This window comes from Martes martes (genome assembly GCF_963455335.1).
Source record: "Martes martes genome assembly, chromosome: 17".
Classification (NCBI taxonomy): Eukaryota; Metazoa; Chordata; class Mammalia; order Carnivora; family Mustelidae; genus Martes; species Martes martes.
In genome coordinates, this window is record NC_137905.1 from 34,430,091 (window position 1) to 34,574,269 (window position 144,179).

General features: G+C 43.3%; 2 protein-coding genes across 2 annotated transcripts in view; both read left to right on the forward strand.

Annotated features, from left to right (window-relative positions):
• Positions 1–205, forward strand: part of ABCC11 (ATP binding cassette subfamily C member 11) — a 73,071-nt gene extending 72,866 nt beyond the window's left edge. The window contains exon 30 of the mRNA XM_080828149.1: positions 1–205. This exon is cut by the window's left edge and continues 2,473 nt beyond it. The gene's annotated coding sequence lies outside the window, so the exon portion shown is untranslated.
• A 21,399-nt stretch (positions 206–21,604) lies between these two features.
• ABCC12 (ATP binding cassette subfamily C member 12) lies at positions 21,605–84,914 on the forward strand (the record flags this gene model as incomplete). Its single annotated transcript, XM_080828151.1, has 29 exons — positions 21,605–21,723; positions 24,721–24,876; positions 27,181–27,328; positions 27,618–27,851; positions 29,437–29,610; positions 30,069–30,216; positions 33,397–33,545; positions 35,970–36,077; positions 38,125–38,400; positions 42,098–42,169; positions 44,513–44,637; positions 52,312–52,384; positions 54,023–54,226; positions 57,638–57,772; positions 57,871–57,946; positions 58,030–58,101; positions 60,961–61,050; positions 61,728–61,831; positions 63,744–63,941; positions 64,736–64,962; positions 68,947–69,084; positions 73,028–73,214; positions 77,581–77,670; positions 79,927–80,116; positions 80,616–80,775; positions 81,785–81,863; positions 82,893–83,006; positions 84,553–84,717; positions 84,822–84,914. The coding sequence occupies 29 exons, from the start codon at positions 21,605–21,607 to the stop codon at positions 84,912–84,914; spliced, it is 4,104 nt and encodes a 1,367-aa protein (XP_080684277.1).
• Between the last annotated feature and the right edge of the window lie 59,265 nt (positions 84,915–144,179).

Here is a 144,179-nt window from a genome sequence, read left to right on the forward strand (position 1 = left end):
AATTCTTAAATATGTATTTTTGGTCATCTGAACTATTTTGTAATAAAATTTTAGAAATTAACATTTGATATTTTGAAAATAATGTGAAAATTGCTGTAATGAGTGAGTGTAGAACTTGGCTCTACTTTCTCATATTTATGTAACGGTTTGCTGTTATGTGTATTCTCAATTACATCCCGGTGGGGAGGAGATGAGAGTATTTTTAGTGCCCAGGTTTTTTTTTTTTTTTTTAAATTTTAGTTCTTAATTAAATTAATTAATTAATTGTTTTGTTGTTGTTGTTTTAATTTTTTAAATTCCAGTTTGTTACCATACAACGTAATATTAGTTTCAGGCGTACAATGAAATGATTCAACACTTCCATACATTGCCCGGTGCTCATCAGGACAGCTGCTCTCCTTCATCTCCATCACTTACTTCCCCTACCCCCCCCCCATCTCTCCTCTGGTAACCATCAGTTCGTTCTCTAGAGTTAAGAGGTGCCCAGGGATTTTAATGGACCTAATTTATCCTCAGGTCTAGGCTTCTCCTTTCTTTTTCTTTTTTTTTTTTAAAAGATTTTATTTATTTATTTGAGATAGAACGAGAGTGAGAGAGAGAGAGAGAGCACAAGCATGGGGAGCAGCAGGCAGAGGGAGACACAGACTCCTGCCGAGCAGGGAGTCCAATGCTGGGTTCGATCCCAGGACTCCGGGATCATGACCTGAGCCAAAGGCAGATGCTCAACTGACTGAGCCACTCAGGTGCCCCACATCTAGTCTTCTCCTAACTAGCCTTCCTCCTGGGCAAATGCAGTGAAGGACTTCCACCCAAGCTGTGTGACCACAGTGACATCATCCACAGGTGGATGTATGGATGGAAGGAAGCAATAGTGCCACTGGCCCTGGCCCTATCTTGCATCGTCCCCGGCGCTGGACCCTCCATTTTAAGAGAAATGCTGCTAAATAGAGGCTGTTCACAGGATAGCCACCAGGGAACCAGGATCACTCATACTTTTCCTGAAGGGCTTCCTCCAGAAGTCACTCCAAAGGTCAGCCCCAGGCCCAGAAGGCACAGATGTTCAGGTCATTGGAAAAGTCCCACTAAGGGAGTAGCTGGTTTGGGGCAGGGAGCTCCCAATGGCTGGAAGCCTTTTCTGACACCTCTCCTGGGTGTGGGGTGAGGGGACATAGCGGATACCCGCAGGCTTGGAGCGTTCCTCCAAGGCTGAGTGCTCGCAGGGATTCTGTATGTGTGGGAAATTGGATTGGATAACTTCTATGGGGGTATATGATGCTGGGACACAATTATGAACATAAAATTGCCTCATGGCAGGGGCTCTCAGACTTGAATGAGCACCAGCATTGCCTGGAGAACTGAAACACAGCTTGCTGGGTCCCACCCCCATACTTTCTGATTTAGTGGGTCTAGGGCTTAAGAATTTGCTTTTTTCACAAGTTTCCAGATGTTGCTGATGCTGTTGATCAGGGATCACACTCTGAGAACTCAAAGGTTAGCCAAGGTTATTCTGTTCTATGTGATGTAGACAGGAAGTTTTTTTTTTTTTTTAAGATTTTATTTATTTATTTGTCAGAGAAAGAGATAAAGCACAAGCACAGAGAGCAGCAGCAGAGGGAGAACCAGGTTCCCCACTGAGCAGGGAGCCCAATACAGGGCTTGACCCCAGAACCCTAGGATCATGACCTGAGCCAAAGACAGATGCTTAACAGACTAAGCCACTCAAGTGTCCCAAAACAGGAGGGTTTTTAAACCCTCATTTTAATGTGTTCCCCAAAGTTTATGTATTTTCAGGGCACTTTTATTTTCATGGCCTCTTTTCATTGGGACCCCCTGAGCATTTCAGTAGGCAATATAAAGTCTCCTTTCCTCCATCACATTGACCTGGGAGAACCCAGTACTTTCCTTTATTTCCTTTGTACTTGTAGATGACCTCAATGAAGTTTTGGGACAAAAGAGGGGTTTCTTTTCTTTTCTTTTCTTTTCTTTTTTTTTTTTTTTAAGATTTACTTATTTATTTGACAGACAGAGATCACAAGTAGGCAAAGAGGCAGGCAGAGAGAGAAAGAGAGAGAGGAGGAAGCAGAAAGGAGGAAGCAGGCTCTCCACTGAGCCGAGAGCCCGATGCGGGGCTTAATCCCAGGACCCTGGGATCATGACCTGAGCCAAAGGCAGAGGCTTTAACCCACGGAGCAACCCAGGCACCCCAAAAGATGGGTTTCTATCCCAGTAACTCAACAACTTCCAATTGAATATCAGGCACCATCTTCCAACAGAGTCTCTCCATACATCTTCTGAGTTCTCCCTGCCCCAGGCTCCTGGTTCCTGGACACGTGTTATGCAGAGAAGTTCAGTTCTTGATTTTGATGCCTTTTCCTGCTAGACAAGTCATGAGGATATCATAGTCTATCCCAGGAGATGTAACAAAGCACTCTGTAAACAAAACCAGTTTTTGCCCTATGATACACTATGGCGCCAGCTGTTAAGATAGTAAAATTCCACCCCATTATTCCAAAATGTCCCCTACTGTCTTCCCTCCTTTAATTAACTCTCTGAAATTCAACTGTATCAAAGTCAGAAGCAACTTCAGACATTGTTAGTCTGAATGTTGCCTAGCCTGTGGTCCATGGACTCCAGAGCTAGATTCAGAGGACCCATGAATTTGGTTCGGGAAAAATTGTCTTTATTTTTACTAACTGAAACTTAGCATTTCCACCAATTATGAAGGAGGTAAAAAAGTATAATAGTATTATTACTACCTGTGACTTTATCACCAACAGAATCATAGACATTCTCAAATCTCATTTCAGTTGTTTCAGGTATCTGGAAATAACATGTGCATCACTGCTTTGAATTATAGGAGTTATAAGATCTGCTGCTAGATCATGGGGTTGTGCCTGGTTCATGACTTAGAGCTTAGAGAGCACTTCCACAGACATCATTTCCCACTAATGCATGCCATGGGATTGTGTACCATCTGTTGTTAGAGATAGCTGAGAGGTTTCACTCGGAGCTCCTTAAGTGAGAGGAAAGAATGAAGATAGATTACAAGATCTTCACAACTTGGGGGACACCTGGGTGTCTCAGTCAGTTAAGTGCCTGCCTTTGGCTCGGGTCATGATCTCAGGGTCCGGGGATCAAGTCTCGTGTCAGGGCCTCTGCTCAGTAGGGAGATAAATATATAAAATCTTAAAAAAAAAAAAAAAGAAAGGAAAAGAAAAGAAAAAAAGAAATCCTTTCTATTCCTCATCCTTACAAAAATGATATTTTTCTGTATGAATATGATGGGACAGTGATGTACATGCGTATGTTACACATCATTTGTGAATAAATATATACACATGTATCAGGACTCCACACCCCCAAAGCCCGATGGTGGTGCTGGGGAGAAGGTTTCAGGAGCACGCCTCTTGATCATTTCCCCAGCTCTCCAGTTCAGTGAGGCCTTTATTCCAGAGCAAGTCTATCTCAAATTCTCCCTATCCTTTATCCTTTACTGGCATATTTTCAATAAACCATAAAAGACATAAGCTCAAGCAGCCTCAAAAACATTTTTGTAAATAACTCTTTTTAAAAGATTTTATTTATTTATTCGAGAGAGAGAGCAAGAGGAGGAGGAGGGGCAAAAGGAGAAGGAGAAACAGAATCCTGCTGAGTGAGGGGCCCAGTGCAGGGCTTGATCCCAGGATCCTGAGATCATGACCTGAGCTGAAGGCAGACACTTAACTGACTGAGCCACCCAGGTGCCCTGTAAATAACTTTAAAAAAATAAAATAATAAATAAATAAATAAATGGATGTATATATTTCTGTACATATATACAGAAATCAGTGTGTGGCATTGCACTGACTGAGCCACCCAGGCACCCTAGAAGGGATTTCTAATGTTTTCTTCTGTACTCCAGTGGGTTCTCATGCCCTCCTCAGCCCCGGGGATGTCTACGCCCTGTTCAGATCTCAGTGTCCTGGTCTTCCATGGGTGTCCACACTGTCTGGGACAGGAGCTTGCCTGCTCCTTTCTTCAGGCCCCCCCTGGCAGAGACTGCACAACCCTCCTCCATCATTTCACTCCAGAATCGGTGGCCTGACAGCCCAAACAATCGCCTTTATGTAGTACCAAAATACTGCGTGTCTAGGTAGAGATCCGTCTCTGCCAGACCTTCAATGAACTTGGGGGGAAAAGCTACTCATCAATCTGCTATAAACATGACAGCATTCAAATCTGCTTGGAAATTGTGAAAGCGAGTCTGGGCTGCATTTCAGAGACCTCCTGGGGTGGGGGTGAAGATCAAGTGATAAAAGGGAGAAGAACTTCATGATACACAAAGGGCTCTACAGATGTCAAATGATCTTATTAGCAGGGATTTGCATTTATGGAGGAAGGAATGGGGGCAAACAAAAGAGGGCACAGACCGGAAAGGACAGCTTCTGCAGGCCAGCTCTCCCTGAGTACAGGGAGCCTTCCTCCTTGTATCTTTTTCTACCGGCAATCGTGTACAGACCCTCCCCACTTCCCACCTCCCTTTTGGGCGGGAAGCAAAGTACCATGTTGGGGTGGAGGCTGCCTGCCCTGGGAACTGCATCCCCAGGAAGTGCAGGAGCCGGAAATAGCCAGCAGGGGGCGGGATTGACCAGTGTAAGAGGAGGAGGCGGCTTTGGGCAGCTTGAAAATACTACAGTAAAATGTGCGATAAAATCCACGAGAGTTAGGTGGGGGAGGTCTTCTAAGATGTCCAAATAATAATAATAATAATAATAATAATTCTTTTTTTAAGATTTTGTTTATTTATTTATTTGACGGAGAGAGACACACAGAGAGAGGAAACATGAGCAGGGGGAGTGGGAGAGGGAGAAGCAGGCTTCCAGCTGAGCAGGGAGCCCAATGCGGGGCTCCATCCCAGGACCCCAGTATCACTACCCGAGCCTAAGGCAGGCATTTAACAACTGAGCCACCCAGGTGCCCCAAGGTGTCCAAATAATTTTTTTTTAAAGATTTTATTTATTTATTTGACACAGAGAGAGAGATCACAAGTAGGCAGAGAGGCAGGCAGAGAGAGAGGGGGGTGGGAAGCAGGCTCCCTGCTGAGCAGAGAGCCCGATGTGGGGCTCCATCCCAGGACCCTGTGATCATGGCCTGAGCCCAAGGCAGCGGCTTAACCCACTGAGCCACCCAGGCACCCAATGTCCAAATAATTCTTAAAAGTGAATTCAGATTTGTCACTTCTGAATTTGGAGATTTGTTTGCTCCCAGCCATTCCCGGGCTACTGTGGAATTCTTCAGCCAACTCTGAGCAAAGCCCTGTGGCCAGGCACTTGAAGGATCTCAAGACATGGGAAAAGTCCTGCCCTCTGGAGTTTGCAAAGCTTGGAGTGAGGTAGGTGGGAAATTTTATATACAAGAATTAGCTGTCAGTGCCAGCCCCTGACGTAATTTTCATTTAATTTAAGGAAAAAAAAAAGAGCTCAGATTACCTTTCATTTTTCAATAAATGAGATTTTCTCTGTTTTGAAGATTGGCTACCCTCCACCCCAACACACATATCTCATCTCCTGACCTCAGAGTTGCTTTACTTTTGGAGAACCTTGGAGAAGGAGGTCCCTGCCTGGGAGTCAGGAGACTTGGCTACTGGTCTCAGTCTTGCCCCAAGCCAGTCATGGAGGGCCTCTGCTTCCGTACACTCTTCACCTGTAGAATGGGGGCTTCTTGGGGACATTTTCTCCTTTGTTTATAGAAAGCTACAGGCCAGGAAGGGGCGGCTGCGCAAGCACACTGCGTGAACTTTGGCTGTCACTGAAGGAATGGGACAGGGCAGTGCCCTTTAATGTGGCAGAGGGAATGTTGGTCCCCCAGAGTTCCCTCCACAGGCGTGGTGAGAGTGACAGTTGAATGGGACAGTTGGAGAGGAGGGCTCAAGGCAGGTGGGACAGGGAAGCTGAATCTGAGGTCCGTGGACGGAAGAAGTCTCCGGCTAACAGGCAGCCGGCAACACCCACTGAGCCCCGTGACTTTGGACGCTTCGTCCTTATCTTCTCTTCCTCAGGACCAGGACGCTAGCATTTCCTGCCCAGGTAGAGCTTCTCTCTGTAGCAATCAGCCCCCAGTGCCCTCTTCTGTCTTCCCCAGGCCAGGCTGTGGTGGGTGATACCACATCAAATGTGGCTGCCCACGTGGGAGTCAGCAGGGACCTGTGGCCTCCCAGAGCAGAAGGGAGGCTTGGGGTACTTCCGTCCTTGGAGCCCACTGGCAGGTACAAGAAAAAGTAGAAATGCCAAGCCAGGACATCAAAATCTGTGACATATGAAAGCTTACACCGAATAAACGAAGTCTTCAACACGCACATAGACATGCTGTCCTATTCACTATTTAATCACAGGATTTATAAAACAAACAAACAAAAACTTAAGTTCACGATGCACTCCCACGTGGTTCGCACGGGTCTGAGATGGGAATTCTCATCTTCCATCTTGTCAGAATATCTCTGTAACTGAATGTGTGACCTCATTTGGAAACATCATCACAAGTCACTTTGTGGGACGCTCTGGGAAAGAGAGGCTTTGGACAACACCCCCGCCCCCGTTCCTGCACCCTAAGCTTAGCATCCTCTCACCGGTTTGCGCTTCCTTCTGCCCTCTCTCCACCTCCTGCCTCCCTCTCCAGCGGCATTCTAAGGCCCGGTCTGGCTACCCACTTGGGTGTTGGGGACAGCCGGACAGAGCTTCTTCTCTGAGCTGGAGGCTAGCCAAGGGCCTGGAGGGAGTTGCCAGGGCTATGGGAGTTGGGGAGAGGACACGAGACCAGTGGATATGGGTAATTTGGGGGGCTTGAATTTAAGAATGGATTTATCAAGAATACCACAGGGGCCCTGATCTCTTACCTGGGAAGGAGTTTATCATTAACAGTGTATCTGCATTTGACTGATGCAGGGGAGTCCCAAGGAAGGACTTCCATCACGGGCACAAAGGAAAACTAAGGATCCAATTCTCAAATAAGAATTGCTACTTGTTAATTTTCTGGGTCAGGGAGGCAGAAATGGAACCCAATTGAGCCAAGTAAGTAGATGTGGAAAATATTTCTTCTCGAAACACCCTCGAGATACCTTTTGTCCTCCCTCTTTGGAGAGCAAAGATTAAGAAAAATGAACGTACAATGAGGAAAACAGCAATGCAAACGTAAGGATAAATGCTGAGTCCCCCAGAACCCCAGAGATGGGGAGACAATAAGGTGTAGTGAGGATTGTGGCAAGCTAAATCACGTATGCCCTGCCAGAAAAGGGGTACTTCTGCTCAGTGTGAGGGGATTGTAGCCACATGGGCATGCAGAGCTCTTGATATTTTGTCACAAGTCAGAGGTCTTTTTTCTTTTAATATGATATGTCCTAATTCAAATTCAGAAAAATTTAAAAACTGTGCAGACCAAATAAAATGGACCGGTAAGTCGTATGTGGTCGTGGTCCACTGGTTTGTATCCACTGCTCTAAACAGAGACCTTCCTGCTTCTACCTTGTCAGGTCCATTGAGGTCAGGTTGGGAATGCCCTTTCAGAAAGCAGAGGCATGCACCAGGGACCTTCTTCAATCCCCTGTCAACCCTCAGATTCAACCCAACCCTCAGTTCAACCCAACACTCAGATGCTCTGAGTGGAAAAAAGCTGCCAGGAACAGAGTCATGATAGCTGCAGGGGCTCTGGCCCGGTCCTGTCTTCATTCCTTTCAGCTCCCATCAAAGCCCCCCCACCCCCACCCCCTGGCTGCCAGCAAGCAGATTTGCCACTCCAGGCAGCTCCTCACTCCTGGCAGAGGATGCCACGACAGACGGGGATAGAGACGTTAGCCAAAGCAGACTTCCTGAATTAAAAAGTCTCATTTTCCCCCCGGGGCTGCCAAATTTAGCAAGGTGCCATTCCTGCCGCAATGCTTCCAAGCCGTCTTAGGTAATCATAACTCTGCATTCCCTGTGGAGCGCTCAAGGAAATTACCTCCCAGCACCAATTTCCTACACACTCTGATTACCTGAACATGGCCAGGGAGGCCTGGTCTCCTGTTTGGCATCTTGGAATCCAGACCCCTTAAGATGAGCTGATGACAGCTTGCTGCCAGAATTACTTGCCATTAGGAAAGTGAGAAAAATCATAGAGGTCATACTAACGGTTCTCCACGGATAATGAAACCCACACCCTTAGGAAGAGGAAATCTGGATCCTAGAGACTGGAGCCATGTAGTTTGGACAGGAGAGAAATTGCAGATGGGTTGCTGGGGGTGATCAGAGGGACACGGTGATTGTCCTCACACATCTGAGCGCATGTAAGGAGGGACAAATGTAGTCTTCATGACACCTGAGCGCAGAGTGACTGTTGCAGGAAAATCGTGTTCATTTCCAGAGAAAGAAAACAATTCATTCCCTTTAGGGCCCCTTAGGGCTTTTTTATTTAAAAAAAAAAAAAAAAGGTTCGACTTTTTATTTTGAAATGATTTTAAACGACATAAAAGTAACAACAATAATGCTAAGAAATTTTAACTACCCTTCACTCGAAATTGCAAAGTAACATTTTGCACATTTGCTTCAACATTCTATCTCTGTGCATAATTATTATTTTTCTGACATATCTGAGAGTAAATTGCAGACATTTTACTCCATTATCTCTAAATACTTTAGTATATAGTTCCTAAGAATAAGGACATTCTCTTATATAACCATGATTATCACGATTATTAATGGTCAAATTGTACAATTATCAACATAAGAAAATTTTGCTTTGATATAATACTATTATGTACCCTACAGTCCATATTCAGGTTTCCCTAATTGTCCCAAAATAATATTTAATTTTTTTCTTTCCTGGTCCAGGACCCAGTGTGGGATTATATTGCTTTTAGCTGTCAGGTATCTTCAGTTGCTGTTAATCTGAACCCATTCCCCTCTTTTCATTGTCTTTCATAATGCAAACAATTTTAAAGAGCAGAGGCCAGTGGTTTTGTGGAATGTTCCTTTGGGTTTGTCTGATATTTCCTCATGACTAGAGTCAGGTTATCCATTTGTTTGCTGAAATACCCATGGAGGCAGTCATGAGAGGTGACCGAGGTCTATTGCCACAGCTTGCTGAATCATGATTTGGTTGGCTAAAGGGAAATTCCCACTGGGAACACTGAGTTTTCCGTGGATGATGTCCTCTTGAATTCTTTTAATTCTTGGATTCTGTGATTCTCTCTCCCCCCCAAATAATTTCAGTTGGGTTTCAGAACTTGGAGTGACCTTTCTTCTTTAGCAGCCACTCTGCCTTTTACCTCCACTTTGCTCAGATTAACTTCTGTGCAGCCCTAAGAGCACTGCAGGCAGGGGAAGTGGCCCAGCGGCAGTGGGAAGCCACAGGGAGCTGGTCAGGGACCACAGCTTAGCTGTTCATGCCATGTTGTGACACTAACAGGGAGGGTAAGACTGTAATATAAAGACTGTATGCAAGGCTGTGCCCATGTCCAGGTTTCCCTCCTCCTGTCTCTCTGGCCATTTATATAAAGAAGCCAAGGACCTGTCCAAGGATGAGAAGCCAGTTTCTTTACTTTTCTCAGTCTAAGCATCCCTAAGCATCCCTCTTCATTGTCTTCCAGCAAATCTGGAAAAGCCGAGAGGCCCCGGGGCTGCACATGATGCTTTGGGTAGAGGAAGCCGTGAAGGGCTTTCTGATAAACAGCCAAATGGAAATCTCGTGGGAAGGCTCTTGAGGTACGGTTGGGGGACTTCTGCCTAGGGTTTAGTCTTGCCCCAATGGTGACCTTAAGAGCCTCACTGGGGAGGCACCACACCCAGTCTCAGCTGAATGCCTCACCTGGACTTTCTCTCAAACTCTCTTTCTCACCTCTCTTCTCTTTTGCAGCCACTCAACTCTAGTGTCACTTCCCATAAGAGGTTCTCCCTAACCCCACAGCCTGGTTCCAGCTTTTCCATTCTTAAATATATGGTTAAATGTTACAACGTCATAGGGCAATCCCTGCATAACTTCCAGATCTCATTCCTTTGCCTCTTGGAGGTAACCACCATCTTGAAGTTGGTGTATATTTTCTTACACATTTTAAAAAAGTAAGCTATATTTTAAGTATAGCTTTTCATTACAGAAAAGTTGTGAAAAGAGTACAGAGGGTTATTGCATCTTACATTACTATTAACATCTTACATATGTGTTAAGATTAATGAACACATATTTGTACATCATTATTGACTAATATCCATACTTCATTTAGCTTTCCTTAGTTTTTACTTAATGTCCCTTTTTCGTTCTAGGATCTCATCCAGGATATAGTCATTGTGTTTCCTTAGGCTCTTTTTGGTTGCGACAATTTCTCAGATTTTCCTTGTTTTTTGATGACCTTGAAAGTTTTAAGCAGTACTGCTCAGGTGTTTTGTAACTGTCCCTCAAGGGACTTGTCTATTATTTTTTCCTATGATTAGACTGGAATTATGGGTTTTGGGGAGGAGGACCACAGAAGTAAAGTGCCCTCCTCATCCCGTCATATCAAGGACACATGCTGTCACCATGGCTTTTCATTGGTGATGTTGACCCTGATCACCTGTTGAGGTAGTATTTGTCAGGTTTGTCCACTGTTGAGTCATTCCTTTTTTCCCCTTTTCGATATTGTACAATTTATACATACATATACATATTATACATAATGTACAATTTAGTTAACATATACTATATTATTAGTTTCAGGGGTAGAATTTAGTGATTCATCAGTTGTGTACAATACTCAGTGCTATTACATCAAATGCCCTCCTTAATGTCCACCACCCAGTTACCTTCCCAGAAACCTCCCCTCCAGCAACACTCAGTTTGTTCCCTACACTTAAGTCTCTGGTAGTTTGCATCCCTCTCTGTTTTTATCTTATTTCTTTTTTCCTTCCCTTACCCCATGTTCATCTGTTTGGTTTCTTAAATTCCATATATGCGTGAAATCATATGGTATTTGTCTTTCTCTGACTGACTTATTTTGCTTAGCATAATACCCTCTAGTTCCATGGATTGTTTTTCTAGATTGAAATTCAGTGTTGACATTAGTGAGTATGATTGAAAAGAGGCTAACAGAGGTAGAGGAAAATTTGTGAGGACAATGAGAGGGAGCACACAAGGTTTGTGGCTACTCTGTATGGGACTCCTTGAATAGACTGAATTGGTTCTGAGCATTTAAATACATAAGGAGGAGGATTGCTGGCTATGTTAGTAAAATAATCTTGAACATGATCAGGTAATGCCAAATTGCTTTATAAATTAGTTAAACAATATATATTCCTATTAACAGGGTTTAAGAACTGCTGTGATCCACACATATACCAAGACTTAAAATTTTCAGACTTGAGTATTACCTATCTGAAGAATGAGAAATAGTTCTTACTGTGATTGTGGCCTTAATGCTCACTTCCCTGATACTCAGAGATAGAGCATTTTTGTGTTGTTCATTTGGCTCATTTGCAAACTGCCTGTTTATATCTTTTGCCTATTTTTCTAATTTATTGTCCGTTTGTTATTGCTATATAGAGCATTCTTTGTAACTTTTGTATATTAATTTTTTGTAGTTAAGTGAATCACATTTATGCCAGCATGTTGCTTCATTTTTAATCTTTAACAATATTTTAAAAAATTTGATCTTTTTGTTTGTTTTAAATTTTATTTTTTTTCAGTGTTCCAAAATTCATTGTCTATGCACCACACCCAGTGCTCCATGTAATACGTGCCCTCCACAATACCCAACACCAGACTCACTCCCCCACCCCCCGAAACCCACAGTTTGTTCTTGATCTTTTAAAAAATTGTGTCTTTTGATTAATATGACTTGTTACTAAAATTTAAAAAAACACACACGTGACTTGTTACTGTTGATGTTGACCTTGATCACCTAGTTTGAAATCATATTTGCCAGGTTTCTCTACTGTAAAGTTATTCTTTTCTGCCTTTTTCATACTGTACTATACTCTTAGAAGTACCATATTCTAGTTGATAAACTCTTTGCTCACAGAGTTGACAATTCTGATGCTGTTAACATGGTAGTTCTTTTTTCATCCTGTTAGTTGCAATCTATTTGTGTCTTTATACTTAAAATCCATTTCTTGTGGGTACCGTATCATTGCGTCTTGCTTTTACATCCAGTCTGACAATCTCTCATTTTTAGCTGAAGTGTTTACTCCATTTATATTAAATGTAATTATTGATGTGGTTGGGTTTAAGTCTATCAGCTTGGTATTTGTCTCCCACTCATCCCTCTGTTTTTTATGTTTCAGTTCCTCCTTGCCTACCAAGGGCTGGTATTGAGATGCCATATGTCAATAAAGCTATTTGGGGTAATTCCACTATTTTATGCCCCATTTTATTTCTTTGATTGAATTCTTAATTTTAAGTCTTTGTTTTCTTTCTGTGTTCCTCCCTGTCCCCCCACCCCCAGCTGCAGGGCTAACACTATGCTGCGATTTACATTTTCATGTGTGTTATTTTGTGCTTATTTTTCAGTCTGTTTAGGAAAATAGATAAGTAAGTAGGGAAGTTTTCCCAGAGGAGAAATGTCTGAATTGAGCCTGAATTGAGGCTGAACAGGAAGTGGTCAAGTGAAGGGAATGATGTTACATTGTTCCAGGTTGTAACAGTGGTGAACAAGAGGTGGAGTAATTGGCAATTTGTTCAGACATGTGACATTGCTGGAGTGCAGTATTAAGTGGTGCAAATGGAGGGTGGGGCTTTGGAGTACAGCACAGGTTGACAAGAAGTTTAGGGAGTTCCTATTTGAATTAGGAATCTAGAGATGGATCCATGGTATTCATGTCTTTAATATTCATTAATTGAATGACAGAAGAGATTTTGAGCAGAATTATTGCCTACAAAACATTTGTTCCCCTCCAATTGTTTGTAATGCTTGTTTCTATTTTGGGGGATTTGTCTCTTTGAAGTGAAGCCATTTTAATTTTTAAATTCTATTGTAATAAAGAATATATTATTCTAGAGAGGTGCTTATTGTAATATAATATATGCAAGGGGTTTTCCAGAGTAATTGGAAAAAAGTGGACATGCCAGTTTCTCTATATCTAGCCTGTCCCAGATGAGATAGTGCCACTCATTTTATATAGACTCTGCTCCCCCCCAGCTTTATTGAGATATAATTGTCATATAATACAACTTATCATATTATACATGTAAATGTGTATGACATGCAGATTTGATAGACTTTATTGTGAAATGACTACCACAGTAACATTAGTTAAAACCTCCATCATCTCACATAATTATCATTCTCTTTTGAAGTGAAATGTTTAAGATCTACTCTCTTAGCAACTTTCAAGTATGTAATACAGTGTTGTTAACTATAATCATCACTATGTTGTACATGTGATGCCCAGAATTTACTCATAACTAGAAATTTTTACCTAACCCTCACCAAAATATGACCATTTCCTCCACCATCCAGCCACTGGCAACCATTGTTATACTCCCTCTTTTTTAGATTCTAGATGTAAGTGTGTATCCTACAGTATTTGTCTTTCTCTGTCTGACTTCTTCACTCAGCATAATTTCCTCCAGGTCCATCTTTGTTGTCCCAAATGGCAGAATGTCGTTCTTTCTCAGGGATGAATAATATTCCATTATATACGTACACCACATCTTTTTAATCCATCCATAAATTGTTTCCATATCTTGACTATTGTGAATGATGCTGCAATGGGTGTGAAGGTGCAGGTATCTTTTCAGGATCCTGATTTCATTTCCTTTGGATATATACCCAGAATTGGGATTGCTGAATCCTATGGCAGTTTTATTGTAAACTTTTTGAGGAGTTCACATCTGTTTTCTGTAGTGGCTGTGCCGATTTACATTCTCATCAACAGTGCACAAGAGTTCCCTTCTCTCTATGTCTTTGTCAACACTTTGTTATCTCTTGTCTTTTTGTTGATAGCCATTCTAACAGGTAGGCAGTGATATCTCCTTGTGGTTTTGACTTGTATGTCGCTGATGATTAGTGATGTTGAGCACCTTTTCATGTACTTGTCGGTCATTCATATGTCTTCTTTGGAAAAATGTCCATTCAGTTCCTCTGCTCATTTTTTAATCAGATTTTTTGTTTTATTTTACTTTTGAGTTGTAGGAGTTCTTTATATACTTTGGATATTTACTCTTTATGAGACAGGATTTGCAAATTTTTTTTCCCATTCTGTAGGTTGTCTTTTCATCTTGTTGATTTTTTTCTCTTGCTGTGCAGAAGACTTTTAGCTTGATGTAGTTCTGTTTAATTATTTTTGTTTTTTATTTTGCTAGTGCTTCTGAGGTCATATCAAGGGATTATCGCCAAGACAAGGAGCTTTTCCCTCTGGTTACTTCTAGGAGTTTATGGTTCTACTTCTTATGTTTATTTATTTAATCCATTTCAAGTTAATTTTTGTGAGTAGTGTTAAGATAAGAGTCCAATTTTATGTGTGTGTGATTATCCAGTTCTCCTTATACCATTTATTAAAGAGACTATCTTTTCCTGTAGAGTACTCTCAGATCCCTTTTCAAATATTAGTTGACTATATATGCATTTATATATGTGTACATATATGTTTATTTGTGGGCTTTCAATTTTGTTCTATTGTTTTATGTGTCTATTTTTATACCAGCACCATTGATTACAATAGCTTTGTAGTATAGTTTGAAACCAGGAAGTGTCATGCCTCCAGCTCTGTTCTTCTTTCTTCTTTGGCTATTTAGGGTCTTGTGTGATTTCATACAAATTTTAGAATTGTTTTGTCTATTTCTGTGAAAAATGTCATTAGAATTGTTATGGGTATTGTGTCAAATCTATAGATAACTGGTGTGGTATGGACATTTTAATAATATTAATTTTTCTGATCCATGAAGACAAGATAGCTTCCCATTTGTGTCTTCAATTTCTTTCCTCAAAGTGTACAGATCTTTCACCTTCTTTGTTAAGTTTAGCCATGAGTGTTTTATTGTTTTTGATGCTGTTGTAAATGAGATTGTTTTCTTTATTTCTTTTCATATGTTTTGTTTTAGTGTATAGAAATACAACTGACTTTTGTATGTTGATGTCATATCCTGCAGCTTTACTGAATTTGTTGATTAGTTTTAACAGGGTTTTTTTTTTTTTTTGGTAGTTTTTTGGATTTTCTATATATAAGATAATATCATCTGCAAACAAAGACAGTTTTACACCTTTCTAATTTGGATATATTTTATTTCCTTTTCTTACCTAATTGCTATGTCTAGGACTTCCAGTACTATGTTAAATAAAAGTGACAAGAGTGAGCATCATTGTCTTCTTCCTGATCTTAGAAGAAAAATTTTCAAACTTTTGCCATTTAGTAAGATGTTAAGTGCAGGCCTTTGTTATGTGGAGGAATATTCTTTCTATTCCTGCTTTGAACATCCTGTTCAGATGTCGTTTTTATCAAGTAATTTTTCTGCATCTATTACGATGTATCTTAATGTATTAGATGAATTTTTTTGTATCTATTGAGATGGTCATATGACATATCTTTCATTTTATTAATGTGATGTATGATATTTATTGATTTGCATGTGTTGAGCCATCCTTTTTTCCCAGGGATAAATTCCACTTGATCACGGTGTATGATATTTTATTTTATTATTTATTTATTTATTTTGATGTATGATTTTTTAATGTGTTGTTGAATTCAGTTTGCTAATATTTTTTTTGAGAATATTTGCATCTATATTCATCAGGGTATTGACCTATAGCTTTCTTTTCTTGTAATGTCCTTATCTGGTGTTAGTGTTAGGGTAATTTTTGTCTTATAAGTTTTGAGTAATATCTGTTCTTCAATTTTCTGGAGGAGTTTGAGAAGATTTGACATTAATTCTTCTTTAAATGTTCGGTAGAATTCATTAGTGAAATCATCTGGTCTTGGATTTTCTTTTTGGTGGATAGTTTGGGTCATGTGTTCAATCTCCTTATTATATTGGCCTGTTCAGATTTTCTTTTTCTTCATTATTCAGTCTTGATGAGCTGCATGTTTCTAGGAGTTTATCAATTATTTGTAAGTTATCCAATCTGTCAATGTATGGTTGTTCTGGTAGTCTCTTATGATCATTTGTATCTCTGTAGTATCAGTTGTAGTATCTACTTTTTCTCATTTTATTTACAAGTATTCTCTTTTTTCCTATAATCTAGCTAAAGTTTTGTCAATTTTGCTCATCCTTTCAAAAAACCAGTTTTTAGGGGCGCCTGGGTGGCTCAGTGGGTTAAGCCGCTGCCTTCGGCTCAGGTCATGGTCTCAGGGTCCTGGGATCAAGCCCCACATCGGGATCTCTGCTCAGCAGGGAGCCTGCTTCCCTTCCTCTCTCTCTGCCTGCCTCTCCGCCTACTTGTGATCTCTGTCTGTCAAATAAATAAATAAAATCTTTAAAAAAAAAAACAAACAAACCAGTTTTTAGTTTCATTAATCTTTTATATTGTTTTTCTGACCTCTAGTTTATTTATTTCTGCCCTGATTTTTGTTATTTCTTTCTGTTAACTTTGGGCTTAGTTTGTTCTTCCTTTTTTTGGTTCATTGAATTGTAAAGTTAGGTTCTTTATTTGAAATCTTTCATTTTTCTTAATGTAGACATTTATCACTATAAATTTCCATTTGGGGACTACTTCTGCTACATACCACAAATTTTGTTATATTGTGTTTACACTTTGTTTCAAGATTTTTTTTTTTCATTTTCCTTTTGATTTCTCCTTTACTCATTGGTTAGTCAGAAATGTGTTGTCTAATTTCCACATATTCGTGAACTCTCCAGCTTTCTTTTGTTATTTATTTCATTTCATAGCATTGTGATCAGAAAAAATACTTGGTATGATTTCAGTCATCTTAAATTTGCTACAACTTGTTTTTTGACCCATCATTATCTATCCTGGAAAATGTTCCATGTGTTCCTAAGAAGAAGGTGCATTTTAGTGTTGCTGGACAGAATATTCCATATATGTTTGTTAGGTCCAGTTGGTCTAAAATGTAGTTCAAGTCCAATATTTCCTTATTGATTTTCTGTCTGGATGACCTAGCTAATGTTGAAAGTGGAGTATTAAAGTGTCATTGAACACTACATCTAAAACTAATTATGTACTATATGTTGGCTAATTGAATTTTTAAAAGTTACCTAATATTATTATACTATTGTCTATTTCTCCCTTCAGATCTGTTAGTATTTGCTTAATATATTTAGGTGTCCCATCATTAAAACATACCTATCTATCATCTGTTTATATTTATACAATATATATGTGTGTATATATTATACATATGATTGTTATATCTTCTTGATTAACTGATCCCCTTATCATTATATAGTAATTTTCTTTGTCTCTTGTTATAATTTTTGGTTTAAAATCTATTTTGTTTGATATAAGTATAGCTATGCCTGCTGTCCTTTGGTTTCCACTTGAATGAAATACCTTCTTCCATCCCTTCACCTGGAGCCTATGTGTGTCTTTAAAGCTGAAGTGAATCTCTTGTAGGTAGCACATAGTTGGGTCTTCTTATTTTTTCATCCAGCCTTTTGATTGTAGAATTTAATCCATTTACATTTCATGTATTTATTGATAGGTAAGGACTTACTAATGCCATCTTATTTTTTTCTGGCTATTTTGCAGTTTCATTGTTCCTTTCTTCCTCTTTTGCTCTCTTCCATTGTGAATTGATGACTTCATAGTGGTATGCTTTGATTCCTTTCTCTTTATCTTTTGTAAATCTGCTGTAGGTTTTTGTTTAAAAACCTTTTACCTTAAGGCTTACATAAAACATTTTATAAATATAATTGTCATTTTATGTTGATAAGAACTTAATTTTGATCACATACAAAAACTCCACCATTTTACTCCTCTATTTTATGTTATTGATGTCACAATTTGTCCCTTTTTATATTGTGTATTTATTAAAAATTATTGCCTCTTAGTCTTCCTATTAGAATTGTTAACACACTACCATATTACAGTATTAGAGTATTTTGAATTTGACTATATGCTTACATTAGTCAGTATGTTACAAATTTTTATGTTACTAATTAGTATCTTTTAATTTCAGCTTGAAGAATTTCTTCCAGCATTTCTTGTTAAGGCAGGTGTAGTGGCGATAAACTCCCTCAGCTTTTGTTTGCCTGGGAAAGTATCTCACTTTCATTTCTGAATACCTTTGCCAGTTAGGGCATTCTTGATTGGTAGGTTTTTGCTTTTGTTTTTGTTTTCTTGGCACTTTGAATAGACCATCCTGCTCTCTTGGCCTGTATGGTTTCTGCTGAGAAATCACTAATACCCTTATTGGAGTTCCCTTGTAAGTTACAAGCTTCTTTTCTCTTACTGCTTTTAAGAGTCCCTCTGTTTGATTTTTGACAGTTTTATTATAATGTGTGTTAGAAAGAATCTCTTTGACTTTCTTTGGTGACCTATATGGTTCATGAACTTGGGTATTCAAATCTTTACCTAGATTTAGGAAGTTTGCTGCCATTATTTCTTTTTTTTCCCCCCTTCTAAATTTTTATTTAAATTCTAGTTAGCTAACATATAGTGTATTATTGGTTTTGGGAATAGAATTCAGTCGTTTGTCACAGCCATTATTTCTTTTCTTTTAAGATTTTTTATTTATTCATTTGAGAGAAAGAGATCATGAACAAAGGGGAGGGTCAGAGGGAGATGGAGAAGCAGACTCCCTGCTGAGCAGGGAGCCCAACTCAGGGCTTGATCCCAGGACCTTGAGATCATGACCTGAGCCAAAGTCATATACATAGCTGACTGAGCCACCCAGGTGCCCTTCCATTATTTCTTTAAATAAGTCTTCTGTCCCATACTTCCTCTTTTTTCTGAAACTCCAACAATTAACAAATTGTTTCTTTTGATGGTGTTCTATAGATTGCATAGGTTTTCATCACTCTTTTTTAATTCTTTCTTTGTTCTCCTCTGATTGGATAATCTCAAAGTTCTTGTCGTCTAACTCACAGATTCTTTCTGTTGTTGATCCTATTACACTTTTCATTTTATTCATTGTATTTTTCACTTCCATTTTTCTGTTTGATTCTTTTAATAATTTCTGTCTCTTTGTTAAACTTCTCATTTTGGTTGTGTATTGTTTTCCTGATTTATCTGAAATGTCTTTCTGAATTTTCTTGTAATTCCTTGAGTTTCCTTTAAATAGATGTTTTCACTTTACCAGGTTATTTGCAATCTCCGTATTTTTGAGAATATTATTATTGTCCTTTGGTGGTGTCATGTTTCTTTAATTTTTCCTGCTCCTTAAAGTTTTGCATTGTTGTCTTCACTTTTGAAATATCAGTTACCTCCTCCAATCTTTACTAACAGCCTCTGGGAGAGAAATACCTTCCATGATCCTTGCTGGGAGTCTAGGGCTTTCTCAGACCTTCTATGGATATGCCTGCTCCATATTTCTAGCTCTTCCTTGCTCTTCTTAAGCCTATATACTTTCTATCAATCCTGCAAAGTGCTGGGCTGGATGCTGACAGCCTCCCTTTTGTTTTCCCAAAACTGGTGCTAAAGCTCAAGTTTGTGGTCTCTCCCTAGCCCACAGATTTGGTGTGGTTTGGTTTTCCATGATGCTCACTAGCTATCCATCAAAGCTTCCTCTCACTGCTGCCACTGGCAACATGCACAGGGAGCTGGCCACAGGATGGGTATGTGTGTAGATGAGGAATGTGGAATGTGAGGGGTACCTGTGAACCAGTTGGAAGCACATGTGAATAAGGTATTTTCAATGATTCAAAAACAAGTTTCTTGATGTAATCTGTGATGCAGTTGGTAGGAGTCATGTTCCTTTAATGCCCTCCAAGAGTCCTATGTGCCTCTCTTGAAGCCTCTTCCTGCCAGGCTGATGCAGTTCAGAATTTAGTCCTCTATATATGGTGAAAGAGAAATAGGCTTCTTTGTCAGCCCCCTGTATAGCTGGATGCCAGCTCTGGAAGTCAGTTTTCACTTTCCCCTATGAGAGAAATCATGGGCTGAGAAGATCTCTTTTGGCCCAAAGCTATGCTGCCTTGGGGGAGTTGTAGTGTGGATAAAGTCAAAATATTCCCTTTTCCCTCTCCAATACATCCAAACTTAAATTTTTTTGCTTGAATGGTGTGCTGGGAATTCTCCACTGGGAATCTGGACTTCCCCAAAAGTTCTCTTCTCCTTAGTGATTGTCTGAGGCAATATTTTTCAGGGACTCCTAGACTATGGCCAAGGAGGTCTGGAGCTAGTTCATGGACCACTTCAAGGCCCAGAGCCAGGAACAAGGTCTCTATGTCCATTACCTGATACATGGGCGGGCAAGACTCCTGGGTTTCTTGGCATATGGTGCTGGATCCCACAGCTCCCAGAAGAACAATTTTATTGGTGAATAGATGCCAAATTGTTGTTGAGAGTAGGAGAGACACAAACAGAAGTTGTCTTATTCAGCCATGATGCTAGTGTCACTACCACAGATATTCTTGAGTAAGTCCTTTCCCTTCTTTGGGTCTTCGTTTCCTCTTCTGTGTAATGAAGAGTTTGTAAAAGATTGAATCTGAGAACAGTTCCAACTCTGTCATTTGATTGTTAGTCATTAAAACTTTGATGGGAATTGGTTTATTTGATGTTTTAGCCATGAAAACTTTCTGAGAAAATTCATGAGAATGGCACCCCCATGTATATGTGTGTATGTATACACACACACACACACACACACGTGTGTGTATGTGTACGTATATATATACATATATGTATATTAGTAGTGAGGCCTCTGGTGGTAAATGACAAAAAACAACTTAAGATAATTTGGGTAAAAAGGGAGAATTTATCTCTAGCATATAGGGAGGGAGATGTTATGGAACACTAGGGGAAGAATAGAGCTGGGGTTTCATTCAGGAAAGGACTGAAACCAGAAATAGGCAAACCTTCAAGGATTATTCTCTATTCATTAGGTTTAGGTGATTGGTGAATGAGGTGGTTGGTTTATGGACTGGACAGTCACTCCAAAAAGTGTTATCTCCACATAGATTGTTGGTTTTCCTTAGGGACAGTGGTCCCAGAAGTGGAGGGGGGAATGTGGGCTTGTCCAGATGTGCCCTGTCCTGAGAGGTAGTCTCATTTGAGGTCTCTAGCCCTTGGGTATGAGGCAATGTGTACGCACAAGAAGCAGGAAGAAAAAGAGGTGTGTGTGACAAACTTCACTCTGTGTGAAGCAAATTTGTGTGACAGCAAACACACCTTCCTGGAGCTCTTTTCTTGGTCTGGGATTCAGGGCTGGTCACAGACTATCTCCCAACAGACAATCCATGATAGGCTTTTTTGTCCCAGTCAACCCAAAATGGAAAAGAAGAGGCACAGAATGTCCTGGCTAATAAGGAAACCTCAGAGTGGAACTGAAGGGTGTGGCAGGGTTTCTGGCCACACCTCACCCTCCACCCCCACCTGACCCATAAATGTAGAAAGCTAATTGGTGAAACTGTCTAAGGAGTTGGAGCAAGGAAGCTGATCTGGGTAGAGTATGGGTGGAATGCCTGAACCCATTCCAGAGTGTCCTCATTTCTCAGTGACCTTCCTCATCTTTCTGCTACATAGTGAACGTGTCCCTAGGCCAATAGGCCAGGGCTCCAGGCTGCCATCAGGATGGTGGGTGAAGGCCCCTACCTTATCTCAGATCTGGATCGGCGAGGCCAGCGGAGAACCTTTATAGAAAGATATGACTCCAGCCTAAAAACCATGATCCCGGTGAGACCCTATGCAAGGTAAGCCAGTAGGAGGATTGGATGGAGGGCCGGGGTAGAACCTCCAGAATTAGTTTCTAGCCTATCAAGAGTAGGCACTGGCCCTGCTCCCCATGCTGCTTCTCTATATTCTTGTCTTTTTGTCTTCCATCCATCCATCCATCCATCCATTAGCCACTCCTATCATCCTTTGCTGAGAGAACAATAGCTAGTGTTTAAGGAGAGCTTTCATTGTGCCAGGATCTGTCCAAGTACTTTTCAAACATGGTCTCATTTGCTCTTCACAGCCACCATGGAGGTATTATTATCTTTATCTGATGGGTGGGCAGATGAGGCACAGAGAAGTTAAGTAACTTGCTGAAAGTTCACCAGGTAGCCTTTTTTTTCTGTAACACACAAACTTTCTAACTGTTAACACTTACAAGGCTAAAACAATTGCCATTTAGTTAGCATACAATTTTGTGGTTGGGTCAGCAACTTGGGCTGGGCTTACGTGGGTGATTCATCTGGTCTTGAGTAGGCTTACTTATAAATCTTTTGGTCGGCAAGGTGGCTGCTGACTGGGGCAATGGGGACAAGTGGGCCATATGGGCTATCAATCCCCATCAGGGTATCCTGGGCTGGATCACTTAGTATTAGAGCAGAGTGCCAAAAGGATGAGTTGAAGCATATAGGGTTTCTTGAGATTCAAGTTCAGAACTGGCCACCATTTCTTTCACAGCATTCTATTGACCAAATTGAGACACAAGTCAGCTCAGATTCTAGGAGTGGAGAAATAGACTAGACCTACTGATGGAAGCAGTTGCAAGCTCACAATCCAGAGGGGGTTTATACAGATGGGGAGAGAGGATTAGGTCATTTATGAACTGCAGGATAGGAACACATGTAGCTTGACTTTCAAGCTCACATGCTTAACTCTGACATGATATGATGTGATATTATTAATATTATACTAGTCACAATATCATAAAATGCTGCTTTTTCTACATGGAAAAGGCCCTATGTCCAGACCTCTGAACATCAGAAGGCCAAGTGGCATCTCTATAGTGAGGTGACACAGCATTGCTCTCTTCTAGAATCTCTGGACCGAAGACGCACCTTGAGCCCTCTGAGGGGAGAGGTGAAGGTTGAAAGGTGAGGGAATAGGCTACCATAACTAGCCCCAGGCAGGAAAACACTAACTACCCACTGTTTTGGCTGAGTTATAATTGTTTTGTGGAGAGGCAATGTGGTGTAGAGCTTAAGAAAATGATGGGGACCTTGGAGTCAGCAAGCAGCGGGTTTGAGTCATTGCTCCACCACTTATCAACTCTAAGATTTTGGCCAAGGGCTTTAACTTCTCTGTGCCACTATGTTCTTGCCTATGAAACGGTGTCATTATTCCACCCTTCTGTACATTCCAATGATTTGTTGTAATGATTCTATGAAGTAATGTATGATTTTATCATAAAAGCCACCTTTTAGAAAATTTTACTATGTGCCAGGTACATGGTATATTGTTAATATTCTCTTAGCTCGAGTTCTCCAAAAGCAGAGCCTGAGCTAAGAACTTGGATGCAGGTCGCTCATTCAGGATGTGATCCCAGGAAGCAGGAGGGAGGATTTAGGGGAAGTGAGTCAGGTAAGGGCAACATGGTGTCATCAGTGTCACTGCTGTAGGAATAAGGACTGAATTCTACTAGGTCCTCCTGGGAAAGTGTACAATTTTCCACCCAAAGGATAGGGGGGTGCGTTTGTCCAGGGGCTCCATACTCCATTTGTTAAGATTTGCCCCTGGAGGCATCAGTGCCCTGCAATTCTGGGCTGCACTTATGCTCCTGAGAAGGCACTGAAACAGGTGGTGAAAAGGGGGCATAGCTCACATTTAAGATGGGATGTTGTCAGCTTAAGCCAAGCATCTGTGGCCCACGGCATCCTGGCAGCATCTGCTACAAATATAAAGCTCTTACAGGGTCCAGAATATACTAATGGCTTAGTAATCAGTAGATATTACTCCATGTCTCTGACTTTATTCTGTCTTAGGTGGTTAATTGGTTAATTTTTCAAGGGCAAAACCAAGGTCTTTTCCTCCTCCATTACCTCTTCCTCTTCTTTCTTTTCTTCTCTTCCTTCTCCTCGACTGTTTACTCTTTCTCCTCCTTTTCTTTTTACTTCTTTTTCCTCCTTTTCCTTCTGCTTCCTTTCATTTCTTCTTCTCCTCCTCCTTTCCCCTCCTCCACCCTCCTTTTTTATCTGCTAGCTGATATTTATGTAGCCAGAGCACTTTAAATGCTTTAATTCATTCCATCCTCCTGATCTGCAGAACCATGAGTTTGCCTCCAGCATGTGCCTGCCTAGGTAGCCTCCCTCCGTCATCCCCATGGTGTCATGCCCCGCTCTGTACCTTCCCCATCCTCCTGGGAGCACAAGACATGCACCTCAGCCTCTGATAATCAGCTTCCAGGTCTTCATTTCCTCATGACAAATAGGTCAGGTGCCTTCGTTCCCATGGGCTGGTTGTGAGGTTTGAACACTGGCTCACTAAAAAAATTCCATGGTGGGTAGCATTTATCAGTTCTTATGGCCAACCTTGGCTGATTTCAAGGCAATGTGATGTCACTGAATGCCAAGTTGGGAAGAGATGTGCATAGCACCCTGTTCCATTGTATTTCTACTGTATAGATGCAACAGATTTATATAATCTAAAGACCATAAATACTAGCAAAATCTAGTAAAATAATTAAGAAGTGATGAGTTTCAAGTACTTACCTTTGTCCTTAAGACAATTTATTTAAAATTAAGTAATTTTTAATACTGGCCATGTTTAGCAACTAACTTGCAAAACTCCTAAACGTCTTAAAATCAGTTATCACAGACTGATTTGAGTGGGTCCCAGCACACACCATTGCTCAAATGGCTAACGGGTGGGAATCATGGCTTCTAAGTGTGGCTGTGGTTATTACCAGTTAAGAGCTCAAGCTAGGGACTCAGGGCAATGACCTCTATGCCCTGGAACACAGAGTGTCTCATTTGTCTTAGGCTGGCACCCAACCCTGTGGATGATGCAGGACTGCTCTCCTTTGCTACATTTTCCTGGATCACACCAGTGATGGTTAGGGGCTACAAGCACACATTGACTGTGGATACCCTGCCCCCGCTGTCACCATATGACTCATCGGACATCAATGCCAAAAGGTACTAGGATTCCGTGGGTCACCTCAGGAGAGGAGCCCATCCTATGCAGGGGTCCATGAGCCCTTTGACTGCTCGCCTTTCCTGGGTATGGAAGGACCTCCAGGTCCTTGGGGGCTCTTTTTGATGGGTGCTGCCTGAAACATGAGTTGGGCTGACTGAATTTATTGACCCAGTCTCTGGGGAGGTGAGGACTGGGGAAAGATGGTGTGGAAAAAGGATTGCTTGTGAGCCTAAGGCTTAGGAGCATACTGGCTGGGTTGTTGCTGATTTATAGAAGCACTACATCGGGATGAAGGTGGCCAGGATTTCACTTTGCACTGTGCTGGCTAGACCAACCTGGGCTGCTGCTGAGTGTAGCTCCAGGCATCATGTTTTGTTTTACTTTAAAAATCATTATTGAGCTTTTATATTGTAAAATATGTTTAAGTTGAACCAAATAAAACTGCCAATATTTGACAGTTTTGATTTGCAAAAAATGTAAATGTCATTGGTTCAACCTAATTCATATTAATTCTAAAAAAGTTAAAGCAACAGACATTTAAGCCATGAGAGTATCCCTACTGTACTCCTGCTCTGTTACCCAGAGGTCAGCATTGTTAAACCTTTATGTTGATCTGTCCAGAATTTTTTCTACTCTAATTAAGCATACCGTGTTTTACCATCTGCTGTGGATCAGTACCTCTTCTTCCTCCCATTTACATGTCATGTTTTTTTTTTTCTTTAAATAAAGTGAAGTGTTATAGAATGGTTGACTATTTTGCTATTTTCAGTAAGCATTTATAAAGATTTTTCCATGGCAGCATAAGAATAAAGACATTAACTTCATTCTTTCTCCCAGCTGCTTTGACCTTTGAGGTTGTGATGAATCATAATGTCTTAAACAATGGGGAACTTCTCTAAGACTTTTTTGCACTTGTTTCTTTTGGGAGTCTTCTTATCTTTGGCCACATGTGGTAAAGTGCAAAGTATAGTCTGGAGTATGTGCTTAAAGGACTGGGAATTTTAATCATGGTTTTGCAATTGTTTCTACAATTGTGCTTCCCATCACCCATGTGTTGCAGATATCTCATTCAATGGTAATTTCCCATATCTATAGTCCAGAGAAAGTTGCCAGTGAGATCAGAGAAAAGGAACTGGACCAGTGCCTGTGGAGTATTGGATTTTCCTTCTACTTCTTTGGTCTGAACTTCTCTTTCTGTTTTTAATGTTTCCTTCTATCTGCCCAACATCAACTTGGGTCCTCTTCTCTTCCGTGCTATGCCTATTCCTAGGTGAGTTTATCCCCTGCAAAGACTCAACACCAAATACAACCTTTTAATAACATGCCACTTCAGTCCACGCCTCTCTTCCAGACTCTGAATTCATACGTCCTGCATCCAACTGGACAGCTGGACTTGTATGACTCATAAATATCTTGTATCTAAAGCTGCTTTCTTGATCCTGGGCCCCAACCTGATGATGCTCTTCTCTCCTTCTTGACAAACTCTGTTCACACAGTTTTGAGCCAGAAAATTGGGGTCCCTGATCCTCCCTCCCTTTTCTTTCATATCTAGTTCATCAATATGTCCTGTTGTCTCTGTCCATTCTTTCTCAAATGCTCTTCCCTTAAATCCAGTGTCAAACCACCACCACTTCTCCCCTGGTTGTCAACAGTCTCCTGCTGTGGTCCCCCTGCTTTTGCCTCTACTCCCTCTATAATCCACTATTCTCACACCAACCTGAATGTTCTTTTAGATATGTAAAATGATCTTATCACTTAGGCTTAAAAACCTGCAATGGCTTCCTTTGCTCCAGAAAATAAACCTAAACTCCTTTCTGAGAACTATGAGGTCCCACAGGATTTGGCTTTGCCTCTCCTCCCAGTGTCATGTCAGCCTGTCTCCTCCTTCACCACACTCTTGTCACACTTGCCTTCTTTCAGATCTTTGAAATGGACTAACTCCTCCCTGTTCTGAGGAAGACTACTCTTGTCATTTTTCTGTTGCCTCTGTCTTTTTTTTTTTTTTTTAATCAGAACTGGTATTGTGCCAGAGACGGGCAGTAGGAGCAGGAAATGAAGGCCTGGAAAGTGCCCAAGTGCCGGGTACCAGCTGGTGCTTGTGCTGAGGCTTTGCCCTCCTACCCCTCCTGTATCCCATCTGCCCTGGAAGGGAAGAAAAGAGAATCAGAGCTGCTTCTGTAGAGCGACCACAGCCAGGGATAAGGGTTGTGTTGAGCACCTTTGAGAGGTTTGTCCATCCAAGTAGTTTCAAACAGCAAATGGAAAGGTAAGTCCCTTTCCTTCTTCCTGCTCTTTCATCACAGATTTCGAGTCCTTTGGGATGAAGAGGTAGAAAGAGTGGGTCCTGAGCAAGCCTCTCTGGGCCGAGTAGTCTGGAAATTCCAGAGGACACGTGTTTTGATGGATATTGTGGCCAACATCCTATGTGTTATCATGGCAGCCATAGGGCCGGTGAGTGAGGGTGGCCCTTCCCCTGCCTTGTCAAACAGGTCCCTAGACTGGCAAAGAATGTCATTAGTTACTTTCTCTACGAGCTGGTGAGTTTAGTACATTGTCATTATCTTTGAGCTCCTTGGGGGCAAATTTTCATAAAGCTAATCCTTGTCAAGCACAGCAGCCGCCACTGAAATTAATTATAAAGTTTGCCTCATAAAGTCAGCTTGCCGACATTATCTGAGGCTTCCTATACAAACCTCAACCCCCAGTGGTCCTCTTCTCTCTCCATTGTGCTGTTTTGCAGACGGTTCTCATTCACCAAATCCTCCAACATACCGAGAGCATTTCTAGGAATGTCTGGGCTGGCATTGGCCTGTGCGTAGCCCTTTTTGCTACTGAGTTTACCAAAGTGCTCTTTTGGGCCCTTGCCTGGGCCATAAATTACCGCACAGCAATCCGGTTGAAGGTGGCTGTCTCCACTTTGGTTTTCGAAAACCTGTTGTCCTTCAAGACGCTGGCACACATCTCTGTTGGTGAGGTAAGCTGGTCCAGAGTTTCATTTTAGAAAATTAAATCCTGGCTTTTCTGAATATGAGTGAAATGTGCTTCCTGGATGGTGCATATGCCTTCTTTTTATTTGTCCAATATCCTGCCCATTATATCTTATTTCCATGCTAAATGAGGTGAGGGAGACTCAAAACATCAGAGGAATTCAGTGAAAGGAGGGCTCCATTCAAGCTGGAGAATTTGGAAGGCTTTCTTGTTCCAGCTGACTCAGAGCTGGGGGATGACCTCACTCAATCCCTTTGATTGTCAAAAGGGACACTGAGGCAGTATGGGATACACCACAGGCATTTAAAAAAAATGAGTGAGAAAAAAAATAATAAAAAAAATGAGTGAGGAATTGATCCAATAATTCTGATTGTGTAGAGTTTGGGGTGCCAAAGCCATAATAAAGACTATGCCTACTTCAGAACTTATATTTTCCCTTTCTCTCTTTCTTTCCTTCTTTCTTTCCTCCTTCCTTCCTTCCTTCCTCTCTCTCTCTTCTTCTCTTCTCTTTTGTTCTCTTCTGTTCGACTGGGAGAAAGAGAGAGGGTCAGAGAGAGGGACAGACGGAGAGAGTGAATATCCATACCCAGCGCACAGCCTGACATGGGGCTCGATCTCAAAACCCTGAGATCATGACTTGAGCCAAAAACAAGAGTTGGACACTTAACTGACTGAGCCACCCAGGTGCCCTGAATTTATATTTTCTTAAGCCTTTGAACCTTAGCAATAAAATCCTCACCATTTACACAATAAAATTTCCCCAGTCAAGGGAACTCTGGGTGGCATGAGGTAAGGGAGATTTGCCTCTGTCTTACAGTTGCTCTTTTATTATGTCCAAAGCATCCTGTATCAGTTAAGATGAACTTGGTTGCATAGAATAAGAAAATATAAAGTAACAGCAGATAAATCAAGATGAATTTATTCCACATTTTGCAAAAGGAGTCTGGAAGAGAACAATTCAGAGCTGGTATGGGGACTCCTGGATCTTCCTTTCTTTGTCACTACCCTAGTGCATGACTCCCATAATGGTTTAGGATGGATGCTGGAGGTCCAGTCATGCTAGTCCTGTTTCAGATAGCTGGTAAAAGGAAGGAGAAAAGAATAAGGATATATGTCCTCTAAGTTGAGTTGGCTCCCTTTAAGAATGCATTTCCAAACTCCCATTTGACACTTTTGGCTTATAGCTATCTCATTGTCCTTGACATAATCACATGGCCGTACTCTTTCCACAAAGGAGACTAAAAAATGTAGTTTCTTAGCTGGGCACATTCGTGCTCTGAATAAAGCAGGAAGAAGGAGAGATAGATAAAGGGTAGGCAGCTAGCCATTTCTCCAGCTTGCTCTTAGATGATAATATTTATTACTCTTTATGTCTTTCTTCATTGGGACTCTCAGTCCTAAAATACTGGCCTCTCCAGAATCAGATCAGCATGAGAGCCACAAAATTCATCACGTTTGTCCCTGGGCAATACCCCTCCCCCTTAAGGCAGTTTCTTCTCTCCTTCTCTTCTCAGTTGAGGAGATGTTTGGGTGCTGCTTTCAAAGCCTGATTCCATGTGCTTTCTTTCCAGGTGCTCAATATACTATCAAGTGATAGTTATTCCTTGTTTGAAGCTGCCTTGTTTTGTCCCTTGCCAGCCACCATCCCTATCCTAATGGCTGTTTGTGCAGTGTATGCTTTTTTCATTCTGGGCCCCACAGCCCTCATCGGGATATCTGTGTACATCGTATTCATCCCCATCCAGGTAATGGCAGGTCTTTGCAATTGTAACCGCTGTATGCTTAAATTTTGCACACGTGTTCTCACTGAATTGGATAGAAGGTTTCATTTCCAGGGCAGGAACCTGAAGCCTGTGCCCTCACTTTGTGCTCACGAATGTGCTTTCTTTTCTTGGCACAGTGTATTTTATTTTTAAGACCTTGAATTTGAATGCCCTGGGGGAGAAAGTCATGCTTTTCAGTTTGTCAAAGTCCCCAACACTCTCTTTGCATCCTAATAACTCATGTATTTGTGTCACCTGCTTGATCTCCAGTGTTGTCCCCTGGTGCACATCAGCTGCCACAACTCGAGGGAAGGATGGCTGAGAATCTTAGCCCAACTTCCCTTAGAACTTTTCCTGGCACTTATACTCTGATCCCTGGATTTTTAGGCCAACTGCAATTCAGCAATTCTCTCTGAACACTGTTTGTACCTTGATTTCAGATGTTTATGGCTAAGCTCAATTCAGCTTTCCGACAATCAGCAATTTCGGTGACAGACAAGCGAGTTCAGACAATGAATGAGTTTCTGACCTGCATAAAGCTGATTAAAATGTACGCCTGGGAAAAATCTTTTACCAATACCATTCAAGGTAGGACATGCTGGTGCTTGAAGAACCACTTACTCTGTAGAATGTACTCTTCCAAAGTGTTCTTAAGGTTCCTGGGGCCAGGCATTCCAGAAAGGGGGCTGTGGGGACCCCTCGAGCTGCTTTGCAGGCTTTTCAAAGGATTGCAGAGGTTTTAATAGACCCAGCATCTGTTCTGGTGAACCCAAGTGCTCAACAGGTGAGAGGCATAAGGTCTAGCCTTTATGAAGGCATGTGGATGTTGGTACTGACCAGTTACCTTTCACAAAAGTAATCCACTAAAACATTATGAAGAGAAGAGCTATCTCAAGATATTTCCTTGACTTAGAAGATGTATACACATACACAGGCACACACTCACGCTTATGTATATATATCTCCTTGCCTGCAGCAACATCATCATGATTGGATGACCCCCTGACTTGACATTCCTTGCACAGATATGAGGACCCATACATAGCTTTTTAAAAAAGATGATATTAAACCATTACAATCAAATATAAATGCAAATCTAATTGCAGGAACATTTACATAATTGCTGACATAGACTCAGGTGGTTGACCGGCTAATGATCTGAACCACTGTTACAATTGACTCTCTGGATGTACAATTACACTTTTAGATCAGCATGTAATTGGCCCTGAAGCTGTGTATCTGTGTTTTAGGGAGTGGGTTTAGAAAACTTGCTTTTGAGATTGCCCAAGGAAATGCTGCAGTTTGGGACACTGGAAACCCTTTGGAACATTCCTTGAAGACCCAGAAATACTTCCTTACACCTTGAACTCACTTTAGTACAATGATTTGATTAAACTGGATTCCATTTGACTTAGTTCAATTTAATTCAACTCATTTTAATTCGAGTCAGTTTAACTCAATAAATATTTATCAGCTTCCTGCTATGTGCAAGGTCATGGGAGCTACATAGAAAGATAAGAGAAAGGGTTCCTGCTTCTAGGATGAAGGAACAATGAGTTAACTAAGCTCAACAGTAGCTATAAGTTTTTGGCTCTACCTCTAGAATATGTCTGGAATCTGCTTCTCTTCGTTCTGCTGCCACCCTGGTGCAAGCCAATATTCTCTCCCTTTTGGAGTATGGAAAGAACTTCCAGATGCAACATTTGCTTTCTTCCCTCCCCCTAAAATCCATTATGTACTCAAAAACCACTGTGACCTTTGAAAAATGTCAGTCAGATCCTGTTCCTCCCTGCTGAAAAATCTTTAGTGGCTTCTTACCACACTTAAGATTATTCCAATTTAGGACTTTTGATTTAAATCCAAATTCCTTGGGGCGCCTGGGTGGCTCAGTGGGTTAAAGCCTCTGCCTGCAGCTCAGGTCATGATCTCAGGGTCTTGGGATCGAGCCCCGCATCGGGCTCTTTGCTCAGTGGGGAGCCTGTTTCCTCTTCTCTCTCTGTCTGCCTCTCTGCCTACTTGTGATCTCTGTCTGTCAAATAAATAAATAGTCTTCAAAAAAATAATAAATCCAAATTCCTTTCTATAGCCTATTGGATTCAACATGATCTGACCCCTGAAGACCTCTCTGATCTCATCACATCTTGTCCTAACCCTTGATAACTCACTTGGGCCATGAGAAACTTCTGTCTTTTTTTAGAACAACATCCATGCTCATTCATACCTCAGGATCTTTGCAGTTGCTGTTCTCTCTGCCTGAAGTGCTCTTGTGCTAGATTTTGATGGTGACTTTAGGACTCCTCTCAATGTCGCTGACACAAAGAGACCTTCTTGACTATAGCTCTAAGCAGGCCCATTCTCTACCAATTCCTTTTAATCACTTCATCTTGTTCATTTCTTTCCTATCGCCCAACAAATTAGTAATGACAGGATTTGTTTGTTTATTTCTTTATTGTCTGTCTCCCCAATGGAAAGAGAGCTGAGACTCTGTTGACTCCTATGCTGTCCAATGCCAAGCACAGCACCTGGCCAGTAGTAGACATCAGGTTAAAATTTGTTGAATGAGTGAACACATGAATTGACCGTAGGATAAAATGGGGAAGATGTCACAAAGGAAATGGAGAGAAGCTCCAGGAGGGTGAGGGGGTGAGCACATCCCATTGGAGAGATCAGGAGAAGCATCATGGCAAAAGTGGCATTTTAGAAAGGCCTTGAATGATAGCAAGGATTCAGACATAGACGGAACTGGGGAAGACCCCTAGCAGGAACAAAGGCCTAGAGGTGGATATGTGAGGATGTGCTTGGGGACAAGGAGGTGGGTGGTTTCGTAGAGGTAAAGGGCATGTGGACAGCAAAACTTTGGACTGTGGTAGAACTGGGTTCCAACTGTGCCATGACCAATTAAAAAGCAAGTTACTTAACCTGTGATGGCTTTTCTGTCCTGCCAGAGGGCATAGTAATAGCTCCTCCCTGGTCACACAGTGATGAGAGTGATCAAATGAGAGCATTACACAGTGCTCAGCCGAGCACTCAGTAAGAATGGTGATGGCCCCATGATGCCAGTGTGAAAGGGTTTTTGCAGAAGAGGCTAGAATTGGAGTTAAGAACTTTAAACACCAAGAGAAGGAGGTTTGACTTTAACTTGTGAGCAATGTGGAGGCATGGACCCCATCTGGACTCATGAAAGGGAGAAATGTTCTTGGGCTTTGGTAGTTGTTCCTGAGACACAGGACAGGAACCCCAATTTGGCAGTCTCCAGGCTTGGCACAGGTGTTTTATTTGGTTTTTATAGTATTTAAAAACTTTCCAATCAGTTCCCAACATTTACAAGTAGAAGGATGTCCCACAAAATTCCAGATCCCAGTCTTCAGAATAGCTAAAGGTCTGGGGACCCTGGGCTGCCCTGCATTGAGAGGTTGTGGCCCCTTTCACTGAAGCACGTGGTCCCCATTTTGCTATACTCCACACCTTCCCTCTGGTCTTACTCTCTGCCCACTGCCTTCATTTACATTACTTGCCTAGCTCCTGTAGACATCCATGTGTAGGACTTCCTGACACAGAATCAGGATTGGAAAAGACCCCAGAAACCATCCAATATGGCAGCTGACATGCACCGAATTCCCAGTTTGTGCCCAGGACTTTCTGTGCTTCCTCTAGTTTAAACTCCACAACAGGAATCCTAAATTCTCTTTTATAGGAGGATCAGGTAGGGGTAAATACATTTCTTAGTGCTGCAAAATAAATCCATCATGGACTGTTCTCTATTTACAGATATAAGGAAGCAGGAAAGGAAATTACTGGAAAAAGCTGGATTTGTCCAAAGTGGAAACTCAGCCCTGGCCCCCATTGCATCCACAATAGCCATTGTATTGACATTCACCTGCCACATCCTCCTCAGACGCAGGCTCACTGCCCCAGTGGTAAGAACCATCTCCAGAACTGGCTTCCTTCACACTGTAGCACTGGCAAGGGCCAGGTGGGAAGCGTCTCCCTGCCTGCAGAGGCCCGGGACTGGACTGGCACAGAATACCCAATCATGGAAGGACCAGAATTCTGTCTTGACTTTTAAAAACAAGTCCTTGGGCTGCGGCGAGCCCAGGATAGCCCGACAGTGACTTTTGTTCAGTCTACGTCAGTGCAGGAGTAGTGGTTAATGTTGGAACACAATTTGACATTTGGAAAACAAAACTGATATCAGAGGAGGACTTGGCTGCCTTATTCACAATTATTCCTACGCTTTTTAAGAAGGGAAGTTTGTGAGAGTTCTCTTGGTGGGAGGAGTTGTAGGTACTGGGAGATGCAAGGGTCAGAATCCCCCTTTTCAAAATCCTAACTCTGGTACTTTACCATGACAGAGGCAATTCATTGAACCTCTCTTGCTTGGTTTTATTATCTACAAATGGGGTTATAATAGTCCCTGTGGTTGTGAGGACTGAAGGAGTTCTATAAAAGAAGGCATGCGGAACAGCGCCGGGTACGTTGTAAATGCTGTGTAAGTGTTTGTTGTTCTTATTAGCCTGATGCTCACCCAGGCCAGGCGATTTTGGGCTGAAAGCCTCCGAGGGAGAATTAGAATGAATGCGAGATGCTCAGGTTTTTTTTTTTTTTTTTTAAATAAGGTGGTCTGTGCACTCAAAGGTAAAGAAACTCTGGGCTAGATGGGAAACAGCTCCTGGCTGAAATAAACAGCTGAGTTAATAAACCCAGTGTCTGAAGGGTAAGTGAATGGAGGAAGGGCAATAAAAACAAGAAAAAGAGAGAGAGAGAACGAAATAAGCAAGTGGGGTCGCAGAGCAATAGTTGCGCCAAAAATCACAGATTTTGAGGGGAAGGGGGATGTGTGAGAAGGCAGGGTGCTCTTGCTGAGGGGGCATCTGTTGTGGGGCTGTCAGTCCTGGAACCTCCCTGTGTTTCTTTTGATGTGCTTTTTGTTTTCTTGGGTTCTTCACACGCAGTTTACTCACACACTCTGGGGGCTTGAATTCAGCCATGAACCCAAAGCCAGAATGAATGGCAATGACATACCAAAGCCTCAACAGAAGGCTTTTCAATTATTGTGACTGTGTTCTATGATCCCAAACGATGACAAAGAATTCTTTCCTCAGCAATACATCAAGCAAATTTAAAACCAAATTGAGTGCACATGGTTAATATTTTCTAAAATGATGATTTAGAAGAAATGTAGGCCAAGAACAAATTCTCCCAAATGCAAGACACATATTTCTTCAGATTCAGAATCCTTTGTCTTCTCTGTCAGGGCCACATCAGTAGGAGGTCAGTCCCCAGGTGCTGGCTCACATCAGGCAGCCCGAGTGCTGTGTCAACCAAGGCCTGGGTTTTCTGAGCCAAGATAGTGCTTGGGGACTTAGGAGAGCTGAGTTGTCTCTGGGGATGGATTTGGGACCAGATGTGATGAAGACAGCATTCTTCATTGTCCCCTTACAGAACTACTGAGGATTAGTTGAAGCCCAGGGCTCTGTCCACGGGGCCCATACAACAGCAGGAAGGATCACTCTGGATTTGTTGATGGAAGTTGTGTTATTAATTCCTTAAATGGGTGCTTAGGGAGAAGTTGCTAATTACAAATTGGACAGATGAGAAGATGAAATCTGAGAGATGAGATCATGCACCCCTGGGGCACTGATGGAGTGAGGAAACTTATCTTCATTGAGGCTGTATGATGTTAACTACCTACCAGGCAGGGCTCACTGAGAAAGGTCCCAGTAAGGAGGGAAGGTGATTTTTTGGGAATGGCAGTTGAACAGAGGCTTTCAAATTTCTCTCAGACATGTGGTGAGGGTGTGGAGGCCAGAGCCCAGGGGTAGGAGAACCAGAAATCACTCTCCATCCACCAGCATGGGCCAACTCGTCCTTCCAGGAAACTTCTGCCTTCATTCTGGGGCTGAATATGGTATGGATAAGGACACTCTAGATGTGAAGGGCCAGAGGCCTCTGAAGAGACTGGAAAAAGAGGATAACTTAGGACAATCCATGGGGTTTTGGGTGAATGGTCTAGGCCTTGTAAAGATGTGGATGGAGACTTCCAAACACATTCAATTAGAGGACTTCCTTGGACATTATCCTCTCTGTATTGACAGAGACAATGGATAAATCTCCCACCATTCTGATGAAAATCCAGAGCAAAAGAGATTAAGATATTGTTATCCCTAATTTGCCAGCCCATGATTTGTGAGCCATGAAATGGGGGGGGGGGAAAGGTTCCTGTAAGAATTTCAACTGTGCCATTATTTCTCATCTCAACAAATATGATTCCTATAGATATAATGATTCAGAGCCAAGGCAACATCTCATCCTAAACCCTATATTTCTCTTTTGTTCTTCAGGTGTTTAGTGTGATTGCCATGTTTAATGTAATGAAGTTTTCGATCGCAATCTTGCCCTTCTCTGTCAAAGCAATGGCTGAAGCCAATGTCTCTTTGAGGAGAATGAAGGTATAACTAATGCTGGGTGAGTAGGGAAGAGAGATCTCATTTTTGGGTGGGAAAATTCTCAGATATGGGGAAGCTGTGTCAATCCATTGGAGGGCTGTGTCACTGGTTTGAAGAACATTGAGAGAAGACCCTACATTCAGAGTTGGATCAATAAATGTGCATCAAAGGATATATAAGGGGAGCTTTATAAGGTGGTCTGCCCTTTTAGCAAAAATGAAATAGAATCTCCATACATGGAGATGATGTTCCTGAACCTCTTTTTCCAAGCTATAAATCTTAAGTTGTCCCAGGAATGGGGCTAAGTTTGCACTGAGCCATCCTCCTCCCCTTTACCTACCTGGTTTGTCCTATGATGGGCGTGGTGATGGTAGTGATAAAGAGGGTGGTGGGGCACCACATTTATACATTTAGTTACTTTATTCATTCAGTCAGTCAGTCAGTCATCAGAGATCTACTGTGTCCTTCCCATATATGAGGCATTGTGGTAAATGAAAATAAGAGGAAGAGAGAGCCTTTACTCTCAAGAGCTTTCCAGTCTAGTGTAGGACCAGGTATCCCAGGAATTGATGTATGCACTAAGGATACATGACTTGTGAAAAGGGTATATAAAGTGGTTTTAAAGTTCAGGCAAGGGAAGGAAAAGGAGGAGGGTGTTCCAGACATGTGTGAATTAATTGAATAATTTTTTTTCACTCAGGCCAGCAATCTGGAAGTCATCTTAGGCATCTGAGGTGCCTGTATCCATCCCTCTTCTCCCCTACTATTTACATTCAACTAATCCAGAGCCCTGTTGGGTCACCTTCTGCTCACTGTATTTCCTCAATTTTAAGAGTGCTGTTTGTAAGATTGGGTTGGAAGGTGGCACTGTTGACTCATCACTTCTTGAACAAAACACAAACATGAACACCATCACGTTGATGGTATATATTATATCAGATGTCTTAGGCTAGAGGAATAATGCTATTTCTTGACTCCTCAACTTTTTCCTCTGTCCCTACTGCCATCACATTCATTCAAGACCTTATCATCTCTCATCTGAATCATCACAGTGACTTATGAACCTATCTTCTTTTTCCATTATTGTTCTCCTTAAATCCATATCACACTCAGCCCCCAGAGAGCTGTTAAAATATTGGTCTGACCACTGATATTCACCTGCTTGAAATCCTTGAGTCCTTGTTCTCTCTATGACTGAGACTGAGCCTTCCATCAGCAGGTCCTTAGTTATGTCTCCACCTGATTGCCTATACCCTTCCTACCTTGAGCTCTGTCATAACGCTGAATTGGTTGTTTCATGCCCCCACCCCAATAAACTGTGGTGTTGCATGCTTCCTTGCCTTTACTAATGCAATGTACTCTGTTAAAAAGTTTCCATCTCCTCTTCCCTCCCTCATCTTTGCCTGTACAGCACCTATACAGATTCAGCTTTGGCTCGAATACATGGCCTTCAGGATGGGGAGTAGAGTTCCCTTCTCTGGAAGTTACAGTGTTTTGTTCTTATTACATTTCCCTGAAATGTCTGATTATGTTCCCATCTTCCCCTAGACAGTAATCTCTTCAAGGACAGGAATCTTGTCTTATTCATAATTGTATTTCTGCTGTTTACCCCAGAATGGCAGAGGGTAGGCACTTGGTAAATGTTTTATTGAACTGAGCTGAGTGGGAACTTAGGAAGAAGACACAGTAGAGGCTGAGCATGTGACCTTGGTTTCATAAGCATCAGTGCCAGGTAATGAAGCCCACCACCCAAAGCTGGAAAAAACTTACTACCTTGGGCACGAAGAAGAAATGTACCTGATATTAGCATTCTCCAATGTGGGTGACCCACATAGACCTTGTGGTTAAAGAGATATCTGTTCTAGATAGCATGAGCTAGTAGACTATTTCTGCTGCAGCTTCTCCTAGGGGAAATATCTTCAGGATATCTTCTCTGAATGTCCTAAGTAAAATTGCCAAGATTATGATTTTGGGTCGTCAGAAGATATATTGGGATGGTTCTTGCAAATGGATAATGTCTGCCCAGTTAATTTTGTCTCTTTAATCTTAGAAAATTCTCATAGATAAAAGCCCCCCATCTTACATCACCCAGCCAGAAGACCCAGATACTGTCTTGCTTTTAGCAAATGCCACCTTGACATGGGATCAAGAAACCAGCATAAAAAGTGACCTAAAGAAAGTGCAGAATCAAAAACATTGTCTCAAGAAACAGAGGCTAGGGGCCTACAGTTTGAGTTCATCAGCCCACGGAGTTCCTGGCCCAGAGGAGCAAAGTGGTAGCCCCCCAAAATTGGTTCTGCACAATATAAACTTTGTGGTGAGAAAGGTGAGTATGTGTTCTACAGGTGTGGCTTCCATCTTTCTTCCTTGTATCACACAGCTATGGTCTTATCCAGTCCTAACATAATTCCGTTTGAACTGGGGGTGGTGATGGTGGTGGGAGGATGTATCTAAGTTGTTTTCTTTCCCCAATTTTAAAATTATGTACACGGTTAATGGAGACATTTTCTTCAAGCTGAGAGAAGATGGTGGTTGTGTTAGTACTGATCTTCAAAGTCCAAGGGAACCAGTTTTAATGTTGAATGAATAATCCATTTCAGGTGGATTATAGGCTCAAAATGACTATCTTTTATAAATCAGGTGGATTCTAGGCTCAAAATGACTATCTTTTATAAATCTTTTTAGATTTGTTCTTAATTTCACAATGAAGTACTATGATGTATAATAACTGACAATTAAGAGCACTTACTATTTACCAGGTGCATAATTAACTCATTTAACCACCCCAACAACCTAAGAGGTAGGTACCGTAGCTACCCCCACTTGATGGTTGAGAAACCTGACACACAGGGAGGTTAAATAACTCACCCAAGACCACACTGCTAGCAAGTGGCTTCACACCGAGGGCACCTGGCCCCAGAATCTATGATCTTCAGCAACACACTTGTTAAAAGCAAATGAGATCAACAAGCAACCCAGGAAAGGAAACCAGCCAATCTATTGGCTGCTCCCCCTCAGAATTTAGACAAAGCTCTGCATTTACAGAATGTGTGGCCTTCTCCTACATGTGATTCTCTTGCACTGGGAACTCAGCAGCAGTGCTCTGGGGATGGCAGTGTTTGTTGATTTTGCTGCAGAGGGCTCAGCATTAATCTTGTGCCTAGTATTTTATTTTATTTTATTATTTTTTAGGTATTCTTTTTTTAATTAACGTATAATGTATGGGTACAGGTCTGTGAATCATCAGGCTTACACATTTCACAGCACTCGCCATAAACTTGTGCCTAGTATTTTAATCTCCCATGTTGTTGACTCACCCTTTTGCCATGTGAGTTCTATAGAAGGAGAGGTTCCTATTTATTATGTGATGCTAAGTTCAATAGCTGGTGTAGGGTGGTACTTCTTGTTGTTAACAAGAGCGGCTGCCATGTATTTGTTGGAAATGGTATTTGTTTGGCTGAGTGCAATTGAGCTAGGTTCTCAGATAAGTCCTGCTGGGTACAAACCATTTTGCTTTCTCATTCCCTTCCCCCTGCCTGTGATGTGCAGCACCTGGATTGCTCTAACTATGCCTTTAGAGTTGCTCCAGAGAGGCCTCAGTGAAGTACTCTTGTGTTTTAAAGAAGCTGCCTTTTACCCTCCTCATTGCTTTCCTCCTCCTCATTATGTTGGTGACTCTTGGGCTTGTGCATCAAGGACAGGGTCAATGTTTTCTGAAACAAGGGGGCAACACAGCATTGTGTGGATTAAGGGTATGCCTCTGGAAACTGGTGTACGTGTGTTCCAGTCCCAGCCACTTGTAGCTGTGTGACTTTAAATATACCGCATAACCTCTTAGAACCTCTCCTCCTTTACCTGCTCAATGGATATTTTAATAATAGTAGCACTTTATAGGCTGGGCGTGAGAATTGAGAGACATCATACAAAAACACTAAGCCAATAGTAAGTCTCAACTGATGTTAGCTATTGTTGCCTTTTTCCTCTCACAACCAAGTCCATCTTAAGAGCAGCCCTTAAATATCTTAAATTCAGAGCATCCATATTTTCCCAAATTTAGTTCCAGGATTCCATTGGGCTATAGCCTCCTTGAGGTCAGGCATGTATCTGTCTCATTCACAGTTGTGACCTTGCACCAAAACAGGTGCCTGGCATAGCATAGGTTCCCAAGACTCTTTTCGGAATGAATAAATGAATAATTGGAAATCCTGGGGGTGCAGGACACGTGGATTTTCTCCTGAAGACAAGGATGACTCTAGAAGGCTCAGACCTGGCCCCAGAGAGTAGACAGAACTCAAAAGAGAGCCAAATGCCTAGAAGCTGAATCCATCCCTGTGGTTTCTTTGTCCCAAAGTCTTTGAAATGTCCCAGTTCTTTGAAGTCCTTCTAATGGAATTAAAATGCATCAGCTTCACTGAGTTGGAGCTTCAATGACAGTGTGAGCTGCATAAGGCAGGGATCCCATCTGCCTTGATTACTACTTTATGCCCAGTGCCTAGCATGATCCCTGGTGTGCCATAAAGACTTGTCAAAGAAATTCATGATGACAAGAAGCAATCTTCATGAGCTGGGGGTGGCAGGCCGGACCCTTCTGGTCTATCTCAGATGGGAAAGGAGAAATATTTAGCTCTACGAGGACCATCTTTTCTCTAAGGGATCACTGAAAGCAGGCCTTAATGAGAATGCTCTTAGATGTTCCAACGGCAGCATTACAGTATTCACTTGAATACAAGAGTGGGCACATGTCTGCCTAAAAGTCTCTGTATGGACTCTCACTCTGCCTGCAGTAGTTTCCCCCCAGATATTATATGGCTCACTCCTTCACCTCCTTCATGTCTTACTCAAATGGCACCTGTAGCAGATACTACCGGTGACCCATCCATGTGCCCTGGCCATCTTCCAACTGCTGGATCTGTTTCTGTGCCCTAGGGCCCTCCCCACCACCCACAAAGCAGCAGGTCATCCACAGCCAAGGGAGCCATTCTCCAAAACTCGTTGTTGGTTATTTACCCCCAACTCCCTCAGCTGCTGGTAGTATAGAACCACCCTCAGTTTCCCAGGATTTCCCAGCAAGATTGAACTTCACTTGCCTCCCAGGGGTGCTGACATAATAGTACACCCTTGATGGGCCACCTTCCCCTTCCCGTGGTACCTCCCAAACAAACTACCTTCACTCAAATCTTTTGATTCGGGGCCCATTTCCGGGAGAGCTCAAGCTAAGACATTTACTTTTTCAGTAAGGTTCCCTCCACCCTCATCTCCTCCATATCTCCTCCCTGCTTCATGTGTTTCCATGGCATGTCCCTGACATACTCCATACACTACTTACTTATTGACTTTTGATCCACCCAACTAAAACACAAGCTCCTTGAGGGCAGAGCCAAACTATTGTCTGTCATGTTCATTACTGTGTTGTGTTATTGCTAGTGTCCAGAACAGCACCTGGCATATAGCAGTCTCTTACAATGATTTGTGGTTGAATTAATAGATTAGTAGCTGTAGAATAATCCATTAACCCAATGTGTTGGAATAGCATAACTGCTCAGTAATTTCAGATTATGCTTTAGTATGGTGGAAGGATACTTAAAAATTAACTTTTGAAAAACACTTGGCTCTCTGTATTTCAAAGGCTACCATTGTCCCCCTGGGTTGTGCAGCCTTTAACTTCTATTAGATTTGCTTTCCTGGAGTGTGGGCAAGGGACAGTCCTCACATCCAGTGCCTGTGTATCCCAGACCAGCACAAGGCTGTTTCACATCAGTGCTTGTACATGATTTCTGGAAGTCCTCCGGGCACTCTGCTGTGTTGTGCCAAGGAAAGCACTTAATTAAGACTTAGGTTCCTGCCTCCTCCCAGGCTGCATATCAGGTTTGGGGTGTGAGACTGTATCTGCCATCTCTTAGAGCCGGCAGTGACCCCTTGGTTACCACTCGGCCTGGCTAGCACAGTTTGGTGGCAGTGCCTTTGGCCCAAGACCCTTTAAGAACTGGTGGAATGACTGTGTCTTTTTTCTGTTTCTCTGGTAGGGGAAGGTTTTGGGAATATGTGGGAATGTTGGAAGTGGAAAGAGCTCTCTCATTGCAGCTCTCCTAGGACAGGTAAGCTGTGAAGTTGGAGCACTGACATGACAGTCAAATCGTCCCCTGCCTGCCCTGCCTGGGGCCCTTCAAGAACAGTGGACCCAGTGCCTGGGCTCAGCTGCACTGATGCTGTGCACACAGTTAACAGTGATTTCCAGGAAGTTAATGTGCTCAGTAGCTCCATGCCCCTTGTCCACGTGGCACTGAGCTTTTCATACACTCTTGGGTTTGCCTCCCAAGGACATGTGTTAAACAATGACTGTTTCCTTGCCTAGAGTGCCATCTTTGTCAAAGGAAGAGACAAGTCATTAAGTACATGGTGTTTCCCATGACTTGGGCATCCTGATTAGAAAGCCCAGCAAGATGGCTTCGCAGGGAGGGAGTGAGGCACCTGTGACTCACCATGACTCTAGATTATTTTTCCCCTTGTCCATCTCCATATCTCTAGTGTCTGCCCAGTGCACTGGCTTAGTCAGGCCTTCTTTGATGGAGTGGCTGAATGCATGCATCAACTAAAGCAGCAATGTGCCCTCAGCTTCTCTGCAGACCTCCTGGTAGGAAGATGGAAGAGTGCAGACTTCTTGTCCTTTGCTATTTCTAGCTGTGTGACCCCGGTGAAATGGTCAAACCATTTATTGTATTCATAGGGCTCTAAATTGATAGAGTTTCTCATCCCAAATGAATGAATATTAAGTCCTCTTTCTCCCCATCCTGCTGTTCCTAAAGAGAAGTTTGGATGCCTGTAGTAGGGAGAGGACACACCTCTGAAAAAACGACACTAGGTTCAGAAGAGCCCGCTAGAACAGAATGACTTCTTTTGGCCCCAGTTAACTCATTTCTAGAAAGAGAAACAACTCCTTCCCTGTCTGAAAGAAAATGTGGGGGCAGAATCTGGTGAGTTCCTAAGGTCCCTTATGCTCTAGAATTCTGTGTGTGTATCTCTGTCATAACCCTAGATTCAGCAGGTGTGTTCCAGGTGACCCATCCCAATTCTCTACTTAATAACAGGAATCTCTCCACAGCATCCGCTAAGAAATGAGCCAGCCTCTGCTTGGATATCTTCAGCAATGGGGAGTTCATTATTTCACAGCCAGTTCCCTCTGGAGAGTTTTGATGTATATGGAAGTGAAGTTTGCCTCCTTTTAACTTCTGCCCTTTGGTCTGCTCCTTTGGAATCTCTCAGAAAAAATAGAACCTATGTCCCATGTGACATTGGGAAGATCATATGCCTCAGCATAGTCACTGGGATAGAGGCAGCAGGGTGACTTTTGAGTGGGCTCTGGACTGCTTGTGTTTACCACCTGTCTCAGCCTCATGCTCACTGTTTAACCTTGGATAAGTAACTAAGTCTCTCTGAACCTTGGTGTCTTCATCTGTAAAATGGTGGTTAGGAGGGTCATGGTGTAGGTTACACAAGATAGTGTATATAATAGTTATAGGGTAATTCCCAGGGCCAGTCATGGTGATTGGCATAGCCCCTATTCATTTTGCTATTCTTATTACCATTATTGTCATTATCATTTTCTCCAAGTCTAGTGTTCTCTGTCCCTTGGACCATTCCTGAGGTGAAATGGCATCACATCACTTGACCTTGGCTATCTTTCTTCACTATCCATGACACATTGCCACCACTCATCATCTCTGAGCACCATGCCATCTCTTACAAATCCCGTCTCCTGACAACTTTGAACAGGGCATCATCACTAGTGTCCACTGTTACCTGTTAGATACCCACCACGTGGGATCATCCTAAGTGAACTTATGTACTCAGGATCACACACTAGAGCTCATGCAAGTTTCTAATTGGATTGCTGGATGTGCCACATGAAACTGGATTTTCCACTCCCCTTGAAGAATGGGAAGTTCTGGCTGCACCAAGCCTGCATCCTTGTACCAGGCCCTGCACCAATTGTGCCATTGAGTTGAGGCTGCTTTCTTGAGACAGGGCATGCCAGGACCACCATCCACAGCCATACAGGCTCTATCCTGCCCCTGGGGCCTGGCTGAGGAGGGTAGAATCCAGCTGGTGCACCTGGAGGAAGAGGGAGGCTTTGTGGTGGGTCCTCTCCGAGGGCATTTTGTTCTGGTTGTACAGGTTTGCCATGTGGTCTCTCCAGCTTGCAGTAGAGCTCACCAATGCCTCTTCTGTGACATTCCTGCCTGGCTGCTCATAGATTTTTGACTTTGTGACCATCAGACTATACCGTTATGCTTTGCAGTGTGGGTCAAGACATCTTGTTGACCCTCTTGCACCATCATAGTTAATTTTCATGGAATAAGTGGGTGGCAAGGGTGCAGTGGGCCCCTAAAGAGAGGTCTGTGACGTTTAGCTTCTGAAGGTATTCCGGTATTTTGCTCCAGATGCAGTTACACCAAGGGACCGTGGCAGTCAATGGGACTGTGGCCTATGTTTCCCAGCAAGCATGGATCTTTCATGGAAATGTGAGAGAAAACATACTATTTGGAGAAAAGTATGATCACCAAAGGTAATATTAACTTTGAAATGAGGAGGCACTTTAGTATTTGATAGCTTCTGCTATAGATGCTGATACCATTCGTAATGCTTGTTGAGTGGGTTTCTTTAATGAATTCTGATTAAACATTTGTCAGATCCAAATGGGTGTTGGTTTTTCACTTCCTGACCCAAGAGTTCAGGAGAGGCGCCTTCTGCAGACCTGTGATCACACTCTAAGAAATGGGTGGAATTGGCACTTCATTCCCAGTGCGAGTAGCATATGTTCTGAGGTTCTCTGTAACAGTGCATATGTTGTCTGACTGGAGAAAGATATATCTGGCAATTTTGCTTTAGGCCAAGTAATCAAAACTGCTTGAAATCATGAGCAGCAGGTATGCAAACTAATCAGCCCTGACATTATTAATTGACATCAGATCTATAAGGACATATTCCCATTAATATACTCAAAATGATCTAATGGAAGAAAAACAAAGTTTAAGTCATAATTTTTGGGTATACTTTGGATCATTATTTTAAGCACTGGAAAGTAATAGCTTTCTATGATTCTTCCCTGGATTTGGTATGCTGCCATGTACCTTCTCTCATTAGAGTTCTATAAACATCTATTTAGGGAGATCCTAGCATCATATCCCCATTTTATAGACAAAGAGGCTGAAGCTCAGATGGGGAATTGACCTGCCCAAGGTCAAGGCTATTAAATGGCAAGGGTTGAGTCTTGAATGCCAGGCCAGCATCATTTGTTCTCACTGGAGCTTCCTGACATTGGGTCCCCCTAAGCATCTCCAAGCTCCCTGATGCTGAAGTAAAGACCAGTGGCATTGCTGCTTGTTTGTTTGTTTGTTTGTTTGTTTTAATTTGGCTGTCAGATCTCCAGTGATGATCTGGACTTTAGTATTTTATTGTCTGAACCCACAAACTGTCCTTGCTGGCTGACATTGGCCAGCATGTGTGCCCCCAGCAAGGGATCTATTACTTCCCCTCCTCTTCCCTGGCCATGGCATCCTGTTGCTAGGAGGCTCAAGAGCAGCAGGAAGGTCTGATCAGTGCAGGAGTCCTTGGCACCAGCTGAACTGCTGTGCTCAGTGTTTCCTGGCCTCCTCCCCACCCCACCTGGAATGGTTTCTCTTTCTGTAGTAGCCAGCTAGGAAAAAGGATTCCTACCTTCATCAGGCAGAATGTCAGGGCAAATATTTACCAAATACTTGCAATTTGCAGGGCCATGCAAGATGAGGGGAGAAAGAAGGGTGGTTCAGATGTGTCTTTGCCCCTGAGGTGTTCAAGTCTGGGGAAGGAGCTGTAAGAGATATACAGAAGTAACAGTGCACCAAGAAGGAATGTGCCAAGTTCCAGGAGGCCCTGTTGGATTATTCAGAGGCAGGAGAGATCATGAGAGGGAAGAGAGGCATGTTGCTTGAATTGGGCCTGGCAGGGTGGATGCAGGCCCCCTTTGTGTGTGGCATCTCTAGGGCGACCATGGTGGCTCTCAGGCCATAGGAAGCAAGAGAGTAGGAAGAAACTTAAGATGGCAGGGGTAGAAGTGGCAAAGGGATGAAGATGTGCTGAACAATCTGCATTTCATAGTTAAGGATTGACAAAGGTAATGATGTTAATAATAACCAACACTGACGGAGAACTTGAAGTGCACCAGGAATTGTGCAATTGGCTTCATATATGTGTTCTTGCTTCCTTTTCACAACCCAATGAGAGTTATGAGCCCAATTTATAGAGTGGAGAGTGAGGATCAGGGAAGTACATTCACTCATCCAAGGGTTACCCAGCTGGGTTCAAACCAGATTGTTCTGATTCCAAAGCCCTTGGTCTTTTATTTTTATTTCTATTTCTATTTATTTTTATTTTTTTATTCGAGTATAGTTAACACACACTGTTACATTAGTTTCAGGTGTATGACATAGCGATTCAACTTCTCTATATGTTACGGTATGCTCACCCCAAGTGTAGCTACCATCAGCTACCATACAACTCTATTACAATATCATTGACTAGAAACCTGTGTTGCACCTTTCATCCCTATGACTTAATCATTCTGTAACTGGAGGCCTGTACCTCCAGCCACCCCCCTTCACCCATTTTGCCCGTTTCCTTCCCCTACCTGCAACCACCAATTTATTCTCTGTATTTATGGGTCTGACTCTTTTTGTTTGTTTTTTTTTTCATTTGTTTTTTAAAATTGCATATATGAGTAAAACCATATGGTGTTTGTCTTTCTCAATCTGACTTATATCATTTAGTATAATCTCCTCTAGGCCCATCCATGTTGTTGCAAATGGCATGATCTCATCTTTTTTTTAAGGTTATGTAATATTCTATCACATCACACACACACACTCACATACACATGTGCATGTGTGTACGCACACATACACATCATATCTTCCTTATTCATTCATCTATCAATGGACACTTAGGTTGCTTCTATATCTTAGCTATTGTAAATGATGCTGCAATAAATATAGGTGTGGATATATCTTTTGCAATTAGTGTCTGTGTTTTCTATGTGTAAATACCCCATATTGGAATCACTGGATCATATGGTATTTCCATTTTCAATTTTTGTGGAAATGCTATACCATTTTCCTGAGTGGCTGCACCAATTTGCATTCCCACCAACAGCGTATGAGGGTTCCTTTTTCTTCACATCCTCTCCAACACTTATTATTTCTTGCCTTTTTGATTTTAGCCATTCTGATAGGTGTGAGGTGATATCTCATTGTGGCTTTAATTTGCCTGATGATTAATGATATTGAATGTCTTCTTAAGTGTCTGTTGGCCATCTGTATGTCTCTTTTTTTAGAAAGATTTCTATTCAGGTCCTCTGCCTATTTTTTAATCACATTGTTTTTTAGTATTGAATTGTAGAAGTGCTTTATAACATTTTGGATATGAACCTTTTATCAGATGCAAATATCTTTTCCCACTCAGTAGGTTGCCTTTGTGTTTTGTTGATGGTTTCATTTGCTGTGCAAAGGTTGTTTGTTTGTTTGTTTGTTAGTGGGTCCAAATTCACAGCCCTGAGATCAAGACCTGAGCTGAGATAAAGGGTTGGATGCTTGACTGACTGAGCCATCCAGGCACCCCCCCCCAATTTTCTATTTTGATGTAGTCCCATCAATTTATTTTTGCTTTTGTTTCTCTTGCCTTAGGAGACATACTGCCAATATCAGAGAAATTACTGCCTGTGTTCTCTTCTAGGATTTTTATAGCCTTAGGTCTCACATTTAGGTCTATGCCATTTGGAGTTTATTTTTGTGTATGGTGCTATAACCTGGCCTAGTTTCATTCTTTGCACTTAGATGTCCAGTTTTCTCAGTACTGTTTTTTTTTTTTTTCCAAAAGATTTTATTTATTTATTTGAGAGAATGGGAGAGAGAGAGAGTGGGGTGGGGGGAGAGGGAAAGCATGAGCAGGCTGAGGAGAAGAGGGAGAAGCAGACTTCCAGCTCATCAGGGAGCCTGATGCAGGGCTCCATCCTGGGACTTTGGGATCATGACCTGAACTGAGGCAGATGCTTAACTGATTGAGCCACCCAGGAGCCCCTCAGCACTATTTGCTGAAGAGACTGTCTTTTCCCATTATATATTCTTGCCTCCTTTGTCATAGATTAATTGACCTTTTAAGTATGGGTTTATTTCTGAGCTTTCTGTTTTGTTCTTTTGATCTATGTGTCTATTTTTGTGCCGGTACCATGCTGTTTTGAATACTATAACTTTGTAGTATATCTTAAAATCTGGAATTGTGATACCTCCAGCTTTGTTTTTCTTTCTCAGGGCTGTTTGGCTACTCGGGGTCTTTTGTATACAAAGACACAAATTTTAGTATCATTTGTTCTAGTTCTGTGAAAAATGATTTGGTATTTTTTTTAAAGATTTTATTTATTTATTTGACACAGAGAGATCACAAGTAGGCAGAGAGGCAGGCAGAGAGAGGAAGGAAAGCAGGCTCCCCGCTGAGCAGAGAGCTTGATGTGGGGCTCGATCCCAGGACCCTGAGATCATGACCTGAGCTGAAGGCAGAGGCTTTAACCCACTGAGCCACCCAGGGGCCCCTGATTTGGTATTTTTTATAGTGATCACATTAAATCTATAGATTGCTTTGGATAGTGGGGACATTTTTAATTCTTCCATTTCATGAGCACTGTATATCTTTCCATTTATTTGTGTTATTTTCAGTTTCTTTCATCAGTGTTTTATAGTTTTCAGAATACAGAACTTTCATATCCTTGGTTAAGTTTATTCTAAGGTATTTTATTATTTTTTTGGTGCCATTGTAAATAGAATTGTTTTCTTAATTTCTCTTTCTGCTAATTTCTTATGAGTTTGTAGAAATGCTACTAATTTCTGGCTATTAATTTTGTATCCTGCAATTTCACAGAACTCATTTGTTACTTCTAGTAGTTTTTTGGTGGGGTTTTTAGGATTTTCTATGTATAGTATCATATCATCTACAAATAGTGACAGTTTAACTTCTTCTTTGTCAATAAGAATGCCTCATTTATTTTCTTGTCTGATTGCTGTTCCTAGAACTTCCAGGATTTTGTTAAATCAAAGTGGCAAAAGTGGATATCCTTGTCTCATTCCTGGTCTTAGAGGAAAACCTTTCAGTTTTTCACCATTGAGTATGATATTAGGTGTGGGGTTTTCATATGGCTTTTATTATGTTGAAGTGCATTTCCTCTAAACCTAGTTTGTTGGGAGTTTTTATTTGACTGAGTGTTGAATTTTGTCAAATACTTTTTCTGGATCTTTGATGATTGTATGATTTTTAGCCTTCATTTCGTTGATGTGATGTACCATGTTGACTGATTTACAAATACTAAACCATCCTTGCACCCCCAGAATAAATCCCACTTGATCATGGTGAATGATCCTTTTAATGTACTGTTAAATGGGGTTTGCTAATATTCTGAGGATTTGGGCATCTGTGTTCATCAGGGATATTGGCCTGTAGTTTTCTTTTCTTTTGTGGTGTCTTTGCCTGGTTTTGGTATCAGGGTACTGCTGGCTTCATAGAATGTATCTGGAAGCCTTCCTTCCTCTTCTATTTTTTGAAATAGTTTGAGAATAGGTATTAACTCTTCTTAAATGTTTGGTAGAATTCACCCGTGAAGCCATCTGGTCCTGGACTTTTATTTTTTAGTAGGTATTTTTTATCATTATCATTATTACTATTATTATTATTACTGATATAATTTTGTTATAGTAATTGGTATTTCAAAATTTTCTATTTCTCATTGATTCAGTTTTAGAAGATTATATGTTCCTAGAAATGTATTCATTTCTTCTTGGTTATCCAGTTTGTTGGCATGATTTTTCATAGTATTCTTTTATAATCTCTTGTATTTCTGAGGTGTCAGTTGTTACTTCTCTTTCACTTCTGATTTTATTTTTGGGGTCCTTTCTTTTTCTTTGTGAATCTGGCTATTTATCAATTTTATATATCTTTTCAAAGAACCCACTCTTGGTTTCATTGATTTTTTTTTTCTGATTTGTTTTCATCTCTATGTCATTTATTTCTGCTCTAATCTTCATTATTTTTTTCCTTCTACTCACCTTGGGCTTTGTTCTTTTTCAAGTTACTTTTAAGTGTAAGTTTAGATCGTTTATTTCAGCTTTTTCTTGTTTCTTAGAACTACTTCTGCTGTGTCCCAGAGATTCTGAACCTTGGTGTTTTCATTTTCATTTGTCTCCATGTATTTTTTTTTAATTTCTTCTTTGATTGGTTGTTAAGTGTCATGCTGTTTAAACTCCACATGTTTGTGTTTTTCCCACTTTTTTTCCTTGTGGTTGATCTCTAGTTGTATTACTGTTGTGATCAGAAAAGATGCATTCTATGATTTTGATCTTCTTAAATTTATTGAGGATTGCTTTATGGCCTAACATGCGACATATTCTGGAGAATGTTTCATGTGCACTTGAAAAGAATGTGTATTTTCAGGTGCATCATTCAAAGACACTTTTCTTATTGATTTTCTGTCTAAATGATCTATCCACTGATGTACATGGGCAGTTGAAGCTTTATACCATTATTGTAATACCATCAATTTCTCTCTTTACATTCATTAATATTTGCTCTATGTACTTAGGTGCTCCAATGTTGGGTGCAAAGATACTTACAATTGCTTTATCCTCTAGTTGGGTTGATCTCTTTATCATTATATAATGCCCTTCTTTGTCTCTTGTTATACAGTCTTTGCTTTAAAGTCTATTTTGTCTAATGTAAATATTGTTAACCTTGCCAAAGCCCCCAGTCTTAACCACCATATATACCACTCCTAAAGTTGGTGTATGGGTGTGATGCTCAGGGTTATGCCCAGCTTCTGCCCCAGGATATTAAGTGCTGCCAGGGGTTAGCATGCCACCTGAAGGGCAGCTACCCATTATCTGCCTGCCCACTCTCTTGTTGGTGCCCTTTGTTGGGGAAGTGTGTCCTGCAAAGTCGGAGTTGTGAGGCTTGTCCACTGTCATGCATTGAGAAGAGAGGATCCCAATGATGCTGATAATGCTGATGATATCCATCAGCTAATCAATCAATCAATTAATTAGTCAACTAATTAAGTGGAGGCAGGCAGCCTGTCAAGTGGGACAGAAACCTAGGGTCCAGTGATGGGAATTGACTGTGCCTTGCATAGGGCATGACCTTGAACTGATACCAGGAACATCAGGGAAATCAGAGCAGGAACTAATTTAGAAAGCAGCAATGTGGTACTCTGGGAAAGATTCTATTTATGGTAGAAGCCATCTGAGTGGGAATGAGGTACAGAGAAAGCCCAAGGAGGAGGGTGTGGAATTCTCCCATAGCTTGAGACTGAGCATTTTTGAGTTCATACCCACTAACTTATTGACTTTCCTGGATCCCTTGCTGTCAGAATTTCCCAGGGAGTGAGACTGGGGTCATGCCCGGTAGGTCATGGTTACTGCAGTTTTGTTGTCCTTTGCAGGTTGAGGTGCTGATCCCAGCAGCATGGGTGCTGAGAGTTGATTAGGGCCTTGCCCATTAGACTCCCTACAGACTGGCCCAGTGCTAGACAGTGGGCAATGCTGAGGGACAAAACCAGGAAGCTAGGAGATCCAAGGAACTGAGATCCTATTCTTTCCTGGCTTCTGTCCCTCAGGCAGTATTCTCTGTGTCCATTGTACTCAGGTCTCTCAGGGGGAGAAAATCCTGCTGTCTCCAACCTGGTAGGAGTGACTGGTGGATACAGGAGAATCCTGGAGCAGAGGTCAGGGTCATCATTAGTAATCATCCCAGCACCCTGCTGTTACCCTCTACCCACACACATTTCTTCCATTTATGGTCTTGCATCCTCTGGGAAGCCTCCCACAGTGACCTCAGCTCATATTGGTCACTCCCTTGTTTGACTCCCAAGTCAAACAGTGCTAGCAGTTGGTGTCCCCAGACTTTCCTTCAGAGGTTTCATGTACATTGAATCATCTTCTTCTCAGGGCAGAAAACCTGTGAGGGAAGGAGTCATCCCTAAGTCAACTCTGTATCAGGTGTGTGGGGAATGCCTAGGGGTCAGGGGGAAGCTGCATTTAGACATCAAAGATGAAGCAACTGGCCAACTCCTTGTCTTACTTCAGTGACACCAGTAATGCCTTTCCAGGCAATCCAGGGCAGCAATGGGGTCTTTTGTCACCATGCTGACTTATGTCATTTGTGTCCACAGGTATCAGCACACGGTTCGTGTCTGTGCCCTTCAGGAAGACCTGAACAGCCTTCCTTATGGAGACCTGACTGAGGTGAGCAGAGCTAGGAGCTCAGCTGCACTGTAGCAACATGGCAGCCTGGCTGCCCAGGTTGAAAGGGCTGAGGCTGGCAGGCCCTGGTTCCATCCACATTTGGATGCTCTGAAGGACAGAAATGTCCCAGAAAGTGTGGGAAAAGCCAAGTTCTACCACCCTGAATTCCTCATCTGAGTTTATTCGTGAGGGAATATTAACAATGGTTATGGTACCAACTCTACCTGTGTTGGGTTCAGTGTGGTAACTCTTGGAGCCATTCCCAAACCACCTGTTAACTTAGAGAAGGTTTCTGGTTAAATCTGCTTCCATAGCTTGTGGACTGGCTCTGTCTTTCAAAGACAGAGGTCCAGGGGTGCTGCATTGTAACTGGTCTCTAGGACTCCTGCTTGCCTCATTTACTCTGCCCTCCTAACACTGCTCTCAGCTGCTTGTCCAAAAACCTGCCTGGGTCCAGGGTTGAGCCTGCCAACTCAGGTGACTCAGGGAGGGAGGTCGTCATGCCATCTTTCTGTTTCCCCATCCCAGTGTGCACTCTGTTTAGTCTTCGGTTTTGCCCAAAAGCAAAGGAGGAGACCAGAGAGCTAAAGAATCTTGAAGAAAGATGAATTCAGAAAACATTACCTTTCTCTGCTAGGGCCCTCAATGCACTGTGTCAAGGAATTGGATACCACAGCCATCATGGTCTGGCATTCAAGATCTCTCTTGCTGCAGCCCTGGCCCATCTCCCCAGGGTTTGCTTCTACTCATCCCTACTTGCCTAAGTGTACACTTGACTTCCAGCCTCCAGACCTCTGTTTTTGCCATTATTACCACCTTTCAATTCCAACCACAAATCCACCCCCTTGAGGGAGACTTTCCTGAATCCCACAGTCTGCAGTAATTTGCCCCAGAGTACTTGGCTTATGTTTCTCAGTTTCTGCTGATATGTGAGCTACCAGTAGATAGGGAATTTTTTGTCCAGCTTCATGTGTCCTTCCCCTGTGCTCAGCCCAGTGCCTGGCTGAACCTAATGGGGACTCACTTTGGGGTCAGTTGGACAGAAGAACCTAAAGTAGGTTATCTAGATATTCATCCTTTCTACAAATGCTTACTGAGCACCTGCTCTGTGTCAGGTGTGATGCCAGGCCTTAGGGATAGAGTGATAAACAAAGTAGACATGCCTTCCATCTTTGTGGAGCTTAGAGGTCCTAGTGGAGGTGGGGAGTTGGTACATAAGCAAGCAAATTGAGAGCCTCCTTATCCATGTGCTCCTAGGCTCTGCTCCCTCCTGTTCACCTGTCCACTCTGCCAGAGCTTCTGCTCAACAATTCCCTCTGGTGTTGATGGTCAAGACATAGCCCCTCTCTATGGTATATGCACTAGAATGAGGCTGTTGTGAGACAGGTCCCCCTCACTCAACACTGGAGTTTTTCCCTAGTTGCCGTTGCCCACAAGGCTGCCTACAGGGGTGAGTCTTCCACTTCCCAGGGCATCTGGTACAGTCAGGGGGTCCCTGTAGGGGGTGGAGGAACTGGAATGTAGTAATGATCAGTCTGCAAAAGAGTCTTGAGAAGCTTCAAGAAACTCTTGTTCCCTGAGGACTGCAGGGTAGGAATGGGGCCCAGTGATGGACAGTAACATTGTTCCTGCCTACAGATTGGGGAGCGGGGCCTCAACCTCTCTGGGGGGCAGAGACAGAGGATCAGTCTGGCCCGTGCTGTCTACTCAAACCATGAAATCTACCTGCTGGATGACCCCCTGTCAGCAGTAGATGCCCACGTGGGGAAGCACGTTTTTGAAGAGTGCATTAAGAAGACACTCAAGGGGAAGACAATCGTCCTGGTGACCCACCAGCTGCAGGTAACTGGGACTGGCAGGATTCATGAGGTCACAGGAGGGGTGTGGTGTCTAATGCTCACAAGTCTCCTTTTCTGCCTAAACCTGTCCCATCCATGGCTGAGTCAGCATCAGGGTTGGAGGAAGCATGATGTGCAGGTTACATTCATGATTCTCCCCAGCCACCCCAGCTTGCACATAGCCCTGCCTGCTCCTCTCTGGGCATAGACTCTATTGGTCCTAAATTTGGGTTCAGTGGAACCAAGACCTTTCTTCCACCAGAGGATAGACTCTCCAGAAGTAAATGACCCCTATCTATGGGGTGGACATGGGGCAATTCCTCCAGCTCTGGACCACTGATGGTGGTGAGGTGGGAAGCCAAGTAGAAAAAATTCAGTCCCCACCCTTCCTTCAGCAAGTGCTAGGTGGGCCTGAGGACAGAGTGCCTGGGAGGGGGATAAGGGGCTCTGATGCTCTTGGCATCACTCGCCAGGGGAAAAAGGCTGGAGACCAGGGCTTTTGGGCTAAGGCAAGACTCTTTTCCTTTCTCAGAGCTGCTCTCTTAGGCTTAGGAACATGAATATTACTGAGGAGTTACTAAGCTTGCCCAGAGGGCTCAAGAATCAGGCAGGGTGGAGAGATTTCTCACAGTGTCAACGTCATCAAGAGCTCTGAATACCTGATAGGAATCCAAGGCTCCCCTCTACCCTGAGACAAACCAGATTTCCTCCTGCCTCCATCTCCCCTCTTCACAGTGAGTCTGTATAGGTGTGGGGTATGTGTCCATGTATATGTGTATGTATATACATGTGTGTGTTTCCTGCTGGAGGAGAGATCCCATGGGACTGACCTGCATTGAGAGGACTGTTGGAGCAGAAGTCCTGTCTTCTTTCCTCTAGTGCCACCTGTGGGGAAAATATTCAACAGGGGCCTGGTCTGGGGGTAAGAGACAGACCTCATTGTCTTTGTAAGGGTAAGTCAACCTAGGGGAGGGGGAGGCAAATGAGGTCACCATGGCTACAGGGTGCTCTAAGCAGCATTTCTAGGAGCTTCTATCAGTGGCCAGAAGGGCCAGTTTGAAGAGGGGGACATTTCTTAAAGACCCAGGAAAACCATTCCTTCCCATTACTGTAGTTCTGCCCCCAGCCTGTGTCCCTTTGCTGAGGACTGGAGTTCTCAGAATAAACTCCAAGCATCTGAATTTTGGGTTCCTGTTGAGTGGGCTCAATCACCTCCAGGAAGCATCTATCTAGTGGTATAGACAAGTTGCTCTGCTGGCCAGGCATCAGAGTGGAGGAGAAAGTTGGGTTTCCTCTGGACCTCCATGAGGTCAGTGGGAATGGGCTCTCGCCCAGCCAGGGTGCTAAGTGTTGTAACCACAGCTCCGCACTGTGAGGGCCCAAGCGCTGGAGACCCCCTGCAGTGGGGAGGGCTGTCCTCCTGAAGGGTTCTGGGGATCTGGAGGGGGACTTCTGGCCCCTGACAACTGTGGGTCATAGCTGTCTTTGCAGGAATCTTTACTGGGGGAAATCGTCACCTCAGCTCTGTCCAGTCTTTGAACCTTGATGACTAGCTGCATGACCTCAGGCAAGAACTATCTTTTCCCCAGGCCTGTCTCCTGGAAGAGTCTACCTTTCACCAAGGTCATTTTCTCTTTTTTTTGAGTATTGAAAAATGCAAGCAGCCACCAGATGGCACTGGAGTCTCAGTCCAGCTGTCCGTTGTTGGGGAGGAGGGGGTTCCAAGCCCCTGAACTGGAACCCCAGGGCTTTTCCAGAACATTGCTCTGTTGCTTTTACTTGTGGGCTCACAGCCAATCCGGATGCTTCCCAGCGCTTGGGCTGGGCGATTGCTTTTCATTTACTTGAGGAAACAAATGAAATGAGGCCTGCAGTTGCCACTGAAAACCAACCCAGGGTCAGATTTTGTGTTTGCGAACAAAACTGCTCAAATCATGCCAGATCTCACTGGCATGAATTGGGGGAACTCACTAGCCAGAGGGCCTTCACCAGGAACTTCCCCCCAGAGAAAGAAAAGGCTGTGAGGCTGTCACGTACCCCGCACTGATGCCTCAATCTCCCTATCTCGAGAATGGGCTGATCACACAGCTGCCATTTCCTTTACTGGCTTGTGGGACATTGAGACATAAGAGACGAACAAGGTCAGGTTTTGAAAAGTTAAAATAGGCTATGTAAAGGTGAGAGGTTATTTTCCGGAAAAAGGTTCTCTCAGCAAGTGTCTCAACTGGACATGAAAAGCCAGGCTGTTTCTGCTTAGCTGTCTGGGAAAGTGGGCAAGGAGCTGAGTCATTAGTCCAAGGGAGGTGGAAAGGCTGGAGCTGCCCAAGCTGTCAGAACCATTGTCACCTGGCCTTTTGGACACCACCGGCATTCCTCCAACGTCCTGTCAGGAGTACAGTGACCAAATGTAGCTGCTTCTCTCAAACTCTGAGTCAAGAGCGTCAAAAGTTAATTTGATTTTGGGTGGACCCTCAATATAGGGGAAGACCTCTGGGCTGTTTTGCAAAGGCTTGGTTAGGCTGAGCCATCTTAAATCTCACTGCATTTTGCTCCTGTAGGAGGAGCTTCCTGCTCTTAGATGGGTTGATCCTATGGAGAAAAATCTATCTCCTTCCAAATGAGAGGAAACCCCTATTAGCAGAACTCTTTGATCTCAGGAGTGATATGTTAATGAAGGGAGCTCAAATTAGAAAATCAGAAGTGTTTTGGGCAAAATGTGGGATGCCATATTAAATGTACTATATTTTTATCATAGAGATAAAGCTGGTGTAAACTCCTCAGGCCTAGTTGGGGAAGGGGTTGTGATCAAGGGAGGAGTGGGGCCTGGTGGCCGGGGACTGCTCCATGTTCTGCTTCTGGGCTACATGAGGGTAATGAGGTGGGCTTGTAACATTCTAGCAAAGGAAGGCCACTGCTGAGGTCATATTACCCCTCTCCACCAGATCTTGTCTTGCAGTAACTTGTCGATTTCATATTCCAAATCCCACCTGCCCCCGATCAGATTTCTTGGCCCACTTAGGGAACAGTGTTTCACAGTGACAACCAGAGGGTCCTTTTGGACTCATGACACCAGTAGGCACTAGATCAGTGCTTCTCAACTGGGGGGCGTTTTGCCCTTTAGAAGGCATTTGTTGACATCTGGAGATGTTTTTGCTTATCACAGCTAGAGCACGGGAGTGCTACTGTCATCTAGTACGTAGAGGAAGGAGGAGATTGCTAACATCCCACAATGCACAGGACAGCCCACTGTCCCCGCCCCAACAACAAAGAATGATCCAGCCCTCAGTGCCCATAGTGCCAAGGTTGAGAACCTCTGTACTAGAGGAGCTTGTGGTGCCACTGAATGGGAGTTTGGCATGGCTCTCTTCTCTTACCAGACAGAAATTCACTGTAGACTGTTTTTGTATCTTTGCAGTTCTTGGAGTCTTGTGATGAAGTCATTTTGTTAGAAGACGGAGAGATTTGTGAAAAGGGAACCCACAAGGAGTTAATGGAGGAGAGAGGGTGCTATGCAAAACTGATTCACAATCTCCGAGGGTTGCAATTCAAGGTAACTCTGTGCAAAAGGTGGGGTCCTTCCTTCTGGCTCTCTAGCCTGGGAGCAGGCCTGTCCTGTAGCTTTCAGAAGGACTGTCATTTTGTCTCCAGGATCCTGAGCACATCTACAATGCAGCAATGGTGGAAGCCCTTAAGGAGAGCCCCCCTGAGAGAGAAGAAGATGCTGGTACAATCTGAGTTCAAACCACTCCTCTCTCATTGCCCATGGCTCATGAGCAGACACAGATCTCTCTTTATTTCTCACCCTAGTTTTGGCTCCAAGAGATGGGAAAGATGAAGGAAAAGAACCTGAAACAGACTCAGAATTTTTAGACATAAAAGGTATTTGCTATTCGTTCCCTCAGTTATAATAGTCTTAAATGTTTATGGAGCATTCTGGATAGAGAAATGTAGGCCCATTTTAAGTCCTTTGGGGGCAACTAGAATTAATGCAACTTACTGTCATGTGAGCCTTGGGGTTCAACTGCCTGAGTCCAAGCTCTGGCTCAACCACTTACTAGTTATATGAGTTGGCACAAGATACTAGGCTACTCTGAACCTTAGTTTCTTAATCCATAAAATGGGGAAATAATAACCAACCTCATAGGTTCCCACAAGGATTACATGAGAAACTGCACATAAAATGATTAGCCCAGTGTCTGACATAGAGTAATTCTCAACAGTAGTTATTATTGTTATTAGTTAGGTCAAAGCAGTGCACAGAGACTGGTTAGAGGCAAAGGCACACACAAGAGAGATGTGTCACACTCTTTATGGGGAGCGTTGAGAAAGGAATGTGCAGCACTGAAGAGACTGGGTGGGAGGACTAAGCATTCTGCTATGTGCTGGTCCCCACAATCATCTGCATAGACAAAAATATGAGATCTCAGGAGCTCATGGTCTGGTGGGCGACACAGGCAAGGCGGTAATCATGGGAAACTGGGATAAAGGTAATGGGAGTTGGAGTGGGCATAGCAAGTCAGGGGGGTCCTCACAGAGCTGGCAAACTTGGGACTGGTCCTTCAAGGATATGTAGGAGTTTTCTGGGGGGCACTGTGGTAAGAAGGTGGGGAAGGGGGAGGATTTTGAGGTTGAGGGCGGGTCGGAATTCCAGGAAGGCAGAGAGAAGAGATAAGTCTGGTGAGTGCCAGCCTTGTCAAGCTCCCTCTTCTCCTCCCCACACATTGTTCCCTTCCACCCCTGTATACATTCAACATTTGTTGAGCACCTACTGTATGCCCTTTTCTGGGGCTGGGTGCCAAGAGGCCAGGGATCCAGATCCACAGTCTCTTTCCTCAAAGTGCCCTTGGAGGCTTTCCAAGTTAGAGCTCTGTTCCTCAATAATGTGTAGCTGGAAACACACATACACACACACACACACACACCTCAGTGTATTTTGTCAAATTTAAGATATCATCCATTTTAAGTTCACCATCGTTTTATGTACCACTTAGAAAGAAAAATCTCTGCCAATTAGATGATATGGCATACTACCGAATGGAAGGCACATCATGATTTCAGAGATGTTAAAATGTGAAAAAAAAAATGTGAGTCTTTGAATCGATGAAATTTGGCACCAATAATGGTGCTTCTGACAAATGCATGCACGTTTGGAAAGACAACATATTTTTATCACTCTGGAGGCGGCCAAGGCTGAAGTGAGGTGCCCACCATCTCTTCCATGCCTTCCCAGGAAAGCTCCAGGCTGCCTAGAATGTGAGGTCCTGTGGAGAAAGTAAACCCTGCTCCTCTTTTTCTCCTCACCCTCCCTACTCTGGAGGGGAAACTGAGCGTGTGAAATCACCTGCTCTCAAAGCTATAGGAAGGGATCCAGTTAAAGGAGGCGGCGCCCACCATGCCTGGCATCAGGGCATTTTCTAAAGCACACCAAGGTGAAGAGCGTCGTCAGCATTCCCGGCTGGGCTGGTGCGCTACCGTGGGATTTGACTAGTTCCCTTTGTGCTCCAGGATGTCTTTCAGTAGGCTCCGCCAACCCACTGGGCATCTCCCTCATTTTGCAGGCCCAGAGAGAGACACAACGAAAGAAAGTCAGGCTGGACGCTTTCAAAGAAGCATGAAGCTTCCCAGGCAGAGGGTATAATAGTAGCTCTATTCATGGCGCCTTTGAGGTGTGACAACTACCCCTCTTGGAGCAAGGTGCAGAGAGCCCATGTGCAGGGGCACCCCTGTATCTAGCTCTATTTATTATCTCTGTGTATAAAAGCCATGTTTGATTTAGGATTCTGCTTTGGAGCTGACATTTTCACGCTTCTCTGTGAAGGAGAGGAAGGGGACGAGTACTCAGTTCCGACTGTTGTGAGCTGCTTTAGCCAGCATCCCTGTACCTCTGGATGTGCTTTCCTGGGGAATTTAACAGTCCTTTCCCCTTCCCTTTGGAAAGCGGAGAGGACTTGGATCATCCCCATGGAGGGAATTGGGAGTCCAGGCAGTGGCTGACTGAGGAGGAGGTCCTGGGTTTCATGTGCAAGGCATGAGCTCTGAGAAGACAGGAGCTACTACCTCCTTCTGGTTGACCCTGCAGTATTTGCTGTGGGTGCTTTTAGCACTTCAGTGCATGAAGCCGGACTCCCAGCTGTGTTCTGTTGCCTGGGGGCTCTCTCTGCAGGTTGCCAGCCTTAGGTCAAGCCAGAAGAGCTGGGGAATTAACCCTCACAGGGAGGAGCCCTCACCCAGGGGACAATGGGATTTGTAGAAACATCCTCTACCCTCTGGTCAGGTGAACACTGGTGGGTATGTGTTCCACACTGGCTCGACCCTTCTCCACATTAAGCTCCAGATGCCTACAGAGGTCGCTGGCTTGATGAGATGCCTTCTAGTGTTCCCTTTCCTATGCCTTACAGCTCTTGAATAAGCTCCATGCATTCCTAACCCCTTCTCAGGAGCTACTTCTGGAGAACTAGACCCAATCAACACCTTGATCTCAGGGCTGAGCACATAGTAGTTGCTTCATAAATATTTCTCCCAAGACTGAAAGCCACCTGCCTTATGGGGGCTGTGATGAGGATCAAATCAAATAACATGAGCAAAAGTGTGCTGGGAATTTCAAAGTGTAGGACAATGGAAGGAAGGGTGGAAAACTGCCCCCGTTGCGGGAATGGGTATGTAGGAGGGGTGTGCCCGACCCAATGGGCTCTCCTCTGCTGCCAGCAGGCACCCTAGGACTTGTGTCTGTCTCCCTAGTTCCTCTGCACCAGCTCGTCCAGACTGAATCCCCCCAGGAAGGAACCGTGACCTGGAAAACGTATCACACATACATTAAGGCTTCTGGAGGTTCGATATAAAACAACGGGTTTCTTGATTTAATTTGCATTAAAAAAATCCTTTCTCAAACTGTTGGGTTCACATTTTATGATTTCCTTAACAATTACTCCTTTTATGCTAGAGCCATTTATCAATGCTTTTATTTTTTTTTTTCATCCAAAGTGTGATAATACAGCCTTTTAAATGGAATCACCCTTTATCTCCATTAAAGCTGCCAGACTCTATTTATTGAAACTGAGTGAGCAGCAGCAGGAACCAGCCACGGTTCTTCCGCACCTCGCTGCCTCTTTACTGAGCACAACAGCGATCCACTCATGGCTTGCCTTCAGTGCAAGGTTCCCGTCTCGGTGTGCAAAAATACCTTACAGTTTTATTCCCTGTCTCTGCCCAGCAAGACTGAGTTTTTGTTTGTTTTTGAGGAATACTGAGTTACTTCTATTAAGGTGCATATTGGTGGGGTTTTTTTTCCCCAATATATTGGCAATTTGGACTCATTTTCCAACCAGGTGGAACACGTGTCCCCATTGGGGTTCAGGGTCCCAACACCCAGACTTGTGACAGCAGCCTGGAAGGAGGTTCCCGGGGGTGGGGGCCCTCTTTCTGCAGGCTTTGAATTTTTTATGAGGGTTGGACCCACTGCGGCCCCCTCCTCTGTAACCCCCTGGACATCTCCCCTCTTCTTGTAGGTTACCTCCTCTCTCTGTTCGCGGTGTCCCTCTTCCTCCTGATGATTGGCAGCTCTGCCTTCAGCAATTGGTGGCTGGGTCTCTGGCTAGACAAGGGCTCCCAGGTGAGTCTCCCTTTGGCATTGGAAAATGTTGAGTCAGTTGCTGACGGAGAGCATGAATGCCCCCAACACCGCCCAAGGAACCTCCCACTGCCCCTTTCCATGAAGTTGAGATGAGTTGTCTGCACAGCTCAATTCCTGAAATTCCCTTTGATTTTGCAAGACAAGCAGGACATCTGGATTTTTATATGCCACCTTCAGGTTTTAAAGGATTGACTAAAAGATTGTGATCATGCCAGACAAATGTAGCACATCTGTGGAGTCAAGCCTGTGTAGAATAGAGTCGATCTTGCAGTCTCCATTGTGAGGCACCTTGAGGATAGCCCTGAGGGGCCAGGGGAACCTAGCATGGTTGTTAATTTTCCTGCCTCTGAACAGAAACCGACCTCTTATTGTTGACACTGTCAGGTGTCAGAGGGTTTCACCTCTCTCTGTCCTCCAAAGTCCCTCTGCAGGAACCAGACATGCAAAAGCCAGACTCAGTTCCTGGTTGTGCTGTGGAGCTACCATGTATCTTTCTCAGACACCAGGTATCTGCCACCCAAAGGTCTCCTCTAGACCAGGGTCCCTCCTGGGAAGGATTGAAAATTCTGCTCTTGCTGGAGCTTGCTAAAAACTCTCCCAGCTTTTGGCCAGTGGTTTCTAAGCTTTCCTGGAGCCCCGGGGGAATGCTGTGGGCCCATCCTGCAAGATAACATTTTGGTATAGTTCTGTTGCTATGACAACTGAGGTGGGAAGGCACTGGGGAGCTGTGGGCAGGGGAGAGGTCACTATAACTCTCCTGGAGGTTGGCACAGCTTCCTGAGGGCTTTCCTAAGGGGAGAAGCCAGTGGGAGCTCTGCAATGTGCAGGAAGAGCACTGTCTCTAGAATATTCCCAGATCCTCCCTGGCTCATTAAGAGCTCTTTTCTTGGAGAGCCCAAGGTTTCTGGTCAGAATGGAACCTCGTCCTAGGTGTGGTGCTTCCCCAGTGGGCCAGTGCCATTGGCTAACTGGGCATGTAGCAGGAATGGCAGACCCAGGTGCTTGCCCTGCCCCCAGGCACTGTGGACATAACTTGATGCACAGTGAAGCCTCCTGTTCAAGCTAGGCCTCTCATCAATTAGCTCCCCAGGGATGCTTTTGCTTTTATGGATGTTCATCCATCAGCCATCACCTCTGGTTTACATTTCCTCTATTGCTGTAATCAGCAAAATGACATTTAAAAGAAAGATGCTTGTTTGCTCCCCAAAGGCAGTTTTGACTTTTAGCACATGGCTCAGAGAAAAATGAAGCTGCCAATTTCTCAGGAGGAGGAGATGGCCGCTCCCCAGAAATGCTGGCAGAATTGTGTGTTCTCCCCCCAGCAGGATGGAGCTGCGTGTGGTCTTGACTCTTCCCAGAACTCTGTGGTTCACCAGACTCCCTCCTCCCTACCAGGGACTTCAGGACAGTGGACCAGTATCCCCCAAGATGCTCCTTGAGAAAAGGAAAGGGAGGGGACTGTGGGGCTGGCCTGATGGGCTGCCTGGGGGCTCTTCTGCCAACTTCGTGGAATCCAGATTTCCTGTGCTTCTGTAATTTTTCTGGCCCGACATCACGTCTCGTCTCCTGAGGCATAGTTGCTTCTGGGACAGAAGCTCTCTGGTTACCCTGTGCCTGCCTGCTTTGTCTGCTTTGTTTGCGCACTGACTGTGCTGAGGCTCGAGCCTTGAGCCTCATAAGTCAGGTGCCTTGGGGGCAGGTAGCCCAGCAGGGGTACCCACGCAAAGCTCAGAGGTTCTCAAAGGGAAATGACCTGATTTTTACCACCTGGTTCATTCTTCACAATTATGCACCTGCTTTTAGTTTCTTCTCTCTGGAAAGATCCTCTGACCAATTCTTATTTTCCTGACAATTTACCAATTCTTGGTGCTTCTCTTGTTTTTCTCCAAAGATGACCTGTGGGCCCCAGGGCAACAAGAGTGCGTGTGAGATTGGTGCAGTGCTGGCAGACACGGGGCAGCGTGTGTACCAGTGGGTGTACACAGGGAGCATGGTGTCTGTGCTGGCGTTTAGTGTCATCAAAGGTTTCACCTTCACCAAGACCACACTGATGGCGTCCTCCTCATTACACGATTTCGTGTTTGACAAGGTACTGCTCCCGGGGGCTGCACGCGATTCCAGCCATTCAGCTGGAAATGGCACTTACTGAGCCGCTACAACACATCAGGCACTGTGCTGGGCTCTGGGCACAGACACAATGCTCAAGGAGCTTACGGTTGAGTGAGCTATTGAGATACCTACTGTCGACTGTGAAGGCAAACTCCAGGGACTGTGGGAACGTGCCGTGGGTCCTCAGACCAGACTAGGGGTGGAGGTGAAGGTGGTCAGGAAAGTTTCCCTGAGGACACCGCACTGCACTGGGGCAGACATGTACTGGTCGGCAGGCCATCTCTAGCTCCAAAGAGCCCTGAGACCACAGAGGGCCTCAAGAAGTGCTTCTGGCCACCTCCTCATTCCACTGCTGCAGTAGGCAGAATTGATTAATTTTATTGATTAATTTTATTGCCAGGGCCGTGGCCAGAGCCCACAGGTGTGGCTCACACTAGTCAGACAGACACAGGGGAACTTAGCTTTTTATTGCCCCTGGAGCACAAAATCTCCTCCTCCTCCTCGGCCCCCCAGGCTGCATCCCAGGTTTGGAGGGAGGTCTGACCTGCAGGGGCTCTCCTGGGCCTCCACACAAAAGCTGAATCTCCCCCACACTCTCATTCAGGGGGGCCATAAGAATGGGGGACATCCTCACTTTCCCACGATGGCTGGCCTGGGACACTGTGTTGGGTCCTGGAAAAATGCTCATGCTGCTCAAAGTATCCCAGCCCCAACAGAGCGGTCGGTGTTCCCTAAACACATACCTCATCGTGGACTCTTTGATTTTATCCACAGATCCTAAAGAGCCCAATGAGCTTCTTTGACACGACTCCCACTGGCAGGCTAATGAACCGTTTTTCCAAGGACATGGACGAGCTGGATGTGCGGCTGCCGTTTCACGCGGAGAATTTTCTGCAGCAGTTTTTTATGGTGCTGTTTATTCTTGTGATATTGGCTGCTGTGTTTCCTGCCGTCCTTTTAGTCCTGGCTGGCCTTGCTGTTGGCTTCTTCATTCTTTTACGGTAGGTCGATACGCTGTTTAAAAAGGAGCCCATGAAACCGTGTGTATTTGGTCAACTCTGCACAATGATGGGGGTATCAGGGGATGCCAAATCCTTGCTGTCTTCTCTGAATGTGGGAGCATACTGATTTTTAGTCCTGATGAAATGCCAGGTGCTACGCTCAGTGCTTTGCATACATCTGGCATTTTAGCCTCAGAGTAACCTGAGAGGTAGGTATGACTGGGAGTTCAAGTCGGTGGTCCTAGGCCAGGAAACTAGTAACCAAGTTGCTGTCTGTCTGCTGCTGTGTTCTCAACCATGAAGCTGAGCTCTCTTTGCCATCCTGCTGCTGGAGAAGAGAGAGAAGACAGTCCTTAGTTACTCTGAGCTTTGGGAACTACCCCCCGCCCAAACCACTGACATGGTTAGAGGAAAGCCTCAGGCAGCTAGGCACTGGGGAGTCCTGCTGCGGCTGTGCCCCACTGCACTTCCTCATCCACCTTGGAGGGAAACAGGAGGGTGGATTGACCCTAGCCCTCGAGAAACCCAGTTCTACCCTGTTGCTGGGGTGAGCTGGAGTTCTCAGCAGGCAGCATGGTGCGTATTACGTAAGGCCAAATAGTTGGAAATCAGAGAAATTTCCACCAGAGCCCCAGCCCTACTGCAAAACTAGCTGGAAAACATTGGGACAAGCCTGTTTCCTCACCCCTAAAGGTAATCGCTAAAACATATACCTGGCACATGAACCAGGAGGCTATTAAGAGTATCAAATGAAACTGTAGGGCTCTGAGTGACTTATAAATTAGAACTGGAATACAGCTGACCTTGAACAACATGGGTTTGAACTGTACAGGTCCACTTATATGTGGGTTCTTTTTCTGATAAAATACTGTACCATACTATAAATGGGTTTTCTCTTCACTTTGATTTTTTAATGACTTTTTAAACTTTTTTTACTCTAGCTTACTCTATTGTAGGAATATAGTATATAATACATATAACATAAAATATGTGTGAGTCAACTGCTTATGTTATTGGTAAGGCTTCCTGTCAATAGTAGGCCATTAGTAGTTACGTTTTTGAGGAGTCAAGAGTTATATGCAGATTTCTACGTGCATGGGAGGTTGGCTCCCCTACCCTTGCACTGTACAAGGATCAGCTGTACAATGTTATAGGAACTTGAGTTTTCATGAAACTCAACAATATGTTCATTATCCTCCTAGATGTGCCAAATTTGGGGCCAGACACTAAGGATCTCAAAGAGGGCCCCCCAAATTATAAAAGATTCAGCCCCCAAATCCTGGACCTGCCTCCACCTGTAAACAAGTTCATTTGTTTTCATCCAGGGATACCACACTCAAAGTTGAGTTTTTGAAATAGCACTTTGGCTGCAGTGTAGAGGATGGGTGGAGCTATGGAAAGGCCAGGATCAGGGCTATGGGATGAGAGATTCTTGAAATGTAGAGTCTGAATGAGAGTTGAGACAGGTGGCAGCAGTATGGGGCAGAAAAGGGTGGATTTGGGAGCCATTTCTGAGATGGTCTTTGGAGTTAGGGGATGGGAGAGGCCAAGGAGGGGTCCAAGATGGGGAGGGACATGAAGACAGATACGGGTGATATGGAAAGAGAAGCAGTTTGGGCAATCACGTCTGTGGGCTTATATTTGGATGTTTCTAGTTTGTGGGTCAAGTCTGCAGATGATGCCAACAGGCAGTGGGAAAGGAGGACATAGGACTCCATTGCAGCTGGAAGGGTGGACTCTATATCCTTGGCTTCTGTGCAGGAGCTGGTGTGACTGTGGGAACAAGCACCAGTGCCCTAGGCTCTGTCTTTGGTTTCCCATTGTCTCCCTGGTGACTCCAAGAAAGGTCACATGACCTCACTGTCCAGCCTCAAGGGTTAATTGTGATGACCCAATAAAATACTTTCTGCAAGTGCTTTGCAAAGATAAAGATGTCTTGGATACCACTTCTTAAACTGGACTCCTTGGCCTGAGGCTTGTTTTTGTAATCCTTGTGTTTGACGGTTGTTTCTGTCCGTTCTCCAGTTTATACTGTTGACTTACTTAGCAAACGGTTTTTCTCTTCTCTGCACCCCTACTTCTTGCTACAAAGACAGGCCAGATCATGGCTTGCTATGACTGAATCACCTAAATATTTCCAACTAACTCACTTGAGCTCTGAGCTAATGAGGTCTTCCTTCCTCTCCCCCGAGGTCTTCCTTCCTTCCTCTCCTCTCCTCCCTAGCTGAGAGTCTAGAGGGCAGATTAGATTCCCTGTCGTGGGCCAGCCTGCCAATGTGCCTGCCTGAGGGCAGTAGTCTGGTGCTCAGCAGGTTCCTGGAACTTCAGCACCCAGGGGAGTTGCATCCTGTGGAGGGGTTTTGTTCTAAAGTCAGCTCCTGAGGCTATGATTCAAATTACCTTTGAAAATGCGTTTAGAATACCATGCATTGGCAGTTGACCGACCAGATTTTCTTCGAGAATTGGAACAGATCACTTTTTCTTTGGCTGGGTCCCAAAAAGTGGTTGGCTTGTATTAGGAGCTGCATTGTATGAAAATTTCTGGTCTTCAAAGACTGGAATCACATCTCCTGCAGTGAGATATTCATGCTACAAGAAGCACTCAAAACAGACCACAGCAAGGAATAGCTCACATTTCTGAGATCCTTCTTCCTTCCTTCCTTCCTTCCTTCCTTCCTTCCTTCCTTCCTTCCTTCTTTCCTTAGTTTCAGGTTTGTATTTAAATTCCAGTTAGTTAACATATAGTGTAATATTAGTTTCAGGAGCAGAATTTAGTGATTTATCACTTCCACACAACATCCAGTGCTCATCACAACAGTACCCTCCTTAATGCCCATCACCTATTCAACCCATCCTCCTCCCATCTCCCTCCATCAACAGTTTGTTTTCTATAGTTAAGTCTGTTTTATGGTTTGCCTTTCTCTCTCTTATTTCTCCTCATGTTCATCTGTTTTGTTCATTAAATTCCACATACAAGTGGGATCATATGGTATTTGTATTTTTCTGGTGAACTTCATTTAGCGTAATACAATCTAGCTCCATCCATGTCATTGCAAATGTCAAGATTTCATTCTTTTGATGGCTGAGTAATATTCCATTATATGTATACACACACACACACACACACACACACACACACACAACACATCTCTTTATCCATTCATCAGTCAATGGACATTTGGGCTCTTTCCATAATTCATCTATTGTTGATAATGTTGCTATAAACATCACGGTGCAAGTATCCTTTCAAATCAGTATTTGTGTATCCTTTTTAAATACCTACTAGTGCAATTGCTGGGTAGTTCTATTTGGAACTTCTTTTTTTTTTTTAACAAGCACTTTTTAAAAAGATTTTATTTATTTATTTGACAGACGAGATCACAATTAGGCAGAAAGGCAGGCAGAGAGAGAGGAAGGGAAGCAGGCTCCCTGCTGAGCAGAGAGCCCGATGCGGGGCTCAATCCCAGGACCCTGGGACCATGACCTGAGCCAAAGGCAGAGACATCCAGGTTCCCCTGGAACTTCTTGAGGAACATCCACACTGTTTTCCCGAATGGCTGCATCAGTTTGCACTTCCACCAACAGTATAAGAGAGTTCCCCTTTCTCTGCATCCTTGCCAACATCTGTTGTTTCCTGTGTTGTTAATTTTACCATTCTGACAGGTGTGAGGTGATATCTCATTGTAGTTTTGATTTGTATTTCCCTGATGATGAGTGATGTTGAACATCTTTTCATATGTCTGTTAGCCATCTGAATGTCTTCTTTGGAAAAATGTCTATTCATGTTGGACATACATTTCTGAGACCCCATCTGTCCCACAACTGGGATGGCCTGTCCTAGAGGAGAGTGGTGGGCCAACACCTCTCCCTAGTTATATGGCATCCATCTGACTTAAACTTTGTCTTGAGTGCATAGTCAGACCTGTGTGTGCTAAGAGAGAGCCTCAGAGACCCTAATCTGTGGCCCTCTTGATCTCCCCACAGCATTTTCCATAGAGGAGTCCAGGAGCTCAAGAAGGTGGAGAACATCAGCCGGTCTCCCTGGTTCTCCCACATCACTTCATCCATGCAGGGCCTGGGCATCATCCACGCCTATGACAAGAAGGAGGACTGCATTATCAAGTGAGTCCGGTGCTGGGACCCTGCTCCAGGGCTCCCCATTTCACACCTGACCCTGAATGGGAGGTCATAAGAATAGAAGGGAAGTCTGGGATGCTGGGGACTCACTGTAGGTGAATTGCTGGCAGAATCAAGAAGGAGCAGTCTAAGGCACTAGGCCTTTCTCCCTAGTATCTGGGGCCCAAAAGTTGTGAGCTCATTCAATGACAACTTTGGTATGTGAATTTACATGTTTTATTTTTTGCACTAGAAGCAAAATGCGTCCAATTCAGGAAAGTAGGAGAAAGCAGGAAAAAGAAGGAAAAAAATCACCCATAAGTCCCCAACACAAATCCCATTAGTATGTTCATATATTTCCTTCAATTTTCATTTTTTCTATTTCTTAAGTATTCATAATCATGTTTGTCTCATTTTATTTTTAAATGGCATTTTTAAAATGTTATAACATATTTCTCATAAAAATAAATTTTAAAGGCCATATTATATTTTACTTGATGGATACAGCACTTTCCTTCTTTTTAAAATGTGGGGACTAGATGAGTAAATTTCTCTGGAGTCTTCCAGCTCCAAACTTCTAAAATACAGTGTAAATTGTATCAACCATGTAGGCTCACCATGGTAGCAAAGACTTCCAAATTTTAGCGACTTAACATAGTACGTGTTTATTTTTCCTCAAGTCACATTTTAATGAGAGTCCATAGTGCAGGGGAAAGGGGTGTTGTTTCACTGGGACTTTTCCATCCTGAGAGTCTTGGGGTTCTACTCCAGGATCCTCTGTGTCTAACTGGAGGATAAGGTGAGTGCAGGACCTCATGGGAAATTTTTTATGGGTTAACTCCAATGAAGATACTCATCATTTCTGCACACTCATTGACCAGTCTTCATTCACATGGGCTCACCAAACTGCAAGGGAAGCTGGGAAATGGAGTCCAGCTGTGCCCAAAGGAGGAAAAGAAAATGGGGTTTGCTGAATCCATAGCAGTATCTGCCTCATTGCGTGTTCTATTTTTTTTTGTTGCTGTTGTTGTTTGATTTGCTTTTCCCTATATTTTCCTGCCTTAAAAACCTAACACACCAGTGGCTCCTGGGTGGCTCAGTGGGTTAAAGCCTTTGCCTTCAGCTTAGGTCATGATCCTTGGGTCCTGGGATCAAGCCCCGCATCGGCCTCTCTGCTCAGAGGGGAGCCTGCTTCCTCCTCTCTCCCTGCCTGCCTCTCTGCCTACTTGTGACCTCTGTCTGTCAAATAAATAAATAAAATCTTAAAAAAAAAAAAAAAAACTAACACATGGGACACCTGGCTCACTCCATTGGTTAAACATCTGCCTTTGGCTCAGGCCATGATCTCAGGGTTTTGGGATCGAGCCCCACATCAAGCTTTCTAATTAGTGGGGAGCCTGCCTCTCCCTCTCCCACTCTCTGTGCTTGTGTTCCCTCTGTCGCTGTCTTTCTCTGTCAAATAAATAAATAAATCTTAAACAAACAAACAAACAAACAAACCCAACACGCACTTCAAGTTTGGGTATAATTCTCTCCCCCTCTCTCTTCCCATGCTTTGCCACCTAGGATTTCAGTGTAGACTTGGCATGCCAGCTTGCCCTTAAGTTCAATTGGTGGCTGTGCTATTCCTAGTTTAATCTGAATGTCATCTGTCCAGAGTCCTGCGTCACACGTGGACCCTTCCCATGTTCTGATCATGAGGAAAGTCTCCTGTCCATGGAGTCATTCATCGACTTACTCATGACAAACAAGACAGATACAAGCTCTGTCTTCCTGCAGATTCTCTACCAAGGTTTCCAAGGAAATCCTACGGGACAGTTGAGTCCTACATGACTGATGGGGTCCCTTTCTTTTTATACTCTCTTTCCTGTCATGGACTTTACAGAGGGCTTGGGCTTCTGACATGTATTGTTCTTGTCACCAGACAAAAATGTCACGGGACTGAACAGAGCCTTGAGGTCAAATTCCAATCTGTTTCTTTTGTTCCTGTGCAGTCTAACCAACCACACAGATAAGACCACACATGACTTCTAAGTCACTTAAACCGTCAGCTGAATTTGTAGGCTTTATAGCTGTAGGAGAGAAACACCATGGTGTTGGGAAGAATTAAAAGAATATTTTAACTAAGCTCTGGGGAAAATAAGTTAGGGTGGAAACAAGGCAGAGGGTGCTACAGGACCCAGCATAGCTGGTCAGAGGTGCTTCCAGAGTCTTTTGAGGAGTTTTGGAACAGGGTGAAGTAGCAATGCCTGAGGATGTTTGTGACTATACCCGTGGAGGAATCTTAACTCTTTAGGGGTTTAAACATTGAAAGTTTTTTGTTTTTTCCCAATAATGTCTACCAGTTGTTCTGATGAAGCCTCTTTCCCAATAGATGAGAGGAACCTCCAGTGGCAGTTGAACCTGATGTCTCTTGTGGTTAATTGTTCAGCTCAGTTAAAATTTCAATTTTGAATGTAGAGTTGACCCTTGAACCATGCAGGTTTGGGAGCATCAATACCCCACACAGTTGAAAATTTGCATATAACTTTGGACTCCCCCCAAAGTTAACGACTAGTAACCTACGATTGACTGGAAGCCTTACTGATGACATAAACAGTGAATTAACACATATTTCATATGTTATATGTACTATATACTGTATTCTTACAATAAAGGGAGCTAAAGAAAGTGCTATTAAGAAAATCATAAGGGAGAGAAAGTACATTTACAATACCACATTGTATTTATTGGAAAAAAAAACCCATATATAGGTAGACTCATGCAGTTCAAACCTATGTTGTTCAAGGGTTCACTGTATTCCCTCCCTAACACACCCAGAGGCTTGGAGTAGTAACACTGTGCTATGTGTATGTCCTATGCAGGATGGGGGCCAGGTGTGCTTCTGGAAAGCCTGGTCTATTCTTTTAAACATCCTCTCCCTTTTCTCTGAGCCTGGTTTCCTGAGGCTGGTGCCAGGGAATGGAGTTGGGAGGATGCATCCTTGGGCCACTCTCTTCTTCCTGCTGCTTATTTCTGCTAATCAGGCAAAATGTGCCAATGTGGTGTGGCAAGGTGGAAACTCCAACAGGACCAAATCCCTAGCAGCTCTGCTGGGCATTGCTGATGATCAAAACCTGCCTGGGTCTTCCAGAGAGCTCTTCCAGGGCAGCCTCACACTGCATTCCACTGATGTGGGGCCACTTTGCCTCATGCTAAGGAATACTGCATTAAGACTGCAGCACCAAAAGTCACCTCTCTGCACCCCCAACTGTAACAACAGCAGGAATCTGCCACACATCTGGGAAATGAGCAACTCCAGGGGCGAGTCTTATCCTCATCCTTGGTGGTGTCATCGTTCTGCCCCTCTACTCTGTGCCCTTCTCTTTTGCTCAGTGAATACACATGGGGGTACAAGATGTCAGCTTTTTTTTTTTTCTGGAGGAGACCCTCAGCTTTATAAGCAATTGCCTTGACTCTTCTTTCTCTGATTTGAGGAGGGAACTAAACATAGTCCTTTCCCTTCTCTTTCCATCATAAACATTGATTCTCCCCAAAGGCACCCTCCTCCACAATTAGCCCTCACCCCTCTTATGAATCAAGGGGGCTAACTATCAATTCCACCAGTCCTTTGTGGGGAGTGGCTGACTCCAAAATAGGGATCTTTTGATGGAAGAGCATGAGACACTGAGCACCTTTTGTTCTCAGCTGTGAGTTCTAGTTGCCATTTCTGGGAAAGAGAAAGAACCCACTCAGCACAATACTGTCACTTGGGGTATTTGCAAATCAAAGATACCTATGGCAGCAGATTTTAGAGTATGGATATTTTCCCAAGTTTGTAAGGGATTCCTATGTAAAGTGCATTAGCCCTTGATTAAAAATGCCCCTTGCCTTAATTTTCCAGTAGCCCCAACCTTAAGTCTATGGAAGCACATCTGATCTCCTATTTTGTCTGATCTTTTAATTTTAGGTTTAAGATGCTAAATGATGAAAACTCTGGCCATCTCCTATACTTTAATTGTGCTCTCAGGTGGTTTGCTCTAAGAATGGATGTCCTCATGAACATTGTTACCTTCATTGTGGCCTTGTTGGTGACCCTGAGCTTCTCCTCAATCAGTGCTTCATCCAAAGGCTTGTCTTTGTCTTACATCATCCAGGTAACACCTCATGTAAGATTAGGCTTGACCTGGAGGCCCTGGCATAGGGTATACCAAGGAGTATGGATATAATAGAAGAACCAATTCAAATCGGTTCAAAGAATAAAGAACTGACTGGCTCACATCATTCAAAGGTCTGGCGGTTATTTGGCTTCAGAAACAGTTGGATCATAGCCCCTGTCTTTGTCTTTATTCTGTGATGACTTCCTTCGTGGTTGTACAGTGGTGACTGAGAGTCTGAGAGCTGTAACAGGCAAGGAGGAAGAAGAAAGCTTTTCCTACACTAGCCACTGAGCAAAAAGCCCTGAGCTTTACTCTTACTGGATTAATTTGGGCATCCAAGAATTAATTAGTGCCTGGATAGAGTTGGGATGACTGGCTTAGGCCAAAGGGTGGAGTCACACCCCATCTGACCCCTAAGTCACACAGCTGTCCCACAATAGAGAGCAGGAGAAAACGCTGGAGTGGCAGCCGTGATGTCCATGACAAATAATACTGACTTCTCATTTTGGTTGCTTTGGGGTTTTCTTTTTAGAAAAATAACAGTAATAGGGAAATAATAGTAATAGAAGATAATAATAATAATCAGCAAACACATGCCATATTGGGCACTGTTGTAAATCTTGTATGTAAATTAATTTGTTTATTCCCATAACAACCTATGAGGTAGGTACTGCCATAGTCCTCATTTTATAGATGAGAAGATTGAGGCTCAGAAAGACTTCTCCAACATCACACACCTGTCATGTGTGAGAGCTAGGCTTTGAACCCAGGTCATTTGAGTCTGATACTCATCTGAATGTGAATCTTGAGGGGGGTGTCTGTATGTGTGAGTATGTGTGTTTTGTCTAGGGGATAAAGTGTCCAGCTACCTCTGATTGGGAAAATGATGAGGGGAAGGAAATAGATGGGTCTATAGACAGACTACCAATCAAATCAGTCTCTTTGTGGCTCCTTTTCACACCTGAAGCCTGTCTGAGTTCTAGATAGATAAGCTAGATAGAAGGCTCAGTAAGCCCCTGCAGCACATTCTGCCTCCATTCTGTCAAAGGGCTTTTCTTCCCTTTTCCATCTTCCAGAATCCGTGACTCTTTCATTCAAAGATATCTCTTCCCAACCCATTTGCCATTAAAGGTCTATTCCTTTTTGAAAATCTCTCTGATTTCACTTTAATGGCATTTTGGGAAAGGGAAGTAATACAAATATATTCTCAGATCTTTATCTTAAGTGGGAAAAAATGAATTTTTCTTGGGTAGCCAGTTTCCCTCATTGATGGATGTTTTTATTTGTTGTTGCCTAGTAAAATAGAAAGCAGATGATGTTGAATAGATTCAGCTTGGTCCAAGTGAAACAGCTTTCCTCAACTGAGGTTGTGCTTTTTGGGGATATCATCAGCTTTCCATGAGAGTGTTTTCAACATTGCTATAAGGCTAGAGAATTTGAACACACTGAGATCTAGGGGAACACTTCTCTAGCTGGCTTTGTGGCTTGGTGGAGCATTAGTCCTCTTTGGAGAACACAGAATCCAAATGACAGAACATCCCTTGAGAATAGATGAGACTGCCTAGATGTGTGAAGTCCCACAGAGCAGAAAGTGAACGCAAAGCGACATCACCTAACATCATGGAGGAGAATGAGAACTTACTGGGCCAACACTGTGCTGACAGGGGAGTTCTAAACTTATGGAGGGTTGCCCGGGGCCTTGACAGGCTGATACCCTTGAATCTAACAAAACATGTATAAGCCCTTCTCAAGGGCAGGGCTCATTCATTCATTGACCAGATAGCCACTGAGCACCTGCCATGAGCCAGGAAGTCTGATAGCTGCTGTGGATTCAGCAATGAACAAGCTGGACAGGTCCCTGCCATCACAGAGCTTATACTTCATGGGTAAGAAGAGATATAACGTGGGATGGAATAAGTAAGTGCCAAAGTAAATCAATAAGACTTTGGAAATTGTTTAAGTGTTAGGAAGATAATAAAGCAGGGAATGTGACTGTCAGTAGGGAAGCAAAATTAGATCCTATAGTCAGAGGATACCTCTGCCAGGAGGTGACTTCCAAACTGATACATGAATGACAAAGAACCAAAGAAGATGGAAGGCAGAATGCTTCAGGCTGAGGGGGCAGGGCAAAGTTTGGGGTAGGCAGGAGCTTGGTACATTTGTGGAACTCAGAAGTTCATGTAGTTTGAGCAGATTGATAGAAAATAAGGTCTGAGGCATTGGTAGAAATAGACTCTGTAGGGCTTTGTCACCCATGACAGGGGGTAGTTTATATTTTAAAAAAAAGGTTCTTAACTGTGGCACAATGGAAATTTGGTCTGGATGATCCTCTTTGTGAGAGGCTATCCTGTGTGTTGTAGGATGTTATCCTCCTTAATCTCTAACCAGGAAATCCCAATAGGACCTCCCTCCTCCAAGGTTGTGACAACCAAAAGTATCTCTAGATACTAAATGCCTCCTGAAGGGCAAAATCACCCAGGTCAAGAGCCACTGCTTTATGAGAAATGGAAAGCCAGTGGCATGTGTTAATTGGGAAAGCAGCAAAGGAACCCGGAAAAGGATCTGGACCTACACCACTTGTCCCCTCATTCACCTGCTTGGGCCCACCTCCTCCTTGTTAAGGCTACTTGCTGCTACTCAGAGCTACCCAAGCCCTGAGTTAACCTGGTAGACTTCTTACTGTAAATGCCTCCACTCACACAGTTCCTTAACTTCCCTAACTGAGGCAACCCCACCCCCAAACCTGGCCATTCTTTCACATCATCCTGTTTTATTGGCATTCTCACCATTTCTTGAAATTACCCATGTCTTATCCTGCCAGCCTACTAGAACATAAGCCTCATGAGGGCAGGGGTTTTGTTCAACAGGTTTAGCCCTGGAAAACCAGCAACCCCTTTCCCTCCCAAGCAGTGCCTGGCCCACAGCCACTGCTCACCTAGAGAAGACCTCGTCCTGCCTTGAGCTGACTAACCTATTTTGCACCTGAGGCAGATGCTGTTGGGTGCACCAACCTTCCAGGGCAGGTCAGTTGGCATCCTGCTACTACAAGAAGGTGCTCAGTCCAAGCCCAGAGCAGGCAACAGATGTGGGGAGTTCCCCCAGTTGGAAGTGGCCCAGCAATGATTGAAGGGGGTCAGTGGAGATGTAGCTCAGCTTCCTTAGGATGACTCAAGTGTGTGCCATACAGTGTCCCAGAGCTTCCAGTGGGATCAAGTTTCAGTTTCAGTTACCCACAACTGAACTTCTTTTGACTTACCTTCTCTTCTGTGCCCCACTTCTCCCGGCTCCTACTGGTACTTTTGGGGTCCACCTCCTGGATTAATTTCCTAGGGCTGCTGTAACCAATTACCATAAGCTAGTGGCTTAAAACCAGATAAATTTATTCTCTCACAGTTTTAAAGGTCAGAAGTCCCAAAGGTGTAGACAGGACCTTGTTCCCTCTGAATGGTCTAGAGGACAATCTGTTCCTTGTCCCTCCCAGCTTCTGGTGGCTCTTGGCATTCCTTGGCTTGTATGTAGTTGTATCATTTCAATCTTTGCCTCTGCCTTCACATCTTCCTCTCTTTTGTGTCTTCTCCTCTCTCTCTTGGAAGGACAATTGTCATTAGATTTAGGATCCACGCAGGTAATCCAGGATGATCTCAAGATCCTTAATTACACTTGCAAAGATCCTTTTTTTCAAATGAGGTAACATTCACAGGTGTCAGGGATTTGGATGTAAGCATACCTTTTAGGGGGATCACCATTCAATCTCCCTAATATACTGCTTACACTCACATTTCAGGGTTGGCTTCTGGAGGATCTTGGCCTGAGGTGGATGACCTTAGCAAGCTGCATTCCCCACTCTGAGCCTAGATTTTCTCACGTTTGAAGCAAACAGATGGGCTTAATGGTTTTCTTCTACCTCTGATGATCTGTGGTGATTGGAGTTCGGTTGCTGCTTGGCTGTGGGTAGGGTAAAGCAGGGAGGGCATAGAGGTGCAGGACCCCACCAGATGGCAACAAGGTGGAGGGAGGGGTACCCAGCAGATCTGTAGCCCTGGGAAATTCCAGCTCAATAGCATCTCCCTGTCGCTCAGACTAAGAGTGATAAAGTGATATTGTGGTGGGATGGTACTTGCCATCTGGATTTCCAGGGAAAATGTCATTACCCATTTGTTTCTGAATGCAGAGGAAATGTTTAAAGGAAAATACCCCAGTATCTTCACTTCTAGGCACTTGGATGGGAATACAGGCCTACTTTCTGTGTTCCCCTGAGTGAGACTGGGTGGGGGGTACCTCACAAGGGCTGCCCCTGAAGGTGGAACGGTGGAACCTAAGGGAGGAAAGTGCTCTAACCCAGCTGCTTGCTTCTCTACAATAGCTAAGTGGACTGCTCCAAGTGTGCGTGCGCACAGGGACAGAGACCCAGGCCAAATTCACCTCTGTGGAGTTGCTCAGAGAGTATATTTTGGTAAGAAATTAGTGTATGCTAGAGGAGGGGCTAGTTAATTCTGGCAGAATTTATGTAGGCGTTTGATTTTTTGACATGTGAAAGGGATCTTTTTAAAAACTGAAGTGGGACCACAACCTTCTTCTTAAAACCCATATTTACTCTAAAGTTCTTAAGGTTGTGGAAGAGATACTTTTAAAAACATTTTTTTTTCCTCAAGAGCAGTTTCTGCACACAAAAAGAGAAATCAGTGGCTAACTTTACTTCTAAAAACTAATATTTGATTGACTGAAATTGTAAATTGCAAAAAACAATGGTTGAATTCTCTAAAAGCTTTTTAAAAAAGATTTATTTATTTATTTGAGAGAGAGAGAGCGCATGGGTGTGGGGCAGTAGAGGAAGAGGGAGAAAGAGAATCTCAAGCAGACTCCTCGCTGAGCAAGGAGCCTTGTGTGGGGCTTGATCTCATGACCTTGAGACCATGACCCGGAGATCATGACTTTAGCTGAAACCAAGAGCTGGACACTCAACCAACTCTACCACCCAGTCACCCCTTCTCTAAAAGCTTCTCTAAAAGCTTTTATGTTCAACTTACAAATCCTGCAATTCTTTGAGAAGAAGTCTAGATAAGTCAAGCAATCACTTTTAAGGGACTCTGAGTAGTATTTGGCCCCATTTACAAACTTAAACAGTTTAAAACATTTTAAACTGTATTTTAAAATTTAGCACATTCCATTCCCTTCTTAAGTATCTTGATTATCTGATTTCACAAAAAACCTTCCAGAGGTTATATAAATCTAATAAATTATAGTTATAAATACAGTAAGCTTTAAATTTGCATCCCAATGCTGTAGATGAACAGTAAGCTTCTAACTTGAAATCATGTTTAAATAAATTATTCAATTATCCATTTTAAATTAGAATCACAGGCCCTTATGTTAGTAATATTATTATACTTAAAACACCAAATATGCAGAGTCCTTAAACTGATAATACCACCATTACAATTTTGCTTCTCCTAAATATATATATTTTAAATTTATTTATTTATATATTTATTTATGGATATATTATATTTATTTACTTATTTAAAATATATATATTTTCTATTGGGCATGGAGCCCAAGTTGAGGCTTGAACTCACAACCCTGAGCTGAAATCAAGAGTCAGACGCTTAACAGACTGAGCCACACAGGTGCCTCAAGTTTCTCTTAAATATTTTTCTTATGAATGCTAAGTCACCTGGGGTTAATAGTATTCACTGTCTAGAATACAGTTATTTTCTCAGCTAATTGTGGTTGCTTATCACAGATTTGGGCTGGTCAGCCACACTACAGGGCACATGAGGGTCTTCTTATTTCTGACAGAGACTCATCACTTCAGAGGAGGCATTGGTCTTATAACACAGTCAAGTCGCTCTAGTCCTTACTTGGGACTTTGCTTTTCTTGGATTCTTGGGAAACTAAAATGTCTTTTCCGTGTCACTTTAAAGACCTCTGATTCTGACATTCTGCATTCTTGTCATCTTTCTACTTCAAACACCATGATGACTCCTGCGGATATTGAAATGATATCTGATTGAATTCTGCAAATCTCAAGACTTGGTCTGGATTTGTCACATAGCTTCAAGGTCAAACTGCTGACACTTGCCCAGGCCCACAAGGCCCAATAGGAGCTGTCCCTTGAAGGGACAATACTCCTATCTCTCTATTCACTAAGCATCAGCCACATGACTTTTCTTTCTATTCCTCAAAGTGACCAAGCTTGCCCTGGCTTCAGGGCCTTTGCACTAGCTGTCCACTCTGCCTGGAAGGCTCTGGACTCAAATCTTCTTATAGCAGGCATCTTTTTAGCATTCCAGGTCTCAGCTTGTATGCCACATCCTCATGATAACCTTCTTCAACCCTTAAGTTACTTTCACTCCACCTACCTATTTCTACCACACACATTCTATATTCTCATTTACAGTATTATATTTTATAGAATACAATAGAATATTATATTGTAGAGACACATATTGTATCTATAATATATATAGATAAATATATTGTAGAATAGTATTCTACAATACTTTGTTTTATTGTCTTCATTTCTGATTTCATTTCTTGTTTATCATCTGAGTTCCCCACTGGAATGTAAGTTCTTGACTAAATTTATTGGTCTAGCTCACAACCATGAACATCAGTACCTAGAATGGTGGGAATGAATGAATGAATGAATGAAATGGATGGAAAAGCAAATGGTTATGAACCTGTCATTGGTCACTCTGCTTTTCAGACCTGTGTTCCTGAATGCACTCACCCCCTCAAAGTGGAGACTTGTCCCCGTGACTGGCCCAGCAGTGGGGAGATAACATTCAGAGACTATCAGATGAGATACAGAGACAACACTCCCCTGGTGCTTGATGGGCTGAACTTGGTCATTCAAAGTGGGCAGACAGTTGGGATCGTCGGAAGAACAGGTTCTGGTGAGGATCAGCTCTGACTGTGCTTTTTTCAAGTTGTTTTCTTTGCATTTCTTCTGCGTGTGCTGGTTAAGCCACACCCGAGTGGGGTGTGTGTGTGTGTCCAAACACGTGCGTGCGCAACTGTGTGTGTGTGCACGCGATGGATTGGCTGGCTTATTTCCTCCCCCTCAAATCTCTTTACTGTAAATTAGGATTTCAGGTTGAATGGGTGTGTGGAGTTGGAAACAAACACACATCGGTTTTTGAAGTAATTAAATGAGAATCATTCTGGTGAAACAAGGCCCAGAGGATGAGTCCTGTGTTAAGAGCCCCTGTAGGGATAAGAAGGTTAACTGCATCAGGGCAGCGGATTGCTCCCACAGAGTGAGGCCTTTCTGTCTGCGTGGTCATCTGCACGGAGCCATTTTACCGCATTACAAATTCCCTTGATGAGATTCTTGGATATGATGGAAGTGCAAACTGATGTTTGATTTGCTGTTATCACTTTTATTGTTCCCAGGGAAGTCATCATTGGGAATGGCCCTGTTTCGTTTGGTGGAGCCAGCCGGCGGTACAATCTTCATTGATGAGGTGGATATCTGCACAATTGGTTTGGAAGACCTCAGAACCAAGCTGACCGTGATCCCCCAGGATCCTGTCCTGTTTGTAGGTACAGTAAGGTAGCTGTTTTTGATCGTCATGCATTCCTATTTTTTGGATAGTAAAAGCAGACCAGCCAGGAATTTTGTGAAGTGCCCACAGTGGGGATGAGGGAACCAGCATCATGAGGCATTGATAGTACCTGCTCCTCAGTGAAGCTTTGGAAGGAGCCAAGGACATGAACATTACCTGTATCTTATGAGCTACACCACCAATAAGCAAGAAGCTTACACGTAGGGTGAGCAGATATCCCAGTTGGCCCTGGAGAGCCCCGGCTTATGCTTGTGTCTCAGCATCCTATCACGTTTAACAATGGCCACTCTCAAAAGAACCCAGTTTGTGAAATAAAGTAAGTGGTCACCCTATGCATGTAACCATCCATAGGGAACTGCATCAGTTTATTCCCACAGAGAAGTGGACAGGAGTTGTTCAAGTATAAGAACAGTAGGTTGCAACTTCTGCAGGGCTCAAGATCCGATATCAAGGGACAAAGAGAAAACCAGTTTCTCATTCAGTCCAGTGCAAGGGCTGCACCTCTGATGTGAGGGATATTTGTCCCATTGAGCACCCAATCAAGTAGTATGCTAGACTCACACCCAGCCAGTGGGATAGCCACCTTGTGCAAGTGCCTGGGAGCTGCAGCTGTATGTCTTACTTCTGAAGGTGGCGTGAATGCAATGCCAGAGTGAATCCCTACCCCTCCACCTCCACCAAGAATTTGCAGAGGGCCAAATGCATTCTGCCACACATGGCCGTTGTGAGAACCAAATCAATGTGTCTTCCTGAGTACTTACTCAGTACTATCTCACCTGCCTTGGTGGTCTCTGTTCCATCACTGAGCTGAGGGTTCTTGTTCTCTTGGCCTGAGATTGGTCATTTTATGGACCATTGTCCTGGCTAAGCACTGCTATTGGAGGCATGGGGGTCATCACATACCACCTCTTAGTCTCTCCCATATGCTGCAGAAAACATGATCCCCCCTCCTGTCTTCCTCAGAAATCCAGCTCCCTGCTTTTTCCTTTATTTCAGGTACAACTTGGATCCCTTTGAGAGCCACTCGGATGAGATGCTCTGGCAGGTTCTGGAGAGGACATTCATGAGAGACACAGTAGGTCTCTGGGGCTCTCCAGGATAAACCTGTTTCCCAGCACTAGGGCCCCAGATACCTGGCCCAGGTTTGAACCGGACAAGCACTGGGCCAGCATTTGGCCAAACTTATTTGTTGGCATCATATATGTCATAGAATGTGATCCTTATTTACTCCCTGTTGTTAAAAGCAACAATAGATAACATGTATTAGGCCTCTGCAGTGGTCCAGTCAAGAGCTCTGCATGCATTATCTCATTTGGTCCTGTCCTGACTACAGCCCTCTGAGGCTGGGACTCCTATCCCGGTTTTCAGAGGTATGGAAATGAAGACTCAGGGAAGAAACATGTGTACGCTAGTAAGTGGCAGAATGGAGACTTCAACCCAAGTGGGTATGACTCTAGAGCAGGTGGGGCATCCTGCTGCTCTGCCAATAGTGTCATTTGCTTCTGGGAACAGAGATGCCACGGGAAGGCGAGGGGGCATGGCATGCTCCAGGAATGGCAAATATGGCCATTTCCTGTGAGATGGGGTCCTGTCCTATAGAAGAGCTGCGGCGGGAGTCAGCAGGTGAGCCTGGCCACCTCTGCAGCACAGAAGGGGTTGTTTCCACCAAGACTCGGTACCAAGGTGAGCCTGCCCCAGTGCCACTATGGCTGCATAAATCAGACAATGTCTTGCCTTTCTTTGATGCCTAGAAAACTCTCCTATCCAATGTCTATTCTCTCCGTGGAAATGGGGACCCCGGAAGCCGTTTACACTTCGTCTGTGTTTCTCCGGAGCCATATGTGCACCATTTGTCCTCTTTTGGCCAGGTGTCTATGGGGCTCTATGAATCATACCGTGATTTTAAATTATTAATGTCCGCCCACTCCCTGGTCTTTCCCTGGTGCCTGTTTGCAATGTTGAAAGGATTGTTGTTTTGTACTTTCTTTTCCTCGGTAAAATAAAGCCAGCTGATGAATGCATGAGCAGGGGGCAATCAATACAGACGATGCTGGACAATTTTATAGATCATCAGCATAAATGTGGCATTTTCTGTGTTTTATAGATAATGAAACTCCCGGAAAAATTACAGGCAGAAGTGACAGAAAATGGAGAAAACTTCTCAGTGGGGGAACGTCAGCTGCTTTGTATGGCCCGTGCGCTTCTCCGTAATTCAAAAGTAAGGGAACAGCACGGAAAATGGATTGGTCAAATTTTGGATATTTCCCGCAGCGCCACTCAGTCCAGGAGGTAGAGCCCCGCGTTTGTCTTTCAGCAAAGAGAGAACAATTGAGCCATTTAAAAACCGATCACTTTCTTTTAAGACAGAGTTGTAAGGGGTAAAAATTGAAAAATAACAGCCATTTACAGCAATAGCACTTGCCTCCCTTGGGCCTCCCCCTGGGAAGCCTTGCTTAGGTATTCTCTCTGTCTTCCTAAGCGGTTTGAGTATAAGAAATCTGCCTCTCGACTCTTTTTTGCCTTGTCCCTGAACAATTCTGAGGCCTGATAAACAATACCCAGCATGCTAAAGAACACCTTCAGAATGCTAAGAAACGAGAACTGTAGAGTTTGTACTCATTTTCCTTAGGGACTTAGTCATCCTTGGTTACTGATTTCAAGGAACGGGTTGCCTTTGCTTTAGAAATCCCATTCTCTCAACCCTGATCAAAGTGTAACTCACCATGTGTGTTGTGTAGGTGTCCTAATGTCAGGAGAGGGAGCCAGCTCTAGCACGTGTTCTGTGCTGACTGCAAAGCAGTTTGTGCGTTGTGTTGCCTTTGCATTTTGTGCTCAGAAGAAGGTGTAACCCCCTTTTACAGATGAGGATATGGAGTCTTGGGGCAAGTTAAGTAATTTAACCAAGGTCAAGCAGAGTTAGAGCTGAGCTCAGGCCCTCTGACTTGCAAACCTGCATTGCAGTTGGCAGAACAGTGCCCTCCTCCTTCAAAGATGTCCACGTCCTGATAACCAGAACCTGTGAATGTACCACCTTGCCTGAGAGAAAGGGGGTTTGCAAATGTAATTAAGTCGACGATTTTGAGGTGGGGAGACCTTCCTGGATTACTTGGGTGGGCCTAGTATAATCATGCAGCTCTGAGTAAGAGGAAGGCGGAAGAGTAAGAAAGAGAAGAAGAGATGTGATCAATGGAAGTAGCCGTTAGAGCAATGCCAGGAAGGTAGCACAAGCCAAGGAACACAAGCAGCCCAGAGCAGCTGGCACAGGCAAGGGAACAGTTTGTCCCCAGAGCCTACAAAAGGAATGCAGCCCTGGCAATACCTTGACTTTAGGATCTCTGACTTCCAGCTCTGCAAGACACTAAATTTGTGTTGTTTTTAAGCCTCTAAGTTTGTGCTGACTTGTTATAGCTGTGATGGGAAACAAATACAAATTATTATAGCTCATGCTGATTCATGTTAGCACAGTAAATAAAGCCTCCTACCAGTTTGTAAGATTACAATAAACCATTTACAAAGAGAAGCAAATCATACATCACCTTATTCCTTTAGTCAGTCCCTCTGAAGGAGATGGAGGTGGTATGAACTGACTTTTATTTTGCTGTTATTTTTCTTAAATGTCTGAGAGGACACACAGCTCCTGATTTTTCAGTGCTTCTCCTTCCCCTCCTCCTCCTTCTTTTTAAATGAGTAGAGCTAAGACCGCGAGTTTCCCCCCGACGCAGTTTTGGCTTCATGCGACTTATACAGTTTGCCTTCCTCAACAGATCATTCTCCTTGATGAAGCCACTGCCTCCATGGACTCCAAGACTGACACCCTCGTTCAGAGCACCATCAAAGATGCCTTCAAAGGCTGCACAGTACTGACCATAGCCCACCGCCTCAACACAGTTCTCAACTGTGACCTTGTCCTGGTCATGGAAAATGGGAAGGTACAGGACGTTGTTGGCGTAACCTCCCCAGAGGTTTCAGTGGTTTGGACTCTAGGTGAGTGTATATTTTCTGCCCATTTCAGATCTTCTTCTCTGACTTTCAGGTGGTCGAGTTTGACAAGCCTGAAGTCCTTGCTGAGAAGCCAGATTCTGCATTTGCGATGTTACTAGCCGCAGAAAACAAAGTTCGACTGTAGAAGTCCCTGAGGGGGCCACATCCCCTGACTTTAGAGGATCCTTCAGTTGAGTTGGAAGGGCCTTCAGGAGAAGGGCCTGCCATTTCCACAGGCAACACTGGCCCTCCGTCCCTCCCACCCCTGACAGACAGGCTGAGCTGAGGCAGAGGTTGCTGTCCTGCCTTACCCAGCCCGTGCCTCCCGACCTCATCTGGCGGGCTTGGGGTTAGTTCTGGGCGGGGAACTGAGGCAGAAGAAGCTAATGGATTAAAAACCTGCCCCCACCTCCTAAAACCCCAAGGCCCCCATCAGTGTATCTCCATCAATACCACCTCAGTGCCTGAGAATGGAAACACTAACTTCCAGTTAAATCTGATCAAACAGGATAGGAAAATGCCTAAGGATGGAATTTGTAAAAGGTTTATTGCCTTGTTACCAGAGGGGAAAAGAGCAGAGTTTCCTTTCCGTTGAAGTCCTATTCACATCTATTTTGAGTGTGTGACAAGCAGTAACTACACAGATCTGTAGCATGAAAGATTGATTACAGTGTTTGATGAAAAAAATTTTTTTAAAATCATATTATATGTTCCATTTGATCTATTAGAATAACGAGGAAAACAAAAGGTTGGAGTTTCTCTGTAAAAGACATTTTTATATCTTCTATATTGGTCATTAAAATGCAGTAGGAATTTCAACTACCCTGAAATGTTGCCTTGCAATTATTTTACTGAAGATTTTCCACTTTCTGTACTTCTTCCTCTCACAGACCCTCATTGCTTTCTGTGCTGACTCGGTAATAAACCCCAACAGCATCCCCAAATAAAAAGCTTGCTTTCCAGCTTCAAGGTTTGCTCTGTCAGAGGCAAGAAAGATATGTGTCCAATAGCCCAGGAGTGAGTGCTGTTAATTCATGGTAACATCTGGAAGAAAAGAAAAAGAAAAAAGAAAAGAAGAGAAAAGAGAAGAGAAGAAAAATATCCAAAGGGTTCTTGTGCAATATTTGCCAAGGGCACACATACAGTCTCTTTGTCTTCTTTTACCTTTGAAGTCACCAGTGATGTTTTGGTGAGGTTTTCGGGACTCACCTCCCAGCCCCCAGTCTGAGCTCTAGATGTGGCACAAGGCAGTGATGGCCAGTAAATCTTATATTTGATATCTCCCATGCACCTCCCCTTCTTAGTCTTGGTCACACACTTCTCCCCATCCTTTTAAACATGTCTGGCACACATGAGCACTCAAGAATAAGTGGCATGAGTGTGTGAGGTTAATAACTTAGCTACAGATGCACAGGAAGGAGAGACGGAGAGAGCATTTGAACCCTAACCAGGCTGACCTTAGGAGCCCTGCTCCTAACCCCTCTGCAACAGCCACTCATGTCCCTTCCCCTTGGCCTATAGCAGGGACAGTGAGGACTATAAGCACTGCACATCGAGGAGAGTGACTTCTGGAAGGATAGCTGTTGTTTCATGTGTAATGACACAGAACAGTCTTAGTGAGCCCCCCACCACCCACACCTTATTGTTGCTGAAAAGTCCCCAGGGAGAGACTATGCTGAATAATAGTAACCAACATTTAGCCAGTAGTCCTCAAACCACAGGCTTAGTTATTGAATCCTCACCATATTTGCAGGAGGAGGCACCAGTGTTATATTACAGATGAAGAAACTGAGGTTCAGAGAGCAATGTGACCAATGTCACACAGTTAGTGAAATCTCAACCCAGGCAGGCCAACTATAAAATGTGTGTTTTTCAGTCCATTTAATACAGCTGGGAACTGAGATTCTCCAGGTGAGAAGGAACCCAGTGTTCAGTGTTGTAAAGCCCATGTATTTGTCAGCATAGACTCAGTTATGCTGTGGTAACAAACATCCCCAGATCTCAGTGGTATATTCTCTATGTGTGTGACCTGTCCATCATGGGTCAGTTGTGCCTGTACTTTTTATCCTCTTCACTCTGTGGTGCAGGCTGGCACATCACTAATCTTGTGGCAGAGGGCAGACAGACGTGACAATCAGAAGTGACACGTGCCATCTCACCCATGTTCCATGGGCAAAGCAAGTTCTATGGCCACTCCTGAGCTCAACAGTAGGGAGGGGCACTACAAACACATAGTGGAATTTGTCCCTGCAGGGAGTTGTATAATCCACCTCTTGGGAGGGTCAGCATGTATTCTGAATACACTACAACCTACCACAGCTTGAATTTGGGTCTTGGTTTTGCCACTGGGTAGCTGTGTGATCTGGGGAAATTAGCTTGCCTTCTCTGAGCCTCCATTCCCTCATCTGTAAAATTTGGGATTTGGACTGAGTGTTCTTTCCAGTCCTGACTTAACTATGAGAGGAGAGAAAAAGGAGGATATGAAAGCACTTTCCAAAGAGTGAACTTTAGACTTTTAGGAGAATTACAGTGAACCCTAACTCTAATAAAAATTTTTTGGTAAAGGTTATATTTTTAAAATAAGTTGAACAAAGTTTAACCAAGTTCTGAATCTTCATGCCTCCTTTGATGCTCTTCACACATAAGAACTTCTTTGTGATTTTAGTCTCACTTTATTTTGGTGGCCCAGTTCTACTGTGCTCTGTTCATCTGCCTACCCATTGAGTGATCTGCTGTAAATTAGAACCTCTTGAATATCCTTTCTTGGGTGCTAGCAGAGAATAAACCACTTACAAATACTACTATTATAAATTAATAACAAATTACCTGTGACATGTTTCCCTGTTAGTTGGGTTCTGAAGCTAATTGTGAAATGGCTGATCTGGAATAGGGGTGGGCAAACCATAGCCTGTAGGTCAAATCCAGCCTGCTACCTGTCTTTATAAATAAAGTTTTATTAGAACATGGCCATTCTCATTTGTTAAAGCATTACTATGGCTGTTCTCACATTCTAATGGCAGAGCTCAGTTTTTGCAACCAAATGCATGTCTTCTAAGCCAACAATATTTATTAACCTGGTCCTTTACAGAAAATTCTGGTCACTCCCAGTTTAGGCATTTGTACGTGATACAATTCAGGTTAATGAGACGTGAGAGGGAAGTCAACTGGGTTTTGGGGGGCAGGTTCTGGAAAGCATTCTCTCCCATTGCCTCGTGTGTTTATGGTGTCTGAAGCTGTGGCAGCTCTCTTATGACCACAGAGAAAGTGGAGAGATGGACAGAGCACAGGTCCTTGTTTACAACTTTGATCTGCTGGCTTACCAACTCTGCCTTCATTCTACCTCTTATTGTGCCAGAAGATGCCTTTTCCTTATTGTTCAAACCAGCTTGAGTTGGCTTGTTGTTGCTTGCAACCCACAACATCATAAACAATGCAGAGGACAGTGATGTTTTCCTTCCTGGGACATTGCTGATTCTGACTCAAGGGAAAGAGAATCTGGGTCCCTGCCTTGGGATTCACGCCTGTCTTCCTTTAGATGTGGCCCAAATGAGCATTAGGTCATATCTAAGCCAGGAGGAGTTTCCAATTCACGTCTCCCCCCAAAAATTCATGCCATTTATGAATATTGCCCTCAACTTTCCTCCCTGCTGCTTAAGATCAGAAAGACTCGGGAAGAACTCACAGAGTTTGTTCTTGCTATTTGAGTGAGCAGATCTGAAATTGGCCCAGAATTGTTGATAAAAATGTGAAATATTCTCTGCTAAGAGTTGGAATCGCTTTGGCCAGAACAGCATGATTTAAAATGAATTGAAAAGCACAGGAGGTCAGTGTGGGGTCAAATGGACGATCAAAGAAATCACTTTTCTTTTGGCCCTGTGTAGAAGGTCACCTCTGGGTGAGGCTAAATCGGGCACTAAAGCCTTCAAATAAATGCTGATTTCCATAGAGAAGGTCTGCCTGACTTCACAATGTGCCTGTTCATAGCTCCTGCTGAAAAGCTTTCTCTCTGGTGGGACCGGCTGAGTCTGTTTTTAGGGTTTCAGCACAAAGCATGGCAGCATGATCTGTACCCTCAACTCCGGAAGCCTCTGGAGCTCTGTGCCTCCTTCACCCAGCAAAAAAATTACACTCAAAGGAAACTAATTTTGGTTTTACACTTCTTTAAAACATTGTTTTATTATGTTAAAATACATATAAAATTTACCATTTTAACAATTTTCAAGTGTAGGACTCAGTGACATTTAAGTACACTCACATTGTTGTGCAAACGTCACCACCACCTATCTCCGAAACTTTCTCATCCCCCCAAACTGAAACTTTACCTATTGAACAATAATCTCCCACTCCACCCTCCCCCAACTCTCTGGTAGCCACCATTTTACTTTCCATCTCTGTGAATTTGACTACTCTAGGTGCATCATAAAAGTGGAATCATATAATGTCTTTTTGTGACCGGAAGAATTCTTTTAGCGTAATGTCTTCAAGGTACATGTCCGACATTCATTCCTTTTTAGGACTATCCTAGTAAGTGTGAAGTGGTATCTCTTTGTGGTTTTGATTTGTCCCTAATATTTAGTGATGCAGAACCTCTTTTCATGTGCTTATCGGCCTTGCATTTCTTTAAAGGAAATTTGCATGACATGTGAAAATCTTAACAAAAGAGACAGTGTTCTACCATTTTGCAAAGTTACTTTCACAGAGAATGTTGAGTGGATGGTCTGAGTCAGAATCTGGACAGGAATTTAGAGAATACAGTTATTGACTATGAGCTAAGCACCTGATATACTTCATATCATTAAGTCTTTAAAACAGCTCACGAGGTAGAAATGATTCTTCCTCTTTGCTTGGGGAAATCATGCAACTTGCCCAAGGTTACCTAGATGGTAGGTAAGGGAAAGCCCAGAGCCAACTCTCTCTCAGCCCAATCCCTTCACTTCACAGATTAGAAAACTAAGGCCAACAAACCTAAAACTGGTCTAACTCATCCAGAGAGTCACGGGGGAGGATTAGTATCCTGAACTCCAACTGGTGTTATATCCACGTTGATTGATGCATAGACTGTTTTCAAAAAGGCCAGTGGTGGCCCAGTTCTGTAATTTGAGTCATAAAAGAAATAAAAGACAATAGTACTTTCTTCTAGGTAGCTTATAGTATTACTGGAGAGATGACTTAAAAGTGCCAAAGAGAATACCATTACATGCTGGAGGAGAGAGTGTAAGGTTAGATGTGAGCTCATTCATTCATCCTTTCATTCATTCATTCACTCATTCATTTATCTGATTCTTCACTCTTATGATCCATCCTTCCTTTTAAAAGAGGGAGAGATGAATGAAGGTTGGCACAGATGAAGATGATTCTGGAAACCACCAATGGCTCTTATAGGACAAAAAGTGGCCATGAATATGATCCTGTTTGAGGAAATCATCTAGAGACCCAGAGATAAGGATTAGCTTGGTTGAGGGAGACAGCAGGCAACTGTCTAACTAGGGCTGACAACTGTTTGGAAAATCGTCAGGTACTTCACTGTCTGCATTTCCAAACACAGTTGGAGACCACCAATGGCTTGGATACAATTGGTGATGGGAGAACAGTTTGTTTGAGAAACAATTAGGGCAGCACTGGGAAGAACCATTAGCAGTCATGGGAGTCTGGCCAAGGAAAAGCAGGGATTCTGACAACCCCACTGCAGCAGAGCCAATAAGCTATGGGGGACAGAAACTGGTTGGTTCCAACACATCACCCCCTTCCCCAGGGCAGGTTGGGCATCCCAAGGAGAAACTGCCAGTGTGGCACACAAGGGCCACATTTGCTGGTCCATAACATGCACTCTGCCCCCACCAACAGGAAGCTCTGTCTCAGGCATGCAGTAGAAGAGACAGGAAAGCCAAGTTCCTTCTGCTGCATCCATATCAATTGTGTGCCTCTTTGCTTCTTCAACTGGTAAATCAGAGATCATCTGCACAGCAGGATCATTTTGGAAATGATGAGGCCACTCTGCAGAGAGCACATTTGGCTTGGCAGCCAAAGGGGTTCTTTGGGAAGTGGTCATAATGGTGCTACCACACTAATCGCATTCCTCCATTTTCTCCGACGAGGGGATTTTAGAGCCAAGTCTCACTCTAAGCAAACACAACATGTTAACATCTGAATTGACCAACTGAGGACAGGGACATGTGGTATAGAGAAACAAACCTAAGCTTTAGGATTCTAGGAAGGGTAGTTAGTACTCTGCCCCGGTCCCTCTTGTTTGTTTCAGTGCTTTTGGTCAGTGCCTTTAATGCTTCTTCCCAGGATTGCCTTGGACTACTGGAGCCCTCATGAGGAAAACCAGAAAAGCCTAGAAGCAAATCCATCATTTCAAGTCTCCAGCACCTGTTAGGAGACCACCACCCACTCTATTCTTAGTCTAGGATCTAGGCAGTTCAGGCTGACCCCAACAATTGCTCTAGGGGTGAGTCTGGGGACCCAGGCCAGGCTGATATGAGTCACATCTCCATGGTGCTCTGAGAAATTTGAGTTGGGCACATGACCCAAGCTGGGCCAGTCAAGGTCAAACCCTGAAACTAAAGGGTAAACAGGGAGTTCTCCTTCTTAGATGGTGAGGTCCATAGATCTCTTTAGCTTAAAGATTCCAAATGCCATTTTCAATATTGCAAGGAGAGTGTCTTCCTGAGAGTGAAGCCAATATAGAAGAAAGCAGAGCCCAGATAAGGAGAAAATGTCACTGTGGGCCCTGGGTATTACTTATCTGCTCTGAGGTAGCACAGTCCCTATTGATGGACTGGGTGCTGATGGCCTACCTAGGTTGCTGACTTCTGCTATCCCCAGAGCTTCCTAAGCCCCTAAAGACCCAAATGCCCCCACTGTGTCAGAGCCGTGCTGTTTCATGCCCTAAATGGGAAGAAGGCGCTCACCAGATGGCCCCACTCCAGTCCATGGGGAAAGACTAGGAGCTAGATGCTCCACCAGATGCAGGCCTTCCTTGCATAGACCATCTCCTGCAATCAGTCTTTGAATCCGGGAGGTCCCTCTGCTACACTGTCCTATAAGCATCTTGAAGCATATAAATAATAAAACACTTATTTAATGCTTGCCATGTGCCAGACGCTGTTTCACAAGTTTTGCCTGACAACCTCATTTACTTCTCACAAGAGCTCGATGAGCACATGTGGTTGTTATCCACATTTTACTGAAGCATAGGCAGGCTGAGTTACTTGCCCAAGGATCTTGCATTTTTAAAGTATCATTAAGTTTTTAAAATGATTTCACATCTTTAACCTACTTTATTATCACAATAGTCTCCAGAATTGGGATTTTTATCCCTCATTTAGATTTTTTTTTAAAAGCATAAAAAGTTGAGATAAATTGCCAATGGTCAAGCTATGACTCTTAAGTCAGCATTCATTCACAAAACCACAGAAACTCAGAGTTGGGAGGGACTACTAAAGACACCCAATTCTGACTGTCCATCTAATGGGAGGCGAAAGAAAGGCTTGAAGGACAGAGAGGTTTGCCTAAATGCGGGTTGGTGTCTGGAGTCTAATCTCCCAGTCCTTTTATTGTACCGTGCTCCTTGGAGAATGTGTGACTCTCTCTCCCTGCCTTTCTCTCTCTCTCTCTCTCTCTCTCTCTCTCTCTCTCACAAACACACACACACTGACACACTGCTCCTACCCACCCTCTCAGAACTACTCCTTGTTACCCTCACCCCATCTCCCTACCCAGAATGGCCACCCTCTAAATTCAGAAGGAACAGAGGGTCTTTGCTAATCCCAGTCCCTCTGATGAGCTAGACAGTGTTTTAGCCCAAACCCAAATAGACCCAAATAGCTTTATTTCCCTCAGGAAGTGTCCTCAGTGTCCAAAGAACTTCCAAATTTCCCTCAATTTTTAGGGGAAGACAAGCTGAAGGGGGAAGCAAGTACATGATGAAGGGACCCCACAGACTGAGAGAGCCAAGCAGGAGGAGGATGAGAGTGAATCAGCCAGACAAGCAGGCCAGTGAGCAGCCATAGCCAGCAAGCCCTGTATCACAGCGCAGAGAAGACAGGAGGGAGACAGCCAGGGAGAGTCCATAGTCAAAAGGAAAAACCCAAACAAATGAAAACTATCAACCGCCCTTGAAAGGTAATGAAGAAAGTGGATCAGTAGAGGCAAGGCAAACTCCCACTGCTAGCCAAGCTTTTTCCTTTCCCTTCCAAAAAGCTAACATGTGCGGATTGATGGATATCTCCTGAGTCGGAGTCAGCAGCACAAGTAGAATTAATGAGGGCAATAGCATGGAAATGCATTGTATTAATAGACCTAAGCAGAAAACAGATTCAAATGACTTTCATAAATGAGTTCAGCTCAGAACAGAAAGAAGATGCAGAGCACAATAAAAGGTGGGGGAGGGGTTACAGGAGGAGTGGGAAGACTTTGAAAATGATTACCAAAAGTTATTTACTTGAAGCCCTTGGTAACAGCAACTCAAGAGATGAGCTATCCGATTAAACATCAATATGAAAACATGGCAGTATTCAAGGTTTGGCACCAGGGAGGAGAATGAGGATGAGCAGAGGAAAATTTGAAAATCAAGAAAGTGAAGAGCGTGATTCCACAAAATTGCATTTGCAACTGTACGCAAAGTGGGGTCTATGAGGGCAGAGTTCCACTGGACATTGATGGATGCAGTGACAGAGAAGCAATGCTCATTGGGCTTCTGGGAGCTGCATTAAGTTGGAGTTCTTCTAATGGGAATGGTGACTGTACTGGAGAAGGCCAGGGACCAGTCAGATCTGAGCAGTAGCTAGCATTTCCAAGGAAAGATGAATATAACATGAGTGTTTCAAAACAAAAACAAAAACAAAAATATCCTCCCCAAACATAAGTGTTTCCTAAGGCTTCAGTCTTCACAAGTTCTCTGTGAATTAATTGGAGCCAGGAATGGGATCTCAGACTATACCGCGTGGGTTGGTGACTTTCCCCCAGTGGTTCCTCACCTGCTGAAGAAAAGGTGGTGGGGATTTTAGTTTCCACCTGTAGCAGAGTTAGTGCTCTCACCAAACATTCCATCTATGCCTCCCTAACCCTCCATTCCTGGCTCCTTTGGTATCAGGGAGAGATTTTTGCAATTCTTTTACAATTTTGGTTAATAGGCTTAAATGGAAGTACACATGTCAAAATAAACTGACCCATGGAAAAGCCAGGGAAAACCCTCTAGAAAGCTCTTCCATTGTTTTGGCCACATTCTAAAGGGTGAAGCCTCCACCATCCTGGGTCCCTGAATAAGTAGATAAAGAATTTCTCTTCTTCTTTAGGGAGGACCCTTTCCTATCACAGGCAGACCTGAATAGATCAGGTGGTATGAGTGAGAAATAAATTTCTGCCATATTAAGTATAAGATAAACCTTTGATGGGTAGAGATCTTACTACAGTTATCATGCCCTAGCATACTAGGCCATGACGGATATACTCTCTAATAGGCCCCAACAACTATCCAAATGGATACTTGCAAAAGCTCTATGACATTGGTAAACTGTCTTAAAATTTGATTATTTCAACTCAACTAGCACTTATTGAGTATGTACTAGGTTCCAGGTATTGTGCTAGGCCCTGTGGCTACTGAGATGAACAAGACCTATGGACTTTGCATTTGTCTGGGGAGATAGATTCATGGGTATATTATAATGATGTAGTAGGAGAAGTTTTATTGCATTGTATTCCAAAGTACCATGAGAAAATCAGAGTGCTGAGTCCCAGAAGCTGAGGTAGGGTAAGGGGGTCAGGAAGACTGTACAGAGGTGATGTCTGAGCTGGGCTTTGGAAGAAGTATATGGATGTATCAGGTAAAGAAGGCTCAAAGAACATGCACATCAGAGAACTCAGGAAGATTAGAACACTTTCTTTTTGCTTCTCTATTGGACTAACTTGCCTGCTATCTATCCTTTAAAATCTTCCCAGGCATTGTTCTTTCCTGAAAGCCTTTCTTACCTCGACCCCTATCTCCCTCATCACCCACCACCGCATACAGAACCCCAACCCCAGACCAGGTTGTGTGGCTCTTCTCTGCTTCTGCAACATGCCAGCCCCACCAAAATAGCATTTTGCAATTCTCCACCATCTTGTTTGTCTTCCCAAGTGTGTTGGAACCTTGATGTCAGGGTCTGTAAACTATATTCCTGGAGTCCAGCAGAGAGCTTACTCAACATACTAAAAATTTTTTTTTTGAAAAGCAAATAAAACTGGGAAAAATGAATAATCCAATCAGAAACAACTCAAGATTTCATAGCAGACCTAAGGAAATTTGGCTTCTGTCTGGCTCCAAGTTCTAGGTGTAATGAGAAGGAGGCGATCAGAGGGGAGGGGTTATATAAGACAGGAAGGAGTCTAGGGACCCAGAGAAAGTGCAGTCCAGCTGGGAAAAATCAGCTGAAGCAGGAAAGGATCAATCTTTAAAAGCAAGAGGAGGGGCAGAAATTTAGTGAGGTAAGGTCATGGAGATGTCACGAGCTATTAACTTTGTTCAGTCATTAATGCACTGACTGTTGACCAGAAAAGAGCATCTCTCTTTCCTACAATTTATAATTTCTCCAGGAACCTCTCTGGCATTCTGGAATTTCTATTAACACATGTAAACATCTCAATGGTAAATTCAAAGTATCACATCTGTTATTGGCATTTTCCCTGGGCTGAGATCTAAAGATGATCCTGTGTCTGGGAATCAACACCTACTTGATAAGCCTTTGCTCTAGACAAGGTGCAGGGATAGGAGTGGGGAGGACACCATGATAGAGCAGACCTATCTGGGATCTTGAGTAGTTACAGTAGTTACAGTACCGCAGCTGATCTTTCCAGGGTGCTGGGAAAACAGCCATGTTCTACACTATCTAGTAACCCCACAAGGCCAAACTGGGTTGTGGAGCAAGCCCAGCTAATACTAGGTGTCATAGTGGCCCAGGGACTGGAGTCAGGCTGGGCTGGTGCTCACACTGGAGGCTTAGGATAAGACAGAGCCAGAAAGGCAAAAAAGCTGTTTCCTATGGACAGAAAGGATCAATACCAGGGAAGTCAACTTTTGTGCTCAAGTTCAAAAAGGAAGGGCAGGGCCAAAAATAGGAGAATTGTTGAAAGTCAGAAGTCAAGAAAAGACTAAACAGCAAAAGACTAGAGGAATAGGATGGGAGGAGAGAGGAGATCCAAGACACTTACGTTGTAAACTAGGCTGGAGGTCCCAATATCTGTTTTTATTGGTCATTAGCCAAAGCTTTTGTGGGTGGGTGGGTTTATTTATAGGCTCCGGGTTTGGGTATACATCTGTGTAGTTCTTTAAGACGTGACTCACAAAATCCAGTGCCGGGAGGGGTTAGAGGACCAGAGAAACCACAATCAAGAGAAATTTCAAAGGAAGCACTCCTACCCTTGAGTTAGATTTTTCAGATGTCAAGAAGGGCATGTGTTTGACCTCAGTCATTCTTAACACATTTTTGTTTTTTCTCTCATCTACTTTGCTCATGTGCTTATTATTTTCCAAGCCACCCTGAAAGTCTTCAGTCTCTCAGCCCTGCCTCCCCAAGACCCCTTGTATTTTCCTCCCTCTCCCTTTTTCCAGATTCTGCATTACTGAGTCCCCAGAGCTGGCCTGCTGAGCAGTGCCCTTCTTAAAGGATGAGGATCAGGCTAAGCCAGAGAGCTCATAGGTGGGTAAATGGTCAGGGAAGACTGGGAACATTCATCTTTTAAATGTTATATTCCATCACATATGGGACGGACCACCAAATGCCCAATGAGAAGCCAATATTTGGTGGAGGTCTAAGGACCTGTGTGGGCTCAGACAGCACTCCTGAGTCATGGAGATTTCCTGGGAGAGTGGGGTAAAGTGTCCCCAAAAGAACATTCCAGTCCTTCTAGGCCGAAATTAAGGCTCCCACTTCATGTCAAAATCTAGAGGATGTCTGTCTGTGCCTCTGTGGTGGTTCAGACTCCAGATGTAGGTTTGACCAAATGTTTCATGGTTGATTTCCCCCTTCACTTCTTCCACATTCTCAAGTAGCATTATTAAATGCCTGTGCTTTGATGGTAGGGCACACCTTAGATTTCCCAACTATAAAATGATCCTATTTTATAACACTGCAGGCACCGTATTGCTTGACTGCTTCTCAGTCTTGGAATCAATCCTGCTCAAGCCAAGTTGTTGAAAAAAACTCCTCAGCCATTTTCCATTCATCTCAAATGTTGAATTTCCTGACATAATTGCCCAATCCTGGGGTGTCTCTGCCTCTTCGTCTCGCAGCTGGAGGAGATTGGTACCATTTCCTTACAGATAGAAGCAGAGCAGGAGGTTAGTTCCTTCACAGAAAGTGAAAATATAATTTTTTTCACGAAGTGTGAATTTTCTAGGAATTACCCTAGTGCACACCCTGCATTTTACATGTGAGAACAGTAATTCCAAGCAGGTCTTGTAACAACAGATGAACCTATTTAACAACCACTTTCTGGCAGACTGGGCTCTGTCCCTGAGGAGTCCTAATCTCAGGCATTTTTAGGTGGCTGAATATTCCCTAGTCAGCATCATTCCTGTCTTATGCATCCATCCTCAACTTCTTTCCTCTCCACAACAGGTGACAGGTGTGTGGTACCTAGGAATTAGAATAAGGCTTCCCGAAGAAGAGTGTTCTCTGGAACCCTGGTCCTTAAGGTGAACTGTGAGAAAAGAGTTCCTCGATTAAACACATTTGGGAAAGGCCTCAGACTATGGAGATTTATAGTGCAAGTTGGCTGTGTTTTAATTTGGACTCCCCAAGAGCATTTACTGCGATAGACTCCTGATTCCTGGAAGATGCAGAACAAGAGTGGGGAAGTGAGTCAGGAAAGGGAAATCAGCCCGTAAAGGATGAGTTAGAGGACCAGCTACCACTGTGAACTGAAGTTTAATCCCATTGCAGACCTTTGCAGCCAGTAGAACACGGGCTTGTCATCCCACCTGAGGGTGGTGCAGGAGAGCTGGGGTAGCTCTACATCTCTCTTTGTTTGAGGGCTCCTCCTCAAAAGTGTTCATTCCTCAGCACCTCTTACTTGATTTGGCTGAGCAAAGTGAGTTCCAAGGATCAAAAAAGACCCTCAGGAATAGAAATGAGTGCACTGACCATGGAAGTAGGGCTGGTGTGCCCTGAAGGAAGGCAAGGGAGAGATATGGGAGGATGCTGACGGTATTTGCCAAAGATCATCAATTCATACACTGTGACAAATTCTGGATAAATCTGACTCAAATACTTAATAGGTAGACATAAAATCAGAGCTGAATATAGTGCTTAACAGGCTTTTCAGCCAGGAGAATAGAAGATACGGGAGAGGTGGGGGTAGGTCTTTGAGATGTTTCCAGGCAGGGAAGCCAAACGAGCCATTCTTTTCTGGAACGCAGTGGACAGATCTGGCTCAGTGAATGGAATAAGTGTAGTGGCTGGACCCACCACCAAAAGGATGGAGGGAAGTGACCTTCCCAGTGCTGGACAAATTCTAGCAGCATCAGGATTCTGTTTGTGTGTGGGGTTGGGGTGGGGTAGTGGGGTTGGGAGAGGGAATATTTAGGGAGGGGACATTTGTTGGAAGGCCAGGCATTAGGGCTCTGAGTTTGTGGTTTCTAAGTTTTGTTTATTTTATTTTTAGAGGGAGAGGGAGGGGGAGGGGCAGAGGGCAAAGGAGAGAGAGAATCTTAAGCAGGTTCCACATCCAGCTGGAGCCTGATGTAGGGCTCAATCTCACAAACCTGGGAATCATGACCTGAGCTGAAATTGAGAGTCAGTTGCTTACCTGACTGAGCCACCCAGGTGCCCTGAGTTTGTATTATTTTGAAGTCTTCATTTGCATTCTTCCTCTAGGATTGGAGGGCAGGAAGATAAAAAAGCCAGGGCATGTATATCTAGTTTCTTCACTTACTTAGCATCTCTAGCACTAGCTGTATCTCTCAGTGGCCCCTGGACAGAGTCAGCCATGATTTGTTTTTTGCTGGAAGGCTCTGGCTTCTGAACTTCAGACAAAGATGGAAGACTCATTTCTCCTCCCCATTACAGATTTACCCATTGGCTGAGGGGAAACCTGTTCTTTTCTTAGAACTAGGATGGGAGGAGGGCAAGGAAGTGTAATGGTCTGAGGTGCTAATGGCCTGAGGTCATTACCTGCTGTGGTAAAGGCCATTCTCTCTCTTCTCTTATCACCAAGTTAGCAGTCCCACAAGAAACTCAGGCTGTGCTGAGATCTTTAACCATGTCTCAAGCCTCCAGACTGCTGAGAAGGCGGGAAACTCCTTGCACTCTTAACTCAGAAAGTTGTGCTTTTCTGTTGATAAGAAATAATAGTTGTCTTTTGTTCAAAGAGTCAGAAAAATGGATTAGCCTCTTGGGAACCTACAGATTTGGTTTAAATTAATCTTCCAAAGACGTATGGAGAACATGAAAGAAAAATCCCAGATTTATAATAAAAAAGAACAGAGGCACTTGTCAGAAAAAAAAAAAAATAAAGAAAACAAGCAAATCTAATTCCCCAAACCCCAGCAGTGCTTGCCTTTCTGCTCTCTGTAGTATTCTGTATTCTAACAGAGCAGCCCTGGGTATGCAGTGTGTTTCCAGGACCCTTGTAATTCAGTTTACCCGGTGCCTTCTGACACGTCCCAGGTGAGACATGGTCTTTTGTAGTTTCACTCATCCAATGAGACAAAGTTCTGTGCTGGCTCCAGGGGAAATAAACGCAATAGGAAGCCTGGAAGGAGGCTATGCTCCTCAGATGCCTGTTTGCTTCCAGAACCTTTCCCTGCCTTCTCTATCTCCTATGGTGTCATTGGAAACTACATTTCCCAGACTCCCTTTCTCTCTGGAGGGTGAGAGAAGAAGAAAAGCCAAGGTATTTCTTCTCATCACCCTCTGCCTGCTTCGGTGTCTCTAGTAGTGTCTCCTCTGCTGTTTCAGCTTCTGCCAGGCAGTCCCTCCATCCATTGTCCCAGATACTTCCCAGAAGCTCCTGCCATGGTTTTTGCTCCTACCAGGAGGCCTGGCTTCTGCACTCTGTAGACCCGTCTCTTCCTATTGTCCTTCCAGCCGTCTGGTGATGGTGACTTGCCACTGTGGCTAATTTCTGGTTCTCTGCATTGTCCTCTGCATTTGGTCTTGGGTTTTTTTGCATTATCTGTGTCGCAGTTTCCCCATATCAAATTGCTTCTGCTTGGACCTGGACTGACTTTTACTTTTCTGACTAGATCCTCTTTACTATAGTGGTCTGTCCTGGGGGTTGAGGACAAAAGAGTCCCTATTACCCTCCACTGACCAATGAGATGAGAAGCTGATTCTTCTAACTCAGGAATGTGCTCAACAGAAGCCAGGCCACAGGGAACAAGGATTTGGGTCAATGTTATTATCACACAGTAGTCATAGAGACCCCTCAGTGCCATGGTTCCCACAATTATTTCCTTCTGCCCTGACCTAGAACATTCTAGGTTTGTTACTATTACTTACGATTTTTATCCTATTTTGCAAATATGGAAATTAAAGGCTAACATGAAATCAGTTGCCAAAGGTCAGTGTGACTCCAGAGCTTGTACTCCTGACCCCTATTCTATTCCAATCCCCTGACATGTTCTCCACATGGTCCCCAAAATAAGTATTGCCCAAGATCCTCTGTTTCTGATCTACTCAGCACCAGGCAACAGTTTCTTCTGGCTTTTAATGGGAGTTGGGCTGCAGAAGAAATAAAAACATGTCCGATTTTTGCATCTTAGATCTCATTTGACTTCTAACCAAGGTAAGTCCCTAATCAGCTCTGCCATAAAATGGCAGAAACAGCCCACAGGTCCTGATGCTTAGGCTGTAACTATGGGGTCTACTTCATAGATACACATATGCTTTCTAATCCAGCAGTAACCAGCCATCCTCCACACTCTCTTACCATCTATAGGAACATCTGAGGGCATTTGCAAAATGCTGAGTGAGATCAGCGGTGGGCTCCATTCACGAAATGGACAAAGCTCATTACCTTATGAGGGGTTGGAGCCATGACATCAGCCTCATTAGCAAATGTCTCTAAACAACTGACAACAGCCATTGATGCAAACTCCTTTCCTTCCAAGAATGTTTTAGGCCATAGACTAAAAAGCTATGCCCATACCCATTCCCTGGGAGCCAGGCCTCATTAAGAAAATAACTTAGATGGGTCCAAAAGTTCCTCAGAATGACAAATTAACTAAGCTTTTTATAAACTGTAGCCTTGGGGATGAAGAGGAACTGGGTTATTCCCAGCGAGTCTGCCCCACTGATGCAGGAAGGCTGTTGTATTGCAAAGAGCCCTGAAAGGATTGACTGAGAAGGCAACAGGCACCTATTAGGGAAGAAAAGAATTTGCAGAGACTGAACTGGGGCTGACCTGATTTCTTGTTGGGGAACTGTTGCCTGGTGCTGCAAGTAGAACACAGAGGGAATTTGTTTCAGGTTTGTTATCATCATGACTATCATCATCGTCCTCATCAATGACATTATCATCCTCAACCCCAAACACTATTTACAGGTTATATATATTATAGGTTACTATGGCAGCCAAATAAATTTTGGGTAATTAACTATGAAATTTGGGTCCATATCTAGACTCGAGCCAATCAATCAAATATCCACCAACATTTTCTGAGTGTCTCTGACATGCTGGACCACTAGTTCCCCAGCCTGGTTGTATGTTAGAATCACCAGGGCCTGAGCCTCACATCAGACCAATTAAATCTAAATCTCTGGTTGTGGGACATGGCATTTGTATTTTTTAAAAAACTCCACTGGAGACTCTATTGTGCAACTGAAATTGGGAAGAAATGTTCTAGGAACTGGGGAAAGGTAAACAAAACAAAACAAGTTAACAAAATCACACCTGACCTCTGGGTACTACCTAGTTAGGGAAATGTATGCAGTTAAATAACAGCATATGTGTTAACTAAAGAAGTAAGACAACAACTTCAAGGGACAAACAAGTTAGGAAGGTGTGAAGGGAAGAGTAGTTTGAAGACTTTGCGAGAGCTTTCTGGAAGAATTGGAAACAGAAAGGACTTAAGGACAGTCAGATAGCAGTTGGATTATTCGAAGCTGGAGTTGTCCAATAGTGCTAGAAAAGGAGATTAAACTTGTTATATTCTGGAAGCAGTGGCTAGATCAAGAATATATTAAGTAGTGGGTCACTACAAGAGAAGGTTAAAAAGGTCAGTCATGGACTAGATTGAAGTCAGCCTTGACTATGTTGCCCAGCAAATTTCTAGAACTTATTCATCATGTATAACTGAAATTTTATACAAATTGAACATAGTGCCTAGTTAACAATACTGTATTGTGTACTTAAAAATGTGAAATTTGTTAAGCGGGTAGAGCTTATGTTATATACTTTTACCACATATACAGAAAAGACACAAGGGAACATTAAGAAGTGATGGGTAGGTCTATTACCATGATTGTGATGATGGTTTCTTGTGTATATGCATGAGTCCAAACTCATCAGATTGTACACATTAAATATGTACATTTTTATATATCAATTACACCTCAATAAAGCTGTTTTTAAAAAGGAAGAAAGGAGGGGCTCCTGGGTGACTCAGTTGGATAAATGCCTGACTCTTGATTTAGGCTCAAGTCATAATCTCAGGGTTGTAAGATTGAGCCCTACATCGGGCTCTATGCTAGGCATGAAACCTGCTTGAGATTCTTTCTCTCCCTCTCCCTCTTCCCCTCCCCGCCTCTAAAAAGAAAAAAGAAAAAGGATAAAAGTGCCCTTTACTGCAAAATAAGGTACTTGGGTGATGGAGGAACTGTTCTGTTGACTTCTGAGAAGGGGAGTTCAGGATGCAGAGATTTTTTATTTTTGGACTGGAGTGGAATGGAAGGACCTGGGGAAAGGAAGGGTATTTGGAAAGCTATTGTATCATCTTAGGAATGAGAACTTCGACCAAGACAAAGGCTATATATAAAGAAGAAGCTAAAGAAGATGGTCTGGAAGAAGAGTCACTGGGTCCTAGTGACCAGTGGGATATTGAAGTTCCTGGCTTGGATGCTTGATTGGGTGCTGGTATTATTAACCAAACAGGATGGCTGCCAGACTGGCATAGTGAAGGTCAAGATTTGGAACAGCTGGACTGAAGTTCAGCTGCAGGTCAGCCACTCACTGAACAAATGAGATTAGACTCTGAGATCTAGTTTTCTTATCTGTATAGAGGAGCTTACAATATCTGCCTTGCATGCTAGCTGGGAAGATTAAAAATAATGTATATGTAATGCTACTTCAGGGCCTTTCATAGAATAGTTACCCAGTTGGTGTTATTATTTTTAGTATTATTAAAAGACATAGGGGAAGATGTTAGGATGAGTGGAGGTTCCACTGAATTGAGCTGTAGACATGTTATACTTTCAGGATATCTCAACAGAAATGTCCAATAGGCAGTAGGTAGTCTGGGCCCAGTACTAAAGTCAGGTCCCAAAATAAAGATAGGAGGATCAACTACTTAGAGGTGACAGCAGAAATTGATGGAAGTGAATGAGACTTCCTAGGGAAAGTATACAGAGTAAGCAGAAAGGAGGTTCAAGAGTGGTTTTTGTATCCATCCAGACTCTGGTAACAAATGATAGAACTCTAACTCAAGTGGCTTAAGAACAAAAATGCAGAAAGGAGGGACATTTATTGACTCTAGTAACTGAAGTTACAGAGGAGGTTCACATGTGACTTCACACATGGTTGCATGTCAAAGATGTCATGGATGTCAGGAGGATTCCTCTTTCTGCTCTCCTTCTGGATGGCTTCATTCTCAAGCATGTTCTTCCCGCGCAGGGCAAAAATGGCCCTGAGGCTTTATTCTATAACTTATAAATACCAACAGAAAAAGGTCATGTCTTTCTCAGCAGTTCTAACAAAGGAACCAAGACTGATTCCCATCAGCTCATTGCTCTCATGCCCATCCCTGAGACAATACCCAGGACTTGGAGCCTGGGTTATATGACCACCCTTAGGCCTGAGGAGTGGGCTTAGGGCCACCAAAACAATATGAGCTGGGGTAGAGAAGGTATGTCTGCACAAAGGAAAATTAGAGATACTGTCAGTCCACTAAACAGGGGTCCACAGGCCAAATCCTCCCCCTTACAATGCATTTTTATAAATATAGTTTATAGTTCCAAAGTTTATTTGGAACACAGCTAAAGCCACATGTTTATGTATTGTCTACAATAGATTTTGAGCTACAGCAACAGAGCTGTGTCATTACTACAGAGACCACCTGGCCTGCAAATCCTGTAATATGTAATATCCTACTATTATGTCCCCTTACAAACTAACTCACATTTTCCTTCAATACCTAGAGCTTCTCTCTGTGGGTTTAACATCTTCTGGATCTTTGTAATAAGCCCCGGGGGAATTGTCCTGTATATATTGTTAAAATTTAAAGACTATATTGGCTTCTTACAGAAAAATTTGCCAACCCCTGCACTAGGACCTAAACCCATAAGAACAGAACTTTGTCTGTTATATGTACTGCTATATGCCCCATGCTGGCAGAAGGTGTGATAGATGGTAGGTACACGATGAGTATTTGTGGCATGAATAGGGAAGTGGATACTGGGTTTGTATAAAGATTGGATGTTTGCTACCAAACCTCAGAGAGCATTAACACTGAACAGAGGTCAGTTTTAGGGATGGGAGGGAAGACAGAGGAGGAAAGGGCACTTGAGCAGGACCCATGTCTCCAGAGCTACATGAGGAGAGCAGATCAGAGAAGCAGGTCAATGGTAGGAAGGGGAGAGGAGGCTCATGGATCTGGATGGTAAGAAGACACTCAACATACTAATCTTCCCTAAAGCCAAGCCAGTGGATGCAGCCTGGTGAAGAGTGGGTTGAAGAGGTAGAAACAGCTCAGGCTTAAGGACTTGAGAGGAACAAATGCTGGGCAATGAAGTGTCATCTGGGAAGGGGACAATCTTTCACATTCAGGTTGATAGGAGGGGCAGGCCATGATGGGGAGGATGCCTGGGTCCCTTGAAGACCCTTGGAGGTCTTCTCTCCTCATCGTGGCTTGGAAGTGCACTCCTAAAAACCCAACCAGCCTGTTCTGACATCCATCCTCCAAACAGCTGGGAATCATGCAGCACCGAGTGCATTATCACACATGGTTAAAATGATCTACTGTTTCCTTACTGAGTAACTCACATTTTCCTCCAACATCCAGAGCTCTTGGATTTTCCCTGTGGGTTTAACATCTTCTGAGTCTTTGTAATAAGCCCTGAGGGACTTGCCCTGTATACACTGTTAAAATTTAAAGCAGGAAGTATAAAGGCTGGTCTTTCTTCTTTTTTTCTTGAACTTAATTCAAAGACCCCTTCTGCTAACTTTATTGGAGTATATTAATCAATGTCGAAATCATCCATCGCAGAGGTACAAACTTCCAGTTATAAAATAAATAAGTCATAAAGATTAAAAAAAATACAGCAGAGGGAATATTGTCAATAATATTAAGATGACGTTGCACGGTGACAGACAGTGACTACATTAATGTTGGTGAGCAATGAGTAATGTGTAGAATTGTTGAACTATGTTGCACACCTGAAACTAATATAACATTGCATGTCAACTATACTTTGATAATAAATTAAAAAAAAAAACCACCAACTCACAGTCAGCTGAATTTAAATCAATTCAAATATTTGTAGATCCCATTGAAGGCAGGATTCCGTTCCTCCAAGTGTCAATTCCCTCCCAGAGGAATTCCTCACATTCTGGTTTCCTCCATGTGAATTTGAAGTGAGCTATGGTTTTTTTGTTTGATTTTTATTAACATATAATGTATTATTTATTTCAGGGGTACAGGTCTATGATTCATCAGTCTTACACAATTCACAGCACATACCCTTCCCAATGTCCATCCCCCAGCCACCCCTCCCCCCCTACCTTCCTCCCCTCCAGCAACCCTCAGTTTCTTTCCTGAGATTTAAGAGTCTCCCACGGTTTGTCTCCCTCTCTGGTTTTTGTCCTGTTTCATTTTTCCCTCCCTTTCCCTATGGTCCTCTGTCTTGTTTCTCAGATTCCTCATATCAATGAGATCATATGATACTTGTCTTTCTCTGGTTGACTTATTTCACTCAGCATAATACCCTCTAGTTCCATCCACATCACTGCAAATGGTAAGATTTCGGGGATTTTGATGGCTGCATAATATTCCATTGTATATATATATATACCACATCTTCTTTATCCATTCATCTGTTGATAGACATCTAGGCTCTTTCCATAGTTTGGCTATTGTGCACATTGCTGCTATAAACATTGGGGTGCATGTGCCCCTCCGGGTCACTACATTTGTATCTTTGGCGTAAATACTCAGTAGTGCAATTGCTGGGCTGTAGGGTAGATGAAGTGAGCTAAAGTTTAATGAAAGAAGCCTCCAGCAGTGTCTCCGGACTCGGTAGGCACTCACAAATCCATTTCCCCTTTCTTTTCAGCCCTCCCAAAATGGACCTGGTCAAAGGCTGGTTGTTCCCACTGGCCTTCGATCCTAGGAAGGGGAATTTCAGAAGGCCTTGACTCTTTAGACTCCCTTCAGGGAAAGTGGCCTTTGCATCAACTCATAAACTGGGGTTAGGCATCCAAGGACACCCTTGGTATGCTGTTTCAGATAAGCTTTTGCATTTAGGTTTTCGTTAAGAAAAGGTGTGTAAGCTGTCATCCAGGGTAGGACTTTCAGATTTTGTTAAGTCATTCCCTGGGAAGAGAGAAGATACTCTGCTGCTAATACAAGCCCCTCTCTCAAGGGTGCCATTAGGCTTTTCTCACCCTGGCTGGTGGCAGCTGCTGTGTGGATGTGAGGATAAAAGCAGAGATTATGAGCCCTTGGGTGAGGCCAGGCCTGTCTACCCCTCATTCTTTGACAGCTAATTCTTCTGGACAAAAAATCAAGTGGGAGCTGGGCCCCAGCTTCACAAGATACACTGGGCCAGTGAACATGGGACTTTGCTGAGACTCACTCCCCATTCTCACCAATCTCCAGCTCCCTACTCCCACCCCAGGGGCTACTGACCCAGATGTTTCCCAAGGAACCCCCCCACCCCCACCCTGCACACACACTGTGTCAGTATGAGTCTACAACTAACCTGGTCCCTAAGAAATAAAATCAATGAAGGTGAGCAGGGAGTCGGGGGGAGGGGAGGATGTTTAAGGGTCCTACTAACATCTGGAGACATATTTAGAACAACCTAAACTCTAAAGCCCTTTTATTTGGGATCCTTTTGCAGTCCTGTGTGTTGCAGCTTACTACCACTAGGGGCTGCTGTGGTCAGGGAGTAGAACCAAGAACCTAGAGCTGTTTACAAAAGGAAAAAGAGAAAAAAGACAAAGCAATGATAATTTCAGTTCATGAATATTTTTGTGATTTGGGTAGTGTGCTTGCCCTCTGCCCCCATTTTGCAAGTACGTGACTCCTTTCTTACAGAGTGGCCCTGCCAGGACAACCCCATTAGAAGGTCCCCTCCATTTGATCTGCAGACCTTGTGTTGACAGGTGCAGGCTGTTATGGCTGATACAGGCCGGGCTGGACTCCATGCTTCATCCAACACAGTGCCTAGGGAGGAAAAGCACTTCTGAGGATACAGAGCGGAGTTGGATTTTCCCTTACAAGTCGGGTAATGAATGTGGAAGAGAGCAAACTAGATTGGGGGACAAGGTGTGGTCAGTCCATCTCCCCAGATTCTGTAGTTCTCTATAGGGCTAACACCAAGATAAGAAACTGTCCGTGCTTCAGTTTAATCCCACGCAGCATTTACCAGGCACCTACTATGTGCAGGATACCTGATCTAGTTCAACAACATTTATACAAGACCTCTGAAGAGCCGAGTTAGAAATTTGTAAGGCAGGGTAGGGGAAGAGTTGAGAGGCTTTTGAAAACAGCTCACAGGAGCAAGGAAAGTAAGAAAAACCTGTAAATTGCATTTATTTAATTTACCAGGAAGCAGAAACTGGAAGGGGAAAACAGTGAATTAAAGGATAGGGTTTATGTTTCCTTTATTTCTTATGACTAAAAAGCATGAAAGCTGGAAAAATGAATCCCTGCTGAAGAATGATTTCCTCCATATTACTAAAAGGTCGCGGTGGCATTGTTTTATTATTATTGTTGTTGTTGTTGCTGCTGCTGTTGTCCTTATTGTGGACATTTTTTTGCCAGTGTGAGCAATTGTCCGCAAAGGACATGCATTGTTACTTATCAATTTAGCCTCAAAACAAAACAAAAACCCATTCCTCCCCTACTGGAAATAGACCTGAAATTGGCAACATTAATAATGGGATCCTCGTGCTGCAGCATTATGGTCTGGGCTGGAGCACTGTTATGGTTTGGCACTTCAAGCCCCAGGAAAGATTTTTGTGAAGGCGGAATCTAGGCAGGACTTCCGCATTTGTGCTCTGCAGCCCTCCCCCAGGAGCAGACAATACTGGAGGGAAACAATGACAGCCTACAGTCACCTTCACTCGATTCTCCTCATGCAGCCACGCAGCTGTGATCTGGGCACACTTTGGTGTCTGTCCTGACCCTCCAGACAAAGTGGGATATTTTGGGACATAGTCAAAGTCAGGACCTGTGTGTAGAGGTACAAAGGAGCGGTCTGGGAAGTGTGTGCTCACCCCCAGAGTTCATGCATATCTGGAAACTTCTTTACCCTCTATTGACAATGTATAATGAGCAGAGGGAAAATGTGTGGAATGAGTCTGGTCCCTTGTCTGACGGAGAGTATGTGCTCAACATATGTGATTCCCTCCTCTTCTCCCTTCCTTATTGACTTGTCCCCTGTATCAACCAAAAGTCATCAATCTAGGGATTTTTGGTGAGGAAGAATTGGCCTTTTATCTGGTGTTTCAGGAATGGCCTGTGTGGTCAGCTCAAGAGGGGAGGGCAATTTCCTCCTGCTCTCCGGGGCCAAGTAGGGGAGGAACATCGGGGTGGAAATCTGAATGGAAACCTGGTAACTCAGAAACACACCTAATGGAGAGGCTCTTGGAGGGCAAGAGACCATTTTGCTGAGAGTTAACAGCAAGGGGCTTTAAAGTGTCTACAGGTTCTGCATGAGTTATGTATTTTCTGCTTGTAAAGCATTTGACAGGTTTTTAAATGCATCAAACTGAGCAGATTTGTTGTGAAATGCAGCGCACATATGCTGAGCGTTTTTGTAGAATCATAGCCACCAGGAATGCTTTTCTTCTGGTGTGAAAATACAAATACCCGCTCCTTCCTTTGATCACAGTTCCCAGCAGAGAGATCTCTGGATTTACATAAATAGAAAGATTAATTTTTATGTCTGGAAATCACACCCTACCAGATTTCTCAACTTTGTCTTTTTCATTGAAAGCTCAGCACTCAGGGACTCTTAGAAATGGAGGTGACATACAGTGTTACTGACACTAACCCGTCTGAGGAGTTTTATCTATATCCTCCCTGCCAAAGGCTGGTCTATGAGCAGCAAGTACCAGCATCACCTGGAAACTCGCTGACAATGAAGAATCAGCGGCACCTCAGACCTAATGAACCAGAAGCTGCATTTTAACAAGACCTCCAGGTGATTCACGAACAACTGAAGTTTGAGGAGCGTTGTTCTCCTTCCGCTCTGACAGATGCCACCTTCTTCCCCTGAAGAGAGTGAGCTCTTCGAAACTTTTCTACTCATTAGCTATCATGAGCTTTCTGAAGCAGCATGTAGTATCTCAACCCTCTCCTCTCCAAGCAAAGCAATTAATTGACTCACCCAACAAATATTTATGGTCTGCTGACTTTGTGCTAAATGTTTGTGAGGGAGGACAGAAATGTATGTGAAGATAGCAGTTCTGCATCTCATCGCCTTCCTTCTACAAACTCCCAGTGTATTCGGCTGGTTCTCAAATGACATGGCTTTCCAGCCTCGTTGTTATTCTTCTTCAGTTCATCCCAGTTGTCAAATTCTTTTAACATCAATTCATCCAAAAAATATTTATTGAATCCCCCTTAGATAGGATCATGTAGTTCTTTTCTTCTTCTTTTTTTAACCATATAATCCAGGATTCCCACTTCTGGGTATTTATCCAAAATAATAGAAATCAGGATCTTGAAAAGATACCTGCACTCCCATGTTCATTGCAGCATTATTCACAATAGCCAAGATGTGGAAACAACCGGAATATCTATCAGCAGATGCGTGGATAAAGAAAATGTGGTGCATACATAATTGGAACCTTAGGGGCACTCGAGTGGCTCAGTTAGTTAACTGTCCACCTTTGACTCAGGTCATGATCCTGGGGTCCTGGGATCAAACCCCACAAAGGGCTCCCTGCTTGATGGGGAGTCTGCTTCTGCCTCTCCCTCTGCCTCTTCCCCTGCTTGTGTTCTCTCTCTCAAATAAATAAAATTCTTTTAAAAAGTAAATGAAACCTTAGAAAAAAAGGGATGTTCTGCAATAGTCAATGATAGAGATGAACTGTAAGGACGTTATGCTGAGTGACATAAGACAGTCACAAAAGGACAAACACTGCATGATTCCACTTACATGAAATATCTCAAATACTCAAATCTACAGATGCAAAAAGTGGCATGATGGTTTCCCATGGTTGGGGGAAGAGGGAAATGGGAAATGACTAATCAACAGGTAGAAAGTTTCAGTTAAGAAAGATAAAGTTCTAGAGATCTGCTGTACAATGTTGTACCTGTCATTAACAATGCTGTATGTACCTTAAAAACTTGTTGAGTGTAGATCTCATATTAAGTGTCCTTGCCACTATAAAGTTAAATTTTAAAAATCTCGTATTTCTTATATAACCTGAAAAATTAATAATTTACGGGGACTTCTATGGTCTGGACAGAATTGTCTGAAGTCTCTAGTGTGAGTCCCATAACTACCACTAATTAGCTGTGTGACTCAGGGGCAAATTATTTCATTTCTCAGGATATCTTCAACCTAAAGTATGGCTATTGGAGTACATCACTGAGATACATTCACAATGTACGTCTTATGAGAGATACTGTGAAAAAGAAGAAAAAGAGATCCCCTGCCACATTGCCCTACTTGGAGAACACCACTTCCTTTCCACCATATTTACTGAGCACACCCTTCCCTCAGTGCCAGGCACATTCCCACGCTCTGGAGATGTGGCAGTGACTAGAGCAAACAACCTCTGCCCTCATGGATCTTCCATTCCAGGAGAGAAAGACCAAAAACAGAGGGCCCATAAATGAGCTTCTTGCCCAAGAGCTCTGGCCTACATACTGAAGTTTGGGCAGAGTGTTGCTGGAAAGACAATGAGGGGAGAGTCAGGAGGGAAGGATTTGCTTCTTCTATTGCTGTCACCCTATCGGTTCTTCATCTCTGTTTTGCAAGCAGCCTTGAGACGGAGGGAATGAATAAAGTAAAATAAAACTCTTTGTTTCTTGCCAAACCAACTCTTTCCTTTAACACTGACTCCCACCAGGAGGGCTATGTTGCTTTTCCTATACAGCAAGAGGAAGGAAAGAGGAGGGAAGTAGAAACCTGCAGCATCAGAGAAACAGTCACCCTTCAGCCCTCAGGCAGCAGGAAAGAGCCTGTAAAGTGGGCTCCGAAGTATGAGTTATGGAGGCCTGCTGGCTAGGCCACTCCACTGACTGCTCTGGAAACAAAGCTCTGTCACAAAATGGAAAATGCGTGTTTACAGGCTGCCCCGGTACAGATCCAGGGGTGTGTGCTTAAGAGCTGACTCACTGACATTTCCCAGGCAGGTTCTTTCAAGCATCTCTTCTGCAAACAGTGAGACTCAGAGGATGGCCTTTCTTCAGGATGCCTGCCATTCTGCTGCTGCAGGAAATCATTTGCAGGAGCAAACGCACCTTGAACAAGCTTGGTGATGGAGATGCATTGCTACATTCCAGAAGAATGTCCCTGTACAAAGCCTGTGTCCCCTTCCACCCGACAACTCCAGCTTAAATGCAGACTTTAGTCCCAGAATCCCCCAGGAACTCCTCTGTTTGGCCATGAATCCACCATTCTGAAGACTCCAGGTGCCTCTCACTGATTAGACAAGGTTTGCTGAACATCTGCTGTACAGAATCTGTTCATCTATAGCTGCATGGCCCAAGAAAGACATAGTCCTCTCTGCTACTTTCCTAAATCCTTGACTGTCCATCCAGGTCTTCCTGGCCAAGTGGGGTACTGGAGCTTTGAGAAGATTATAAGCCCCACTAACCCCTTTGTGTGAGTTAGGATTCTGGGCTGCACACAACAGAAAACACCTTTGGTCTCTTTATACAAACGGAGACTGATGGGAAAGATAGAACAAGTAGGAGTTGTTCTATCTCAAGTGTGGATGCCATGGCCTCTACCCCCTCCACCACTGCCATGATGAATAGCCTCATCATGGGTCATTTACTTTTCAATGGTTTTCTTTTCAGCAGTCTTTCAAGATTCAAAGTCTGGAGAGAGAGAATCTGCTCTAGTTATCCTGAAGTGACTCCCTTAGTTTTATAGTGGAAGATGTTCATCTGGAATTATTTTTCACCAAGAGTATCCCCAGTGGGGAGCACAGGAAGTAATTTCTCAATAGGAAAGTGGTGGGCCATTGATGGCTGTCCGTGACATGGTTGGCCAACCTCCATCTTGCAAAGACAACTGAAAGAAAACCCAGGGGAAGGTATCTAAAGTTCTCTTGGTTTTATCCTCTTTGTCTTTTGAATACATCAGAGACATCACACAGGATCCCCTATTTAGATTAGAGTGTAGGGACCTAGTTCCAGCCCTGCCATATCCCAGCTTGATGTCTTTGTCTGTAAAATGGGGCTAGCCAGTCCTGTCAACTTTCCAGTGTTGCTGTGAACTGAATGAGGAAATGAGTATAAATGTTTTTGAAGAGCAGAACTCATCAAGTAATTGAGAGATATTAAGCTTGCTCTGAATGGGCCAGCTGTGCCTGATCACCAGCTTTTCATTCCCTCCTGTCCTCACTGCCCCTGTTAATTTGCTTTTGCTTTGATTTATTTAGTTGGTTAGTTTTACTCCGCTTTATTCCTCAGAGGGTTTGGCTTTCAGGTGGCAGAATTTCCTCCTTCATTCCCTGGCAGGCTGGTTTTCGCTCACACCTCTGCTTCTGGGATTTCATGAGGGCATTTGTTTTCCTTCTTTGGGTTTCATGTGTAGATGATGGAAGAGCTGGAACAAGTGTGGGGCTCACCCTTTGATGGACAGCCTTTTCTGGGCACCCACAAAGGACCAGGGTACCTTTTTTTCATCCAGGCTTCTGCAGAATTATTCCCACTCTCCTGCCCCAACACATTTCCCTTTGCTTCTTCTCCTTCCCTGGCCCTCCTCCTCCTCCTCCTCCTCCCCCTCCCCCTCCCCCTCCCCCTCCTCCTGTTTCTAAGTGTTACTGCATTGAGTCCACTGGGACCCAACAGGCTGAGTATAATACTCTCAGGATCTCTGCCCAGGGCTTTCAGGCTCTGGGTGTAACAGACCTTCCTAATCTATTCTACTCCAACAAGGTATCATTAGGCTGTAACAGTTGCAGACTGAGATTCACATTGGAAAGAACCACAGGAAAACAACACACTAGAGTCCTCTTGAAAAGGACATCCAATAACAAAATATAGCCAATTTAGAGAGAAGTCAAAATAAAGAAGTAGGGGTGGAGAAGTCACGGAAAGGGGCAGGTTCTGAACACTAGAGCCATTTAATTTTGAACCAGAACTAAATAAATTGGGAATTATAATTATAGAATATCTTGCAAATGTCATAAACCTTGAAAATTAAGAAAAAATAACCAACAAAAATAGGGGTAGGGCAGTGCTGATTTTCATATCTTCCATAGGCTGGAGTAAGTAAATATTATTTGAAATTGGTATATATAAACAACACTTAGAAATTTATATGGATAGCTAAAATAATATCAGACACTTTCAAGTTTTAATTGTCATTATTACTTTAATCCAATGCAACTCTTTTAGGAATTAATACCTTTGATGGTACAGTAACTTTTACTTGAAATTTATAAATTCTTTTAATTTAATGTCAATTTTTTCCTAATAAATTCAAGTAAAAGAAATTTATTTTTAAGGAAATAGCGTGTATGGTATCTTCTATTTCACAGAAATGTATTTTACATGATTTATCTGTTCTCCCAACATGTAAAAGAGAAAGTGTTTGAAATGATATTCTGATAATTTTTTAAAAATTCACATTATTTTAATAATACCTATTTCTAGGGATTAGATTTAGTATAAATTTTTTACTTCTTTGTAGATTTGGCACTGCTTAAATTCTTTAGAATAAATACAAAGGATTTTTTTTAAAAGCCCAATACAATCGTTACTCTCAAAAAAAGAATCTTAAAGTAAAGAACCTGGGTTCATTGAAAAATCTGATGTATAAATGAATAATTTAGTATAGATTCTTAGGATAACATACATGATTACTCATGTTTACATGGACTATTTGAGTTTATCTATAAATCCCCTGAATTTGTAACTCAGGTACATATTTTTTAAGCTTAAAGTCTTTCAATTAGGAAATGTTTCTGTATGTTAATATATGGCTCTGCCACTGTTGAAGTATGGTACACACGCTTTCTTAGTCCACGTTGGGGTGCACAGCCGGTGACAAAGTTGGGACAGAGGGTAAAGAACAAGCTCCTATTTTAAAGGCCAATGAATTTATTATGATCAGAACGACCAGAGCGAAGCAAAAAGTGAACATACAGTGAATTAATGGTGTGAGGGAAGGGCTGAGAGGAAAGAATCCTGTCAAAGTGACTGCAGGCTTAACATTGTGACTTAAGGCCTCTCTTTTTATGCCTCCCTCTAGTTTGGGCTTGATATAGAGACAGTCCCATGCTTTAAGACTCTCTCTTGTTCAAGTTATTTTTCCCTGGGTGGCAATTTTTCTGCTCTCAATTCAGGGAGAGTGAGCTGAGAGCAGGTGAATTGGTGGGAGAAGCCTAGCCTGTAGAAATCAGGGTGGGGACAGGCTGTTTTTGCTAATCTCCAGCCCCTACTAAGGAAAAGCTCTTGGCAGGTCGATAATGTAGTGCCCTCTGTAAAAGTGGGTGGTTTTAAATTTGAATTCATCTGGGAAAATTGCATTTCAGCAAATTTATGCCAATATTCTGACCCAAGCTCTGACACTGATGTCACCCAAAGCACTGGTATTTAACCAGGGCCTTCAAAATTTTATCAAAAACAAGGAATAAATGACCCAAATACTTTCTTACTGAAACTGTGGGAAATATTTGGAATTGCTTGCTAGAAAAAAAAAATCAGCAAATACATGCATACATTTTTTACCATGGAGAAATATGTATATTTATTTTGTATTTTAACATAAACCGTATCCTATTGTATATCTATATAAATGCATCTAAAAAGGTCTGCAAATCTTACCTCAACAGTGGTGGCCTTTAGGGAGAAGGGAAGGGACCGAGGTTGGGCATGAGGAGCAGAGACCTTAGCAAAGAGATATCTGTGATTTTCTCACATCTCTCTTCCTCTCTTTCTTTTCCTTTCTTTCATTTATCTTTTTGAATAATAGTCATACTTCACTTCCACAACTTAAAATTACTTTTAAGGATTTGGGAATAATATTTCCCAGGAGAGTCCAGTTATGCATTTAATAATTGCCTAATCAAATTGTTTATCTGGTTGTTTTAAAAACCAACTTTTGCCTAGTAGTTATGGCTTGTGATGCAACTGATTTCATATGGTCACTGAGATGAATGAACATAGTAAAGGAGATGGGTTTTTTATTTGATTTTTTTTTAATCTGAATAAATGTTGTGGATGGATGGATGGATGGATGGATGGATGGATGAACAGATAGGTGGATGGTGGGTTGGGTGGATGCATGGGTGGATGGAAAGATGGATAGATGAGTGATTAATGTGGTGTGAGAGATTGTTGGATTAAGGGTGACCTTAAGCATAGGTTATAAATTTGAAAAATATATGAGTTAAAACACATTCTTATTTCCTTCAGGACAATAACTGGATTTGATAAAGACATTATTTCTTATCTTTTAAAAAATCAGCAAAATAAGGGGTTGGACGATGAAGCTGAGGTTTTGTAGGGGTTGGACAATGAAATTGAGGTTTTGTAGAGATGCAATAGGGAGCAATAAACTGTTTCTTCTCTCTCAGTAAAATGAGAGGAAAACATACAAATGAACACTGAAATTATTTAGGAATGCAGAAGGGTGATTATACAAGCTACAGGGAGGACAATAGTGCCCAGAGGTGTAGAAAAGCAGTCAGGAAAACTGGATTGGCTGCACAAATATGGGTTTTATTCCAAAAGGGACAGCAGAAGGAGACACTCACTGGCAGCCAAGCTTGTTCTCCACCCCAAATGTGATAATGGCATCAATAATTCCATAAAAGGAAGCAAGAGACTCATCCTCTCGTGGACACTCAGTGAGAGGAGACTAGAAAGTTACATTTTTACTTGACCAGAATGATGCTTTTTCCTAAATGATCACCTCCTACTCACTTTCTACTTCCCAGCTCAAGGTCACTGCCCTCTCCCCCTCCCCACAGGGTCTCTTAATATTTTTGCAGATCTGGATGTGGAGAAAAACGAAGTCCGAATGTGAAGCATAAAACCTTCATCCTGTGTTTCCATCACTAGCTGACTCCATCCCAGCCTATTGGGGAAAACAAAATCTTTTCTCCAAGCCCTAGAAGGCTTTTGGTGGGCATCTTGCCAGAGAACACCTCTTGGCTTACACAGCAAAGAATCTCTAGGGCCATAGCTTGAAAAGTGCAGTGTTGTGTGATGTCCTAGCCTCGTGGCTTTTCTAGGAGCCACTGGGCATCTTTACAAACAGAATGCCAAGGCAGAGACTTTACCTAGAAATTACTGGGAACAAGAAAAAAATAGGTTTGGCTATTTCACACCACCACCTAAAGAGTGTAGACCAAGGCTCTGGGTGGAAAGAAGAAGGAGAAAGAGAGAAAAAGTACATCCCCCCCACTCCCACCTCACACAAAGGCTGGCAGTGATTGACTTTGGAAGTGCCATATATGCATCTCTGCTTAAAACACAGGCTGTCAAACTTGTTTTTCTGCTCCTTGAAAAATTCTGTCAAATGCCATAAGCCATTCTGTCAAGAAATCTCTTGTTTTTAACTGCCAGATCCTTTGCCTTGCCTCTTTTTTCTTCAAAGCATTAACCTTCTTCTTGGGCTGTTGGCCAAATATGATGCAGGAAATGAATGCTCTAGTCGGTTGTCCCGATGATAGAATGTGCTATTTGGCAATACGCTAAGCCACAGGCCTCAAACTCAAAGGCCTACAGGGGCCCAGCAGGTGACATAAAGAAGCAAAGCAGGCCTGATGGTGGCTCTGGAAAGTAGGCTGTCCACAGCCCACCATAAAGGGGAACCTGGTCCTGAGCTCCAGCTAACTGTTGACCTGCAAGTCTGGTGTTGCCAGATCTGCTGATCCATCTGTTTCAGGAACCATTATTTTACCCATTCTATTTCCCTAATTTTTATGTTTCTTTGGGGATTTTTTTTATGTTTCTTTTGGTGTCGTTCAGTTTATAGTAACTGCACCAGTGGCAAAGTCGTGTTACCTCCCTCCATCCCACCCTCATCTTTTAGGGAACCGTTTTGTTTTTCTCTTAGTCTGTGACTCTAAAATGTAATTTACTAGAAGCTACTTCTGGTAGCTGCACAATGACTGCACAATAACTACACAGTAACTTCTCCGAAACTTCTCCAAGAACAGGCACCTAGCCCAGGCTGACCTGCTTCTAGTGCCGCACCTTCCTGGCCACAGTGATTGGTCCAGGGGCTGGTCTTGTGACTCAAGTTGTCCAATTAGCATCTTTTCCTCTTTTCTTTTCTTTTCTTTTCTCTTTTCCTCTTTTTTTTTCTCTTTCTCTTTTTCTTTCCTTTCCTTTCTTTTCTTTCTTTTCCTTCCTTCCTTCCTTCCTTCCTTCCATCTGTCTTTCACTCTTTTTTTTTTTCTTTCTTTAGTTGGAGCTTGGGGAAAAGAGCCTTCTTTTCCCTGTGAAGCTGGGAGGGTATCATCTAGGAAATACTTGGTGGCCCCCATTGCAGCCTTGTGGAAGAAGTTAGCCTGAGGGAAGTGTGCAAACACCAGAGATCAGAGATGGAGTCTCTGATGGCAGTCTCCGAGGGCAGCCATGTTTCCAGCCTCTGTTGCTTCTGAGAGCAGTGTTATTTTCAAGGATTAGTTTATGAAGAGATAAACTTTCCCTTTTTGCCTAGCCAGTTTGTGTTAAGCATCTGTCACTTACAACTCAAAAGACCCTGACAATTATGTGGACTCAGCCGGACTGCTTGGGTTTGATCTGCATGTGAGGCTTGTTAACTCTGTGATCCTGAGAAAATGTATTGACCTCTTTGCCTCAGTTTCCACAGCTATAAAATGGGAACAAGAACAGAAACTATCTTGGTGTTACTGTGAGGATTAAAAGAGCTAATACATATCAAACACCCAGAACACAGGTGTTGTTATCAAAGTGTGATCAAGTGGCAAAAAAATTATCTGGAGAAACAGAGGGACTCTATCAGTCTGTCTGCAACTGGACCCAAACTGTTTGCACTTCTGCTCAAAGAAAAATGTGAAATCTAAAAGTGATTCCTCTTCTATTAGGTTCTCGCCCTCCAGAGAAAGTACCTAAGAAAGGTGTTTTCTGTCTTCTTCCCCAAAGAGAAGGAAAAAAGAGCTTTTATAAAATCACACTTATGTTATATCTAGAAATTAGAAGACAAAGTAGATAGGAACTCTAGAACAAGGTGGAACTTATTAATATTCTGAGAGGGACGGAAAGTTGAAGAGAGAGTAGAGTCATTATAAGACATTTAAACACCCACTACAAAGAGAAGTTACTAATGGGTGAGTGTAGGTATAATTTAATGCTTGCATTTATGAGAAAATCCAGGAAATGACAGGCCTGTAATTTTGACTTCAGAGAAGAGGTAATGGAAATGCTGCTCAGGCTTAGAGCAGCAGAGTGCTGTGCAAGTTATTATTTAATTAGGAACTGTAAGCACAGATTCAAACAAGGGAAGAACTCATTTTGCATGCAAGTTCATTGGCATCCTAAAGAAATGAAGAGGCAGGAGAGAAGCAAGATACTAACATCTTTAAGAGATCCTGTCTAAAATGTTGCTGGGGTTCATCATTTGGGGTCATGAGTCTCCAAGGAAACCTTCCTTGCAAGCTGCCTTTTCTCTCAAGGGCCCTTGGTGCCAGTCTCAACAGAAACAATGTCATCTTCAAGACAGGAAGGAGAAAAACGAAGTTGGGCAGTGATTTCTGTGCTTTAGGAATTGAACCGAGAAAGGAAGAGATTAAATGTCAAAAGAATTGCAGTTTTGATAGGAGAATCAACTTTGTGAAATCTAATGATGAAACATCAGGTTGAGGCTATGGCGTCAGGGTATGGCATCTCCCCTCTTGAAGATCTTTAGGAAGGGATGTGATAGTCATTCGAAGACAAGAAAAGTGAAGGAGACAGGTCCATTTAGGGTGATTTTATGACTATTTTGCTCACTTCCACTGCCTGCCCAACACAACATATCACCATGAGTTATACTGACATTAACAGACTGTCATGGAAAGTTTCAGCACTAAATCGTTTTCAAAGACAAACAAAACTTTCATGAAAATTTCATATTACCTGGGAAGCCCTCACTGTTAGAATGGTGGGGCAAGGCAGGTTAGAGCACAAAGAAACTCATGGCTCTGTTTGACATCACTGTTTTTCCAAGGATGAACAGCAGCCTTCAAAAAAAAAAAACAATGGTTATTTCCACCCAAATGGCTATCAGTGGATAAAAAGATTTTTAAAAAGATGTGGTACATATACACTAGAATACTATTCAACGATATGAAAGAGTATATCCTTCCATTTGTGACAACATGGATGGCCCTTGAGCACTTTAAGCTAAGTGTGATAGGTCAAATAGAGAAAGGCAACTACTGTATGATATCACTTATACATGGCATCTCAAAGTCATATTCATTAAAAAAAAAAACAGTAAAATTGTGGTTAGCGAGGGATGGAAAGGAGGATAAGAGTGATGTTGCTTAAGGGTACAAATTTGCAATGAATAGTAAACAAGCCATAGAGATCCGATGCACAGTATAATGAATATAGACAATACTATATTTTAATTATGTAATGTGACTGATACTGCTACAATGGCAATCACATTACAATATATAAATGTATCAAAGAAATGCATAATGTTATTGTCAAAATTACCCAATAATTTTATCCAATATGTTAAATTTTTCCAATTAAAAAGGTGGTTATTTTTGGGTGGGACATTTCCTCTCAGAAGATCAAAAAAGGATGGATCATCAGCCCGGACATTTGTTTCATTCATTCTTATTTTAAAAAGGTTGAAAAAAGGGGCGCCTGGGTGGCTCAGTGGGTTAAAGCCTCTGCTTTCGGCTCAGGTCATGATCTCAGGTTCCTGGGATCGAGCCCCGCGTCGGGCTCTCTGCTCAGCAGGGAGCCTGCTTCCTCCTCTCTCTCTGCCTGCCTCGCTGCCTACTTGTGATCTCTGTCTGTCAAATAAATAAATAAAATCTTAAAAAAAAAAAAAAAAAGGTTGAAAAAAGAAAGTGAATCAGAGACCGATTTGGAGAATCCATGGAAAATGCATTTTATGAGTCAGTCTAATTGGTCCCAAAACAACTTACCTGGTCATAAAGTCAAGGGCCCCATTACTAAAAGTATTTCTAAATTGTCTTAGGGGATAACGATCTTAATTCAGAAAACGGTTGTGTGTTTAGAGTCTGAAGGCTCATACCATTTTATATCTGACAGTTCAATCTCTAGGTTATGCCCACAGGAGGTGGCCAGAGGTAAAGAAGCAAAGTTATTTGAACCAGCTGACACAGTTTCTTGTCTCAACTCTGGCTCTGATTCTGGTGACTTTAGGCAAGTCAGTTTTCCTGTCTAAGCCAATCTTCCTTTCCTATAAACTTGAAGAAATGAAGAGTCCTTGGCTTCTAATTTCCCTTTCAGCATTTAAGTTCTGTGAAATAAGTCTTTTCTAGAAAAAGAAGCTATAGTGTGAATTCTATAAAAATGTGTTTCAGAGGAAGCAAATGTAATAGTGAATGAAATGTTGACTGAGAAGGCCAGACAGAGCAAAGACGGCACCAGGATTGCTGCAGACCAGGAAGCAGGAGTGGAACGTATTATGGGGAGCATGGTAGCCCGGAAAGGGAGTGAAGAGCTTTGAAAGTCAAAGGCAGAAGGAATTAAGGAAAACATGGAGCAGAGTCAATGCATACAACACTGGGTTCTACCCCAAGCTCTGCTCTGAGGTTCATTCTTCAAAGTCAAATTTTAGATTCACCTTCTTGAAGCCTTTCCAGGCCAGTCCCAACTATAGTACTCCAGACAGTCAGGCTTCTCTCAGAAACCATCTGTGGCTCCTCTTGGCATGGAGGATAAAATCCAAAATCCATATCCTGTTTTCAAAATTTGTCTTATACCTATTTTTCTAGACCTCTCTTTAACCTGCCACTGGAAAAGGCTACATACTTGATCCTTTCCAGACTATTCCTGAATGTCCCCCAACTGCTTCCTTTTTCTGGAAAGCCTTTCAGTTCCCTCACTACTATGAGTGGAAATATACTCATCTTTAAAGATTTATGACACTGTTCCTGACTTTGGGAGTATTTTACCTATTAGCCCTACAGAGTTTTCAGGAGCCTATGACCATGAGACCTGCAGAGAAGGGGAAAAAGAGTAATGGGCCTCAAAATATGAAAAACAGAAATCAAATTTTTTTTAAATTTTTTATTTCTTTTCAGCATAACAGTATTCGTTGTTTTTTCACCACACCCAGTGCTCCATGCAATCTGCGCCCTCCCTAATACCCACCACCTGATTTCCCCAACCTCCCCCCCCTCCCCGCCCTTCAAAACCCTCAGGCTGTTTTTCAGAGTCCATAGTCTCTCATGGTTCACCTCTCCTTCCAATTTCCCTCAACTCCCTTCTCCTCTCCATCTCCCCTTGTCCTCCATGTATTTGTTATGCTCCACAAATAAGTGAAACCATATGATAATTGACTCTCAATGCTTGACTTATTTCACTCAGCATAATCTCTTCCAGTCCCATCAATGTTGCTACAAATGTTGGGTATTCGTCCTTTCTGATGGAGGCATAATACTCCATAGTGTATATGGACCACATCTTCCTTATCCATTTGTCCGCTGAAGGGCATCTTGGTTCTTTCCATAGTTTGGCGACCGTGGCCATTGCTGCTATAAACATTGGGGTACAGATGGCCCTTCTTTTCACTACATTTGTATCTTTGGGGTAAAATGGAATTGATTCTCTAATTTCCCTTTCTGTATTTTCATTGTTAGTGTATAAAAAAGCAACTGATTTCTGTACATTGACTTTGTATCCTGCCACGTTACTGAATTGCTGTATGAGTTCTAGAAGTTTGGGGGTGGAGTCTTTCGGGTTTTCCATATAAAGAATCATGTCATCTGCGAAGAGAGAGAGTTTGACTTCTTCATTGCCAATTTTTTTTTAAAGATTTTATTTATTTATTTGACAGACAGAGATCACAAGTAGGCAGAGCGGCAGGCAGGAGAGAGAGGAGGAAGCAGGCTCCCTGCCAAGCAGAGAGCCCAATGTGGGGCTCGATCCCAGGACCCTGAGATCATGACCTGAGCCGAAAGCAGAGGCTTTAACCCACTGAGCCACCCAGGTGCCCCCTTCATTGCCAATTTGGATACCTTTTATTTCTCTTTGGTGTCTGACTGCTGTTGCTAGGACTTCTAATACTATGTTGAACAAGAGTGGTGAGAGTGGGCATCTTTGTCATGTTCCTGATCTCAAATGGAAGGCTGCAAGCTTTTTCCCATTGAGGATGATATTTGCTGTGGGTCTTTCATAGATAGATTTTATGAAGTTCAGGAATGTTCCCTCTATCCCTATATTTTGAAGTGTTTTAATCAGGAACGGATGCTGGATTTTGTCAAATGCTTTTTCTGCATCAATTGAGAGGACCATGTGGTTCTTCTTTCTTCTCTTATTGATTTGTTCTATCACATTGATTGATTTGCGAATGTTGAACCATCCTTGTAACCCAGGCACGAATCCCACCTGGTCATGGTGGATAATCTTTTTAATGTGCTGTTGGATCCTGTTTGCTAGGATCTTGTTGAGAATCTTAGCATCCATATTCATCAGTGATATTGGTCTGAAATTCTCCTTTTTGGTGTGGTCTTTGCCTGGTTTGGGGATCAGGGTACCAGATGGACCTCATAGATATATACAGAACATTCCACCCTAAAACAACAGAATACTCATTCTTCTCAAGTGCACATGGAACCTTCTCCAGAGTAGACCACATACTGGGTCACAAATCAGGGCTCAACCGATACCAAAAGACTGAGATTATTCCCTACATATTCTCAGATCACAATGCTTTGAAACTGGAGCTCAATCACAAGGAAAAGTTCAGAAGGAACTCAAACACCTGGAAGCTAAAGACCACCTTGCTGAAGAATGCTTGGATCAACCAGGAAATCAAAGAAGAACTTAAGCAATTCATGGAAACCAATGAGAATGAAGACACTTCACTCCAAAACCTATGGGATACAGCAAAGGCGGTCCTAAGGGGGAAATACATAGCCATCCAAGCCTCCCTCAAAAAAATTGAAAAATCCAGAATACACCAGCTGTCTCTACACCTTAAAGAACTGGAGAATCAACAACAAATCAAACCAACTCCACATGTAAGAAGGGAAATAATCAAGATTAGAGCAGAGATCAATGAGGTAGAAAACAGAGATACAGTAGAATGTATCAATGAAACTAGAAGCTGGTTTTTTGAAAGAATCAATAAGATCGACAAATCATTGGCCACACTAATACAAAAGAAAAGAGAGAAAGCCCAAATTAATAAAATTATGAATGAAAAGGGAGAGATCACAACTAACACCAAGGAAGTAGAAACAATCATCAGAAGTTATTATCAACAGTTATATGCCAATAAGCTAAGCAACCTAGATGAAATGGATGCATTCCTGGAAAACTATAAACTCCCAAAATTGAACCAGGAAGAAATTGACAACCTGAATAGACCGATATCTAGTAACGAGATTGAAGCAGTTATCAAAAACCTCCCAAAAAACAAGAGCCCAGGACCTGATGGATTCCCTGGGGAATTCTACCAAACTTTCAAAGAAGAAATAACACCTATTCTCCTGAAGCTGTTTCAAAAAATTGAAGCAAAATTTTTTTAAAAGATTTTATTTATTTATTTGACAGATAGAGATCACAAGCAGGCAGAGAGGCAGGCAGAGAGAGAAGAGGAAACAGGCTCCCCGCTGAGCAGAGAGGCCGATGAGGGGCTCGATCCCAGGACCCTGAGATCATGACCTGAGCCGAAAGCAGAGGCTTTAACCCACTGAGCCACCCAGGCGCCCCAAAATCAAAATATTTTTAAGACACATTTTTGACAACCAAATATATTTAATCAGGGAACTGGATGCATTTTAATATGATGACCATGTTTTGGGGTGGAGTCTTAAAAGGAAAAAGTGCTTAGGGCTTACAGATGCCTCACAAGAGAAGACTCCTGCTGAAACTCACACCTAGAGGGCTCTCTCCCCGTCTTTCCTACTTCTCTAGTACTTGGAGATGCATGCATCACACCACTAATTCACTCTGCCCTGTGTCAAAGTGACCTGTGTTCACTACTGCCCATGCTTCTTGAAGGCAGGAATCCTGTCTCCAAATGGGGATCCCAATTAGTAGCCCATAGGCCAATAGACAAGTTTTTCAAATCAGGAGATTTCACCAAATGCCCCAGTTTTTGGATTCTTTTATTTATTTTATTAAGGGATAGGGACTGGCGAGGGACAGAGGGGAAGGGAGAGAGAGAATCCCAAGAAGACTCCATGCCCAGAGTGGAACCTGATGCAAGGCTCAATCTCACGACCCCAAGATCATGACCTAAGTTGGTCATACTTAAGTTGGATACTTAACCAACTGAACCACCCAGGTGCTTGGTTTTTGGCTTCTTTTAAAAACTTAGATGCTGTATCATACCAGTCTTACCTTTGTGCCAGGTAATAGGTGACTGGGTGCTTAGTAGGCAGAGCATGTGGTCTCTTGTTTGCCATGCTCTCCTATGCCCACTTCAGCAACTTACGCCGGCAGCCTGGCAAGTGTAGGCACTGAATCTGGGACCCTTTGTCTTATTCATTTCTGTGTAACTCCTCTTCATACCCAGAACATTGTCTTGTATAGTTCAGGGGGCTAACATGTATTTGTTGAGCAAATAAGTGACTACAGGGTTTGGGGCTTGATGTCCCCAGATTTCACTGTCAGAATCAGAGTTGGAGTTCCACAAACTTTAGCCATTTACTAATAACATGAAACTATTTTCCCTTTTCCAGCTGGTCGAGGGAGGGAAACTAATAACAAGCTATGTGGAGTATAATTGGATCATTTTACTGAAAATGATCACAGCAGTGGCAAATTATATCTGTATGATGGATCTCCAGCATTACTGAATTTTTTTGTCAAATTTGCAGGCAAATTATTGTCTTAATTCCAAAATGATGTATCCAAAGATTTGTTAATGCAAGACTGTCAGATGCAATGGAAATTTGTAATGAAACATCAACTGAAAGCAAGATAAATGTGTACCATCTAGTGCTTCTATTTTCCTTTTATTAAACAAAATTAGTCTTTTCTCTTAAATTGAAAAATATCCTTTATGAAATGAAAAATTCAGCTGAAAAGGATGCTAGAGAAGTTTAAATATTGCTGACCACGATTTAAAACCATCATTTCAGACACCCAAAATTTTTTCAAAATTCCAAATTTGCTTCTGAAATCCAAGGTACAGATATTAGGTTTGAGAAACATGATTTAAAAAAAAAAAACAAAGGGCGCCTGGGTGGCTCAGTGGGTTAAGCCGCTGCCTTCGGCTCAGGTCATGATCTCGGGGTCCTGGGATCGAGTCCCGCATCGGGCTCTCTGCTCAGCGGGAAGCCTGCTTCCCTCCCTCTCTCTTTGCCTGCCCCTCTGCCTACTTGTGATCTCTCTCTGTCAAATAAATAAATAAATCTTTAAAAAAAAACAAAAAACAAAAAACAAAAAAAAAACAAAACATGCTAGTCCATAGCCTCAGTTGTGGAATTTAGGGTGATTATTTTCAGTGATGGTTTGACCTGAACCATACGTACACTGTAGTACTGACATGCCTGGTCTATGTGAATATGGGAGAGCATCTCAATTTTTCAACCGGATGCTATGCTCCTTGAGGGTAAGTACCGTGTCTCACCACTCAGCCTGTCTTCATTTCCCTGCTACAATGCCCTGTGTATAACTGGTGCCTAAATACTTATGATTACTTGGCTAATAATGGGCCCAACCCATTTGCAATTAAATATAAGAAACCTTCATTCAACTCTCTTAGAAAATAGCAAGTTCTAAAATGTGGGAGGGCTATGGAAAAGTGAGTAGAACTATAAAGGGAGCCTTTGTATTAATAACTCATGCAGGGAGAAAACTGTAATTGGAGAGCAGAATACTGCCAAAGCTTTGGTTAAGTTTCTATAGTATTGCAGTGGAAAGGTTACCACCTTGGTAATGGGAAATGGGACTTATATATTGACCAGTTGCATCAAATCAGATGTAGTCGTTCAGTTTCAGAGATAGAATGTGACCTGTGAAATATTCCAGTCAAGGAAGTAATGAGCTATTCAAGAAATAGAAATCTATTGCAGCATTATTTCACAAATCAAGAATATACCTAGTATGACCATTCAAACATGATATGTGTTTCTATTCCTCGACCAAATGATCATTGAAACCAATAGTAATTGAGGCCCAGATAGACAAAAGTATATGGTAGATTACGTTACTCTTAAAATTTTTTTTTCTTTCACCAACCTCATCCAATCCCCATAGGAAGATGCATCTTGACATTGAGCTGGGCCACGTGACTTGCTTTGGTCAATGAGGTGTTAGTAGATGAGAGTACAAGCAGAGACTTGAGGTAGCTTGACTGATTGGTTTACCTGCTTTTGCTTCTGACACGGACATGAGAAGACCATGCCTGTGTGGCTAATGGCCCTTCCGTCAGTCTGGGCCCTGAGCTGAGGTCTGTGAAGCAAAAGCACCCCACAGATCTTCATACCTGTGAGTGATCTGCCGTCTGGGGGCACTCTGTGGTGCAGTAATAACTGACTGATACAGGTGTTCAAACTCTCCAAGGTCAAACAGCCAGTGAGTATACCAGGAAACTTGAAGATTAACAGCACCTCAGCTCTCCCTCTGACAGAGAGAGAAGGGACACAAGGAGCTGGCAATATCATCCTTGGGGACTCAGAAAGCCCGTGGTGGGACAGAGAGAGAGAGAGGCAGATGTGGGTGTTGATGGTATAATCCTAGATCTGGACTCCTGTCACACAGCTGGGCTCTGACGGAGAGTGCACCTATACTGCTTTGAAAAATTCTATCATTGAAGAGTTACATGAGAAAAACAATGGATTACAGACCCAAAACTATCTCCCCACTCCACACCTTTCTCTCTCTCTTTCTTTCTCTTTTTCTCCCTCTCTCCCTCTTTTTCAACTTGAGGATGGAGCCAGTGTGGTACACTTGACAGTGCACTGGATGAAGAAGCAAGAAAATTATGTTTGGAGCTCTCTCTGCCACTATATCTGAGACTCTGGCTAAGTTGCTTCACCTCTTGGAGCTTCATTTTCCTCAGAAGTAAAGCAGAATTGGTAATACTACCTGCCTCTCAGAGGCATGGAAGGGATTTATGAAATAAGAATTCTAAAGTGCTCATGACAGCGTCTGGCTCAAGTTCTGCCTCTGGGGAGAGGCAGATATCGCTTCCTTTTACAACCTTTTGCAGCCGAAAAGGTTACGTATTTCCCCCCTCTGTCAGGTAAAAATGTGCAGAGCCAGCAGATGCTAGCATCTTCCTGTCAAGAAAATTGGCACAGAACAACCTCCCTGGTTCAGTTAAACAGGTCACCAGGGTCCTGTGCTTCTTCTCTAAGACTCCTGCGTTCTAAAACCCTCAAGTGAGTTATTCTTCATAGAAAGGTAAGGCCACTCATTCTCCAATCTGATCTTTTGACTTTAATTCCTGATTCAGACATCATGCGCCACCAGGTTTCATTTCTAGAGCCTCAGTTAGATTTGGACCTTCTTAATTACCTTTATTCAACAAACGTGTGCCAGAGGCAACTCTCACTTGTGAAGCAGACAGAAAAATCCCTGCCTTGTTCTCCAGGAGCTCATGGGCCCTCTGAGGAAAAGACTTTAAGTAGGAAGTGTTCATTTATTTAACAGTTATTTATTGAGCACCTACTACATGCCAGGTTCTGTGCCAGGCTCTGTGCCAGGCCCTGGGAATGTTGTGGCAAATAAGACAATGCTTCTGGAGATATTTAGTCTGGAACAGCTTTTTCCAACATAAATATAATGTGAACCATATATATAATTTTGGGTTTTCTAGTAGCTATATTAAAAAAGTAAAAACAAACAGGTGAAGTTAATTTTAATAATGTATTTTATTTAACCCAATACACCCAAATGTTACCATATCAACATGTAATCAAGAATTGTACTTTTAGGATGTCTGGGTGGCTCAGTCAGTTAAGCGTCTGCCTTCGGCTCAGGTTATGATCCTAGGGTGCTGGAATCGGCCTATATCGGGCTCCCTGCTCAGCAGAAAGTCTGCTTCTGCTCTACCTGCCACTCCTCTGTTTGTGTTATCTGTCTTTGTCTCTCCCTCTCTCTGACCAAAAACAAACAAACAAACAAACAAAATAAAACAAAACAAAAACCTGTACTTTCTTACTGGATTATATGGTAATTCTGGTCCCCCCCCCCCCGAGGAAACCCCATACTGTTTTCCACCCAAAGAAGATGGAAACACTAATTTGAAAAGGTGTATGCACCCCTGTGTTTGTTGTAGCATTATTTACAATAGCCAAGATATGGAAGTAACCTGAGTGTCCATCCATAGATGAATGGATAAAGAAGTAGTGGCACACAGACACACACACACACAGTGGAATATTACTCAACCATAAAAAGAATGAAATCTTGCCACTTGCATCTATATGGATGGAGGGTATAAGGCTAAGTGAAATAAGTCAGTCAGAGAAAGACAAATACCATATCATTTCACACATACATGGAATTTAAGAAATAAAACAAATGAGCAAATGAAGAAGAAGAGACAAAACCACCCTTAAATATGGAGAACGAACTGGTGGTTATCAGAAGGGAGGTTGGAGGATGAGTGAAATGATAACAGGGATCAAGTGTACACATATCTTGATGAACACTGAGAAATATGCAGAAATATTGAATCATTGTGTTGTATACTTGAAACTAAAATAACACCCTATGTTCAAAAAGATTTTTGCCTTCTTTTATGCATACTCTTTGAAACCTGGTGTGTGCTCTATAACACATCTGGATTGGGCTTGCCACATTTTACATACTGGGTGGCCATATGTGGCTAGTGGCTACTAGCAGTGAGAGTATAGAGAAATAGGCAAACAATGGGAGGCTTTGCTGGTCTGCAAAGAAGAGTGAAGAGGGCAGGAAGGGCACAGACAGCAAAGGGACTTCTGAGGAGGCAGCTACAGCTGAGCCTCAGGGGTAGGAGGTGGAAAGAGGTGGCCAAAGCTAGAGCAGATGAGACATCACTGCTGTGCCAGGAGTCAGCTCAGCCAAGCTGAAGGGTGAATATGGGAAGGGAGAGTGAATCAGAAATGCTGGAGTAATTCCAGCTCTGGAATGGCACCAATAATCCCAACTACAAGAAGCATCCTGAAGGGAGTACCAAGAACCTGAACATATGTTTGGTCTCTGAACATCAATTATTTTTTTCATTCATCACAAATATTTGTTGAATACCTACTATGTGCCAAAGACTGTGAATATCGTGGTGAATAAGACGGTACCTTCCCACATAGAAGTCACATTTTATTGGAGATAGGTAGATAATAAACAAGTGATAAGTAAATACCATAGTTTTGGGTAATGGCAAATGCATGAAAGGGAGGGGAAGAAGCAGGTGAAGTGACACACTAATGACAGCTTGGTGGTGAGCTGGGTATTCTCCATTTGCCCCTGAAGACCGAATCTTCACCTTCACCTTCACCCAATCTCTGCCCTGCCCCGTGTCCTAGGAGGCCAACCTATGTGGAGTATAGCAGCAGACTTGTTCCCTGGCTCCCTGGCCAACAGGGAACACTGATAGGAAATTGAAGAAGGAGAGGGAAAGGTTAATGCCTCCCAGGACCCACCCCTGTTGCAGCTGGCCCCAGGGTTTGGGCAGTGGTTGCATGACTTTACCTATGGCCCCAGCTCTTGCCAGAGATATTTACACCTTTTTCTCCTCTCAATCTAAGCTAGGGATTGGTAATAGCTCCTGTTTGGCTCATTCCTATGTGCTTCACTTTTCCATCTTTATCTCTGTAACCCATCTGCACCTCTGTAAAATGAACCTTAGTTAAACTCCCTTCAATCCCAACTCTGAGTGCTCCTTCCATTTCAGGCTTGATCAGGGAGGCTTCTCAGAGCTCTAACTGGAAGGATGAAGGTCGACCAAGGTGATATCTGTGCAAGGGAGCTCCAGGCAGAGGGGATGCAGGAGCAAAGGGCTTGCAGAGGACAAACTAGGTGTGTCATAGGAACAAAAAGAAAGTCAGAGGGACTGCAGCTCAGCAAGAGGCAAGAGAGGTAGGTGTGGGGGTGGTGGGTAAGGTCAGACGTGATGAGGGGCTCTTGTGTGGGGCAGAAGTGTGGGGAAGAACTCTGGGGCTTACTCTAAGTATGATGGAAATGTGTGGGAGGGTTTTGAGGTATAGAAGAACATGATCCAATTGATGCTTTAAAAAGACATGGCCGGGGAGCCTGGGCGGCACAGCTAGTTGAGTGGTCCACTCTTGGTTTTGGCTCAGGTCATGATCTTAGGGTTGTGAGATCAAGTACTGTGTTGGGCTCTGTGTCTCTCTTCCTCTCCTCTGCCCCTCTCCCCTTCTCTCTCTCTCTTTCTTTCTCTCTCAAATAAATAAATAAATCTTAAAAAAAAAAGAAAGAAAGAAAGAAAGAAAAGAAAAAAACATGGCCTGTGCCAAAAACGAGAGACCAAACCAAATAAAAAACAATCCCCAAAAAGGATGGGGACACTTAAAAAGTCACATAAGCCCGGAAGCCACCCTGAAAGATCTCCCAAGGGACAAACTAGAACAAAGTAAATAATAATAGTGTTGGATTATCACCCAAAGAGGAAAATACTTATCCATAAGTCCATACTGATGTAAATAAATAATTGAATAAGTAAATAAATGGAGGAGAAAAGCTGACTCTTCCTTACAGAAGAATTTCAACTAATAAATGGGACTGAATGAGGGGAAATAGAAAATCACCGTTAAGGCATCACAGTAATCATTGCTGTAGGAAATATCCACCAATGAATCCTAAAATTAGTGAGGTAAAGTTTAAGGAGAAGCAGGATATTTGTACAGCCTCAATGTATCTTCCTTCAGATACACATTAATTACTGTGGTGCATTTAACATATATCTACATATTTTTGACACTCTTTCCTCCAGGAGAAAGAGCTTAACTCCATTCCCCTTGAATGTGGCCTGATTCCCTGACTCACTTCTAATATATAGCACACAGAAAGGAAAGCTAGTAGCTTTGGAATGGACACCACTTTAATCTAGTGATGGAAGTTAGCATAACCAATGATAAGACATGTTGCTTTCCCCTACCCTCCTATATGATAGGATGAGAAGGGCTCCCTGTCTCCGTGGTATACTTCCCTGAGTCTATAACCTCAGTCTGATCATGAGAAATCTTTAGGCAAATTAAAATTGATGGACGGCTTGCAAATTACCTGACCAGCCTTTGTCAAAAGTTCCAAGGTCATACAGGATGAGGAAAGATTGAGGAACTCTCACAGATTAGAGGAGATGAAGGAGACATAATGACTAAATTCCATGTGGAATCCAGATCCAATCTGGATTGGATCCAGGAACAGAAAAAGGAAATCTGAATAAAGTCTGTAGTTCAGTCAATATTATTGCACCAATATTAATTTCTTAGTTTCGATCATTGTACTATGCTCATGGAAGATATTAACATTTGCGAGAGGGTAGATGAAAGGTATGTGAAAACTCTGCTCTCCCTGCAACCTTTCTATAGAAAAAGTCTAAACTTATTTCAAAATGAAAAGTTAAAAAAAAATACATGGTTGTATTAGTTGTGGTTCTCCAGAGAAACAGAACCCCAGGATCTATGGCTGTATCATTTATAACTATATCTGTATCTTTTTCATCTCTATCATCTATAGATCTGTCATCTATGTTTATATGTCATTTATTTCATCTACATCTATATCTATACCTATACAGACAGAGGTATTATAAGACACTGGTTCACACAATAGTGGAGGCTAAGCAGTCCTATGATCTGCTGTTTGGAAACTGCAGAAGAGCCATTGGTATAATTCAGTCTGAGTCAGGAGGTCCCAGAACCAGGGCAGCTGATGGTGTAATTCCTAGACCAAAAGCGAAGACCACTGTCTCAGCTCAATCAGGCAGAGAAGGGACATACCCTCCTTCACTTCTTTTGTTCTGTTCAGGCCCTTAATAAATTAGAGGATGCCCACCCACACTGTGGAGGGCAATGTACTTTACTGAATCCACTGATTCAAATGCTAATCTCAGCTGGAACAGTTCTCACAGACACACCCAGAAATAACGGTTAGCCAAATATCTAGATACTCTGTAATCCACTCAAGTAGGCACTGCAAAATGAACTGTGACAATGATCCAAGATGAAAATACATGTATCAGCAAAGAATTTATACTTAGGCATATCCACAAGAGGATGACCAGAAAGTTTTAGTAGCATCCTTTTTATCCTGCAGAGTATGGTGCTTAAAACCCAACTGTCCCAGCAAGACCGCCTAAATTAAGGGACCAATTAGCACATCCCCAGAGCTCTTTCTTTTTTTTTTTTTTTAATTTTATTTATTTATTTCACAGAGATTTATTTTATTTATTTATTTTATTTATTTATTTCACAGCGAGATCACAAGTAGGCAGAGAGGCAAGCAGAGAAAGAGGGGGAAGTAGGCTCCCCGCTGAGCAGAGAGCCCAATGTGAGGCTCGATCCCAGGACCCTGAGACCATGACCTGAGCTGAAGGCAGAGGCTCAACCCACTGAGCCACCCAGGCACTCCCCACCCCCAGAGCTCTTTAATGCAGGGTCAGAGGAAAACCCATCCTCATGCACCTTCCTTACTCTCTAGAGCCTCACTGAATTGCAGGAGCTCAGGTTTTGCCTCTCTGGGTCTATGGTTCCATCCATAAAATGGGACTTCGGGCTGTAGGATCTCTAAGGCTTTTGGATTTTAGATGTCCAACTCTGAGGGCAGATTTACTGGATGGGAATTACATCCCAAGCCACTGGAGCCAACTAAAAAGAGCCAGAAAACACATGCTACTTTTTGCATGGTAGGCTCACCACAGTAGGAGGCAGTTGTAACAACAGCTCTAAAAGTAACTAACACCTTGCAGAATTCTTCCTTTGTCCTGGGTGGTGCTCTAAGCTCTTTACAAGTATCTACTTAATAAATCCTTGGCCCAGCTATCACCATCACCACCACCACCACCATCATCATCATCATCATCATCATCATCTTCACTTTATAGGTAAGAAAGCTGAGGCACAGGGAGGTGAAGGGTGTTGCTTAGGTTACACTGCTTATGAGTTGCACAGCTAGACTTGAACTCTGTATTATAATATAAGGGCAGGACTTGTTCTGTGCTGCACAGAGCAGGGATGATGACGTCCTGGTGAGGGCAGGGACAGAGCCTGCTTCCTATCCCAGAAAGGGAACAGCACCTGCCAGCTGGTATTTGCCTTCACTGCACCCAGGACCCCGAGGAGCCACATTCTAAGGCCTGGCTGTGGTCCTGGCACAGAAATGCTCAAGGGAATGAACACTTTAGCAACTTGCTCTCTCCAGAAACAGCTTCCTCTCAGCCATTTCCCCGGGTGCGTGGGGAGTATTTGTCTCTCCCATGGACTCCCCCTACCTCCTCCTTATCTCTTCCCAGCTTGGCTTTTTATGGATGGTGTGTGCTCATGCGTGCACACAGTTCATTTATTTTGTTCCCTCTGTTGGTTTTATAAAAATTACAAAGTGATAAATACTCATTGTGAAATATTCAAATAGCACAGACATGCATAATGGAAGAAGTAAAAACACCCTCCTCCTTCCCCTATGCTTCCGTGCTCATCCCTGAATTCCCCACTCTGGAGGTAGCTGGGTAGTTGCTATGAGCAGACATTTTCTGAAGCACACTCCCTCCCCCGCCCCCAAAAAAAATAGGGTCCATGAACCCAGGGCTATATCTGTCTTGCTCACTGTTGCAGTCCCAGGAGAGGGCCTATGTAGGTGGCTACCCATGTTTGTTGAACTCTGGATGAATTAATGTTGTTCATCAACTTACTTTCTTTTTTTTCTCCTCCAAGAAACAGAGCTATTGACCTACGTCCCTTTTTAGGGACTTTCAAGCACTCCATAATCCAGATGTACCTTAACGTATCCAATGTTTATCCTTACCGATAAACACTTGGGTATTTTCAGGTATTTTGCACCATTACAAACGTGGTACAATGAGCCTTCTTTTACAGGTTTCTCCGTTTGCATGAATGAGTGTTTCAGTGGGAGAGAATCACTGTAAGGCATCTGCTGGGTCAAAGGGGATGTAGAGTTCAAATTCTGCTCCAGAGATGGGGCAGTGGAGTGGAGGGCCCGATGGCTGCAGGGTCTTGTGAGGCCATGGCTGCTTCCTGACGAAGGGTTCAATCAACATCTCTGCTCAGGCGTGGGTTGCAGCTTATAATAGAGCACATTCCTCCTTCAGGGCCGTAGTCGAGAAACTGGCGACCTGCAGGTGACTGTGACAACAGTCTCTCTTCCTGGACATCTAGGATTCTTTCTTATAACTCACAAGGTTTTATAAACGCTTGTGATTTTCAAAATACCTTCACTTGATTAGCTTCCCTGGAATTTATAATCCCTGTGATGCAGACAGGAAAGCCCACATCATCTCATTTTATAGGAGAGGTAAATGACTGCCCAAGGTCACACAATGGTCAACAGGAACAAAAGCAACTCTGTGAAAGGCCTAGTACACATTTGTACACATAGTACACATTTGGAAAGTGTTCTTTTCCTAGAGCAACTTTTTAAAGGTAAAAACATCCTCAGGTTACTTGATAGGCACCTTTAAGAGGAGGAAAAGAGAATGAAGTCTGTCTGATATTAAATCCGCAGAAAGTTCTGCTGGCCCCCAAATAGGGTTCTGCACACAGCTACTCTGAAGGAACCCCACAACTGGAGAAGAACCTTCACAAAATAGAAACAAGGTTGCAGAGACTTCAATAAGAAACAAGTGTCCTTTGTGTCTTCTCAGCTTGGGTCTTAGGGAAGTTAAAGAATTACCTCATAGGAAGAAACCACTGATGGTTTAAAAATTATTTATTTTTGGGAGGTTGGTTCTCAATTCAGTTAAGCCAGTTTATTTAATTTCCTCATCAGAGGGTTTCATAACAAGATCAATGGCAACAACAATAAAACATGGCCGAAAATGGACACCATTTTTGACTGTAATCTCGGGGGCACGCTTCTTTGTTTTTCATCCAAGAGAAACCCCAGTGCCAACCCCAGGGCTTTTGTAGGAGTAATCAGCAAATAGGCCAGCACCCCCTGCTCAAGGTCTCCAAACTGGTAGTTGGTAATTCTGGAGCCGCTACGGCCCTCTATTCAGCATGTGGGGATAGGCTCCCTGAGAATGAAGTTGGTGTGATAGGGAGAGGCTGAGAGAAGAGACATACATAGCCCCTGAATCCAGCCATTCCTGAAGTCAAACTACTCCTGGACTTTCCAGATAAGAGATTCAATAAATCCCCTTTTTGTTTAATCAAGTTTTGTCTCCACCATTGAAGGACTCCTCATTAAGATTTACAAAATGTTAAGCAAAATTGTGATTTTTACTGGTAATTCTTTGATGAGGATATAACATACACAGTAAAACCCAGATCTCAAGTATTCAGTTCCATGAATTTCGACAAATGCATGCACACCCCTATCAAGACACCGGACAATTCCATCACCCTTGGAAAATCCCTTATGGCCCTCCTTCTGTCCCCAGCTTCCACCTTAAGGGCAACTACTGCTCTTATTTCTTTCACCAGAGATTAGTTTTGCCTTTCTTAGAACTTTATCTCAATTAAATCATACAGTATGTGCTAACTTGTGTCTGGCTTCTTGCACTCAACAAAATGATTCAAGGTTCATCTACACTCCTGCAAATAACCTCTAATGTTTTTGAACACTCCTGGGCTGTCAGGTGCTGTGTTCTGCACTTTACATTCTTCCAATTTTTATAATAATCCCACAGTGTGTTATTATCCCTGTTTTGCAGTTGAGGAAACTAGGCTTAGGGAGGTTAAATAACCTGCTCAGGCCCATTGCTGGTCAGTGGACCAGTCAGAATTTGGCCTCCTGTGTCTGACTCCACAGCCTGGCACTCTGTCCCTTGCACTGGGCAGGGGACAAAGGCCCAGGCTCTGTCCCCTGCACTAGACAGGTCAAGGGCCCAGGCTCTGTCCCCTGCACTAGACAGGTCAAGGGCCCAGGCTCTGTCTCCCACATTGGGCAGATCAAAGGAGGCCTGGGCTCCGACCCATGCTGGGCAGGTCACGAAAGATCAATAACCATCTCACATATGCCCCTCTAGGCCTCTGGACTGCTGTTTACATCCTCTTCTCAGTCTCCTTGCTCCCGGGCTGGAATCTCATCTTCTATTCTACTCCAGAGGGGTCACCTTCACCACCCCTCCACAGAAGCGAGCTTCCGGGAGAGAGAGCCCGGTGTGTGAAGGTGGCACGGCTGTTCCGGTGAGTTACTGCTCCATCATCGTCCTCTGAGTGATGATTGCGTGCAAAGCCTGACCCATAAATATAGTTACATTTCTGGGCCTGTCTATGGAAAGAAAGATTATCTACAGCTATAAAAAGGGTAAGGTGCAGTTAAAAAAAACAACAGCCACCCAGATAACCCAAATTAAACAAAAGCCTTTCCTGTCTAAGGTGACACCTGATCAAAATGGAATTTGGCGGGGAGGGTGGGAAGCTATTAGTTATGACTCACAGACACATTCTAACATTAGTCCAGCAGACCCAGTGGGCACATCCCAGCCCAGTGGCCAGGAGCTGTTTGGGTGGCTGGATATTACTCAGCACGATGAGGAGAGGAAACAGCCAGCCTGTTTCGGAAGCTCTCTGTTCAGAAGAGTAAAGCCCCTGCTCCTGGCCCTGCAGACTTCCTGCCCACCCCTTCTAGACTTTTTGGCCTCACCTCCTTGAGATCAAGGCCAGAAAAAGATCATTTGGGTCTTCTGGGAGGGGAGTGGGGTAGAGTGGAAAGCAGACAGCTGTGGGCACACGAAATTGGGAGGAAACTGGGCCCACTATATTGAGAAAATGAAACAGGATGGGCAACAGCCCTTCTTCCAGGCCTTGAAGGACATAGAATATTTCTTGGCTGTGTGATCTTAAGCAAGTTGCTTAACCTCTCTGTGTCACTGTTTCCTTAGGTGTGGCATGGGGATAATAATAGTACATATCTTATCAGGTTGTTGTGGGGCACAACTGAGTTAATACATGTAACGTACTTAGCATGGTTTCTGGTAGAATAAAAGCACTCAACTCATGTGCATGGTATTGGTATTACTTTCATTGTTGAGACTGTAGAAAGAGCATTCTGGGCTAGGAGTCGGTCAATGCAGATTCTCATCGTGGCTCTGTTCATAACTTGCTGGATGGTCTTGAGCAAGTCACTTCCCCTTTCCGGGTCTCAATTTCGGTATCTGCAAAGTTAAAGGCCCATTACTTCTCACGTATTCTAGAGTCTACACTCCTTGGAAAGACAGGTTTCGGGCAAAGCCCTCCAGCTCTCCTCCCTGTCCCTCCCCGTTGGTCCATAACACCCGAACCTGTCTGAAGATGTCAGCAGCCTCCCTGTGTTTCAAGATGGAGAGCTGAGACAGCCTCAAGCTTAGTTTGGAAGACCACTTTTTCCCAGATGGAAACTGCATCTGTTGGCCACTTCCCTGAGGGTGATGCTTTCAGGCAAATTGTCCAAGTCTTTGCTTGGCCACTGACCAGCTGCTTGACATCCGTAAGTCCCAGATTCCCCTTCTGTAAAGTAGGGGTAATAGTAACAGCTGTCTCATATGGCCATCATGAAGAGTAAATGCGCCTTCGCAATTGAAGAGCTTAGCACCATGCTTGTTGCAAAATAAGTGCTCAGCAAATATCAGTCATCACCATTTCCTCTGTTCCTGTCCTGGCCCTCAAGGGCAAGCAACAAACAGTCTGGGAACATAACCTCCCCCTTCACTGCTCTTGGGAGCCATGTGTTTTGCTGCCCTCCATGTGGACGTGTGCCCACATGTGTTCACATATGCACACTCACGGGTACTCTCACCCACATCCATCCATTCACCACCTGGCTTTCAGAGCACCTGGACTGACTGTCCTATTGGGCAAGGGCAAAGACAAGGAGCAAGCATGCAGTTTCTGGCCTGAACACAATGATTTGCAGGCCAAATTGGGCTATTTCTGCAGGTTCACCAGCATTTTCGGCTGCTCAATAAACACAGCCCGCGAGTCAGGAGTCGGGTAAACTGTGTGCTCAGACCCATATTTAAGATCATCCTTGGACAGCGGTTGGCAGTCAGAAAACAAAGTGTGTAATTTTCGATTAGTGCACTGCAAGCTTCTAGGTTTGCCCAGGCTACAGCAGTCTCGTCTGGAATATGGTTTGTCACTGGCTCTAGCCTAGAAGCAAATGAGCCCTGGACTCTTACAAGGAAGGAAAATATCTTGTATGTGAGGATTTCTGAGCACCCCTTCTCTGTGCTCCTGACATCCATAGCCTTGTTATGGGAATGGTGTCCCCTTCCAGTCCACACTGGGGGTTCGCCACCATGCCCCCTTGACTCAGGTGCCCCCTCTTCTTCTTGCTTAAGTAGGGCACATACTCCTCTTCCTCTGGGCCTGGCTTCATTTACAACGCTGTTTGATCTTGCTTTGAACTCCCAAATGACCATCCTTTTGTGTACATACCAATTTCTACATTTTTTAAAAGTGACAATCACTACAACAGCAACAGTAATAATGATGATACTTCTTAGTCATGGCCACTGTCTATACAGCAAGCACTGTGCTAGGTGCCTTATGAGCATTAATTCACTTAATTGCAAAGCAGTCCTTGGGAGCCAGGTGCTACAAACATTCCCACCTTGCTGCTAAGGAAATGAGGATGAGAGAAATGAACTAAATTGGCTGAAATCTCCAGTACTGACTGGTCATCTTGAGCTTGAACCATACAAGTCTGATGCCAGAATCCAGGTTCTTAACTTCATGTGTCACTGTCTTAAAGAGTAACATGTGGTCTTTGATGATAATCTTCAAACCTTGGCTTGTAACCCATTAAGTCATCTTAGTGAATCACACACCCTTTAAAACAGATTAAATTAGGCAGGGAGTATCAAAATGCATCACCCACGTTAAGGACAAGTATTACGTCATGACACTTTTATCTTAGTTTGATGCATCCATGTGAACTTGTACCTGTTTACAAGGTAAAGTGTCTCTCCTAATTTTAGTCACAACCAAAACTGGTTTGAAAATCTCTGGTCTGTGGAGTCCTTCTGGGAAAATGCTGGATGTTTTGAGTTGAGGTTCTGCCCTCTCTCTTTGCTACCTTTCCTGATTATAATAATATTAACAGCAATGCTTTTTCATGGCTCTGATGAATGTGAAATTACTAAGCAAATCATAAAATCATAAGAAAGTTCCAGGTTGATTCTTACTTTTGCTGAGTGGTTTTGTTCACATATCTGGGAGTGGATGGAGAGGGATAGGTGTCCTGGGACTATTGTTAAGGGCTCCAAGGAATCTCCCATCTCACTGTCCAGCGGTTGCTGCAGCCTGATGGCCCTTGGGGTACCATTTTTTTCCAATTAGTAGCTCAATGCCCAGAGGTTAGCCGCTTAGGTGATGGGGATGGAAACGCTTTCAGTCCTTTGGGAAGTGTTTTCAGGAGGAATTAGCCTTGTCAACCTTTTCCCAGATATGAGAAGGCTAGCCAGGGCCTAAATTCACCCATCCCAGCAGCTGGCTGTCAGCTTCCTGGTGAGAGCTGGGACAGAAGTCTGCTGATCCCCCTCTCCCCCACAATGTCTTTGCTGGTCATCCTTTCACAGGTCAAAGAAGAGCTTTGGGACTTGATTCCTAAGCTTTGGGACTTGATTCCTAAGCAATCTTCACCATCAATGCCGGGAATGACAACAATTCTAGGGGTTTACACAGGGCCTTTCTTCTAACAAGTTCCAAGTAATTTCTTGAATTCTGACCTCATTTTTTCCAAGGTCACTGTGGAAGGTGTGGTTTTGTTGCTGGTTCTTGATCCTGATGTGATAAAAGGTCTTGATTACCAGCAGGTGGGACAGGTTGAGGCTGGATTTGCCTGTAGCTTAGCTTCCCAAATCTTGCCATCTGATTTCTGCTTTCTCAACCTTGCTTTTATTATCACCTCCCTGAAGAGCCTTTTTAGACAATTATCCCTACTTGCCTTCCACCCTCCCTGACACCCATGAAATGTTAATACCATAGATACACTGAGCATCTATTTATGTACTGTGTATCTCTGTGCCCCAGGGGATGATTTTGCCCTGTCGGGAATGAATGCTCTAAAGATAGAGTGTTCGTAGGACCTAGCCTCTTGAGGTGAAGTGTCGGCTCCTTGTCTGTATACTAGTGCAAGATAACAAGAGTACCTCCTCCTGGTGTTACCGTAACGACAGACGGTCCTTAAGAAAGTGCTTAGCCCTATGCTTGGCACACAGTCAGCTCTCATAAGTGCTATCTCATTATTAGTAGCAGTAATTATAACAGTTAATGTGTATTAGGGAATTATTGTAAGGTGGAATTTAGAGCTTTTCATAAATCTAGTGACTTAGTTCCCATCGCAACCCTGTGAAGTAGGGACTATTATTGTCAAATAAGAAAACTGAGGCCCAGACAAGTTGACTTATCCAAGGTCTCAGAGCCAGTAAGTGACCATATTTGATTCCAGGGAGTCTGGTTCCTAAATTTATACTCTTTGTATAAATTGTATAAATTGTATACAAAGACTTTGAGGCTGTGTATGTGAGTCATGTAAGCATAATGTTAGTAGAAACGTCTGGATTAATCCTTTCACTTTTCCAACAACGGCAAGTGGCCCTCTTGGTAGTATGGCTTCAAATAGGGTCTGGCCCACGTTGTCATCTCAGGACTTTGAAATACATTTTTCTGATTCTTGCATACCAGGCAGAGCTGGCTGAGTTACTGATAAGGATCAGTTATTTGAGTTCCCACTTCCCAGCCTAGGAAAACCACCCAGGTTTCCTCTACAATGATTACTCTCTCTTTGGAATCGAGATGGCACCGAGTACGGGCGGCTGCTGTGGAGATGCGTGTTGCTATGACAGCAGCTCCTGCCTCCTTCCTACCCTCTCAGAGGTGCTCTGACACAGGCAGCAGTTTCTATGGAAACAAGCTGAATGGAGGGTCCATGAAGAAAAGACTGTGTGTGTGTGCTGACATGGGGGAAATAGAAAATGAATCCTGGGCATTTGGAGGGGTATCCTGTCACACGTCAAAGGCAAACAACATCATCACTGCAGGAATGGTCCCAACAAGTAGAGTATGAGGAATATCAGGGTTTCTTAGCTTATTCTCCTTACAAGTTCACCTTTTGCCTTTCTTTATAAGGACACTTTCAGACTTCAGAAAATAAGATGAAGAGGAAGAAATTGTAGCTGAGAGTGAATTCTCAGGGGTGCATAATTAAATTACTATGCAGGCAACAGACCCACAAATAAACTTTTAAACATGGTTCCAAACCCTTCAGAGAAGTTTCAAAGGAGGAAGGGATCACTGGTCTGTCCTATTTGAAGCTGTTCAATGCCCCGCTGCAGAAAACGCTTCCCACTGATTGACAGTCTCCACCCTGCAGGCTGTGGGAGCCTCTTCAGAGCATCCACGTTTTCTGCTGCCAATAAGTCAGGGCTGCTCCACTCCCCTCCCTGGGGCCATGGCTAGCTGCACCTTGAGATCAGGCCACATATCAACACTCACTTTGTCCTTTGCATGCTTTCAAGGTAACAGGAGGTGTGGGAGGAAAGCCAAATTTGTGTCAGCCTAGTATTCTAAGAGTGCACTCAGCATGGAGAGACCATTTGGCAGTGGCAACTGTTTTGCATCTCTTCCTGGTTCAGCATATAAAATATGTGATGGGATATGCCCCTAAATGCTTATTAAGAACTTAATTTGTGTTAGGCACCATTCTAAGTAATTGACATCTATTGACTCGTGTAATTTTCCCAGCAACCTGATGAGATAAATAACATTATTATCCCCATTTTACAGATGAGGAAATAAGCACAGAGAGTTTGAGGAACTTACTCAAGTTCTCATGCTTAGTAAATAGCAGAGCTAGGAAGCAAACCACACATTAGTACCCTGAATTTAAGTGGTAGTCATCGGAAGAAGCCAAATTAGTATATCCATAGAAACCTGGGCAGAAAGTGAGCTTGCTGCCAGAAGACATGGGAACCAGAGTTGGGCCCCTTCAGTAACAGAAGTCCATTCAGGCAGTCTTAAGAAACAAAAGGATTTCAGACGGTCACAGTACAAAGATGCTTGGGATGTACCAACTTCAAGCCCAGGAAATCCAGCAGGTGCTCAGTCCCTTAATCCAGGCCAGGCTCCTCTCTATTGGTTCATTCTCAGACTCTCCCTGGATGGTGGCAAGGATGGCTCTTGGCATTAAAGCTTTAGACTTTAGACATCCTGCCAGCTTAGGAGCTCCTGGATAAAAAGGGGACCTATCCCCCATTATTCTGACCAAATCTTGGAATGGACAATGTTAGCATGATTGGTCACAATGCAACCCCCAAACCAATCATTTGGTTGATGCCATATTCACATTGGTCGAACCTGACTCATATACCCAATCCTGTCACAACATAAAGGTAGGAAGAAGTGACGTGTTCCTAAGGGGAGTTCCCAGTTGAAAGTCAGGTTGCTGTGAGTGGCAGAAGGGTGGATGGGTGCAAGACTGACAAAAACAACAGCTGTCCTTAACCCTTACACTCTGGTACATATAGAGAGACATGGTGACCAGACACTCAGCAACCTGCATCCATTACTTTCGCCCACTCTGACTCCCCAGCTTTGTAAGGCAGATATGAGCCAACCTGTTCTCTCCCCAGGATGAGTAGCCAACCAGGGGCAGCTGTGCCAAGCTTGTCTCTGCCAGACATTTCCGGTTTGCACTTGAAAGGACACCCAGCTCTCTGATACCTGCTCTCCTCCTCCTGCACTTGCACTGCCTCATTACCTTTGCTCTCTGGGTCTCCCATCTGCCCCTTTTCATATTCACCTCACTCGGACTCTTTCATCAGAAATGTTTCAACTCTTTCAGCTCCCCCTTTCTGCCCGTCCTTCACCTGGCATTTTCCCACTGTCATTAAAGAAACCAAAGCCTCAAAATCTTTAAAAAAAAAAAAAAAAAAAAAAAAAAAGGGGTGCCTGGGTGGCTCAGTGGGTTAAGCCGCTGCCTTCGGCTCAGGTCATGATCTCAGGGTCCTGGGATCGAGTCCCACATCAGGCTCTCTGCTCAGCAGGGAGCCTGCTTCCCTCTCTCTCTCTCTGCCTGCCTCTCTGCCTACTTGTGATCTCTCTCTGTCAAATAAATAAATAAAATCTTTAAAAAAAAAAAAAAAAAAAGAAACCAAAGCCTCGGCATCTCCACCCTCTTCTGAGATTCCCCGAGCCTAGCACATAAGAGCCCAGGAGTTTTTCTCGGGGGCTCTCTGAGCTTTTGAACAGGAGCTTCCAGGGAGTGAGATTCTGGAGACTAAAGCATCTCTTGCTGGGGTTTCTGATGCTGAGGGAGGGCATTTGGGGAGATGGTATTTTGGGATGTCATTAGGTTTAAATGAGGTCATAAGGGTGGTACTCTCATGATTGGATTAGTGTCTCTTATAAAAAGAGGAAGACACACAAGAGCTCTTTCTCTTTGCATGAGCGTGCACTGAGAAAAGGCTATGTGAGCACACAAAGAGAAAGTGACCATCTACAAACCAGAATCTTGAATTTCCCAACCTCCAGACCGGGAGAAATAAGTTTCTGTTGTTTAACCTATCCATTGTGTTGTATTTTGGTACAGTAGTCTGAGCAGACGAAGACAGGAGTGCCAGCAGCA